General features: G+C 34.6%; 2 pseudogenes; both read left to right on the forward strand.

Moving 5' to 3' along the window:
* The first annotated feature begins 72,676 nt into the window (after positions 1-72,676).
* LOC131837254 (tyrosine-protein kinase CSK-like) lies at positions 72,677-78,344 on the forward strand (annotated as a pseudogene).
* Positions 78,345-88,152: 9,808 nt separating this feature from the next.
* On the forward strand, positions 88,153-99,835 carry LOC131837255 (elongation factor 1-alpha 1-like; annotated as a pseudogene).
* Positions 99,836-144,179: the final 44,344 nt, after the last annotated feature.

Raw genomic sequence — 144,179 nt, forward strand, 5'->3', positions numbered from 1 at the left:
TCTCTGGAATTAGACTGTCTGCATCAAATCTGGCTTTTTTTTTTCATATTTTAGCTATATTAACTTTAGGAAGTCATTTAGCTATTTTTTATATAAATATGTTTCTTTATTTATTCAACAGACAGAGATCAAAGTAGGCAGAACAGCAAGCAGAGAGAGAGGGGGGAGCAGGATCCCTGCTGTGCAGAAAGCCCAATGCAGGGCTCAATCCCAGGACCCTGAGATCATGACCCTCATGAACCAAAGGCAGAGGATAACCCACTGAGGCACCCAGGCACCCAAGAAGTCATTTAACTCTTTAAATACAGTTTTCTCCACTTATAAATTGGAAATTATATTTGCACATGACATCCTTAGGACTGCTATTCCATGCCTAAGTTTTGACATACATCATCTGCATACATCATCATCATCATCATCATCATCTTCATCATCCTCATCTTCATCAACATCATCACCATCTTCTCCATAGTTTAGAGAACATGTGGCTTAGAGAACATGAGATTCAAACAAAGTAATTTGACCCTCAACACCATATTATTTCATCAATAAACATTAATTGGTAAATACCCATTAGACAATAGAAATGTGGATATTCATGAATTTAGAGCTGACAGCAGGCATCCGTATGGTCACCCCAGTTGTTTGAAGTGCCGCACTGGCTGGTCTATACTTTGAATTTCACTTTTATTACCACTCTACCTACTATTTCGTCTCTCTCATGGCTTAATGTATTTCAGTTTGTTTTTTACATAGAAAAAGTTCTTAGATTCCATTTTTAATTCTTTGAACTTCTTGTAATATGAGTGTTTCCTAGATGAACAAATGTATTTCTAACCCTTCAATTACTAACTATATGTTAACAGGAAAACCATACAAAAATCTCAGTCATCAGACAGCATCCTTGAGCATTAGCTGACTTTACATAGCTTTGTATATACTATAGAAAAAATAATCATGGAATTTAAAAGTCTGCATGAGAAATACTTTTAACATAAGTAATTAAGTAATTAAGGGAGAGTTTTGCTTTGTGCCTATACTTTGTGTGGGGAAAAAGTAGAGACAATTTTATTGTTATTTTTAAAGATTTTATTTTTTTTATTTTTATTTTTTTTAAAGATTTTATTTATTTATTTGACAGAGAGAAATTACAAGTACACTGAGAGGCAGGCAGAGAGAGAGAGAAGAAAGCAGGCTCCCTGTTGAGCAGAGAGCCCGATGCGGGACTCGATCCCAGGACCCTGAGATCATGACCTGAGCCAAAGGCAGCGGCTTAACCCACTGAGCCACCCAGGCACCCTTAAAGATTTTATTTTAAAGTAATCTCTATACTCAACACAGGGCTTGATCTTACAACCCTGAGGTCAAGAGTTGCATGCTCTGATGACTGAGCCAGCAAGACTCCCTGAGACTATATTATTACTGTTGCTTTCTTTTTGTTTAATGTATGAAAATACAATTGACTTTATATTCAGAAATACTGGTAAGCACTTTTATAATATAATTATTTCCCTTTAGATTTTTGGATTGGATTCATGTATAATAATAGTAACTAAAAAAAGGAAAAGTTTTTTGCCTTTTACTAATAATTTTATTTCATTTCTTACTTTACTCAACTCTCTATGACAATATTTAATATAAGCAATGATCACTGAGTGTAATTTAATAGAAGAGATGACTGTAAATACTTCATTCTTGATTTAAGAAAATAAAGATGATATTTCATCACTAAGTATAATGCTCTTTATTACATTTTGTGACAAACTTTTATTCATGAATGGCTGTTGAATTTATCAAGCAGTTTTTCTACATCTGGTGAAATGATCAGATGATTTTTCTTCATTAATATATGAATGTGTTGATTTCCTTTCAAAGGGTCAAAATTAGCCATATTATGCTATTTTTTAAAATATAATACTAGATTTAGTTGTTCATGTGTTTTTAATATATTTTCATCAATTTTTACAATGGAATTTGGTCTGTAATTTTCATTTATTTTATTGCCATTGTTTTGTTTTGTTATCAAATGTATGCAAGTCTTGCTAAAGGACTTGGTAAGCATTTTTGTTTTGTCTGTTGTCTGAAGGTTTGATACAAGTTTGGAACAGATACAACTCTGGAAGAGTTGATACAAAAATTATTCCTCACATGTTTGGTAAAACTATGTTGAAGGCACCTGGGCATGGAAAATTTTGTAAGAAAATGTTTAATTGCCTTTTTATAATCCCTAATGTCCTTGTTGTTCTGTTTCCTTTTCTCTTTATTTTTTAATATTTCTATCAAAAATTATCAATGTGATTAATCTCTTTAAAGAACAAACTTTTGTCATGTAGTCCTCTCTCTGTCCTTTTTATATTCATCCTGTTAATTTTTACTCTAGTAGTTGTTATTTCCTATGTTTTGACTTCTTAAAATTTACCTTGCTATTAAATTTGAGTTATTTTAAACCAAATATTTAGTCAACAAAAATGTTGGAATTCATGTCTTCTAACATATACATCAAATGTTCAAATTTTCCTTCAAAGCCTATTTTAACTGCATGTTATAAATTTTATAACATGGTAATTTCATTCTCTTTTGGTTCAAAAGTTCTGGTAAATTGTATTTTTTTAAGTATCTTGTTGATTTATCTAAGTTGTCAAATGCATTGTTGTTGTCAAATGCATAAAGTTGTTCTTATTCTTTTGATATGCATCCAACTGGTAATTATGCCATTTCTATCATTTTTCATATTGATAATTTATATATGCACTCCACACAAAGGGAAATTTGAACAGCCAATAAATATGTGTAAAGATGATAAACATCATTATAAAATCAGAAATAACTTTGACATGTGATTTAAAACACGAGAATGGAAAATTTAAAAAGTCTAGAATGATTAAGACTTAGTAAACATTTTGAGCAACCCAATCTTTTAAACATTGAGAGAGGCATAATCATTTTGGAAAAAAAAAAGTTGCATTATTTCTGTAGATGTCCATATGTATGGTTCAACAATTGAACTCACAGAAATCTTAGAGAAAATCTTGAACATGTGATGTAAAAACAAGTATAAAAATATGAATATTATAAGAATATCAATAAGTAATATTGTTGGAAATAGAAAGCACTGGGAAGTAACCTAAATAGCAGTCAACAATTCAATGGGTTAAAAAATATGGTGTATTTATACAAATTAAATTGCATATACCAATGGTCAGAAAGAATTACAGCTGGAATTTTTGTACTATAATACTGAGCAAAAAATGCTATAGAAAGAAGAAAATATCCTCTATGATTTCTTTTATATATAATAAAAATCTGTGCTAAACTAAGCAATATATTACTTATGGATACAAGCAGGCAGTGAAACCATAGAAGAAATTAAGATCTACATAGAATCAAACCCAAGATAGTAGTTATCTATGACAGAAGGAAGAGATGGGGTTAAAAAGATTCAACCTTAAGCAATATGGGACTTGACCATTATGGGACTTAGGTAAAAATTATGTATGTTTTCTTGTATTTATACCTGATAGGTATTTCTTGAATCATTATTCATGCAGCTTACACATATTTTGTGTGATCATAATCAATCAATATGAAACAAAAATAATTTTTAAAAGAGAGCAAATGTAGCTGCTGAACATTAAGCTGTTTGGCAGAAGGACAAGAGATTGAGGCGGGTTCAAGATTCTGGTAAAATGGAAAAAATGCCTTTATACATTTTAAAAAAGAAAGAAAGAAAGAAAATGAAAGAAAGAAAGAAAGAAAGAAAAAAGAAAAGAAAAGAAAACCCTGAGAATCGCTCTTCTTTCAGAGAGTGATTTGAGTGAAAAAGTAAACTTTCTAAATGTAGATAAGGAATTGAGTCTCTTATGGTTTTTCTCCTCTATTTCCATCTTATTTTATTTTTCCTTCCCTTCCCCTATGATCATCTGTTTTGTTTCTTAAATTCTACATATGGGTGAAATCATGATATTTGTTTTTCTCTGACTGACTTATTTCACTTAGCATAATACCCTCTAATTCCATCCATGTCATTGTGAATGCCAGGATTTCATTCTTTTTTGATGCCTGAGTAATATTCTATTGTGTATATTCTACATCTTCTTTGTCCATTCATTTATCAAAGGACATCTGGGCTCTTTCCATATTGTGGTTATTGTGGACATTGCTACTATAAACAATGGGTGCACGTACCCCTTCAAATCACTATGTTTGTATCCTTTGGATAAATACCTAGAAGTGCAACCACTGGGTTATAGTATAGTTATATTTTTTACTTATTGAGGAACCTCCATACTGTGTTTTGAGGGTTGCAAGGAGTTAAGAGGAGTTTGAGGGTTGAGAGGAGATGGGGTGGGAGAGAGAATTTGGTGATGGGCATTAAGGAGGGCACTTGGTATAATGAACATGTATATGATGAATCACTAAATTCTACCCCAAAACTGAAAAAAAAAAAAAAAAAAGAGCCAAGCAGAACAAAAGGAGATAATGAGGGGAATAGTTTTTATCTGAAAATATAAACTCAACATGATCATATCAAAACAAAGGTAAAGCCAATTTGGTTCTGTAATCTACATGGTGTAATATTAAGAGAGTTTGTGCTTCTGTTGAACTTGAGAAGCATGGTATTTGGGCAACTTGAAGAAGTGGTTCTGTGATGGAGAGTACAGAATGATCATTAGCCATATGTGCAAAACTGTGAAATAATGACACATTATTGAAATGAGTGTGGGGGAGGACGTTAAGCAGGAAGACTGGTTGCTCTCTATGGTTTATTCCGTCTAGTAATTAGCAACAGCAAACCAACTGATAAAAGATTAAAACATTCATTATATGACAAACAAATGAACAAAAAAAGACACCTTCCATAATTTTAAATCAAAATTATTTGTTTAAGATCACTCATTAATTAAATATGTGTGCAAACATAATCCTAGATTTTTTTTTTCTTTTAACATTTTAATTAATTTATTTTTTTATTAGAGAGAGAGAGAGAGAAAGAGAAAGTGAGAGAGGACAAGGGAGAGACAGAGATAGAGAGGAGAGAGAATCCTAAGCAGGCTCCATGCCCTGCACGGAGCTGGATGTGGCGCTTGATCTCCGGATCCTGAGACTGTGACCTGAGCTGAAATCAAAAAGTTGGACTTTATTAACTGACTGAGCCACCCAGGCGCCCGAATCCTAAGTATTCTCAAATGAAAACCCAGAAAATAACTCAAATATAATTATTTCAAAGAACGTATTTAGCAGCCTGGGATACAGACATAAAGTGGGGGAAAAGAAAATAAATACATGATTCAAATGATTTATTTAACTCAGGTTAAATAAATTTTTCCTCAAAACATTATATTGAATAAATTGGACTAATTTTAAGGACCATCTAACAACAATGTAGAAATAAATATAGTTGGGCGGGAACAATTAAAAATTAGCTGTTTTGATAGACAAAACTTGATTTATTACCTGGAGAAAATACCAATTGTCTCACTAATAAGTCATTGGGGGATTTTGCTGGAAAATTTTCCTTCTAATATCTCATTTTACTTGACTGATTAAATCTAGTTGAATAATAAAGGTGAAAAATGTTTAATAAATCAAAACATATCTTCCTTTTATCACCACCTAACATAGTAAATTCTAAGTCATCAGAACTCTGTTAGTATATTTTCAAATTTCTCCAACATTATCACGTTCAAAAATAATTATAAACAACTAATTTCAAAATATAGTGCCTCAATTAGGACCATGTGCTTTACATTTAATTTTTTAAGTCTCCTGAAGAGACCAGAATCTTCGCACAGTTTCATCTGCATAAAACCTCTTACTGTATAGCTTTGCATATTCTTCATGCTGACTCTCTCCTCCCTGAGAACTATTCCTTGCAAACAAAGTCAGAAAAACCTTGTATCTACACACAATAGTTAATCTAAATGTCCCTGAAGAGTTTCAATGCTCTCTATTTCGTTCACTAAGATTATAGAAATGCTATTAAAAGCCACTTAAATGGAGACATTTGGCTTCTATTCAATACCCGAGTCAAGACAGATTATTACAGCAGCTAGTCAAATAAGTAATTATCTGGCACAGCCCCTAGAGAATGGGTGGTACTATTTGGTACCAGGTATCTGGGAACTGTCCATACCCAGTAATTTCCTCTGAATATTCAGAATTAATGTCAATTAAAGGTAAATTCTAATAAAAACCATGAATTCTTGGACCTTAGTAATTTGTTTGATATTGCTAAAGAAACATATTCAAAAGACTTATGTTTTACAGGGGTGTGCATTTAGGTATGTGTTTGCTCATAAAATGTGCAAATAGGAAGCTTCATATTTATTTCCTGTGGGCAGAAACAAGAAAAATATTTGAAACCCAACTTTACACAGAAGATCAATTGTGAGCTGGCTATATCGTATGCTTCCAACAGTTGTTTTGAATTTAAACAAACAGAAAAGGAAGCAAATACCAAAGATAAACCTAGATATTAAAGGAAAATTCAGTAATTATAAATGGTTCAGAACCCAGAACAAAAGTAGCCTTAAAGTGAGTCCAAAGATTGTTATCATATTTTCTAAATCCTATGACACAATTTTGAAATGCACCAACTATTTAACAACAGCTTTTTAGAAAATTAAATGAACCAGAACATAATATTAAATAAGCACATTGTTGTTAAAATGTGTCTTTGGTTACAAATGTTGAAATATGGAAAACTACATGCTACAATAAGGGGAATATGTACTTGTTATAAAAAAAAAAAAAGTCAGAAATTATTATACCAAATCACAAGCATGAAAATGAAAAACAAAAAACCTCTTAGAAATACTGGGGGGGGGGGGGGAGAAGAATATGCAAGTTTAGGGGAAATTGAATATCTCTCCCACAGTAAATCCGAAGGATGAAATTCAGAAATCACAAGGTCATCTTCACTGAAGAGACATATAGAGACAACAGAAGAATGAGAAGAACAATATTCAAGGTTTGACACAAAGTGGATTTTGTAAATCGGATGCTCCGCTCCCTGTCAGGGGAGCACCTATTGATAAATGAAAACAGTGTCACCCTATTGGAGCGCTGGTCCACTCTGGGCATGCAACACAGCATGTTAAACAGAGGGACGCCATTGCTCTCATGCTCTGCTCCATCAGTACTGAGGTCTCTTCCTGAGATCACTAATTTTATGTGTCAAATAGACTGGCCATTATTTCTAATGTGCCCACAAGGGTGCATTTAGATGAGTTTAGCATTTGAACTGGTCAAGTCAGTAAGGTAGTGTCCCCTCCACAGGATGGGTAGATACCATGCAATCCTGTGAGGGCAGTATAGAACCAAAGACAGAAGAAGGAGGACATTGCTCCCCACCCCCTTTTTTTCTGCCTGAGTTCTTGAGCTAAGACATCTCACTTTATCTTCTGCCCTTAAACTTGAATTTGCACAGTCAGCTCTACTGATTTATAGGCCTATGGACTTAGATTTTCTAGGTTCCAGCTCACAGACAAGAGGTTGCAAGACTTCTCAGCCTCCATAATCACATGAGCCAATTCCTCATAATAAATCTCTTTTATATTGGTCCTCTTTAAAAAAAAAAAAAACAAACAAACAAAAACAAAAACCTTAGTATACTTCACCAACCTAAAGAACACATTGGATGCTTTGTTAAAATCAGAGTCCCCTACCAAGAGACACATTATTTATACTGATCTTCATGGTTTTTGCTAGGCATTAGACTGTCAACAATTTCCTATAGAGTTTCATGGTCTTTGGGAAGGTTGCAATTATTTTATATCGCCCTACATAACAGGGGTCTTAATCTGTGTTCTTTGTCCATTGGTACTGGCTAGAGTCTCCAGCAAGACATACTTTTTTCAGTTTTTGACTGTACCTTGATCTCTGTTCTGATATGTATACAGAGAATTGGGAAAATTATTTAAGTAACAGTAATTTCCCCAAATCTAAGTGTCTCTTTATACTATTGGTATCTCACTAATGCTTCTAATTCACCCTTATCTCAGAGTGACTATTATTTAAGCTCTTTTGGGAATGTTGCTCTCATTCCTATCCCTATATGATTAATATTCTGGATATTTTGAATATTTTCATGTATTTTATGTCTTTCAATCATAAAACTAAAGTTGTATACAATTTTAGAGATTAGTGGGAGCAATTGATAGGGGGACATTTTTTTTGTTTCAATTCCATGCCACTCATTTTGAATTTCAGTTCCTGAAAAAATGATTACCAACACACATATTTGAACTTTTTGAGGAATGGAAAAGGTAATAAGCAATTCCTTAAAACTATTACTGACAGTTTTGATTATAAAGCTTACATTTGATAGAGGAATGTTCCGTATCATTGATAAGTTTTAAAAATTTGGCAGTACACCTAGGAGTGTTCTCATTTTTCCTAGGAGAACATGCTACAGCTATTCAATATGATGGTATGAAATATAAATGAAGTTATTTATTAGGAACTGTAAGTCAAACTTTTCCTTAGGTCACTAACATAAATGAGATCTATGGTTTGCAGACCTTATATCAGCAAAATAAAAGTAATTGGATCATACTTCATCTGCAAATAATGCTAAATTCCTTTTGTCAAAATTTAGAGTTACCATTTTGCTTATAGAATAATATATTCTAATGCTTAGCCATCTACATAATATGGTAGAAAACATTTAAGGCTAAAGAAATAAAATATTTTCACTTAACAGAAAATATACAGACGTGCTTATGATGCAATTTGATTTTTAATTGATCTTTGAAAGCATTTTTGTGTCTATTTTACAACTTATGTCTTATTTTTATGATATATGATTCATATAAATGGTCCATATAGAGTCTTCATTTAGTTCTTGGAGGAACTAACATGAATCTAGAAATGAAACATCAAAGTGAGTACCTATCATGCTCAATCCAAATCTGATACCTATTAGAAGACAATTCATTTTAATGTATTTATATTTGAATTGAATCTCAACCACTTCCAAATAAGAATTGTCAATTGACTTGATTAAAGACAAAACAAAAGAATAAAATACTTGCTAGTGATACTTTTTGTTTTTTTCAGTGCTTGCAGATTCATTTGTCTAAATAGTTGTAAAATGTTAAACCACTTTAATTTTAGGAGTATTTGATATATAGCCTAATATGTATATTTAAAACAATGTATTCCTATTTACATTTACCAACCTGAATACATTATAGCTGAAAAGATTTCCATTGAAAATTTGAGTCAAATTAAATCATATGAAATCAAAGTTTGACTCTTCTTGCACTCAGTGACTACCCTAAGTGCAAAATGTTTCTTGTGGTCAACCACAGGGTTAGATGCAATAGATTTCAGGGTGAATGTGATACAGTTCCTGACGTTCTTAATATTATATGGTTGCAAAAGATAAAATAACAACAACAACAAAAAAAAACCTACAGATTGCAATAAGTGTTAAATTTAAAATAAGCTTAAATGAGATAGAGCCAGATAGTGGAGAATAGAATGAATGCAGTATAGTGTGTATAGTGTAACTCCAGTGAACTTTATAATTTATTGGAATGTAGGGCCCATGAAGATAAGGACATAAGATGCCTGAGGTACTATCATATCCCTAGTGCTCTGCAGATTATCTGACCCATAATAACACTCAATTAACATTTTTAAACTAAATGAGTGAATGAGTGGCATATGTTTTTCCTAAAATGACCTTCTCAATGACTTTCCAAGGTCATCACTTAAGTATGGACTTGAAGGATGAGGAGGAGTCCACCATAAGCAAAATGGGTGAAATTTATTTCAGAAAAAAAGAGAGTAGGTAAAATGGCCAAAAGGTAGAGAAAACTATTTGTAAAACTGAAAAGCTATACAGCTTGAACAGAATTATCAATGGGGGATATGGAAGAAGTTAAGTTGGGGTGTTAACAGAGCTTACTGAAGTATATAGCATTATAGGACATGGAAAATTTAGAGTTTTCTTTCACAGTCATTGGATGGGATTGAACTGCTATGAAAATGTTTCTGACAACTATCAACTCATGAGATTGTCCTAATGAGCTATAAAAAACAGTGTCATTGCCTCCCTTGACTTGCAATCCACTATAAATATTTCTTGCTACCAACATCAGCTGACTTTCTTTATTTGCATGGCACAAGTTTATGTAGTGAGTTTGGATTAGAAAATATAAGACCTTTTTCTTAATGTTCTTGAATTTGAGATAGTAAATAGTAAGATTTAATTAAGATAGAAACTTTTCATGAAAAATGTATAAAAATCTGTTGATTCTTTAATTCAAATTGTGAAAGTTTAAAAAACAAATCCTGGGATGACAAGGATTATCTAATTATAAATTAGACCAAAAATAAATAATTTTTTTAAAAATGTATAATTATAAATAACTATAAAAATATAGATATAAAGTAGACACAAATCATATCATGGAGAAAGAGACTATATCTTACAAAAGAATGGGATTTTCATTATATCAGACACTGTATGAATATATTTCGTAATTTAAGATGATCGTCTAGTGGGGGAAAACAACTATATCCTAAACAAACAACAACAAAAAAAATGTACATTTTGAAAGCATTAAGAGGGAAACAATGCATTTTGTACACCAACAGTAATGGAAGTCCCCTGGAGAAGGCAATGATTAGACTGGCGCCAAGAAGATGAGATTTTCATCAGGCAGCCCACCATATGGACATACCAAGCAATGGGAGAGTCAAACTGCCATATAGAGCTGAAACTGCAAATTGGGCAAAATCTTGCTGTATTTTTTTTTTTTTAAGTATTTAAAGCACATACGCTTTGTTAATCAGAAGGCCCACCATACTTTTTTACATTAAACCATTTTAGCTTTGTATGTTAACTCCTGGCCACCATAAGCACCTTAGTTTGTAACTCTTAAAGAGAAACTAAAAGAAAGAAATAATAAAAAGTTTTCCAATGCACTCTGTGTAGTCAACTAGCTAAAAGGCACAATTACTGATGAATTTTTTTTTAATTTTATTCTTATAAATAACCCAAATCAGCATGCAAAAAGCTATAGTCCAAATCAAATTGCACCTTCTATGAATCTTTTAAATAAAATTTTCTTGAGACACAGCCACAAAAGTTCACTTGCATGTTATCAGTGGTTGTTTTCATATGATAATAGTAGTGACCATCTAGTCCATAAAGCCAAAAGCAGTTACTATATTGCCTTTTAAAGAAAAGGTTTGCCAATGCCTAGTCTAAATAAAAGAATAACTGAGAGCCAAGTCGTTCAATTATGTATAGATCCTATCACATCAGTATACATGACATACAAGGAAATTCATATGTACTTTGTCTTATTTACATCTGCACAGATCTTTTTTGCTGTAGTGTAGCTGAAGATATCTTGCATGAATCCAGAGGCAGAAATGGAATCCATTCGCTGATTTATCAACAATACTCCTTTAGCATAATGTCCCAGTCTACTGTTTAGTGAAATCCAAAGGGGTCATTACACAGATGATCAAGCTATCCACCTGTCACCTTAAAAGAACACCAGTTGCACAGATAAGAAAATGAAGTAAAGACCCAAAGCTCAGTGTAAATAAAGAATGTTGAATTTTAAGTTAAGTAAAAAGTGATAGTAAAAAAAAAAAAAAAAAAAAAAAAAAAAAAAAAAAAAAAAAAAAAAGAAAGAAAGAAAGAGAAGAAAAGAAGTATGGCATGAAAATAAAATAGATTTAAAAAAAAAATAAAGTTAAAGGCACATCCTGGCTTTGATTGCATTCCTGCAAATACTGGCAAGGGGAAGGAAGGATGAATAAATCATATCATCATCATTCCAGCTTTATTTTTAGTGTCTGTCTGTCTGTCCATTTGGCTCTTAAAATAAAGTGCAGGCACATATTTTAAAGCAACCCACAACATGATTAATAAGGGCAGCACAGTAAAGAAACATAAAACTGCCCTGTCTCCTTCATCTGTTCTTCTGGTGCAGTGATTAACCTTTGAGTTTATGAGTATTTTTGCACTTGCTTCAGATAAAGTATTTTATGAGTTCTTCCCTCCCAGGCAACTTGGATTAAACTTATCAGGCCCAGGAAGATAGTGACCCATAATGGCTGTTCCCTTTGAAAGTATAATCTTCCTCTTGCTGCATTATCGGAACATTCCTTGCGCAAACCAGATGGAAACATCAAGGCAGAGACAAGGCAACTTGTTATAAGGTCACATTCTACACCATATACATCATTCATGCTTAATTGATTTGCAGCCCCACCTAAAGACAGATTGCCATACATTATGAAGGCTGAGAATATGAAAAGATCATTTTTGCTCCCCATTAATTCCCATTTGGAATGGCTCCTGACTTTACAAAACTTTTTGGCAGCACAGTCAGTGATGACTGATCACTCCTTTTCAGTGTAGAAAGAGGGCAAGAGCAGGAAGATTTATCTTTTAGTAAATTCCTAATGAAATAACAAAGTGTTGTTGGGGTAATTTTAACTCTCAGCATCTTACCATCCTCCCAAAATAGCAATTCAACAATGACTGACTTCACCAATAGTGTAAGGTTCTATAGTCATCTCCTATAAAGGGGCATTTGATTCTGCTTCTGACACTGTGTCCAGGATAAGGGAATCAGGTTAACGTCTGTTTCCACCTCTGACAGTTCAAATCTTTCTGTGTGTCAGGAAAATTCATCATCCTGTTACCTCTCCCAAACCTGGGCTTTTATACCAGGATTGGTGCAGATCTGATCTGAGGTAACTCAAGACATCCTCCTCATTAGAGTGTACCCCAATTTTGATTGGTAATTGTCCTTGTTCCTCTTCCTTTAGGCTAAAGAACATTTTATTGGCAGAAAAACAAAAATTAGGAATGTTTTCTGTCCATGCACCTCTACTCTAATCTGTGGTTTTTAGTTTAGTTTTTTTTAATTATGAAGATATAATGTATTATTTGCCCCAGGGGCACAGGTCTGTGAATCGTCAGGCTTACACATTTCACAGCACTCACTATAGCACATACCCTCCTCTATGTCCATAACCCAGCCACCCTGTCCCTACCCTCCCACCCCCCAGCAACCCTCAGTTTGTTTTGTGAGATTAAGAGTCTCTTATGGTTTGTCTCCCTCCTGATCTCATTTTGTTTCATTTTTTCCTTCCTTACCCGTCAAAACCCCCATTCTGCCTCTCAAATTCTTCATATCAGGGAGATCATATGATAATTGTCTTTCTCTGATTGACTTATTTCGCTTAGCATAACACCCTCTAGTTCTATCCACGCCATTGCAAATAGCAAGATTTCATTTCTTTTGATGGCTGCATAGTATTCCATTGTATGCAGTGTTCCAAAGGGGCACGTGCACTTGAATGCTTATAGCAACAGTGCCCACAATAGCCAAACTGAGGAAAGAACCTAGATGTCCATCAATAGATAAATGGATAATCTGTGATTTTTAATGAAGGAGTGTTCTAGAACAAAGGAGAGAATGGTAGACAGATGGGGTTAGTCAGGAAGAGATGAGACTTAGAAATAATCTTTCAGGAAATGTGGTAGCATTAAGAAACAAAAATAGAGATTTCCCTGGTACACAAATTACATCTTCAGAAAGTGCCTCAGTAAGGAAAACAAAACAATATACACACACCAACAAAAGAAACTTCTTATAAAAAATTTGTCATATTGGGGCACCTGGGTGGCTGAGTGGGTTAAGGCCTCTGCCTTAGGGTCAGGTCATGATCCCAGGGTCCTGGAATCGAGCCCCGCATCAATCGGGCTCTCTGCTCAGCGGGGAGCCTGCTTCCTCCCCTCTCTCTCTGCCTGCGTCTCTGCCTACTTGTGATCTCTGTCAAATGAATGAATAAAATCTTAAAAAAAAAAAAAAAAATTGTCGTATTGAGGGAAGATGTATGAATGAGCCAAGAGATGCTTCCAAGTCAGAGATTCAAAAACTGAGGACACAACAGAGGACAGCATGAGTACCATCATATGCTGGTTTACAAGATCCTGACTTGTCGCCTTTCCAGTAAGGCTGTGAGTGATATTCATCACGGTGTTTGCATTTACCATATGGTGCCATGTGGTTCATTTTGGTTTGATAGTATTTTCTGATAATATGCCCTTCACCAAAATAATGCTTTTAAGTAATTTTGTAAATAAGGAACAAAGATCTTTAACCAGAAGATGTCCAATCGTAGGTTTTTGATAGAAGTACTAGTTAAGAATTGTCAGCCTCTCCATGAATCTGGATTCTGTAATCTAAGTCATGACTCACGGAAGAAAGTTATGAATTTTTCCCCCCTGGGGCTAATTTTAAATGGATAAGAACTGATATGTATACATTTCTCAATATTGCAGCATTTGTTTTCCTGAGAAAAAGATCAAAACGGTGGTTCAGGAAAGGTGCTTCTAGTGCCAACATCTATTCTGCTAGTGTGACCACCACATACACCCACCTGTTTCCACAAACCTTTGGTTTATTTTTTGAATGGAAATCACACTGGCGGGGATGACAGGGGAGATAGGATGAAAAAGAAACTCTGGTTTGAAGTGTGACATCCCTTCTGCTGGCCCGTGAGCCTACACTGGCAGGAAACAAGAAAGATTTTGTGCTCCCTGAGAGACTTTGCCCCTCTGTACCTTCCACACCTTCATCTACTAAGTCAGGTGGGACCACAGAATTCTGTATGCCCCTGAAGAGAAGTCCCTCATAACTCAACTTTGAATCATCAGGATAGTTATTTTTTTTTCCTTTGATCCATGTTTATACCAGTCACCATAAACAAACCAGGTCACTTAGATAATAATGTCAACCATCAGACCTTATAACTCTGTACTTGCCATCTTGAATTTCTTCCTAATGTTGGAATTCCTTCCTCTGTGCTCTCTGCTAATTATCCCTTTTGTTATCAAGATCCTTTGCATGTGAGAGAAGTTATCCGAAAGTTTTATCTTCTGAGATTGATTCTCTGAGGTACACCATCCCCTGCAGTCCTCCACATAAAGGTGACTCTTGTTACTTTACTCCTTCCTGCTACTTCACCTGAAGGGAGGGGTGGCAACCTTTCTCACTCCTCACAGTCATTCATATCTTCCCCCATGAAAATACCAATCTTTGAATTTCATGGCATTAAACTGTAAAACACACTACCCCTGCTTATAAAAATCATTCACTAACTCCTAGGGCAATTTTATCCTCTGGTTTTGTATATTTTCCCTCCTGGCTCACTATCTCTTTCTTCCACACTATTCCTTCTAGAACACTTGGTGATTGCAACATCCACATCGCTAAAACTTCCAGCAAACTGGCCTCTCAGTTCAGTGCTTTTCTTGTCTCTTATCTCATCAAAACCACTCGATCTCATGGTGGTTCTCTGGTAGAACTTGTCCCTACTCATAACTTTAGCACTTCTTAAACTCAATTTCAAAACTTCTACTCTCCAGTGATTTCCATCTGGCTAGTTTACTCCCTTTACTTCCTTGTGCCTGACCATCTTTGCAGCAAGTGACATATATAAAACGTAAGTTCATTTAACGTACTAATATTTAATTATTCCTGGTTCCAATCATCTTCCTCTCTTTTCTCCTTACTTGGCATAAATTCAACAGCCAATTACACTAGATGTTTTTTTTTTTTTTTTTTTTTTTTTTTCCCCTTACATCTTCAGATTCCTTAGTCTGTTTTCATTTTTTAGTTTGGTGAAACCGTAATCCCGATTTAGCCCAATTTTTATCTTACCTTGTTTTTGCATCAGTGGCAAGCAAATGAGAGTGATGGAATATGTAACGATGCTGACATCTCTCACTTTAAATTCATAATCATTCATTGCAAATGAGTCATATTGGCCTCTAACTAAATACTATACTTATCTCATCTATTTAAGTCTTCCAAATAATTATTTAGTAAATCTATCTTTTTATATCAAACTCCTTCTCCATATTCACACTTTTTTTTTCCTATTTCACTGAACAAATTGAAAACAATCTTTATGTGTCCATCACACACTGAGCCATTGACATGCATCCAAGTTCATGTGCTGTGCCATTTCTCCCGTTCTTCCAGAAGACATATCTGTGCTCCTAGTACAAATAAACTCTGCTACTTGTCCACTAAAATCCATCGCCATTACACACTCCATAGTATCACGCCAGCGACTTTTTTTTCTCAAATGTTTCATCAATCTGTTCCCTTTTAACTGAATCTTTCTATCAGTAAAATTAGCTTGTGTTTTCTTATTTAAAAAAAAAAAAGTCTTAAAAAAAAAAAAAAAACATAACCTCTTCAACTTACCTCTCTCTCCACCTGTTGCTGAATTTCCTCCTCCTTTTTATGGCAACATTTCTAAAAACCAAATCCTTTACTTATTTCCCCCTCAGCTTCCTAAACATTTATCACTGCTATGTCACAGGGCTCATTCTTCATGCTTCCTGTTTGCTTATGTTCCTAAGCTCCCCTGGCAATTCATCTAATTTTTTGTTTGTTTGTTTTAGACACTATCTATAGGCTCATAACTACAAATACATAGCCAACATCAGTTTCTCCTTGAACTCCAGACTTTTAAACCCAACTCCTACTTGACGTTAATCTCCATTCAATTGTCCAATAGTTCTCCTGACCTTTCAATGTTCAGATCTGCTCCTCTCTCCTCCTAATCTGTTCCTTCTCTTCTTTGTTGTCTGTTTGTGGCAACTCCTTTCTTCCAGTTGCCCAGCTCAAACACTGTGGAATAACCCTTCTTTCCATTTTTGTCTTTTATACTCCACATTCAATGAATTATCATGTCCTGTGGAATTGGTATTCTACCATTTTCTGCTATCTAAGCAAAAAGTCCTATTGCCCTAATCACATGAACTATGATCTTTTGCCCAATGTTTTGCTTACAGATTCCAAACTGATGACTGTGCTTCTACCCTTAAGCCCCATTAAGTCTGGTCTTAATATTGCAGTTAGAATGATTCTATGAAGACTAGGTCAGATCCTCTTGTCTCTTTGTTCAAAGCCTTCTAATTGTTCTTCATCTTACCCAGAGGAAAATCCAAAGTCCTTACAATGACACATAAACCCTTCCAGGTCTTGTTCTTTGTTACTGACTAACTCATATCCTTCTAACTGCATTCTTCTCTTTCCTTTGGACATGAAAAGTATGTTTCAATCTCAAGACCATTGCATGCACCATTCCTTCTGCCTAGAGTCTAATTCCCCTAGATAGCCATTCCACTCACTTCCTCACTAGCTCCAAGTCCTTATGCCAATAATACTTGCTCATAAAGACTCATAAAGACTCCCATAATCCCCTACATAAAACTAGAGCACAACCATCCCCTCGCATAGCCCCTGATTTGTCTCCACAGTAATTCATCCGATCTAACATACTTTATATTTTATTACCTGTATTTTGGAGGATTTTTTTTTCTCTGTCTCCTATACTAATATGAACTTCACAAGGACAGAAATTTTAATCTCTTTTGTTTTAGTCTGCATCTTGCTCTCCATCCATAGCCTCACCTAGAAGAGTGTTCCATTCATGGTTCAAAGGAATGAATGGATGGGTGAATAAATAGAAATATCAGCCCTCATCCAATTTTCAGTCTTATGGAAGGTAGTGAAAGGGACAGAAGCTTTCAACATTATATCTGCATCATTACACTTTGACTGCAGCAAACTCAAGGTGTCACAGAGCCCAAGTGTCCATATATGACAAACATTTGGAGAAAAGCCCCTTCTTCCTAATTCTCTCCAGATCCAGCGATTTATTTGGCAATCTAAAAACCAACAGTATTCTACAAATGACATTTTTAATGAACAATGACCATAATGTTATTTTCTATATTATATTTCAGAGCAGAGACTATGAGTCTGAGGGGGGAAAAATGAGGAAACTGAGTGTGAGGGATGGATCTGCAAAACACAATCTGTCCTAGCATATATTAAACCTTAATTTGGAAGTCTCAGAAACTATTGATTTACTTACAACTTTCTGAGGTGTATCTACTCTCCAATAATATATAACCTGTATGTGTCCCTTCCAGAACTACATTTTATAGTGTTGGCACTTGGTAGATTTTTGTTTGAAACGTATAGGCTGTTTGGAAGAAGAAAAAAGAAGAAGAAGAAGAAGAACTAATTTACTTGCTGCTTATTGCAAAAGCCTGTTACATGTAGTGTGGTAATCTGAGGAGAATTCGGGTTATGGAGCACTGATAGATTTTGTGCATTTGGAACAGCATTTGCATTTAAAATAAGGGTCATTACTATTTCAAGTGGTAAATGTCATCTAACTAACAATTTTACATCTATTCATTGTTGATTAAAATGATAATTCTCTGCACAAAGGGGACAATAATCTAAGGTTGCATTTAGTAAGAAAAAGCATCAGGAAGACGGGAAGACACAGTTGCCCTCCTTAAAAGAAAACACTTTTAAACACAAGGTTACTTCCATTAGGAAACAAAGACATCTTTAAAACTAAGTTTACTTTTTTAAAGTACATTTTTAAAAAATACATATTTTTATAGATAATGAGTCTCATGAGACCAGGGACTCTGTTACTCATCAGGGTTCATCCCAATGACCAAGGGAGAATTTCACCTCTAGTATGCATCGGTGGCCTTTATCTGAAAATGGAATGACACAGTCCACACAGACGAGGAGAGAGAGGGGTCCAAGTTAACATGTCTATGTCACTGGGGCAACTTGTTCTATTACATTCATCCCTTTCTCAACATGTGAACCAAATGGTCTCTGACCATGTCTGAGCAGGAACTGCATCCAGGAGAAAACCTTGCCTTTGTCTCTGCTTTTAACAGGGGCTTCATTACCTTTAACTCCCCCCAAGAGCATTCTAAGTGGCATTCAGAGAAAAAAAGAAAAACAAAAAACAAACAAACAAAAAAACGGATTAGAAATTTGAAAGCAAGGAATATGCCAGTTTGCTGCATTTCTGACAACTACAATACTACCAAGCAGAGGCCACGTGTCAAGGATGCAACTTGTAATACAAAATAGTTTATTTCTCGAGCTCCAACATTTAGATATAAACTGTCACTGCTTGATGGCAAGATGTCTTCCCTTCCTCCCCACCTTGCTCAAAGGAGCTGTCAGGTCAGGAAAGGGGAAAAATAAAACAAATGCTTTTTCTCTTTTGATTTCCCAGCGGGGAAGCCCTGTTGAAATGCCAGGCATGCCCTGCTGCTTTCTGCATCAACAGATGGCAGAAGGCTGCATTCCTTGTGTTTGTTTCCCATTCAGCAAATTGCAGGTCACATCTGGTCTAGCCTCTGCTTGGTCTGAGCAGATGGGGAGTTCACATTCTTTAAAGGTGGCTGGCTTTAAAAAAAAAAAAAAAAAAAAAAAAAAGGAAAAAACAAAAGTGGAAGAGAATAGAAATAAAAGAGAAGGAGAGAGAGAGAAGCCTTTCAAATGGTGACAAGAAAACCTGAACAGCTGGTATGATTTCAGGATCAGCAAACCATTCAGCCAGACCCCAGCTAACAATGAGCAGGGCAGAAGCACACTTAAAGACAGCTAAGCAATCCAGGACAGCAGAGCATAAGCTTCCAGATGTAGCAAAGATACACATGCAGTTCCATTTACCCTGCAGAGATTCTGTGGTTTACACATTTTTCTACCCTGATTTTTACAAATGAGCTTTAGGTATACCATGTATGCTTTATAGTTTTAAAATGCACTTCTACTATTTGTGATAAATCACTCTAACTCTTCTTCAAAGATTGCTAAAATTGACCAAGAATCTGCTAAACGACCATCAGGCAAAACAGTTGACCACAGGAATCATGGTTATGTGCTTTGGAACAGGAAGAATGTTTCTGAGCGACACTGGCAGTATTAAGAAGCAGTTCCCAAATTTGGATGTTCATGATACTCATCAGTTGTGATAGATATAGATATAGACATAGATACAGACATAGATATACATAGATATATCTCAGAATTTCAGCCTCAGCTATTCTGATTGTGTGGATCTAAATCAACGTTACTAAAATTTATTTTTGTTTAAAAATAACCTTGCTTGTTAACCATATAAGGTTCAGGATCTCCCTTGCATCTATGATTCACATGCAGTAGTTCTGGAGAAACATTTGTTCATGCACATTTTTTTAATGAATATTCCAAAGGGTTCGTATGCCAACAAAGTTTCAAGAACACTTTAGAGTAAGGCTTGGAGATCTTACTATTTAAAAAGCCATATAGGTAGTTCAGGTGTTAAGAGAGGCTTATAAATATCTTATTTGGAGGTTAATGTTTGACAATAGTCTCTAGGTTGTACAGCATCAAACTTACTGTAAATATTTTGGCATTGAAGTCTCAGTTTTTAAACTTGGTCGTCTTCAGACCTCAGACACCATGAGCACTCCCAAAGAAGAAAGAAGGAGCAGATTACATTTAGTAAATAAGCTACTTTTTTTACAACGAGAAGAAGAAGAATGTCTATTTGTATTCATATTTGCTTGGACGGTCACTTGTGTTGCAACATTTGTTTTCAACATGTGAATTTGTTCCAATAGGTTTGATATATTAGAGAACAATTTGAGCAAAACGTGAATTTCATGTTTGCTTATGCATGAATTTCTCTGCAAGAAACACTAGGAAAACACAGAAAACTGTATCCAGCGGAATGGAGGTAAGCAGAAATAAACAAAATGGACCGCCTCACGTGCACACGCAAGCACACACACACATAGACCTCATACATCTACCAGCTACAATGGTTCACCTCTCCTGTTATCAGCCACACCCATTCACATCTGGTATTACTGCCTGCAGTCTGGGGTTATTCACCTTCTGCTACCTCCCCAGAATCATGTGATACAACCCTTCATACAAACCTCCACACCTCTCAGGGTAATCTTTTCCTCTTCTCACTGATATTTTTCTCTCTTTTCTTTTTTTCTCTCTCTTTTCCTTTCCTCTGGCACACAGGGTAGCAGGCACATAGTCAAGCTGACTTTTTTACATATTGCTGCCAAATCTTTTAAATGTTGTACTTTTAATCCCATACTTAACTTAAGCCCCATGTATTTTATTTTATTTTTTTTTTAGTTTTAAAAAAATTTAAAGTATAGTTCACACCCAGCTATGTATTTTTTAATAAGCTTTATTTGATTGGGGGGGGTGGCTCAGTGGGTTAATTGTCCAACTCAGTTCAGGTCAGGTAAATCTCTACCTATTTGAAAGCAAACTATTTACATAAATTATTTGTAATTCTGCACTAGAGATTATTTTCTTCTCTTCCATTTATTTCTTTATTATGTCACATATTTATATTAGTGTGTTATGCGGGGTGGGGGGGAGGTGTTTCTAGCACTTGCTGGCTTTCTGATACTACAAGATGTGCCAGGGTCATTTTGTGTATTTCTTCCCCAGTCCTACAATTAGTCCTTTTTCCAAGGAACCTGAGTTCCTTGTCTTGGAAGATGGTATTAAAAACCCAGATCTGGAGGCCCTCTCAGCTGAGAGCAAGAAGAAAAATTATGTGTGTGTATTAACCTGCATATGTGCACATATCTGTAAATATGCCTGCGCATAAACATCTGAATCTAATATTAAGTGAAACATGAGTTCATACTGCTATCACCAATGGTAACCCATCATCACGTAGATCATTCTAGCCTCTGTATCTGCTTCTCTGTACCTCCCAGAACATCAGTGAGAACTTTGCCTCCCATAATATCCCATTCCTTTACTTACTCATTCATTTTCAGTATACATGAATAGCAGTATCAGAGTTGTTTACTCCTATACTCACGGGAAATATTTTCCTTATCGACCAGAGTGCAGTCCTTATGGATGATCTGTTTGACCTTGACTCTTACAAACTTGACTTACTTCCAGTAACTTAGGTCAGCAATTTCAGTGCAAGTGTTTTATACATTTGTAATGCATTTAGATTGTTCAATCATGGAACACATTCTGTTTTGGCACCCCAAACCTCCTAGATTATTTTTTTTTATTTATATAAATTAAAGGTCATTCTATGTGCTGTCATGTTCCTATGGGTTTGGACAAATGCACATTTTCATGATGTATGTAATTATGTTACTACTTAGTCTCGCAACTCTAGCATATCTCCTGTGCCTCACAATTCAACACCCCTGCTCCCTGAAATTCTAGCAACCACTGATACTTTTTTAATCATACTTATAATATTTCCCTTTCCAGGATGCCATAAAAATGGAAATGCAGATTATGTAAACTTTCACATGGAATTTTTATATGTAGCAATATTCATTTGATATTCATCTGTGTATTTCTGTGACTTGATGGTTCACATTTTAAATAACCAAAAAACATTGTTTTGTCAGAATGTAACAATTGTTTCTGTACTCACTTGTTGAAGGACAACTTGGTTGCTTCCCTATTTTGATTATTAATAAATATACTATAAATATTCACAAGCAGGTTTTTGTGTGGATACACATTTCCAAATCGGGAGTGCAATTTCTGAATCATGTGGTAAGATTATATTTATGTTTGTGAAAAACATAATAGTATGTAATATAGTCTTCCAAAGTGAGAGTATAACTACACATTTTTTATAAGCAGTGGATGAGAGAGCCTTCCTGTTGTGCTTCATCTTTGCCAGGAATTGGTATTGTCAGTATTTTGGATTCTAGTCATTTTAATAGATGTGTGATGTTATCTCATTGCTGTTTAGACTTGATATTCTATAATGAAAAATCATGTTGAATGTCTCTTCACATGCTTATTTGACATGTGAATATCTTCTTTGGTGAAGTATTTGTTCAGATCATTTGCTCATTTTCAAATAGAGTTATTTATTTTCTTACCGTTGACTTTCAGAATTTGTATAAGAAACTTACCAGATATGTGTTTTGCAGCATTTTACCCATCTGTGGGTCCCCCCCCATTTTTTAAATAGCCTTTCACATAATTATTTTTTTTAATTTTAATAAAACCCAACATGGCAATATTTATTTCATGGATTGTGGATTTGATGTTGCATCTAAAAACTCATTGCCAAATAATAGTAATAATAAACAATTTTTCTCTTACATTATCTTCCAGAAGTGTTAGAGTCTTGCATTTTACAATCACTCTCGAGTTATTTACTGTGAAAAAGGTGAAAGTTCTGTGTCAAGATTTCCTCTTTTGCATTCAACATCCAATTGTTCCATAACTGTGTGTCAAAAAAAAAAAAACTATTCTATCTGGAATTGACTTGTTCCTTTAAAATAAATTAGTGCACTATATTTTTGTAGATTTATTTCTGTTTTGTCGTACAGCTGTATTTCTGTGCCTTTTCACTCATACCGAACTGTCTTGATAACTGCAGCTTTTTAGTAGGTGTTGAAATTGGGTAATATCAGTGCAACTCTGTTCTCCTTTTTCATTTTTCTTACTCTGATTCTTTGCCTATTTGTACAAACCTTACAATCAGTTTGTCTATATCAACAAGAGTTTTCTGGAATTTTGATAAGGATTGAATTGAATCCATAGATCAAGTTGGAAAGAGTTAACATCTTCACAGTATTTACTTTGGGTACAGGTACAGACTATCTATTTAGGAAAAGAGAACGGGGACGCCTGGGTGGCTCAGTCAGTTGAGCCTCTGCCTTTGGCTCAGGTGATGATCTTGGGGTCTTAGCATCAGCCCCATGTGGGGTTCCTTGCTCAGCGGGCGTCTGCTTCTTCCTCTCCCTCTACCCCTCCCCCTCGCTTGTGTTCTCTTTCTCAAATAAATAAATAATATATTTTTTAAAAATGACATAAACTAAGAATACAGTATATCTCTCCATTTATAAGATGTTCTTTAATTTCTTTCATTGGAGTTTTGTAGCTTTCCATATATAAACTCTATAAATAATCTGTTAGATTTATGACCTAGGAATTCACTTCTTTTGGATTCAAATTTTTTTCTCAAATTTTAAATTCCAATTGTTTATTACTGATATAGAAAGGCAATTAACTTTTATGTATGAAATTTGTATCCTGCCACCTTGATATATTTGCTTATAAGTTTTAGAAGTTTTCCTATTGATTCTTTGAGATTTTCAATGTATTCAGGGAACAAAGAACAAAGAAAGTTTTATGTCTTTCTTTCCAATCTGTACACATTTTTATTTTAATTTACTTTACTTTATTTTTTTAAGATTTTATTTATTGATTTGATAGACAGAGATCACAAGTACTCAGAGAGGCAGGCAGAGAGAGAGGGGAGGGTAAGCAGGTTCCGTGCTGAGCAGAGAACCCAGTGAGGGGCTCGGTCCCAGGACCCTGGGATCATGACCTGAGCTGAAGGCAGAGGCTTTAACCCACTGAGCCACCCAGGTGCCCTATTTTGTTTTATTTTATTTGTTTCATTTCACCAGCTAGAACTTCCAATATGATGTTGAATAGGAGTATAAAGAGATAATATTTTTGCTTTCTTTCAGCTTCAGCAGTAAAGCATTCAGTCTGTTCCCAGTAGGTATGATGTTAGCTGTAGGTATTTTTTGCAGACCTTCACGATCCAGTTTAGGAAGTTCTCTTCTATTCATTTTTTTTTTTTTTTTTAATAATGAAGGGGTGTTGGAGTTTTTCAAGTGCTTTTGCTGCTATTGATATGATTTATGATTTTTCTTTAGAATATTAATGTGTAGGTTATATTGATTTTCAAATGTTGAACCAAACTTGCAAACATGGAATAAATCCCCCTGCCCATAATGTATAATTCTTTCTATACATTATTAGATTTGATTTTTGTGTCTATGTTAGTGGTCTGAGTGTGTGTGTGTGTGTGTTTCTTTTTTTATTACGCCTTTATTTCCCTTTAATATTGGAGTAGTGTTAGCCTCATTGGATGTGTTAGAAATGTTCTCTCTTTTATTTTCTGGAAGAGGTTGTGGAAAATTGTTATCATTTCTTTATTAAATATCTACCTCCTTTGTAAGTTTATGTCTTAAAAGAATTTGGAGTATTTCAAATTGGTGGACATAGAATTATTCATAGTATTCCTTTATTAACTTTCTAATGTCCAAGGTATCAATAGTGATCATGTCTCTTTCATTTCTGATATTGATAACTTGTCTGTTTTTTTATCTTTGTCAGTTTGGTTTGAAGTTTATAAACTTTATTGATCTTTTCAAGACACCAAATTTAACTTTTATTGAATTTCTCTATTGTGATCCTATTTTTAATTTCATGGATTCTGCTTTATTTTTTAATTAATTCTTCTTTTTTCCTTTCTTTAAGCTAAAATTACTTTCCTCTCTCTAGTTCTATATGGTGAAAGCTTATGTTATTGATATTAGATCTTTCTACCTTTAGATTTTTTAAGGTTTATTTTCAGGGTCAAAATGGGGTCTATCTTGGTGAATATTCCATGTGAACAAAAGAAATATATATATTCTGCTCTTGCTGGCAGAGCAGTATGTAAATGTAAATTAGATCAAGTTGATTGATAGTGATGTTTAGGTCAACTAAATTTTTTTTTTTTTGATCTATCAAAAACAATGAAGTCTTCAATGTAATTATGAAATTTGTCTATTTTTCTCTGTAGTTCTATCAGATATTTTCCTCCTATATTAAACACTCTGACATTAGTTGAATACATATATAAGTAATTATGTCTTTTTGTAGATTACACCCATTTATCGTTATGTAATGATTCTCTTTTCCCCTAATAATTCCCTTTGTCCTGCAGTCAGTTTTATCTGAAATTAATATAGCCGCTCCAGTTTAATTTTGATTGGTGTTATTTCAGTATATCTTTCTTTATGTTTTTAATTAGAATCTTTGTATGTAAAGTAGGTTTCAATAGACACATCTTGTGTTGGTTATTATTAGTGTTGTTGCTTATCAATTATAACGTTAATTATTAGTGATTTTAATTAGTTTATTTATGAATCACTAATTTATTATTAATATTAGTTTATTCACTCTGAAAAATCTCTGCTGTTTAATTTTTGTATTCTAACAATTCATATTTAAAGTGATTATGTGTGGAGATGGATTAATATCTACCATGACAGTGTCTTCTCTTTGTTGCATTTATTCTCCTCCTCCTTTTTTCTGTACTCTCTAGTTTTAAGGAACTGTGTTAGAGCATTCTATATTATTTCCTCTCTTATTGCATTAATTGAACTTAAAAAAATAATTTTCCTTAGAACATTCAATATACATTTTTAACTAATCTAAATTCCACATTCAGTAGCACCATAGTACTTAACATGTACTACAAATACTTAAAACAGAGCCTTCTGAATTCTTCTCTCCTCTCTGTTACGAGATTGCTATAATTCACTTTATGTATCTTCATGCTAAAACTGTAACTTAAACTTAAGTGGATGGTTCTACTACTAAATTATATGATGTTTTTATTTATTTTTTCAAATTAACTTTATACATATGATAGAACTTTGATAGGAGGAATGTAAATAGGGCAACCAGATAGATCATAAATGATAGATGATAGTGTAAACCCTGGAGCTGTAAAGTTTGTTTCTTCCTTGTAGGTCTTACTTGTTCTCCTTTAAAATCAGTTCCCTATTCAGGACAATGAGAGTAATAATTATTTTGTAAGTATAGTGCCCAATGGTACAATGCCAAACACAAAATAAACATTATGATTATTACTATATTTTTTAAATATTTTACTTATCTATTTGAGATAGACAGGGAGGAGGGAAGAGCAGAGGGAGATGGAGAAGCAGGTTCCCCACTGAGAAGGGAACCTGAAGCAGGGTTTGATCCAGGAACACTGAGATCATGACCTGAGCTAAAGACAGATGCTTGTCTGACCAAGCCACCCAGATGCCCCTGATTTTTACTATTTTATTAGGACTCATCGTAACTGTGTAATTTAGACATTTTCTCTGCCATGTAGTTCCTTTCTTCAACATGACCTTGGATTATATTTTCTCCATTGTTCCCAAAGATACCCAAACTCTTCCCTCTTCCTCACCTTTGTTCCTTCTTCTTTCCAGGACGTTCCGGGGCTCAACATCCTTCAAACTATTTAACTGAAGTACTTATCTTCTGGACTACAGGTTTACTATTTACCAAATAAGAAATAATCACTCCATGCCTTGTTTCCTAATCAGTAAACAGGAAAAATATATAACTGATCTCAGAAAATTGTTGTGAAAAGTAAAGACAAAGTTCTTATATGATGAGCTTAGCACAATATTTGGAACATAAGTGTTCAATAAAAGTTAATTATTATTAAATTTGTGACTAGGCATTTTAATTTCTATGTGTGTGTTTCTGCAAATGTGTGTATCTGTGCATGTGCCCTCATTCCCCTTAGTGTTTTACATTGCGTGAGATTTTTAGGGGCACCTGGGTGGCTTAGTAGGTTGAGTGTTAGACTCTTGATTTTGGCTCTTGTCATGATCTCAGGGTTATGGGATTGAGCCTGCATCAGGCTGTGGGCTCGGTCCAGAGTATGGTTACTTGTCCTTTTCCCTCTGCTCGCACTGGCTGTGCCCCCCACCTCCTCTCTCTCTAAAATAAATAAATAGATAGATAGATGATGGATAGTTAGATGGCAGATAGATAGATAGATCTTATGGTGCATGATATTTTTAGTATTATTTTACCCATACCCTTCACCCCAGTTGTACCAGGCTATTATGAGCTGATATTATTTTAGGCTGGCTTTTCCTAAAAGCAAAACTTGAGACAATGATTTAAAAGCAAGTAATTGATTTGGGAGTTGATCTCAAAAACACTTCTAGAGGATGGATATGTGATGTAAGGAAGAAAAGGAAACAAAAACATGTTGCATAAAAGAACTGGCTACCATGATGGACTGTCCTCTTGTGGAATTCTGGGACACTATATGCAACGCACCTTGGAGATGTCTCATCATGAGTGCAAAGAAATATAGTATTTATTGCCTAATTTCAATTCATTACTGCCCAAGCACTGTTCCCTGGAACATTAATTCTACATGGTGCACAGGCCAAGAGAGAACCCTCAAAAACAAAACCAAAAAAGCCACAGAAACTAACCATAAGATGCAACTGCACATACTAGAATGGAGGTTTGAGCAGCACCAACAGCATCCAATTCAGTCACAGTCTTTGATGCTGCATATGAAATTGCACACCGTTTTTTGTTTTTTGTTTTTGTTTTTTTCCCCAACTGGAATATCCTGCTCTTTATCATTTAATTGCTAATACAAAATTACCCTTTTTAACTCAATAGATATCATTTGTGGAAGTCTTCATGATAGAAGGTGTCCTAATTCTTCACAATAATACGTAATGTGGGTGTTCTAATTTGCTCTACTTTCTTCTAGAACATTATTTAAATTACTGGATTTTAATGATCAATTGACTTTTCCATTACCAAAATTGACTCTAAGCTCCTTAAAAGCAGAGTCTCCACTGCTGTATGCCCAGAGTTTTGCGTGGTGTTTGGCACATAGTTTCTTCTCAACAACTATTAGTTGAGAAGATGTTTATTTTTAAGTGCCAAATCTTAAAAACATTTGAGCACAATCAGGGTTGATGAAAATTATATTCATTGAATGCTTATTAAAATATATATCTGAGGTCACAGTGTTTCTTTTGTTCACAAATCTGCATATATGCACTGTAATGAAAGGCAGTTCTGTTTTATGATCATTTTCAACAACCATAAAATGATGCTTTTAATGAAAACAAGGTAACTTTCTAAGCGATAAAGCAGGTATATATATATTTTTTTCTTTTTTCCTATTCTCTATTCCAAGAGTACACTCCTTTGTGCTACTTCATTCTATGTTATGCCATTAATATCACTTGCAAAGGTTGAGATTAGTTCATACTAAGTAGATTGAAGTTATTCAAGCAGAGCCTTTGTTAGGCACTGAAGTGAAAAGCAGCATGGGAGCTCCAACCCAGCCATCATTTTAGTTTCTATTCCGAGTATAGGAGTTCTTTACATCCCATCAATGGAAATAATGTATCAAAAGATTCAGCATTTACTATTTTTCCACTTATACCACTACAAAATAAAATAACACAATCTTCTATAAGGAAGAAAAGAGGAAGATGTAGCTATAGATAACGCCTTTTTTTTTTTTTTTTTGCCTGTTTAATGATAAACTCTTCAGAGAATTACTGAATTACCATAGAAAACCCAGGTGAAAATAACAAACTTAGGTAGATACTCTCTATCTATAGGTAGTTAGGTAGATAGATGATAAATACATAGATTTGCCCTTTCCATTAATAAAACAGTGTTTTCTGGAGCCTTGAGTGGCTGTTAAATAAACATGTCAAATTTATGAAAAGAAAAATATAGTAACTGTGACCATCAATAGACATAATTAAATCAAGTTTTATTTTCACTATTTCTTTTTAATGTATGATCAGAATTCTCCTGGGAGGAATTGTGGGAATGGAATTTCAAAGATATTGAGAAGGGATTGCAAAATATTGATGGGAAATGAATTTAGATTTTTTTTTCATATTTTGAGGTTATATTTTACCCATACTCAGGATTATTCAATCCTGTTGATTCTATTTTCATGCCAGATATTTTTAAATGTCTAACAGAGCTTGCATTTATTTATATATTTATGTATGTATGTATTTACTTATTTAATTTATTTAGTGGACAGAGAGAAAGACAGCAAGAAAGGGAACACAAGCAAGGGCAGTGGGAGAAGTAGAAGCAGGCCTCCTGCTGAGCAAGGAGCCCCATGCCCTGCTCCAACTCAGGACTCTGGAATCATGACCTGAGCCAAAGGCAGACACTTAATGACTGAGCCACCCAGGTGCCCCCAGAGCTTAAATTTAATACCATACACTGACATTAGCTGTCACATACATTGTTACAAATTCCTTTAAAAATAGTGAATAAATCAAGTAGAACATTAATTACATGTTTAAGTATATACATTCTCCTTCACAATTAAAAATGATACATTGCTTCTTTTTAGATAAAAAGAGGGGATTCTCTTGTAAATCTTTAGCTCCCATTTCTTACCTCCTATATTCTCTAAAATCCAGACTTCTAAAGGTATAACTATGAATTCTACTAAAAATTAAGTACTACACAAGTATATGTTAAATTTTATCCAATATTTTTGCTTGCTGAGAGATTAGTGGATTTACTTATAATGATCAATTTGCTAATATATCAAATTCATTGCAAGAATTCATTCAAGATCAGGTAGATTGTCTACAAAGATGGTCACCAAAACTCTTTATACCTTTTTATTTTTTAAAGGGATTTTATTTATTTATTTATTTGACAAAGAGAGATCACAGGTAGGCAGAGAGGCAGGCAGAGAGATAGAGGGATAAGGAAGCAGGCTCCCTGCTGAGCAGAGAGCCCGATGCAGGACTCAATCCCAGGACCCCGAGATCATGACACGAGCCAAAGGCAGAGGCCCAAACTACTGAGCCACCCAGGTGCCCAACTCTTTCCATCTTTAAGTCTTTATACCTCTTCTTTGTTCAAAATGTGGGGACTATTTCTGTTCCAGCTGAACGTGGGCTGGACTTATGATTGCCTTGACCATCAGAATATGGTAAAGATAATGAAGTGTCAGTTCCAGAAACTAGGTCCTTAGAGACCTGGTAATTTCTTTGCTATCTGGAACCCAAATAGTACCTTGTAATGAAGCTTGTCTAGATCTCTGGAGGCTGAGAAACCACATGGAAGAAAACCAAGAGGCCCCTGCCGAAACTACCATCAGTGCCAGGTTTGTAAATAAGGCCATCTTGAGATTGCCAGGACCAGCTGCTCCCATCTGCAACTTCAAAAGTGAACACAAGAGAGACCATCTGAAGAATTGCCTGACTGAGATCAGTTAACCAGCGGAGTTCAGAAGAACCATAAATTGCTTTTACTTTAGGCCACTTTATTTTGCATTAACTTGTTTAGAAACAAAACATAACTAATGAAAAAATGAAGGGAAAAACAAAGTATTTCTAATCTAAAACTAAATCATTCTACTTGATAGGAAGCATTACAGATTTTAGAAAATTATTTCCTATCACTTGGTTTTCTATTTACATCTTGTCATAATTAGTTCTAAACACTTTTTTTTGGCAAAGTAAGGCATAGCTGTGAAAGAAAATGGTAAGATCAATGTATATCAAAGATTTTATAAATATATAGCAATATATGACATATGCAAAAACAAATATATGTTGGCAAAGTCTACAGCAAATTTTCTTCCTTGTGCTATTTAGAACAAAAATCTGTTTAACACTCATCTCAGGGTTAAACAGTGGATTGAAAACCCCCTAGTTATGAAGTCACTTCTGGAAATACATTTCTATTTGAGAAATTAATATTAGAGAGAGGAGATGTGCCTTATAATAAAATCTTGCAGAGTTATTACATCATTGAAGTAGTACTTCTATTACTTCTATCAAATACCAAAATAAAGTAAATTTTACAGTAAAATTTTGTCTATGCTGATGTGTCACAGTAATACATGATTCATAGTATTATATTCATCAAGATGAATACTTTGACTAAAAATGCCCTTTTATACCGTCATTCCGTCATCCTTTTTTCATACATTCCTAATAAAGGGAGACTCACACTGAGTGGTAATTTAAACTGTAAACAGAGCCCTTCAGAATGTGTTCTGGTATTCAGACAAATACAACCTGTCCTTCTCAATTCTGGATGTTCTTCAGAGCCTTCTATAGCAGAATAAATCCCTCTAGGTGTTCTGATAGGCCATTAGGTTTGTAAACCACTGCTTTATATAAAAGGTATTGCTTCACTGCTAAAATCATTGCTGTTGGATTCTGAGTTAAACCATAATGTCTCCTATTTATATTTTGATAGTCACATTCTGCACCAAGGTTTTCAGGTCATGCAATGTCTCCTTCCTCCTCTGGAGTACTGTCTCAGAGTAGATACTTTTGGAGCAAATGTGTCAGATTGACCTGGGTTGGTTGTAAACATTTAAATTCTCAAGCCACTTCCACAACCTGCTAAATCAGAATGTTTAGAGAGAGCCTGGGTATCTGTATTTTATACAAGCCCAGCTGCTTGGCATTCTCTCTTTTTTTTCTCTCTTTAATGAATTCATCAACAATGCCTTCTGTCTGAGCCATGCATTTCATCAGAGCTAATCTGCATATCACATTCAAGCTTGGATATCACTGAAGGATGGATGATTTTTTCCTTAAGATTTTTAATCCATTTTAGAGAGAAAGAGAGAAAGAAAGAGTGGGAGAGAATTGCTGAGGGAAAGCGAAAGAGGGAGAGACAGAAAGAATCTATAAATAGTCTCAACGAATAGAGCCCAACTCGGCTCCATGTCATGTCCCTGAGATCCTGACCTGAGCAGAAACCAAGACTCTGGCTTAACCAACTCTGTTACCCAGGTGTCCCTGAAGGATAGATGCTTAATGTAAAAAGCCTCCCAAATGTGTTTTACCTCTCAATATTACCCTTTGGTGATGTACCTTTCTCATGTTGCATTTTCATACTCATGATGAGAGAAATTTTAATTTGGGGGCTGCTTTTAGCTTTCCCTTTTACTTTCAAATTATGGTATTGCAGACCACTACTACAGAGCCCACGTACAAATCAGTGAGGAAAAAAAATCCTCCACTGATGATTCCTAACTGTGCAGAGGAACAGTAAGTCGTATTAGAGATAAGCACTTACAACGTATAAAACTGCACTCTATGTATTCTGAAATATGCCATGTTGTATATCCACTCCTTTTGTGGACTCGTGCCTATTGCAAAAACAATGATGCAGCTGGTTTGATTAAGCTGACAGCATTGAGATATGCAAGAATATACGATGTGATGATTTCTTTCTAGACTTCATCAGCCAAACATGAAGATAAATTATACTGCATGTTCAGCTTTCCAGCTACAGAGTGTTTAAATTGTTAGTGCGAAGTTGAAACTTAATAATGCCAACATAGGAGCCAGGTTTTATTATTTGGAGATAGAGTTTGGGCAGATAAATTCTAATCATTTCATTTAAACCTTTCAATTTCATACTATACATGAAATAGAATGAAATATATATATATGTGTGTGTGTGTGTGTGTGTGTGTGTGTGTATATATAGCAATAAAGAGATGTGAACATAAAAAAAGATTTCTAAAACCGAAGCAGTACAATGGTCAGCTTTTCTATGAGAAGACGAATATATCTGCTTTTTAAATGTAATCACAGAGTTGAAAAATAATTCATATACCATCTTTTTATGCCCCCAACTTCTGGGAGAAAGAAAAGAAATTGAGAAGACTTTGACTGCCATCATTTTTCTGTGGGATCTTAGGCAAAGCATGTATCTCTCTGGACTGCAGTTCCTTTTATGCAAATTTAGATCATTAAATGAGATGAGTTAAGAACCCCTCAATTTCGGAGAATTTTGTTGACAATTTGCAGATATTTACTGTGCATAAATGTGTGTATAAATAAGCTACTTAGGGGCATCTGTGTGATTCAGTGGGTTAAGCATCTGCCTTCTGCTCAGGTCATGATCCCAGAGTTCTGGGATTGAGCCCTGCATTGGCTCCCTGCTCAGTGGAGAGCCTGCTTCTCCCTCTTCTTTTGCCACTCCCCTGGCCTGTGCTTTCTGTCTGTCTGTCTCTCTCTCTGTCAAATGGGTAAATAAAATCTTTAGAAAAATAAAAAATAAATAAGCTACTTATAAAAATAACTAAATTCTATCACAGCATTTAAGATAGAAAACTATTCTGTACCAGCACAATAAGCTATTATTTTTATTGAGAGTTTTTTATTTGCCAGTTACCATGCTAAACTATTAATAGGCATTTTCTATATTTAACATTCACCACAACGTCAGGTTGTCATTTCATTATTTTTCCCTTTTAACATAATGATGCTGAGGCTTAAAGAGTATAATTTATCTAAGATCTCACAATTAATTGGTAATCGTTGGAGTTTAGATACCCCAGGGATTTTAACTATGGATTCTGTGGTCTTAATTACTGTGCCATTAAAAAAAAAAAAAAAAAAAAAAAAGAATTGCACCTTACTATGTGTGTGGTGAATTCCAGTGTGAGAAAAATAAAGTTGTCTGTACATTCTCTAGTAAATGCTTGTTGGAATAGATTCCAAATCATAGTAATTTCCCCCTCTTTTCTACGTGCTCTTATTCAAAGGTTAGTGTCTGGCAGGCATGTCCTGAAAGAGAAAGTAATGAGAGGGGATTAACTCTACCAGATATGTAAACATTTTGCAAAGCCTCTAAAATTAAAATAGTGTAGAACCATGTGAATAGCAGAGCAATGCAGTGGAATAGAGAACTCAGAGAGAGACACAAGACCACTTGAAAATTTCATATAGGATAAGATTGGCCTTTCAAATACTGCAAAATAGATGAACTTTTCAAAAAAAAATGGTATTGGGACAACTGTATAGACATTCAGACAAAGAAAAAACCGGATCCGCAACACACACCACTCAGCAGAATAAACCCCAACCATTTCAATGATCTAAATGTAAAAATAAAATCATACGATCATGCAAAGTAAGCAAAATAAAATTTGTTACCTGCTATTACAGTTAACTTTTCTAAATTGGTCTGAAATCCAGGAAACAAACAAACAAACAAAAAGGATTGATAAATTGGCTAATCATTTCATTTAAACTTTCCAATTTCATACTAGACACGAAATAGAATGAAATGGAAAAAAATATATAGCAATAAGGAGATGTGAACATAAAGAGATTTTTTTTAAACTGGGTGGTGGGCAGGGTGGAGGTGTTGAATAAAATACTAGAAGGAAAAGCAAAAGACACTAACAAACTGGGAGAAAATATCTGCAACTTGTATCTCAGAGGTAAAACTCACGAAATCAAGAAAATAAAGACTAGAAGTCCCTTTAAAAATTGTGCAAAATACTACACAGTTCCCAGAGATTAAAAATATTCCAAGAACCCATAAGCATCTGAAAAGATGTTCCAATACAAATTAAATATCTATGGAGATATAATTATTTATATTACGGTTTGGCAACATTCAAAATCTTGTCAACACACTCTCTTTTGGCAGATGAGGGGAAAACTAGCACTCTTAAAATGCTCCTGAGAATGGAAAATGAAGCAGATCCTATAGAAATAAATTTAGAAATATCTAACAAATATTCATGGCCTTTTATTATTTTATCCAAGAATCCCACTTTTAGAATTTATTCATGAAAATATTATGTTAAAAATACTAACATCTTATAGGCCAAGTTATTTGTAAAAGCAATATATTGAAAACAACACAAACATCTTTCTACAAAGAGATTGGTTGAAATACTCCTATCCACATACACACAATTAAATACTAACAATCATTTTTAAAAAATGAATAAGGTAGGTTTATGATTTTTCAAATTTGTGATTAATCATTCTCTCCTTCACTTTCCAATGAAACATATTTTAATTGTTATCCCAGAAGAAAAAAAGGAAATCTTATAATTTTCTCAGTATATGCCTCCATCTTAGTAACAGACATATATATTGTTTGACCTGAACAGGAAAATCCAGGGGGGAAATAAGTGAAATGACAATAAAAACCTACCTTTTAGATACTTATGAGTGATATGGAAAAAACAATTATACTGCAATAAATCTTAAGGTCAAATCAAATTTAAATTTAAATCACAATGGACTGTGACAAATATAGATAATAACTTGCAAGCAAATTTAAATTGTGATTTTGTAGCTTTTCCCATCAACTGAATCAGTTATGCCTATGTTCACAAATATTTCCAAAAGTTCTCTTCTATCTGCATATAGTCTCTATTATTTTACCTTTGTGTAAATAAGTGTGCAATTAGAGATATAATTATTCAGAATATGTAAATATAATTAAAAGAGGGTCAAATTTAAGGTTATATTAGAAATACTTAAAAACTATTCACAGGAAGACATTAAAATAATTTTTATCAATAAAAATAACTTTTACTTGTTTTAAAGTTCACAAAAATGGAATGAAGTCCAGATTTATTAAACTGTTTTTGAATGATATCAGCAAAATGGTCAAGTGAGGAACTCCTAAATTCATCCTTCCATAAAAGCAACTGAGACCCTGGCAAAACTATCAGAATCAATTTTTTGGAACGCTGGAAATTACCAAAAGCAGCATGGGAAGCAGTTATTCAACAAAATGACTGAAGAACAATAAAAATAGCAAGCTTTTTGTTGTTTTTATTTGACCTTATTCTCATCCCCCATACTTCAACTCAGTGGTAGCCTTGAAAACGGTGGTAGTTGTGAAAATACTACAGTACAGAATAATTTCCTCCAAACATATACGAAACCTAAATAGACAAAAAGAGAAATCGAAAATCAGAATAGACCTATAACAAGTGACAAGGATGAGTCTGTAACCAAAAGACTTCTATAACAAGAAAGTCCAGGACCAGAAGTTTTCATATCTAAATGCTTAAAGGAAAATATCTTAAATCCTTCACAAACTCTTCACAATAGAAGAGGCATTCTTGCTAACTCAATCTACAATGCTAGCATTACTCTGACACCAACCAACAACATCACAAGGAAATGGAATTACAGATCAATATCCCTTATAGATAGATACAATAATCCTCAACAGAATACCAGCAAACCTCATTCAGCTACATATTAAAATGATTATACACCATGACCAAGAGAGATTTATACCAGAAATTCAAAGCTGGTGCAACATACAAAATTGATCAGTGTAATAACATACCATGCTACTATAATAAAGAAAAAAAAGGATGTGGGAAAAGATTTTGAAAAACCCCAACACTTTTTCATAATAAATACACTCAACAAATTAAAATTAGAAGAAAATTTTTACCTTGATAAAGGGCATCTATACAAAATCCACACTTCTATCATACTTAATTGTGAAAGACTTAAAACAATAGCCCACAGATAGAAACAACACAAACGTCCGTCATCTTATAGATGGATAAATACAATGTGGTATAGTCATAAAATGTTTTATTTATTATTTAATCATAAAAGAGAATGAAGCACTATCTAAAACTAATGTAAACATTGTATGTCAATAATACTTCAATAAAAAAAGAAAAAATAATAATTTTGAGCTAAAAAAAAAAATGTGGGGGGAGGGATAAAGTACCAAAAGTTGCTACAATGCCTACACACCACCTTGAAAACATGTTGTATGAATCATTTACATGAAATGTCCAGGATTGGTAGTACTAGAGAGAGAGGAGGTAGGTTAATAGATACCAGGAGAAATGAAGAGGGACAAATTTTTTACAAATATTTATATGAATATTCAGTGATGAAATTACTCTGAAATTAGATAGTAGTAATGGCTTTGCTACATTATAAATATTTTTAAAACCACTTAATTATGCACCTTAAATTTATTTCAATGGTGGGTTTTATGTTATATGAATTTTTCATCCATTAAAATATTATTTTATATGTGATATAAATTATATTTATGTCACATTTAAATACATAAATTCATGTATTTCATTCTTTATTTAAATTTAAAAGATGAAAGGGAATGAACAAAATATTTTTGAGATCCAAAGTTACCTTTGCCTGAAGGAAATAAATTTTTAAGTATTGATGGGTTATTTCAAATTTTTTAATTTAATTTCTAAATCTCATTGCTTTCCTAAAGTTGAAATCTTTCGTGCTTGAATCATGCTTTCACATAGTGCATTCATCAGGCTGAGAAAGACCTAATTCCCATGGCTAATTCACTTAAAAATAAATTTCTGAATGAGGATAGATTTTCTGAGATAAAGAGTTATAACAATGCAGAAAAATAACGACACAATTCTCTCTCTCTCTCTTTCTTTTTTTTTTTTTTTTTTTTTTTTTTTTTTTTTCCCATTTATACCTTTCACAGATCATCTCTCTTGGAAGATGACTTTGTCACTGCTGTTTATCTGATCTTTCTCCCCATGCCAACATTCATTCTTCAGTCTGTGGGCTTCTGGCAAACCTGAACTCACCTAGCTCTAGAGTTGGGCAGGTAACAAAGTTCTGGGCAATCAGAGAAGTACAGTATGCTCACCCTGTGATTAAGTCATGGGCGAGTGTGTTTCAAGCTGGGGCAACAATAGCAATTTTGCTTGGAATGTGACTCTAAATCTGCACTGTCAAATTCTGTAGGCAGTAGCCCAATGTGATTTGTTTAAATTGCAATCAATTAAATTTAAGTAAAATTAGCAATTTAGTCACTCAGTCACACTAGCTATACTAGTCAGGTGCTCAACAGCCACAGTTGCTTGGCTATCATGTTGGACAGTAAATACACAAAAATACTTCCATCATTACAGAAATTTCTATTGGACAGTACTTCTATAGTTCTTCTAAACCAGCATTCTTCAAGATTTATTGTTTAAAAAGTTTAAAATTATAGCCACATTCAAAAAGTAAAAGGAAACAGATGAAGCTACTTTAAAAAAAAAAAAAGATTTTATTTATTTATTTGACAGAGAGAGATCACAAGCAGGCAGAGAGGCAGGCAGAGAGAGAGAGAGAGAGGGAAGCAGGCTCCCTGCTAAGCAGAAAGACTTGATTCCAGGACCCCGAGATCATGACCTGAGCCGAAGGCAGCGGTTTAACCCACTGAGCCACCCAGGCGCCCCAGATGAAGCTACTTTTAATAAAACATTTTAATAGGCTATCATTTTATTTTATTTTTTTAAAAGATTTTATTTATTTATTTGACAGAGACACAGCGAGAGAGGGAACACAAGCAAGGGGAGTGTGAGAGGGAGAAGCAGGCTTCCTGCCGGGCAGGGAGCGCAATGCAGGACTCTATCCCAGGACCCCGAGATCATGACCTGAGCCGAAGGCAGACACTTAATGACTGAGCCATCCAGGCACCCCTAGGTTATCATTTTAATGATATGAAACATTTTAATGAGAGATTTTGAGCTTTTTTTAATAATAAGTCTTCTAAATCTGCTATATATTTTATATATTTTACTTAACATATAATTCAATTTGGATCAGCTGCATTTCAACTGTCCAATACCAAATGTCATTAGTGGCTACCATATTGGATATTGTAGGTCTAGAGTTGAGGTGGGATTTCTCAACTTGAGCATCAGTGGTATTTTTGGATTAATTAAGTCGCTTTATTAAAGGTTATCCTGTGCATTGCAAGGTGGTAGGCTATGTCCCCTGCCTTTACTCACTAGATGGTAGTAGTTTCAAACCCAATTGTGACTAACAAAATATGTAAAACATTGCCAAATGTCCGTTGGGGGGCAAAATTGACCCATTCAAGAACCACTGCTCTAGAGAAAGGACTTCTCTTTTCTGGAAGACAATTCACAAGAATAATGTAAACCTTCAACTATTTAGGTTATCAAGTGGAAACTGAGAATAAAGACAATAAAACAAGAGACAGAGCACAGAAGTGGGAAGCTCTGAGTCTGGAAATATGATTTCAGTCCCCAAGTGCATGAGGGTCTCAGTTAAGGCACCAACTCTTGATTTTGACTCAGGTCATGTTCTCTGGGTCCTGGGATTGAACCCCATTTGAGGCTCCATGTTCAGTGGGGAGTCTGCTTCAGGATTCTCTGTTCTCCCCCGACCTCTTTCTCAAATAAATAAATCTTAAAAATTTTTTAATATGATTTCAGTCACTTGATGAAAACTCAGCTGAATATTCTTAAACCACTGGACATTGCAGTGACATAAACCGATGTGTTTCTTTCCTTAACCTAAGCCAGTTTGATTGACTTTTCTCTAATTTACAACTGTAATAATCCTAAATGATCCGTCATTACAACCTAAATACATAAAATACACTCATTAGTATTTTTTCCTCACAAAACAAAGATAAATTCTTCCTCCCATATGATTTATGATAGCTTTCAATTTCCTTCCCAGAGTTACCCCATACAGAATGAAAGCTATTTTTTGCACACTTTATGTTTCAGATAAATATATGCAATTGGAAGCCTTGATAGAACTTTTTGCTAGGGTATTGACATTAACTTTGTCCATTGTTAATAAAATCCATTCACCAAAACTGTGATAAGATGGGCTGCTTGTATAACCTTAATCCTGTTGCTTTATTTTGATTCTCATATTTTTAAAAGATGAAAATTATGCAGCCAGTGCGGTAGTTCCCACTGGGAATAAAATTGTAGCATTCTTTGCGTGCTTCTGTTCCTTTTTATCTGAGCTTTACTCAATAATAATGTCACCCTTGGATGAAGCTAAAAAATTGAGATAAAATCTAAACAAAGCTTTCATCATGGTGTGAACATGTGTCACCTCCACTGTTTTTGGAAAGATGCTATTGATTTCTCTCCAAAAGATCTGCTTAATTGTCATTAAAAAGTGAAAACACATCTTTGAAATAGATCTAGATAAAATAAGAATTCTTATAAGAAGTAAAGAAGGATAAAAGTCAGTTTTATTTGTACAAAGGAAATTTTAGCTTAATTATACCACTCCTTCCATCACATTTGGGTATTTTAACAAAGTCACGTGATTTTCTCTGCACATAAATAAACTCTGCCAGTATTTTCATGTATACATACTTCTCAACATATAAATTTTCAGACCATTTTTCAAAAGATTCATTAGAAAGAGAGTATTTGAAGAGCACCAGTGTGGATCAGTTGGTTAAATGTCTGCCTTCAGATCAGGGCATGATCTCTGGGTCCTGAGACTGGATCCAGGATCAGGTTCTGGAATTAAGCCCTGCATTGAGCTTCCGGCTCAGTGGGGAGTCTGCTACTCTCTCTCCCTCTGCCCCTCCCCAGTACTCATTCTATCTCTCTCTCTCTCTCAAATAAATAAAATCTAAAAAAAAAATCAAAAAAAGTAGTTGAGAATATTCTGAATAAGATACAGTGAGTGTCTTGTTTTTTTTTTTTTTTTTTTTTTTTTTTTGGCTTCTTTTAAACTTGTTGTATCTGTGTCTGCACAGAGGCCAGCACTCTTGCAGGCATTTCATTGCTCTACTTATATACTCTACTTTTACAAAAGAAAGTGAGTATATAAAGGATCTGTTTAAAGGCATGACCAGAAATACCCCTTTAGGTCAGTTCATGGTACCAAAAGAACTAATGACAAACAAAGCAAATTAGTAGAACCATTCTTGGCCAAGGAAAATGCACAGGAATTTTGCAATGAAATAAAATCATGTCATTCCAGAGACTTTCGTAATGGTTAAAAATTTAGTTATTTCATTCTGACAATTGACCTCCTTTTTTGGAATGGCTTTGTGAAAAAGAATCAGGGTCACGCCTAAAAAAGAAAACATTTTGAAGCACTTAATGATAAATGAAATAAAGGTGGTACCATATCAGTTTAAAGAACCTCGTTTTTTTAATAATAATTTTAATGTGAAAAAACGTAAATAACATAAAATTTGCTAACTCAACTATTTTAAGTGCACAGTTCCGTGGCATCAAATACTTTCATTCATACTGTTGTGTAATTATTACCATCATCCATGTATAGAACTTTTCATTTGTAAAACTCAAACTATACACCTAAAACAATTACTTCTCATCCCTTCCTCTCCCCAACCCCTGTTAACACCTATCTACTTTCTATTTTTTTTTTTAAGATTTTATTCATTTATTTGACAGACAGAGATCACAAGTAGACAGAGAGGCAGGCAGAGAGAGAGGAGGAAGCAGGCTCCCTGCTGAGCAGAGAGCCCAATGGGGGCTCTATTCCAGGACTCTGGGATCATGACCTGAGCTGAAGGCAGAGGCTTAACCCACTGAGCCACCCAGGCGCCTCTCTACTTTTATTTTTATGAATTTGACTATTCTAGTTACTTCATGTAAGTGGAATTGTATAATATTCATCTTCTTGTGATTGGATTATTTCACTTAACATAATATCCCCAAGGTTCATCCATGTTGTAATATATCTCAGAATTCTATTTATTTATATATTTATTTATTTATTTATTTATTTTTAACGATTTTATTTATTTATTTGACAGACAGAGATCACAAGTAGGCAGAGAGGCAGGCAGAGAGAGAGAGGAAGGGAAGCAGGCTCCCCGCTGAGCAGAGAGCCCGATGCAGGGTCTCGATCCCAGGACCCTGAGACCATAACCTGAGCCGAAGGCAGTGGCTTAACCACTGAGCCACCCAGGTGCCCCATCAGAATTCTTTTTATTTTTAAGGCTGACTGATATTCCATTTTATGTAAATACCACATTTTGTTCATTTCTTCATTCATCAATGAACATATGCATTGTCTCTATGTTTTAGCTAATGTAAATAATGCTGCTAAGAACATGAGTGTACAAATACGCTTTTATCTCTACTTCCAGTTATTTTTGGTGTGTACTAAGGAATGGAATTGCTGGGTCATATGGTGATTCTATTTTGAATTTTTTGAAGAATTTCCATACTTTTTTCATAGCAGCTATACCATTTTACATTCTCATCAACAGTGCACAAGAGTTCCAATTTCTCTGCAACCTTGCTAACAGTTGCCATTTTCTGTGTTTTTTTTTTTTTTTTTTTTTTTTTTTTTTATATATAGTAACCATCCTAGTAAGTGTGAGTGGTATCTCGTTGTGGTTTTTATTTCAATGATTAGTGTTGCTGAGCATCGTTTTGTGTGTTTATTGGTTGTTTGTGTATTTTCTTTCAAAAAATGTCTATTCAAGTTCTTTGCTCACTTCTGAATTTTTTTATTGCTATTGTTCACATTAAGATATTCTCTGTATATTCTGAATATCAATCCTTTATCAAATATATGATTTATAAATATTTGCTCCTATTCTGTGGGTAGTTATTTTACTCTATTGTTAGTACATTTGACATTTGGGCCCCTAACAGTTGTATTTTTTTAAATTTATTTTCATAAAGTCCAATTTATTCCTTTAGTTGCCTGTGCCTTTGGTGTCATAGCTAAGAAGTCATTGCCAAATCCAGTGTTGTCAAGCTTTTCCCTTTGTTTTTAACTAAGAGTTTTATAGTTTTAGCTCTCATGTTTAAGTCTTTGATGTATTTTGAGTTATACACAGTGTAAGGTAATGAACTAATTTTAATCTTTTGTATGTGGGCATCCAGTATTCTTAGCACTCTGTTGAAAAGACTGCCCTTTCCTTATTAAATTGTCTTGACAATTTTGATCAAAAGCATTTAACAATCTATGTAAAGGTTTATTTCTGGACTCTGTATTCTATTCCAATGCTCTATATAAACTGTCTGTCATTACAAATATGTGTATATACCACTGCCACACTGTTCTGATTACTACAGCTTTGTAGTGAGTCTTACAATTAAGAATGTGAGAATGGGTTTTGAGATTTTTTGAGAAGAGAAAACTAAGAAACTAACAAACAAAAATACTTGACATTTTATTATTCATAACAATCTCACTAAGGTAAAAATGTTGGGTTAAATGTAATGAGTGTATGTGTGAGGACATAACTTAATTAGCAATATCATAGTTATCACTCTAATAATTCATAATAGGTATGTAAGTGAGATAGATGAAACTGAGAATTAAAACACTGGAAAATATTTTATTTTAAAAAATTCAAATGATGGAACACTTCGGTGGCTCAATGGGTTAAAGCCTCTGCCTTCCGCTCAGGTCATGATCAATGAACATATGCATATCCCAGGGTCCTGGAATCAAGCCTTGTATTTGGCTCTCTGCTCAGCAGGGAGTCTGCTTCCTCCCCTCTCCCTGCCTGCCTCGCTGCCTGCTTGTGATCTCTGTCAAATAAATAAATAAATAATCTTTAAAAAAAAAATAAAAATTCAAATGAGTTTTTAAGATAAAGTAAAAAAAAAAATGCTACTCTCATTCTTACTGGGTGTGTGTATGTATGATGGAGTCTCAAGCCAATTTTCTTCTACATTTTTTTCAAAGTATAACATAATAAATATTTATTAGATAAAAAAATTTTAAGGTGCGCAAAAAGTAAACTAACCATGTCCACTTCAGTCTCTTAACTGATTTCTGAGAGACTAAAAAGAACTAGGGCAGAAAGGGAAGGATGACTCAGGTGTGCGAAATTGGTTTTCCTTTGGAAGGAATTAAGACCCATTTTTGTTGCTCTTAGAAAAGTGAATGTTAACTTTTGCTTACAAAAGCAAGAGATTTTTACCTTCTTATAAATAAGCTTTCTAAATTAATTTATCTCTTTTTGACTTCTTATTATTTTATTGAACTTATTTATCATTTTAGTGAATCTTTGAAATTAAGCTCCAAGTAGTGTTTAGTTTGGAACCAATAGCAGATTTTAAATATGATTCATAAAGCATGTTTAAACTGATGGAATTGTTTTTGAATACATTGGAAATGTTTCAGTGTTGATACAATTTTATATTCCCTTAATGTACAAATTTATTTCACTTTCTGGGTTTTCATGCTAACCACTAGTTGAGGAAACAAAATAGTTTTGACACATGTAGAGTTACATGCATTATATATCATCCATCATATTCACAATATAAAAACTCAAATATGCTAATTCACCAAAAGTTGTATGATACAGAATGGAGAGTTTTTGTATAATCAAACAGCTTTAGGTAAAACTTTTTTTTTTTAAGAATTTTTTATTTTTTATTAGACAGAGATCACAAGTAGGCAGAGAGGCAGGCAGAGAGAGGAGGAAGCAGGCTCCCGGCTGAGCAGAGAGCCCGATGCAGGGCTCAATCCCAGGACCCTGGGATCATGACCTGAGCTGAAAGCAGAGGCTTTAACCCACTGAGACACCCAGGCGCCCCTAGGTAAAACTTTATAATTAAAAATAACAAACATAAATTGACCTCTGAATATATCTAGGAACCCAATGGATTTAATATAGTATCTCTGGGTGGTTATTAATTATAAGCATCAGTGTTTTTTTGTTTGTTTGTTTTGTTTTGTTTTGTTTTTAACAAACAGGAAGGAATGGTTGGCATTACATCACTTCAACATTTAAGCCAGTGCAGGAAAAAATGGGCCCTTTCTTAGAGTCAATCAGCTTTGGTTGTTAGCTGCTAAGAGCATGCTTTTTATCAGTAATATAAATTGACAATTAGATTCCAATATGTGCTAGAAAGCAGAGTATACACTTAAAAGTTTTTGAAATACAAAGAAAGAAATGAATGACGGGTATTGAGTTTGTGGAAAGCCTTCCAAGGAGGTGATTTTTGAAATAGTCTTGGAAGAAATGACATTTTCTCTACCTCTCTTTTCTCTAAAACTTTCTTATCATTCTACTCCTTCCATTCTCCATCTATGTTTTAGTTGTTCCTCTTTACATGGCTTCTTAGATCCTCCAGAATGACTACAGATCATACTTGATGCTTTTATAACACATTTGCATATGTTACATTATATTGTAATTTGAGCTTTAATTTTAATCTGCCTCATCACTCTGACTTCCCTGAAGACCAAGGGAAGAGGTTTTGTTAAGTTATGTAGCAACAGCATGTGAAACAATGTCTGTACTAGCACTAAAAAGTATAGACGAATCAATTAATATATCATATTTTTCCAGATGCAGAATTGGGGGAAAGCATATTCCAGAATGCTGTAATAACACCAACCAACAAAATGCAATAAAGAATATAGCAGGAATAAATGTGTGAAACTAGAACTTAGCATGGTTGGAAGTGTTTTACACTGTTCTACTTCTTGATTCTCCAGATTTTATCAGATTCTACATTAATTGCATTTATTTATTTCTCTCTCACTCAATTAGATCATCAAAGTCAGGATATAGTGCTCTCTTTCTTTGATGTTTTGCCAGAGCCAAGAATAATGTCAAAAGGCGATCTCATTTAGGCAATATTGGAGTTGAAATTCAAACTCAGATCTCAGTTATTCATAAAGTAATTTTCCAAAATCAACATTAAAAAAAGAACATAATAATTAGTGTTATTCTTTAAAATTCATTTCAACTTCAATTGTATATTGAGGATTTAACATTTGCATAATAGCTCATGAATAATAATAAAATATAAAAAAATAAACAAAGTAGAATCTATTCTCTTGAATTACTCATAGTCTACTACATAATTCAGGTGATTATAGATCTCATGATAAGGTAGAGAGGTATTAGTTACAACAGAGATAAGAAAGTATTTCCTTGAAGCACAGAATTCAATCCTGTTTGGGAAGACTGAAGAAGGATTTGTGGATGAAAATTCAAATATCTCCTTTCCTTGAAAAATAAAATAATAACAAAAAATAAAACCCACATTCTCTAAGCTTAGCACTAAAAGATTAATTTACACATGGGGAGAGAGAGTTAGGTGTAGATACATTTGCAGCTCACATTTTTATCACTTGAGGTTCAACATTCAGTTATTTGTTACCCAACAACATTCATTCTTTTCTCAGGAGTGAAAAATGAGAAGTACCCTATGGAAAGACAAATCATGAGGGACAGTCTTGCCTACAATTTTTAACTTACCGTGGTTGTGTGAATTTTCTCCCTTCACTGAAAACTTTTCAAAAGTATTAATTTTATTATTTTTTAAAGGAAGATGATTCTTATGTTGTTAATTTTGTGCATTCTGACAGGTAACAGATGTTGGTGAAGATGCAGAGAAAGGGAAATACTCTCGCATTGTTGGTGGAAAAACAAACTTGTGCAGCCCCTCTGGAAGACAGTATAGAGTTTCCTCAAAAAGTTAAAAATAGGACAACCCTACAACCTAGCAATTGCACTACTAGATATTTACCCAAAAGATACAAAAATACTTATTTGAAGGAGCACATACACTCTGATGTCTACAGCAAGATTATCAACAATAGCCAAATTATGGAAACAGTCCAAATGTCCATCACTGATGAATGGATAAAGATGTGGTGTGAGATATATATGTGTGTGTGTGTGGTGTGTGTGTGTGTGTGTATACACACATACACAATGGAATATTACTAAACCATCAAAAAGAGTGAAATCTTGCTATTTGCAAGGATGTGGATGATGCTAGAGGATATTATGCTAAGCAAAGTAAGTCAGTCAGAGAAAGACAAATACCGTATGATCTCTCTCACATGTGGAATTTAAGAAATAAAACAGATGAACATGAGGGAAGGGGTAAAGAAAAGAGAGAGGGAGGCACACCATAAAAGACTCTTAACTACAGAGAACAGACAGAGTGTTGCTGGAGGGGAGATGGGAGAGGATGAGCTAAATGGGTGACCGATATTAAGGACACTTATGATGTACACTGGGTGTTGTATGTAAGCGATCGGTCCCTAAATGAATTAGTGAAACCATTATCATACTGTCTATTCACTAACTAGAATTTAAATCAAATCTTGATACAAAAAATAAAGAAAATGATAGTTCCATAAAAGAAGAGTAAATTTTCCATAAAGAAAAGAGTTTACTTTCCATAAAGAAAGAGTTTACTTTCCATAAAGAGAGTAGAATTTCAAAAAGAGAAACATGGCATAGACATTTCAGTCTCAAGAACACCAGACACAAATGCACAATTGTGCAAAGAAAATATTATCCAATGGAGGATGATTCTGAGTTTGCCGTGTGGAGTAAGTATGAGAGTGTGTAACGGGGAAGACTGGAGAACAGACTAAAGCAGCATCTTTATTGATATTTTGGATTTGGTTAAACAAGCGATGAGGAGTTAGAAAAAAAAAATATGCCAATCTTCCTTCAATGTGAATGGATTGGAAAGATCAGAAAATAGAAGCACAGATCCTCAAGATAATATGCAAGAGACTACTGCCCAAACCCAGGGCAACAGAAAAGTCATGAGTGTAAGAGTTCTGAGTAGGTTCTATAAAACGAAAAAACAATAAAATCACATAGCCCCTGAAGAGTAGAAAGATATGGAGCTAGGCTATTTCTGCATTGTACCTAGTAAACTCTGGAGAGATGTTAACCTAGAAAAGATGTCAGGGCTAAATTCTATAATGAAAATGTCCCAAAGATTTATATAATGATCAAATGGAGTTCTGTAGATCCAGTTAAAATAACCAAATCTCGATGTAACATGAAAATCAAAATCACAAACACTATGAATCTGAAAAAGAATTTTATTTCTAAATTCCACCAAAAAGATTTACTGTTAAAAATACCAAAACTAATTGGAAAAGAAAGAGAGTGTGTGGCTTAAAACCCCAAGTATGTAAATCCATACTCTATCTTAATGGAAATCTTAGTGGTAGAAAAGGAATAAATAAAATAAGATGACTGACCAGATACATATCTAAATACTGCTGTGTTTTCTTGGTATTTAACTTTATTTTATTTTTTGACACAAATACTTCATGGGAAATCAATTGTTATCCCTCTGTTGTTTGTAAACTTTTATATACACAGAGGCATATATATTTCTTCTTTTATTTTAGAACTAGAAAAACAATCGTCAAGTTGAGGTGAAAATAATTATTCACCAATATGTTTTCTAGTTATTTTATTTTAGATATATGTATTTTACTCTTCTAACTCAGCAGTAAAATATTTTGCAATATATTGCTGATAGGAATCTAGCAATATATTTTCAAACTTTCTAACTTTAGCCTCAATGTCATTTATTCAATATTCTATACTTCCCTCACTAAATTCAGGTGCATTTTTTTATGTAATAGCTAATTATATAAACACTACTCAAATAATGTTATTAACTAATAAGTTAAAAAGAACATTCTAATAAATATTCCGAGAATATTGGCAAGACTGTACAAGGAATGAAATATAAAAGGTTATCAATCTTTTAAAAATGTTCCACTTCATTATGCTAATGGAGAGTCTATTTACTCTCCCGGAATGTGTTTTTAGTCATTGAAATACTTTGAATGTTTGCACATTTGGGGGGCAGGGAGGTTGTTTGTTTTTAATTGGAGAATGAGATGGTAATTTGGCTTTGGAAGAAGACAAGCAGACAAGCTGAGGGAATGGAGTTTAAGGAACAGTATCTCATAATTTTCTGATCTGAGACAATTCTTTGGTCTGGTATGCACGAAAAATGGAATTATTCATGATGGACTTCGAGACTATTGACACTGCAAAGCCGCTGTGAGGCACAGGTAGCTGAGCTGCGAAGGGACTGCTCTGACCTGTCTCTAGGAACTAGCAGCCTCTAAGGATGGAGAGATTTGAGTAAATCCAAGGACTGCCTCTGGCAAGTAGACGCATGGCAGCTCCTATGGTGGCCTGTGGCCAATGCAGACTCCAGAGCAGTGCCTTAGCAGGAATAGGGGTAGAAAAGGAAGAATAAAAGATTACTTAGGAGGCATGTGTGGAATGACCCCTTGAGAAATTGAGCAAATTACTTTCTCAGAAGCCGATCTTCTCCTTCAGCAGAAGTCCACGATTTTGTCCATAAATTCAAATGTGATTTTATTCTGTAGAAACAGGCTCTTGGGTCTTCGATGTTAAGGTTACACTTGCAAGCAAAGAAACAAAAATGAAATAATAGATAAATACTAACCAGCACAACTTAAGGTTCTATTATTTTGCTGGATGTTGTTCTATGCGCTATAACTATAGTCAGTCTTGTCACATCTGTATATGGGAAGGACCATCAAATTATGTGACCAGAGTCCACTGTAAATTTCTAGGGAAGAAATTCCAGTTATCCTTTAAATGCCTATAGTAGTAGTAACCCTAATATGCAGAAAAATTAGGAACGTAATTCAGAATCTCAAGGAGCAGTAAGTAGCCTGTGGAATCCCTCAAATAGCAGAGCTACCTAGGTTGATTACATTGATTCTAACTTGCCCTGGAAGTTGGTAATGAAATGGCTTAATCTCAAGAATGTAGGTTTCTACTTTCTTAAATTTTAGAATCAAAGAATATAGTAACTATACGAAAGGGTTTATCTTGATAGGTTCATAAAAAAAATTTCTCCCTTAAAATGTAATAGTTTTGCAAAAAACTGAAAGTTTCTAAAAATGAACATCCCCTGTGCTGGACGATCCCACTCCTGGGTACATACCTTAGATAAACAAACATATATGCCCTCTCAAAATCCATACGTGAATGTTTAGAGTGGCTGTATTAACAATTATTCCAAACTGAAAACATTCCAGGGTCCTTCTGTAGACATGTTTTGCTTTAGCCGTACAATGGAATACTAATAATAAAAAGGAAAAAACAATTGATAAACATAACTATATAGATGAATCCCAAAGACATTATGCTAAGGAAACAAACCAGTCTCAAAAATTATATACTTTATGATTTCTTTCATGTAACTTTCTATTAAAGCTAAACTATGGTGACAAAGAATAATTTGGTGATTTCCAAAGGTTAAGATTAGAGGGAATTCGTGATGGAAAGGGCAGCAGATGAGAATTTGGGGGAAAATGGCAATGAAAATAAGCTGTATCCTAATTGTGGTGACACAATTCTATACAAGTGTTAAAGTTCATAGAATTACAGATGACAGAAGAGTCTCTTTTATTTTAAATTACTTTTATTTAAAAAAATTACCCTGATAAGATATGCCCTCAAATATTATTTATTCATATCTGAACAAAGCTAAAACCAGAAAAATAAAGAATTAAGTGAAGAGTTATTTAAAACAAAAAAGTTATTTGCTATTTTCCTGGAGAGCAGAAATCTAAACATGTGAAATAAGTTAAGTGCAATTAGTTACTTTAAAAAAATTTGGCTTATACATTTAGTGTAATAGCTTCCTAATTACAATTTAAAATAAGTTGTTTTAGCAATCTATTCAGATTTTTATTTTAAGTTGAAATTTTACTAATTATATACAATCTATGTTTCTAAAAACATATTTTACCATACTTAGAAACTTACTATACTTTTAATAATTACTTAAGTAATTATAGACACTGTGTTTTAGCCAAGTAATTAAATGACTTAAAATGAAAACAAATGGTGTAATTTTAATTTAAAACATTTGGCCTTAATTTCACCATATATATTAATGATGTCAAGCATTATTCAAAGGCCACTTTAAAATGGTTTTCAAATTTCTTTCTTTTTTAAAGATTTTATTTATTTATTTGACGGAGAGAGATCACAAGTAGGCAGAGAGAGAGGGGGAAGCAGGCTCCCTGCCGAGCAGAGAGCCTGATGTGGGGCTCGATCCTAGGACCCTGAGATCATGACCTGAGCTGAAGGCAGAGGCTTAACCCACTGAGCCACCCAGGAACCCCTGGTTTTCAAATTTCTTAGACTTGTAAATAGAATAATCAAAATCATAGGTTGAACAAAAGCTTAAGGAAGAGGTAGGCAATTGGAAATTTGTATATAAATTCAAAGATCAAAATAACACCTAAATAACTTATTCTTCACATAAATTTATCTTCAAGAACATCAAAGACCTGACAGACAGGTGTTATTTTCCCCATTTTTCAGATGAGGAACAAGACACAAAGAGGTTAATTTATATTTCATGTACAGAAACACTACCTAGTATTCCTGCAAAAGTGAAGTATTAAGAGCTCTTGTATAGTTCTGATTTAATTGCAAATTATAACCCAGAGGGCAATTAAGCAGCATCAGATTTCTAAAATATGTCATCATATCTGGTAATTCCTTTAGTGATCATATTACTTTATTAAAAATTTAACCTTTTAAATTTTTAACCTTCATTATACTCAAAAATTGGGAAAAAACAATGTCCTATATTAAAGAACTGTTAAAAAAGAGAATCGGTTAAATCCATGCAACATAAATGTCTCAAGAGCTATTTGATATGACACAGTAAAGCTCTGAAAATTTTCTTCTAGAAGAATATTTAAATATTGGTATAAAAATTTATTAAGTGAAGAGAGTTTAAAGTAGTCAGGATGTATGATTTTTAAGTACACTGGTTATATAACTCATGTTAGGAATGACATGACATGGAGAGAAAAAAGAATTGAATCATATATACTAAAATGATTGCAGTGTATTTTCCTAAGTGGTGAGCTGATTTTTGCTTTACTCTTTTTCTAGCTTTCCTGATTGAATGACAATATATCTGAAAGAGAAAAATATATTCCATTAAAAATAGTCAGGTAGTGCTTATATGCAATATTTTGTACTGATTCATTTATTCACTGAGAGAAGAAAACACAAGCTTGTCATTGGCTTCATGATTGCTTTCTCCTGTGTAATTGTATTAACTGATTCTATTCTCATGGTCAGCATCCTCTCTCAAAGGACTTCATGGATATAATTTCATATATGGTTACTCCTTGGTAGTTTTGGAAATTGAACATATGAAGAAAATATCTTTTCCAGGTTGGTATCATATTTCTTACTTTATGTATAGATTTTTCTTCTAAGATGATAAACTCTGTGTCTTCAGAATATATTTTTGTAGATATACTCCAGATTCCAAAGACCAAACATATGGATGGATGCTTAACCTCTAAAACTCAGAAAAAAACCAAAAGCCTAAGAAAGATTCAATAACTTAGCCAAATTCCTGGCTCATACGCTACATTTTTCTTCCTGGGCAAGATACCATAACCTAAATTGGATTTCCTTCAGGCCTGAATGTCACAGACTTCCTCTAAAGGGCTGGAGGCACCCTTCTTCTACTCCTTGCTGTTTTCATTCAGTCATCCAGATTTTTGAACAGGGTCATGTGCAATGTACAAGATTAATTTTCTCCTGAAAATAGCATTTCCCAAGCAGTGGTTAATCCATGAAAGCCTCCAAATTAAAGGAAATCTTTTGACTTCAAGTAACATAAAGCACGGATTTAGGGTAGTGTGTCAGTCTCTAGTTTTGCCTTTGATATTTAGATCCCTTTCTGAGCCCACTTAGACACTTGTAGACCTCCAGGTATGAGGAATATATGACTTTGTTTTGACATCAAAGTTCAGGGGGAGCATGTAGAATGTTAATGAGCACTGTGAGTTCCAAAGGACATGATTAAGCTATAATTGGTAAGCAGGTGCAGCTCAGTGAATAATTGCAAAGAATACTCAACCTGAAAAAATAAACTAAAATAATCTCATCTGATTTTTCTTCTCTTCTTCTTTCTATTTTGTTTTAGATAATAGTGCACAGTTAATAACAGGAGATACTGAGCCATTGATTTTTCTGCAGAAATTGCTGGTTAAGGTAATAACCAATGACAAACAGAGCAGATTAAATATTTGTCACAAGAAACTGGATTGAAAGATTTCAAACACTAAAAAAAAAAAAAAAAATTCCAGTTTGGTTGCTTTGAAGTAGAGTATGTTGTGACCCATCGTCTCCATCATACTGCTCATGAAATTCTTACCCTGACTCCTGATACCCTGATGAGCAGTCTACTGGAGTTGGTGGGTTCCCTTTCAATGTCAACCAAAGCAAATCCTAGAATCCATCTGCTGGAGTGTGGCTGCTATGAGGAGTGAAGCTCTTTGTCTGGGCAGCAGGGCTACAGGACCTTAATGGGAAAAGAATCTGATTGCCAACACGGAATTTGTTTCACAAAGACTACCATGGTACTGATGGGCTGTGCCATGGAGGGATCCCTCCATGGCACAGCCCATCAGTACCATGCTTGATTCCATCCCATTACCTGACTGCCAGTCTTTTCTCAGTTGCTTACAAATAGATGTTGGCTAGTCTTTGTGAAACAAATTCCGTGTTGGCAATCAGATTCTTTTCCCATTAAGGTCCTGTAGCCCTGCTGCCCAGACAAAGAGCTTCACTCCTCATAGCAGCCACACTCCAGCAGATGGATTCTAGGATTTGACATTGAAAGGGAACCCACCAACTCCAGTAGACTGCTCATCAGGGTATCAGTGACTATGTTCCATTTCACGAAGTCCTCATCAATTTGAACCCATCAATCTTTTTTTATCACTTGATTTTTAAAAATCTCATTTTAATTCTTTTGATTAGTACTGACTTAATTTAATACTTACTTATTTGTCTTTCTTTGGTGTATTTTTTCTTCATTTGTTTACCACCACTGCTGACATATTTATATACTATGTATTCATGAGTTTACCTATAGGGATAAAGCTCTGTGTAACAATTGTTGATATTCATCTGGATTTCTTAGACCATTTCACTGAGGTATGATAGACATACAATTAGTTGTACATATTCAATGCATGCAACTGAATTTCCACAGTCTAGGGCATTAACATATCTATCACCTCCAAAAGTTTCCTCCCATCTTCCTTATTTATTATTATTGCTATTTTTTTTTTTAAATAAAACCTCATCGTAAGATCTACCCTCTTAGCAAATTCTTAAGTATAAAACACAGTATTGCTAACTACAGGCACTATGTTGTAGGGTAGATCTCTAAGATTATTACTCTTGTATAACCAAAACTTCGCACCCTTTGAATAATACCTTCCCATCCCCCCGCACCCTCTGGCAACCACCATTCTCTGCTCTTCCAGACCTTTCTTCTTTTAGCGTGTTTTGATTTTTTTTTTCACTTAAAAAACTGTTATTTCAAGATATTTTCTTTTAGAATGTTTATGAATTACTTTTTATCCTCTAGTGTTTCATGGATTCTTATATATTTTCTGATTCGAAAAAAAAAAACACATGATTTAAAAATAGGAAAACATAAAGAAAAAAATAAAAATTATCCATAACATTGAATTTATATGTTTTGCTTTACAATGCACATTAAATACACATTAAATGCATATCACAACACTCAACTGTTTTCTAATTTGAAAGTTAATCAAGTGATTTGATTCAAATTAATGTGGCCAGCTACTCTGATTGATTTTGAATTACCATATGATCCTGTAATGGCACTACTGGGTATTTACCTAAATACTTAAACAAACAAACAAAAAAAAAATACTATCAGTATTTCTGATAGAAATAACTAGGAGTAATTTGGTTACTAATACTTCTTTTCAGAATATGATAAATACAGAAGTGCCTGGGTGGCTCAGTCAGTTAAGCCTTCAGCTGCCTTCAGCTCAGTTCATTATATCAGAGTCCTGGGAAAAACTCCCAAATTGGATTTCATGTTCAGTGGAGAGTCTGTTTCTCCTTCTCCTCTGTGATTTCTCTTGCTCTCACTCTCTCTCAAATAAATAAATAAAATCTTTAAAAAAAAAAAAGAATATGGTAAATGCATTCTGCAGAAAATTGGTAAGTGATAGTGTATGTGCATATGTGGTCATGTGTGCACTTTAAATGGTATGTAATAATCATGATGTATTTATCTTTTTTACTATGGCCCTTTTGGTTACTTTTTACTTTAATTATTATACAAATTCAGAGAAAAATTATTTGCATATGTAAATTTCTGTATTACCCTTGAATATTTCTTCATGTTAATTTTCCAGAACTGAAATAATCAGGGCAAAGAATTTTCTCTTTTTTTGAAACTGAAAAATTTCACAGAACTGCTATTTAAGAGTTTATGTCTTCAAATTTCCTTAGATCTGGTGAAGCTATTGATTGCAGATTTAAGTCTTAAGCTCTGGATAATTTTCCCCTATTACATTACACTTGGTGCATCTTTTTTTATTCTGTTCTAATACTCAAAAATATTATGCATGTATGCACATATATGTAAACATGCATATCATAGATATACACCCATACATAATATGGATAAATACTCTTTAGATGACATTTTTGCTGTCATTAATTAATCTTTTTGGTTTTTTTCTTAGGAATTCTCCCCACCACTATGTAGATGCTTTATTATCAATTTTCTTCTTATCCATACCACTTCAAATTATTGATTTACATTTCAAATTGCAATCATTATTTGGCCTATTTCTGCTCCTGGATATTTTAAGTGCATTTTGATATATGATATAAACCAAAGGGCAGTAAGTTGAAGAGGGATATGAAATGTTCATGGACATCTTAGAAAGCAGTTGTTTGAGTGTTGTGATGTGCATTTAATGTGCACTGTTATGCAAAAAATTATATATATAAATCAAACACAGTACTTGGCCACATTATTTTGAAAGTTCTTTATCATGTGATTTGATCCTCTCAAATTTCCAATAAGTGGCAAAGATTGAGGCTTATGTCTATGTAGCAATAACAAAACAGAAGCCCAAAGACTTTAGCGATGTTTTTCAATTATGACTGAATATAAGGTCAAAGATTTGGTTATTTCTGCTGGACTCATTATAGCATGTACTAATATGGGAGAAAACAGAATGAGCATAATTCTTACATTTTTCATGGGCTTTATTTCTCATGGGCAAATCAGCTCATGCCAGGCTATATAATATAGTGCCACATATTTATTTTCAATATAAAAGCAAAAGCAAATTGTTGACGTAGTTGTCAAAGTACTCATTTGTTTATGTATGTAGCTACAGCTTTTGAAGATCTTTATGGGTAATAAAATGGGATTCTTGGTTTTCAATTTGTTACTAAAAATATCATGCCAGCTCCTAAAGTCTAGATGCCTATAGCTAGTTGATTCCTTTATGAAATAAGTTTAACATTTATGATTACGGTTGCACTTCAAACTCTGCACCATTGTCTCATAACTCCAAGCTCAGAGATGTATTTTTTTTAAATACAGGCAGCAAAACAAGACCTGGCTGCTGGTTGAAAGCCAGCCCTTGGGATTTGTGGTTCACCTACAGTTATTTTTGTTTAACTTGTTACATATACCTGCATAAATACCCACTTATTATACAAGATTAATTATATCATTTTTGTCAAAGACTATACTCATAGTACCTTTAAAAAATTAATTTTAAAGGATTTGTTCTCTTGGAGGTATGGAGGATTTTTTTTCTCTGATATTGTAGTATTTTTGATGTTTGTTTTCTTTAAATCCACTTATACGGGGCGCCTGGGTGGCTCAGTGGGTTAAGCCGCTGCCTTTGGCTCAGGTCATGATCTCAGAGTCCTGGGATCGAGTCCCGCATCGGGCTCTCTGCTCAGCAGAGAGCCTGCTTCCTTCTCTCTCTCTCTCTGGCTGCCTCTCCGCCTACTTGTGATGTCTCTCTGTCAAATTAATAAATAAAACCTTTAAAAAATAAATAAATAAATAAATAAATAAATAAATCCACTTATACCATTGAAAAGCACTTAATTTCAATCAAACTTTGTACTTCACTGGAATATTATTATTCCAAATATTATTTCAGTAAAAATGCATTATTTATTCATTCCTTCATTTAATAGATATGAATATAGATATTCATCTCAATATAGATATGTGCATATATAAAGATTATATAGGTCACACCTAAAATATGCCAGGCACTGTTAGGAAATTCCAGGTAAATATGATTGTATAAAGCGTCTTCTCAGTGTATCAAGCTTCTCTTCATATTACAGGTCAAACTTATTTTTAACTAAATAATAATTTATATGTAAACCAATACTCTCTCAACCAAAACTGAAGATGCAGAAGGACCTTCTGATATTCATACAAAGAGCTAAGAGTATATATATATACATGTGACTCTGCCTTTGTTGTAAATACAAAAATCTATAAATTTGGTGTCTGCTTTGGGTCATTGAGCTGAATGGAATGAAAAATTTTAAGCAAACTGAGAAAAAATGTGTTCTAATAGCTGATGTTGCTTAGATGAATTCAGAAGTAATTTCACTAGAGTTGCCCAAATAAAGCTTCATAAAGCTGAAAACTTGCCATGGCAAAGCATGTACAACACTAGAATGCTATTTGTCGGCTAACACTGACTGATAACTAATGAATAGTCCATTTACAAAATGCTTTATGAAAAAAACTGTTAATTTCATTTAGTATATCTCTTTACCACATCACAAAGGTGTTAACTGGAATTAGAAAGATTTTTTTCTTCAAATATGTGAATAAAATTGAAAGTTATTAAGGCCAGACAGTGGTATGAAAAAATAACACTTCAATTATCATCAGAAATGAAGGATAGTTTTACATAGTCTTTGCAATTCTATTTATTTGGGAAATTAAAAAGAAAGAATTAAAGCAAGTAACTTCCACAAGTTGTTTTTTTTTTTTTTAATTCGTCAAGCCATTAATTAATATTAGGGTACTTAATTACTTGTATCACTGTATCACACATTTCCGTCATTGCCTTGAGGCGACTTATAAATAAAAGTGTGTATTAGAATATACTAACATTAAAATACCTGATCAGCAAATAGCAGTTGTTCAAAATTTGTTAAAGTCTACCTAGTTTTGTGTTGAACTGAATGATGTGAAAATATTCTGATTTTCTTTTCCTCACTTCTATTGTTTTGAATTGTGCCATTAATTTAGTTTAGAAAATTACCCTTTCAATTTTTTATTGAGTAACTCTTCTCATAGTTGGAATTGATTTCTCTACTTTTATTTATCTATCTTATTCTTATACTCATTTTAGTTTGATTTGCATGATGATTGTTATGGACATATATGCCTTCTTCCACACATTTGTATATTCCTTTAAAAAATATGATTCATTCTTTCTAGCTACCCAGATTCAAATATACCGCTTTATGTATAGAAGACATCCTAGCCTTGTTAAAATTCCTTTTTGACTTTATTAAAGCAAATGGGTAAATACATCACATGTCATCAATTAATACTTATTAAACACAGTGAATAATTTCAAAACATTTAGGCAGAGAGAAACTAAATTCCTGACACTTAGTTTAATCCATCTGTTCATAACTTTTTCATGAAATTTCTATGATCTTAGTACAGGCAATAATCTAACAGCTAAACATAAATGATAATAAACACCACACAGATTCTTTATTACAAGATTTCATTTGCTCAGAATTCTATGGTTCTTCATTTCCTGACCCTTGACATCAATAGATAAAAAAGGGATTTCCAAGAATTGAGATTTATTTTACTAAAAATCAAGCTGTTAGCAAATGCTTAAAATGTTACTCATTGATATGCAGGTTTAAATTCCTATTTGCCTACCATGCTATTTAGTTTTTTATAAACTTAGAGCAATATGTATAAGGAACAAACTTCATGGAAATGTAGCAGCCTTTTTAACCTTACTAATCAAGGTAATGCTATATTAAAAATAATCATAGAGAATCTGCTATACAAAATAGATCAGAAATTGGGTATATATTTTCTATGACCTATATTGTGAAAATATTATTCATTCATTCTTTTATTTACATGTTTTTTCAAAAATATTAATTAAATGGCTGTAACACATAAGACAATATACATTCTTGCTAAACACCCCTATCTGTTGTTTCATCAAAATATCTGAAGTAAATCAGAAGTTTTATTTGTCTAATTGGTTTATTTCTCTACATAGCTGGAATAGAAATGGCCCCATTAAACTCAGTATAAAAGTAATCATTCAAAGTAAATGTACTTGAACTAAAAAAAAAAAAACAAAAACAAAAGCAAAACAAAAAAAACATAAAATATTTGGCTGTGATTATGAATAGATACAAATGATCTCTAAAAGATTCACATAACCCTAAAAAAATGTGAAATGCTTTTTTATAGGATGTTTTTATTTTACTTATATATTTTGTTAATTCACTGAAAAAGTGTGTAGTAAGCATCTTTTATATGCCAGCACTTTTATATGCCAGTACGCATTACGTACTGGAGCTACAACAGCAAGCAAGATGAAGACCATCAATGATTTCATGGCAAATTCAGCCTAATGAAGGAGTTTTCCTTCATCATGGAAATATACAATTAATTGTATAATCTTTTACGTTTTATATAAGGTAGTATAGAGGGTCTTAGAAATATATCATACAGGGGCAGAACTCAATGACTAACTAGAGATCGGAGAGAAAAAGTTCATGGATTAGACTTTGGATCTCGGCTGCATAAACAGCTGGGAACATTCACAAATACAGGAACCTTAAAAGATTATTACATTGCATAACTTCATAAGAAATCATTCACAGGTTTGCAAAAAGATCATCAACTTTGGTTTTACACATGCTAGTTTGATTTTCATTTAAAACATCTAAGAAAGTTTGACAAGTAGGCAATTAGATATACACATTGTAAACCACAGTAACAGATAATCCATACTGTCCCTTCTCACATCAATAAAAGTAATACAGAATACTTGAATAAAACAATTTGACAAGTTTAATTATTTCACCCAAATCGATTGTTTAAACTATCCTATTTTATTCATAGTTAATTAATGTATTTGTTGGGTTAGTGGGGTGGGTTAGGGCAAATGCTATAATTCCAGACCAAATCAATTACTATATTGCTTTTATGATAGGGAGAAAGTTCAAGGAACATTCTATCCTCACCATTTTTCATTTCACAATTTTTATACAGACAGTTCTGAAAGTAAAGTGCTGATACACTATTTCCAGTTCATTCAAAAGCAGGAAACAACAAAAATATTGCAAGGTGGGGGTACACACATTTATGAGGTTCTGGTTTATTTTGCTGACTCCAAATTTTAGGTGTTTCAGATTGGAAGTAATATGTTTTTATCCAAGTAATCTACAACTGAAGTATAAACTTCAATACCTGGATCCCAGAGAAATGGAACTAACTCAAAATATCAAATAGACAATCTCCAGTGAACTGGGTCATGACCTCCAAGTTCCTTCCCTCCGTGCAAGGTGCTCTTGTCCTAAGCTGCCAGAAGTGTTGATTTCTAAGGGTTTAAAAATTGAATCCACCTCCAGAAATTTCAGAGGAATCTGGGAGAAAATCACTTCACCCAATATTACTCCCTTTCCAAAGCAGACCTACATTAAATTACTGATTTACCTGGAGGTAGAAGGGCCTGACCCTGCTTTCTTGAATGGAAATAGTTCTGAGGAGCTGTGGCAGCTGTAAAGTTCCCATAGAATTGGATGGTACAGCTTCATCACAACTCAACATTCTTGCTCTGCCCAGTCCTATCCCTCTCATCCCTTTGAGGTGTAATTCATAGAAGTACCTTCCATGAATAATCCCTGATGCAAATCTCTGCCTTAGGGTTTGGTTCCTGAGGGCCCCAACCTACACAATGTGCATTCCAAAATACATTCTTTGCCTGCAGCCATGCCAAAAATATGAATGGTCTCAAAATTTTCCAAATCTCATTAAAAACAGAGCCATACTCATTTGAAATATCTTTATTAGGGAGGAAATCACTTATAGTGCTTCCTGTTCAGTCATTCTCTTAGAACAGTTTCAGTGGCCAACATCATCAGTATCATCTAGAGACATTTAAAGTGCAAAGACTCAGGCCCCACCCATCTTCACTGAATCAGAATCTCTGGAAAGGAGACCCAGGAATCTGTGTGATCATCTCTCCAGATGACTTTTACACATGTGTAAGTTTAAAAAAACATTACAAATATCAGATATGGATGGAGAAAAGACGGATGATAGGGTTGCATAATTATATTCCAAAATAAATTATATTTCCATTAAATTTATTAAACTGATATGAGCTTTTAGTCCCAGTCCACTTCTCACTGTACCTGCCCTTTCTTTGCATTCCTAATTCCCTCATCTTCAATTACTAAATAACTAATTTCTCTCTTCAGTTCTCTTAGACATCTCCACCTAAATGTCCTATATGTGCTTGAACTTGATATGTGCCCAACTTAATATATTTTCCTCCTTAAACCTATTTCTTGTATCCCTCAGAGTGTGTGGAACCAGCATCCATTTGACTAAGCCAGAGACCTGAGATTTCTTTCTCCCACAATTCTATCTTTTCCCTCACTCTTACTCACTATCTGCAGTTTATCACTGAGTAGCATCAGTTAGGGTTTCTCTGGTTCCCAACACAGAAACCAACTCCTGCAAGTACAACAATATTTAAAGAAGAGTTCTGGAGTAGGGAGTACTTAAAAATAAAAGCTCAAAAAATAAGCAAATAAAGGCATATGAGCAATATCAATATTAGAGACAAATATTAGTTGGTACTCTCCCCATGTTTTAAAAATAAAATAGGTAGTTATAAAATAATAGAAGTAGCTAGATTAAAAAAGAAGTAGTGAGATTCCTACTCTGATTTGAAGCTGCATACATTAGATTCTCTTAGTTCCTTCAGACAAAACCTAATAGTTTAACTTTTCTACTTTTCTATCAAACCACTTTCATCTTTCTGATAAAGGTCCTCAAGAGTCTTTTAACAAGCCTATGATTAAAGAGTACAAAACTGGTCACTACTGGCCAATTACTTTCCATTTTACAAATCACTTTCACATGTCATTTGTTATTTGATACTAACAAAAATCATGTGCTAGATTTTATTTTAATTAACAGATGAGAATGCATGTATGAGAATTTATATATTAATTGAGGCCAGGTGGTTTGTTCAAGATCAAGCTTCTAAGTGATAAAATAAGAGTAAGATGGATGCCATCAGAATTCACATCCTCTCCATTGTTAAAAGGAGTTCAGACATTAGCTTTGGAAAGATCTATCATCTATCGCCATTTATCTATGGTGATTTCTCCTTGATGTTACTAGAATCACCTCAGTGTGTAATCTCCTTAAACTAAGAGAGCACAACACAAATTAAGGTCTCAGTATATTCTCCATAAAGACTACTTCCATGTTGCCTAGTTTACTACTCCATAAATCAATATGTAAATATGTATGATGATATGGTCTTACACTCAAGGAAGAACTAAAGGGGGAATTGAAGTATCTGGAAATCTGGAATTACTTTCCTACTGATGTCTAGTTTATTGTATCTGATGTTTGGAATAATTTTAGAAAATCTAAATAATCTTTATTAATTTGTGACATATTCTACACTATTTATTGAATGTCTACTCTATGCCAGTCATTTTGGAGGGTAATGTGTAAGAAGAGATGAGAGCAATAAAATCCCTACTCTCCTGGAGAATATTACCTAATAAAGTGGAGACTTCATGACAAGTAAACAAATCCATAATAAAGTAATCACAAAATGCACAGTGTATGAAGGAAATAATTGTGAAAACTGGGGTGCTAAAATTCAGGATAATGGAAGGCAAAGGGACTGCTCAACTGGAACATCATTGCTATTAATACTACCTTTAGTGTTCATAATACTACTAGTACTAGGTATTCAAGCTGCAAGCTTCTATTTTCTTAACGTATTAAAACACTTGCAGCTATGAACCTATTCAATAAAAAAGGATTATGTGTGCCATACAGTGTTGCAAAGATCCTTCAGGATTCTCAGTTGAAAATTTAAGTGTTCTCATTTTTGTTTATGATTATTTAGATTGATACATCTCTCAATTAAAACAAAATATTTCAATAGCACTTCTATCCAATAACATATTAACAAAGTGATTGCCTTGACCTTCATTTATTTACTTTAGGTGAATACTGAAAGGTTTTGCCACAAGGAAGATTTCTGGTCACCTTTTAATTTTCCTGTAAATTGGAATGGGGATTGTACCGACGTTGAATGCAGCGGGTGATTCTACACCTTTCAAAGCAGGCAGACGGTAGCAGCAGATGGGACATATTTATAATCCCAAACATCCCCACTGAGCAGTCATTTAAACATCTGGGTTTGAGAAAGGGTCACTACTGCTGGAATAAGTTCAAATATGCTATAACCTGCTTCACCTATCCCATCATGTATACAATGATGGTTAGAAATTCTCAAAACCAACAGGCTATTCCAATTCTCTCTTCGGTTTCTTCTCCATTCTGGTTTGTTTGTTTGTTTGTTTGTTTGTTTTTCTGAAGCAGATTTAGTGGGGCGGGGTGGGGCTGGGGGATGAGATTGTACATTTAGTGTATCCAAAAAAGAACTGGCTAGCCTTATGGACACTTAGTATATGCCAGACATTGTGATAATCACTTACATCCATTATAACATTTAATCTACTAAATTTCCCCTTGAGGTAAACACTATCATTATCTCATTCCCTAAATTCTTCAGAGTAGAAAAGGATGAAAAAGGATTCAATAACCTTTCAATAAGATGAGTCCAACTTTCCTCTGGGCTCTGCTTCTCCTCCACTAGGACATTGTAACAATTTTCAAGTAACTTAATCAGCATTACCACTAGGGCAGTGAAAGCACCATGGAAGGAAATTTCCTACCTAGAAATGGCCCCTCTCTATCATGATGAAAATAGTTTGCTGAGATATTGAGTGAAAGGTATTTATAAAGATTATCATTCTAGACTCTAATAGTAATTATCACTTTAATTTTCTGCCATTTCTCTCCCAATGCCACCAGAAGTCCAGCAGCATTTACAGAGGGGAGCATTAATGGTTCACCTTTCAGTGTTGTAAGAAGGCTAAGAATTTGACTCATGCTATTAAATAAAACGAAAGCAAAATAAAATTCTCAGGAATGTATAAACTTCTTAAAATATTAGGTACTATATTAGAGCTAGCTGTATCTCTTCACTTATGCTGTATGCTATATCATTCACACACACACACACACACACACACACATATGAATGATTTGGGTGAAAGTTACTATAGCAGAGAAATAAAGGAGACAAATAAATGAATATATTATTTCAGTTACAATAAAAACTAATTTGAATCCTATCTACTTCATAAAATATCACAGATTAAGCCAGAAACTAGGTGGTTACATGAGATGGCTAAGCCGTAAAGGGACAGAAACATCCCTTCAGACACCCCAGTCCTAACCACTCTTTCCCACAATTAATTCTTTGTTATGCGAGTGTCAGATGAGAAGCATCCTTCTCTCACCTTCTTGAGCTGCTTGTCACATGACTTCTTTAACTCCCCATGCTAACTTTTATTAACAGGAACTCAATGCAGTTTGTTGTAAAATACAATTTTGCCAAGAGTTGAATTGGACTTCTCTTCTATTATCAAAGGGCTTTTTGCTTTCTGTAATATATTTTCTTACAACCATTCATCTGATTTTTCTCAGTTGAGTTCTGTTTTCACTCACATGGACTACAGAGATCTTAACAATTTTCTCAAAATTGGTCTAATATAACAATTGAACAATAAATTTAAGCAACCATAGTTTGCACCTCTGCGCAGTCTGCTATGTTATGTGCTGCCATGGTACAATGATGAAAATTGAACACAGTCTCTTGAGAAATATAGACACACAGAGATATTGGAAAGTATAATATAACGTATTTTTAAAATACAGGCTATCTTAACACCTTCTGCAGTGTAGAACTTCTGAGGTGAAATTAATTCCAAGGTTTGCAAGAGAGATAGAGGCCTCAAAAGACATTTTAGGGAATAGGGATAATCTTTAAATGCTATCTAATGGAAAATAAATCTTTCCCAAGATGTGAATGACAAGAAGAGCTCTGCAGGAGAGAAAACAGAGGTGAGTTTAAAAAAAAAAAATGGTGGAGGGAAAAAATAGGACTCTGTGAGACCGATGCAAGTATAAACAGCTCCTCAAAATACTTTAATACTGTAAAACCCCTTGGACATTAACAAAAATAAATCAGTAAAGAGTGGAAAATTATAACTGTAAATATTTCAAATACAAGAATCATTCACTTTATTTTTTTTTAATTTTTTTATTTTTTATAAACATATATTTTTATCCCCAGGGGTACAGGTCTGTGAATCACCAGGTTTACACACTTCACAGCACTCACCAAATCACATGCCCTCCCCAATGTCCATAATCCCAACCCCTTCTCCCAAACCCCCTCCCCCCGGCAACCCTCAGTTTGTTTTGTGAGATTAAGAGTCACTTATGGTTTGTCTCCCTCCCAATCCCATCTTGTTTCATTTATTCTTCTTCTACCCACTTAAGCCTCCATGTTGCATTCGGCATCAGGGAAATACAAATCAAAACCACAATGAGATATCACCTCACACCAGTCAGAATGGCTAAAATCAACAAGTCAGGAAATGACAGATGCTGGCGAGGATGCGGAGAAAGGGGAACCCTCCTACACTGTTGGTGGGAATGCAAGCTGGTGCAGCCACTCTGGAAAACAGCATGGAGGTTCCTCAAAATGTTGAAAATAGAACTGCCCTATGACACTTTATTTTTTTTATGGACTCTCAGTTGTAACTAAAGGATATATATAGGTTATCAATGTCTTACTTGAATGCTTTCTCCGATTGTGATTTTATTTTAAAATCAATTTCAAGAGATTTGGGAGGAGACCAATTCCTTTGTGAAATATGTGAGGGTTAAGTTTGACTTCCAGTTTTATTATTCTATTATATAAATCTATAAAATGGATTATGTCATCACATAGACAATTTTATGCCTAAAGGTCTTATAATACTGAGCAAATGATGCATTTTCAATGTACACCATACTTATTGTTCAAAGTCATATTTTTGTCACTCTTAAAAGTTAACTTTGATTTCACCATCACCTCACTTTAAGATTTGACAATGACCTGGAATTAGTGCTCAATCACATGTCTCTACCCTCTGCTATTCTTTCCCAAGGAAAGAATCATGTACCATGTTGATTTTTTAAAATGGCTGGTAACATTACTTATTACAATTCCCTCTGAGATACATGAAAGGGAAGGAGTGAGAGAGTTACTCAAATCAAGCTTGAACAAAAACTCAGCAAGCTAATTCTGCCCCTTCAGGTCAAATATTGTTGCCTTGTTTAGATAATTGCTCAAGCAATGTGGATTATCTTATAATACTCTAACTTTTCTCTCAAACAATGTAATTATCCCATCAGGAAGCTTAAAACAATGCACTATACACAACTTTAGCTATAAATTAATTGCACATGGATTGGTTCATTTGGGGATGATCCAAGTTTTTCTCTTACTAGGGCTTGGCTTTTCTTGTTCTATGTTCTCCTCATATAAACTCATGTCTATAATCTCTTATCTGAAATTTGGAAATCCACCAACTTCCAAAAGCCACAATCAACATAATTTGGAACACATTGGGGTCCTCTACTCTTGGAGCAAACATAGGAATATAGGAATATATTCATTCTTCAATTGAAGCCTTATTATTTATAACTTGAGAGTCCTCTTCATCTCAGCATCTTGAGTTGATGAATCCATATTCTCTTGGATAATAATAGCTGTCTATTTTTGAACTCACTAGGAGATAGGAATTGTTATCATCCATTTTTCTGGATGAGAAGACAGAGTCTTGAGAAATCCAATAATAGGACCAGAGTAAAACAACTAAAAATCGAGGAAGGCAAAATTTAAACCTGAGCAGCTTGACTCCAGAGGGATCCATTCTCACCAATTATCCAACCTTCACTCCATCCTTCTAACTCTTGAAGGCAACTTAGAGAAAGAATATTATCTCAACTTTTACTCTAGGAAAAGGTTTTTAAGACTATTTTATTGGGGTGCCTGGGTGGCTCAGTGGGTTAGGTCTCTGCCTTCAGCTCAGGTCATGATCTCAGGGTCCTGGGATGCAGCCCCGCTTTGGGTTCTCTGCTCAGTGGGAGGCCTGCTTCCCCCTCTCTCTCTTTTCCTGCCTCTGCCTACTTGTGATCTCTCTCTCTCTCTCTCTGTCAAGTAAATAAATAACATTTTTTTAAAAGACTATTTTATTGACAGTTTCTTAAAATATATCTACCTGATTATGAAAAGATGTTGAGACTATCCTGGGTAAGACCCACTGGGAACATCTCAATGACACACTTAGCAAAGACTTATACAAACAATATTCCATAGGATGTATTTCCCTCCCCTCAGTTATTAACACTCCCTTCTTATTTATTTCTTTACAACACTGAAGTATTTTCAGACATAAATCTTTCCCATTGGGGACTAACTAACTAAACAATATTTTAATCATGTTTCTTTGGTGATTTTGGTTGGATAAATGTCATACCTGGCATATCAACATCTTTCATGTCAATAGTTATTAACTGACTTTTGCAGTTTGCCCTCTAATTCATTGAGCTTCATGTAATTATCATGCCGTGTTCTCAAAAGACCACCTTCATTTCTCTCAAGAGCTATTCTTTTAATGAATGCGTATAATGGTTCTTTGATTAAAGAACATACATAAAACTTCCACATAGAAATATAATTTCAATTGTTCCATTGTTTCATAAATGTCTAAGCAATATAAAAAAGGACCAATTTTTAGTATTTGAACAAACAAAGTTTATGAGAGAAAATACTGTAGCCTAAACCTGAGGCCACTTGACAAATGGGACTCAGAGTTGAAAACGATTTTGCCATAACTTCACCAGATACTGATTCATAGATATTTATAGACATGTACAGAGTCAGAAAAACTTATTAATGCTTACTTTTTTGGCTGAATATAATTTAATCTGGGTGCTAAGGGCCCAACGGGAAAACATAGTGGGATGGATCAACTCTACACTTCAACATCAAAGTGAGTGCTAAGGCTATATTTTTTGGTGACATTTGGGCCTTGAGCAATAATTTGGGTCCACCTGGATCTGATTAGCTCAAAGTAAACTAATGTCAGAATACACTTTAATGTACTGTTTGCCCCCACCCCTAATCACCTGGATCTCCCCCTCTACCCTTAAGGAAAATAGCTGTTCATATTCAGTCCAGTTAAACAGCATTCTACGTTTGTTCCTCTGGGAATTCTGTATAACATTGGCTAACACACTTGCTAGTTATGCCATTGTAAGCAACTCATTTAAACTCTCTATACCTCAATCTCCATGTCAGTAGAATAGGGATAATAGTAATTATTCACAATGGTTGTGCTAGAAATAAATTAGAACACTGCTTAAGATAGATTAACCCTGTGGTAAATGTTGACTATTTTAATTGTGCTAGAAATGGAAGATTTAATAGTGAGGAAAATAACAACAACAACAACAAAATGATTCCTGCTTCTAAAGAATAAAATATTTTAACAAGACATAAAACTATCATGGAGCTAATAAGCCAAAGATGAGTTATGGCCTATGAACGATTGCTAGATCTAAGAAAAGGAAACTTAAAAAGTTGAGGCCAACATTGGAGACTGATCTTATCTCAGGGCATCTGTCATTTCTAGAAGAGATATTTGAGGGGCTGAGAAAATACACATTGTTTTTGAAAACCCCGTGGCATTATGTGTATAAAGTTTAGAATGTAGAACCCTGGATTTGGAGGCTCTGATAAACCTCCCCTATATTGGATTAGAATTCTAAACAATTGCACTTTAAGAGTTAGGATTCCAGAAGATTATACTCTGAGAATAAGAGTAAACTAACAATAGATAAAATTGCAACAACTGAATACTAACTTTAAAGTTGTTTCAAAAAAAATTACTAATAATTCTTAGCCTTAAAATAATTTTTCTTTATAAGATTAAAAACAGAGTAACAAAGAAAAGAAGAACAAAAAGTCATGTATCAGAAAAGAAGGTGGGATGCAGCACCTGTGTAGTTCAGTTCCTTAAGCTTCAGACTCTTGGTTTCCATTCAGGTCCTAATCTCAGGATCCTGGGATGGAGCCCTGCATAGGACTCCATACTCAAAGGGGAGTCTGCTTGTCTCCCTCTGCTCCTAACTCCCCAGCAACTCTCTCTCTAAAATAAATAAATAAATAAATAGATAGATAGATAGATAGATAGATAAATGTAGGGATAATTACCCACATTAAAAAAAGAGATTAAATAGGTATCTTTATTAAAGATATAAAAGGAAAAAAAATAGTTAATATTTTATCCAGGAACTGAAATCTTAAAAAAAAATAAATCTAGACCTGAAACGTAAGATAAAGAAATGGACAAAATAGAAGGATTATTTTAAAAACCTATATGACCTACCTAAAGATAAACTTACTAATTGAAAAGAAAGTTCATGAGACAATATCTATAATGAAGTGTGAAGACACAAACTTTGGAAAATATAGAGAGCAAGTGAAAGATACAACTGATTCAGAGGGAAAAAAATCTAATATCTAACACATACATAAATGTCCTTGTGTATATTAACTGATATCTTAAATGTATATATCAACATGAATTTGATGCTTTGTTTTTATTGTGGAATGCAAAATCTGAAGAGAATGTGATCACTGCTGGGAAAGATAATTTAGGACTTCAAAGGTTTGTCTTTAGGATATGAGATTAGTTCTTAGGTGAATTTTTCACAATTAATTTAGTGCATTTATGTCTCAATCTCCCACTAATAATTTTTAACAGAGTAGTATATATATATATATGAAATATAGGAATCCATAAGTTAAATATATCTTATGGATTCCTGTATTATAAGCTAGATATGACTTATACCCACAAAAGTATGTGCTTTCATTTGTCAGTACAATAGATCTTCCAGCCATCTTAGTATTTGTAACCATACAATAACAACAGTAACTGATTCAAGAATTCCTGAAAATTAGTTATATAAAATTAGTTATATAAATGTTGGAGACTGTGACCATCATAGCCTTTTGGGCACATGTTAATTTATTAATATTTATTTCATAAAGCATTGTGCAAAAGTCTTCCTAATTTTTGAGATACAGTGAGCATAAAATATAGTATCACAGTTTCCTTTGATTTTGAACTCCTATGTCTATCAATATAATTTAAAATTTATTTATCTCAATTCCAAATGTATAGTCAAATACATATCAAAAAAAATGACTGCATATTTTCTATGACTTAAAGATAAATTTTTAGACTGGCCTTTGGGATGTTTCATAATAAAGATCTCAGTTTTTAGGACAGAGAAGAATCCCTGGGTCGGTGTGAACAGGGAAGGTAACAGAATTTAACTGTTAGGACATGCGTCAATACTGGAGTAGGACTCAAGATCTGCACCATTAAACACGTAGCATATGGCAAGGATGTTGGTGGTATTCTGCAACATTTGCAAGAGACATGGTCTCTTCTTGTGGTTCCCTCCTTTATATATTCACTCTATGGTTTTCATTACACCTCACTCATATAGTGTTTCTAATTGGGCAACTAGGCACAGTTTCTAGCTCTTCGAAAAGTAGGCCTTGGCCATTTCTTTCTCTAAAATGACTGAATGTGTGTGAGTGTGTGCGTGTGAAAATTGTAATTTACCATTACTCGTGCATCTGGAGATTGGCTAATTCAGGTTAGCTTTGGCTGGGCTCAATTTAAGATACAAGTTGAGTCTGGTCTATTCTAAATGTTTCTTCTCTTCCTGTTTTGTTTGTTTAATTCCAATATAGTTATCATACAGTGTAATATTATTTTTGGGTTTACAATATAGTGATTCAGTAATTCCATACATCAATATTCATCAAGGTAAGTGTAGTCTTAATCCCCTAACATGATATATTTTTTTTTTACCTTTGTTCTCATTCTTCTCTCCTAAACCACTTTCTTTCTCTTTCTTCCATCAAATACTGATAGAACTTTTCCAACTCAATTATTTCCTTTTTCTGTAGCCTTCTTTTATTAATCCTATCTTTTGTAATGTTGTTTTATCCAGATCCTCTGCAACCCATACAATCCATGTGCTTAACTTCACTGTCATCATTTACTCTTTACTAGGGAGAAGCTTATGCTTGCATGTATGTATCTGTCCAATCCAGATGGTAAACATCTAAATGGTAGAAACCATATCTTATTTCTTGACTTCATATTTGGTTGACACATAAAAGGTAAACAATATATTCTAATTTATATCCTGATGATAGGAAACAGTAAGAAATGCAAATAAAACTGAGAAGCTTTTTTAGTGTCTTTTGCCATGATATTATAACATAGATTTTTATTTTTTTATTTTAAATTTTTTTAATTTATGTATTAGAAATTTTAAAATAACTCTGTGTATTAAAATTTCTATGTTCTTCCCAGTTACTATAATGCAATGTACAGTTTTGATCAATTTATTTGTATTATATTATATACACATATTATATATAATATGTATTACATAAAACATTATATATTGCTTTATATTTCTCTGTGTATATATATACATATGTATACATTAAATGCCTACACAGATATATACACATACATATAATTGCATATAAAACCCTATAAATTATACAGATATAATTTTAAAATAATTCAATTAGTAAGTCAAAACCAGTGAGATAGAAACTTTGAATGCCAGGATATTTCATTTAATATAATATTTTCTGTTTCATACAGTTTGCCCTTTATCAGATATTTGTTGGAAAGAAATGGAATATAATATTCAAAGAATGTCCAAGGGTCCATTTTCCTAGATTACCTTTAATTCAGCTTCTATCATTTTCCAAAATCTTGTGTAATATTTAGAACTGGCATACTCTATCAAATAATTAGATTCATCCTATCAATACAATAGGTGGGAGTATCAGAAATAATATAATCACAGAGGGAAACACAATTTTATACTTAAACCTGAATTTAAGAACCATGATGTTCTACAGTTAAACTAAAACACCAGAAGCCTAGAGCATTTTCATTAATCATGTTTTACTTTATTTTGTTTCTGCCCTGGCTATTATACTAGTTCTCAAAAAGAAGCACTCTATTTTGGTTTTGTTTTTGTCTTCAAATTCTCTTGGGTATCAAAGATACAATAAAATGCATTCAAATTGTTCATAAAGTGGATGAATTCAACACAGTGCTTTATTATTTTGCATTCTCAAAACAATTTAATGTTCTGTAAAGATTTAAAATAGCATTGTTATCTATCTGAAACTAATTAACTGTAGTTGTTTTTAAAATTTTTCTTCTTCCCCTGCAAGTTTCTTTATTTGCTACCCTAATGTGAGATCCAAGATAACACAAGCCTATGATTCTCTTCTTAGTTCTAAGTAAGACAATTCCTCTGAACTTCATTTCTTGTCTGTTCATGGCTTACAATATTAATAACTCTTTTATTATTTTTTTCTTGCAAAAGTTAGCTTCTCTTAATTTAGTGCTTGATAAGAGTCTGACAGGCACTGTGCTAAGCCTTTTTACTTATATTTCTTCATTCATTCTTAACATTCTCATCCTCAACTTATTGATGAAGGAGATACAGTAAAGAGGACAATTTGTCCAAAGACATCAAGCCAAAAGGGCCTAATTGAAATTCAAGTTTAGATACATCTTACTTGAAAGCCCAGGTCAGGTTCTTAGTCACTATATTTCTACTCCACATTATGTGTTTTATTAAAGATAAATCCTGGAAGCAACAGCAGAGAGCTTAGCCTCTCAAAATATACAGGATGTCATTAATGATGGGAGCTATTCTTTCACGGAAAAAGCAGAACTGCTTACTCAGAATTAGTGGAAAGCCTCAAATTGAGGTATTGAGACAAATCCAGTAGATGGTAATATACAAAAGATATTACTTCTGTGAAAATTGTATTGATATGCTAATATTGACAAGATAGCAAAGTAAATTCTCTCTCAACTTTATTGAGTCACACTGGGCAAATAACAGTAGGCAAAGATCAAAACAAAACAATGAAAGGGGAAAATGAAATTTAAAAATCAAAAACTTTTCCTTTTTTGGCAGAGCCTGATTTTCACTTTTTTTTTTTTTCTGGAGGAAAACTGGACATCGCATTGCACTGTGGCCCCAAAGAGTTTATAAGGGGAAATGCCTGTAATATTAACTCAAACATTTCAACTAATAGGCTAAAAGAGGGGCGGGAATTTGTGGAGAGAGGAATAAATCCCTCAGTCATAAAGTTATGTGATGCCAATTAAAATGCACTCCCAGGTTGCAAAGCAGCTGCCAAACTGCAGAATGTTTTCAGAAAATAATTCTGGAGAGGGTCTAGGTGTCACAAGGGCTTTTAACATTCATCCTCAGAATATTTCATCCACAAATATAACTCCATGCAAAAGCAAAGAGAGTTTGCCAAGCACAGAATTTCATTTAGCACCCTGGTAGTTCACTTAATTAGAATAAACCCAGACTTCCTTAAGACTCTTTTGTAAGCCTAAACCTCATCACCACAAACTGACTTTTTAATTATGTGGTTCTTAAGAGCCTTTGGGCATGTAATAGGACAGACTGTAAATATAGCCATTAACACACACTCACACACACACACACACACACACACACACACACACACACTTTTAGATAGTCTAGCAATGGATACAAATGATGTTCATATTACTCTTCTGTAATATGAATTCAGGAAAGGCAAATATTAACCTTTACAAGCTCAATTTCCTACCTGCAAAATAAGATGATAATAGTTGCTGCTTCGCAGCTACTATTTTGTTTTCAAAATTAGATAATTTTTACAAAGTGTGTAGTATAGCACTCGTGTGATTAAATTTAAGCAAACAAAATTTAACTTAGCATTAGTGAAAAGAATGACAAAAGGAAGTCAAAAGTCCTGAATTAGAGTCCTTTCATGGTCATTAGCTAGATGCATGAATTTAGAAAAATCTCATTGTAATAGTTGCCCTCAGTGTCCTTATATGTCCACTAGAATACATTCAGGATGTGAGTCCTTAATTTTATTACAATCTAGCTTGACTGAATCTCTTAAGAATTCTGAGCAGCTAATATAACTAAAGTTAAGTTATATAAACCTTTCCATTAAACTGTCCTCTTAAATTTGTATTTGAGAGAGTTTATATGTAATAAGAACCTTTTATTAATTTACTTGTGAAAAGATGTCAAAATGAGTAAATTATAATCTTATAATAAATTACTCTCAAGGCTAGCTTTACTCATTTGTTCAGTCCTTGTTTTCCAAAAGAAAATACAGAACTGCAATAACTGCAAACAACCATCCCAGTAAAAGCAACTGAGATCAAGACAAATCATAGGGAGAAGAGTAAGAAGATACCATTTGAATTTAATCAGCGACGAGGAATGATGACAAGGAATTCACAGAGGACGACTTTAAAGTAAAAGCAGAAAACCTGGGCACTTCACACCAAAGTCAAGTTGTACCATGAAGGCTGGTAATAAAACCTAGGACATCTGATGTTTTTCCTACCCATCTGCACTAGGTAAGGAAGCAGAATATTCTGTCCCGGGTAGATTCAGGTGAGAAATCCAGTAAGAAATAACCACATTGCATAGTTCTCAATTTTGTAAAGACATAATTTAAATAAATCTCCAGGAAAAAAGAAACAAAACTTTGGAGAGAAAGAAAGCAGTCTTGCAAATTGGTAACCCAGAAGGTGACTCATATGCTCATATGCTCATGGGTCAAACATAAAACAAAGAGGAATTGACTCATTATAACTGAATGAGAGCAAAATCAAGCTTTGCATTAAAAACTGTGAACTGCAACTATTGTGTTCACCTTTCATGTGGAAGTGCTCAACTTACATTTTCACCATGGAAATATGGGGTAAAAAAAAAAAGGACTTGAAAGGTTTTATACCTCATGGTTGTGTTACAAAAACACCAAAGCCTATGTTTGGCAGGCCTCCAAGGGATTTAAAAATTTCCCTAATTCACCCATAAGTAGGAAAGTTTTTCATATGAACAACTATGGTAGCTTCAGTTCTCACTATACATCACTATACGTCTATTTGTAGTTTATCTTGTGTGTGTGTGTGTGTTTAGGAAAAGGAAGTGGTTTTATATATATATACATATATGTGTGTATATGTATAATATATAACTTAGGAGTGTGTGTGTGTGTATATATATATATATATATATATATATATATATATATATATAGCGCTTAGGAGAACAGGAAAACCAAATCCTGAACCAAGTTGTTTTCCCTTTTTCTCCTTCATTTGGGAGGAGCCAATTGTAGAGATTGCAAATGACACCATCAGTCATTGAAATTGATGGAGCTGCTAAGATAACATTTTTCACCCCAGTGTAAACACTGATGGATCCTTCGAGGGATGCCTTACATTGCAAGTCTGGGATTTAGTTTATGGGTCTGACAAGTGTGACCTTTAAAATAACGTATTTGCTATAAAAGAGGAAAGAAAACTCTTTATAAGTAAAATATATTGGCTACAAAATCACTTTGCAGCAAGTAGTCTGATTACAATCAAAATAACACACCAAAATGAAACAGTTTACCTGTGATCAATTTAATGTGGTTGTAAAATGCTAATTATGAGAGAAAACACATTCAAAGTTTGTGGTACCGTCTATAAAATTTGCAGAGAATCTAACATTCAGTGATGTGTAGCACATATGGGTAAGCAGATGGCCGAAGTATTATTTTTAAAAACAGGACTTTTGCTGACAAAATACAGAATTGGAATGGTGTGATTGGAAAGCTAAGAGGATGTTATTTATGAGGCAGTAAGCTCATGCTCAGTAATTGGATTCTTGCTAAATGGCAGATAAAAAGGACTTGGGGGGAAAAAATGAGTGTTTGCCACTATAGAAATGAATGAGAAATTCTTCTGACAATATCCTATCTGTAATTTTCATCCCAGGCCAACACCTTTCACTTCTTTGCCTTTGGGTGAGCTGTAAGAGGAGGGCTACCTTACCACTCTGGGCTTGGTTTATGCGAGATGTTACCTTTCTTTTCCGTAAAATTCTGGGGGTGTGGGGGTTGGGGGGTGGCATGTAAAGAAATGATGCTGAATGTGCCCAAGTACAAATTAGATATAAAATATGTTCTAAATCTCCATACAAAAAAAGAATATATAACAAAGCCTAAATTGGCCACTTAAAATAACTTGGTCAAAGGGTTCAAACCTTCAGTTTATACCGCTGAGAGTACATTGTAAATGTTCTCAGCACACATCAAAGGTGGCTGTGTGAAGTGATGGATGCGTTAAGTAGTTTGATTGTGGTAATTATTTCACAACATATACATATATCAAACATCACAATGGTAACCTTAAATTAATACAATGTTACCCCAATAAAACTGGAACAAAATAACTTCCTGATTCCAAGGCCTCTTCTTTGAACTATTTTAATATCTTGTTTATAATCCTAATACTCATCATATGTGAATGAAATTTGGGGAGAACCCATATGCCTTCTTGGATTTACTATTGCCTTGCTGAAAACAGGAATTATCTCTTGTACATTTTTTTATTCTCCTAACCAAGCATTAGGCTTGGCATGTAGTAACTGTTCAGTAAAATGTTACTGAATAACTTAATGAAGCCCTATTATCCCTATTATTCCATTAATAACTGTTAAACAATTTGGGGGAATATGAAAGTTTAATGTATCTTTAAAAAATGACCATTTTTAATAAAAGACATTTTAATAATTCCATGATAAGAATTAGCTTATATCTCAAATTCCCTGCCTAAAGGTGAATTACGCCTGTATTAGCATGTATAAACTACATTTTCAAGACATCTGTACAAAATTCACACAGTAATCTTTCCAAATATTAATGATAAACTGCATTTCCTCATATTTTATTTTGAAATATTTCAATTCAGTTTTATGTGTTGTTATATATCATAGGTATCTCGTTATATATAAAATGCATCTTCAAATGTACATTTTCACAGCTGAAACTTGACTAATAGAAAAAAGTATGTAAATAGAATGTCATATGTAATTGTGTTTTTGAAATCACGTTTTGGTATGCTCTCCCCACCCTTCCGAAAGCTATTGCAGCAGACTTTCTCTTTGCCCTGGGCATCACAGACACGGAGGTGTGACCAGTTCTACGCCCCGCTGCACACCATATGACCGACCCATGAAAGCCTGGCTCTTTTCCAAGGCCAGGCCACCACAGAGTAGGCTGGGGCCAGGAGGAGAGCAGTCCCAGCCAGGCCTTGGCACAGGCTAGGTTAACCAGTAAGGACTCTAGAGCTATAATGAACTCAATTCTGCTCCCCCTCCCTGGTGGTGGTTGATGGATGAGCCCCAGACAACAGGGGAAGAGAGAGCCCCCAGCAGAGCTACAGCACCACCTAGAGCTTCTGCTGGCACCAATAGTTAGAGGCAAGTCTGTGCCTGCCAGAGACAGGTCTGGTCCCAGCACGGGAGAGCCCTGCTTAACCCAGATGGGCCGCACACCATGTGATGTGTGATGGCAAGGTGAGCATCACTGCATCATGTATGCACGCTCAGCACTGACGAGAGGTGCAGGTTGAGGAGCTGGTGCAGCTGGTGGACATCATACCTCACATGCAGATGGACTCTGCACTCAGCTCATGAAGACAAAGTTCATGGAGGGCAAAGTGATGGCCCTGGAGGAGTTCTTCCACTGCAGCTGGATACTGACCAACCACCTGAAGCTGCTGCAGATCACTGGAAAGGGGGATTGGAGACCGATGCTGGGCAGTTATCAAGGGAACAAGGTTGCTGTTCAGTGAGTGAAAAATGATGCCCAGGTCTTCCTGCCTGAATCCTCAGTCATGACACAGTTTAGCCACTGCAAGCAGGCCCAGCTTCCGAGTGTGATCCTGAAGGAGAAAGGCAGAACTACATCATCACTGAGCCCAGGGCCAAAGGAGCCTGGTGGATGACCTACCTCACAGACTGTCTCTTCAAGTTCTCATTAGAAGTCTGAAAGGCCATGAAATACCTGGAGAACAAGTACTTTGTGCACTGGGACTGGGCTGCTGCAACATGATGCATCCAAGGACAATGTGGCCAAGGTCAGTGACTTGCTTCTTACCAAAAAGGCCACTAGTCCACAGGATACAAGCAAGCTTCAGGTCAAGTGGACAGTCCCTGAGCCCCTGAAAGAGAAGAAATTCTCCACCAAGTCTGAAGCGTAGAGTTTTGGAATCTTTCTCTGGGAAATCTACTCCTTTGAGAGAGCACCTTGTCCAAGGATTCCCTGGAGGAACTTGTCCCTCAGGGGAAGGGTTACAAGATGGATATCTCAGGGCTGACCACCTATAGTGTACAGGGTCAATTAGAATTGCAAGCACCTGAACTCTGCCCCAAGGCCCTCCTTCCTGCATCTACATGAGAAGCTCCACATCAAAACTCACAAACTATACCTGTGATAGCTGACTTCCATCCAGGTCATGCGCCTGTGGGGACTGAACTTGGAGAGTTTGTGGGCGTGGTGTCTCCACTCACTGAATCCAAATCTGAACTGAGCCTGGAAGAACAATGGGTCTCTTTCCTCTGTTTCAGCCTGTGCACCCTCTGTCCCCCAACCCAGATCCCACCTCAGTCTGGCACCTTCTCTCATGGACCAGATTATGGGGCTTGACCCTACTCTAAGGAAGGAGACAGATACCCACTACCATGGCCAGTCTTCCTCTAGCCTCCTATCTTGCCTAGATGGGACTTCAGCTATTAGCTTAATTATCTAAAGTCCAGTTTCCTTACATGCAAAAAAGGCAATCAATAATACCTACCTTATAATACCTACAGTCTTAGCACTGTGTGAGTCAATAGGTTCTACTCTTTGACTAGTCAGTCCCTAGCCGAAAGTGACTTCACCCAATGATTCTGAAGTCACTGATACAATCTATGAAATGATACCTAATGAAGGCTTACCTGGATTGGTCAGGGTGTGGGCATCACCCATATGTTAAGTCAGGGAGACTCAGACCTGAAAGGAAAGGCAAGCTTGCAGTCCATAGATTATCTGGGATTTGAAGTAGGAACTTTGCTGACTAAAATTCTTGGTGGTTGTAGGATCTGAATTTGGAATCAGAAAGATGGAGTTTGGAATCTCTTAGGTCAGTTACTTAAGCATCCACATCTTACTTTCCTACTCCAAACATAGGCATTCATTTTTTAATGAATATACATCAAACGCTTACCATGCACTTGATAGTTTTCTGTTGATTAAATGTTAAGAGGATCTGATACATGATGTATATTGAGGTCTTAGTGTAGTTCTTATCAAATACGCAGCTGCTTCCTGCATTTGGGGACCATCTTTGTTATTTATCAATTACCATATTTATATTTAAGATCTCATTATGCTAAAGTTATGCATTCCCTTGCATAGCATCTGTCCAATTCTGGCAGGGGAAATATCAGAGATGACAGTGTGGATAGCGCCCCCAGATTTGAAATATACCTGGTCCAAAATATACCTCATATTTAAAGTAAATCTTAGCTCGTACATTCTGATGTTAATTCACCATTTAAGATAATATATAATTAAATGGTAAATATTTTAGTGGTGTGCAATATTATTCCTTAAAAACATTTGGGAGAGGGGCACCTGGGTGGCTCGGTGGGTCAAAGCCTCTGCCTTCGGCTCAGGTCATGATCCCAGGATCCTGGGATCGAGCCCCGCATCGGGTTCCCTGCTCAGCAGGGACCCTGCTTCCCCCCCACCCCCTGCCTGCCTCTCTGCCTACTTGTGATCTCTGTCAAATAAATAAATAAAATCTTTTAAAAAATTAAAAAACAAAAAACACATGGGAGAAATTATCAGGCCTAGAATGCTCTTAAGTCTGATATTACACAGGACAGCTTTCTTGTGGCTACTTGAAGATCTAATCATTCCTGGAGTTCATTTTAATTTTTAAATATCTAAATGTACTTAAAAATCCCCACATACATAAAGCACTTTAAAAGATCTTGGAAAGAAAATAAAATCCAAGTTTTTTTTGTATGTAGGCTAGTTTTAGTCCCCCAAACCAGCAATTAGGAGAAATTTGAACATTATTTTTACTTTGACTGTTAAAAATATTTGATGATATGTCCTAAACAAAGCATCTTAATCAAAATATATAAAAACATATTAAAAGAATCATATCTTTAGATTTTATTATTTTGATTTTGATTCTCTTACAATGACCTGGTTCGAAATCGTGAACATAATTTCTTTTTCTATGAAATGATATCTATATAATCTTAGAAAAGACCATGTTTCAACCTTGGTGAATATTACTCTGGATTTATACTCTGCTTACATCTTTTCTTTTACTCTCTCTCAAGAACATACAGACAACCACACTTAGAAATAAAGTATCTCCTTTTAGGTTTCACAACCTGCTTTATTCTAATTGTAGGTTTTTCTGTTTTGTTTTGTTTTGTTTGATTGGCAAAATCCTAAATTCAAAATCACAGAACAAATTTTTTTTTTAAATATTCTATTAACTTATTTGACAGACAGAGATCACAAGTAGGCAGAGAGGCAGTCAGAGAGAGAGAGGGGAAAGCAGGCTCCCCGCTGAGCAGGGAGCCCAATGCGGGGCTTGATCCCAGGACCCTGGGATCATGACCTGAGCCGAAGGCAGAGGCTTTAACCCACTGAGGCACCCAGGTGCCCCTAGAACAAATGTTTTATATGAATTTCCCACCCATTGAGTATATCTGTTTTCTGATTTTTATACATAAGTTTGTTATGCATCGTGTGTGTGTAAATTTATACATGAACATTGGTAACTTTCTTAGAACAAATTCCCTGTCATAATTTCCACAGAAAATTCTATATACTGTTTAATGCTAAAATGAGGGATGCCTTCATTCAAGATTTGATCACCAAGTGAAACTACTTTGAAAATATTTAAGAACTTGCCATTTGCCAGTTCTAGAATTATCATTGTTCTCAGCTTTTGAATCATGTTGCACAATTAGATATAAAAGTCTGTGTGAATAGCTTATGAGAGCTTTAATTTTGCTTGGTCTTAAGCCCCAGAATTACAAGACAATAGACTGAAAATCCAAATATTCTGAAAAATATTTAATAGAAATGTAACTGATGACCTTGTCTCCAAAAATCTCATATAAGCTTTCCTTTTCTTTTTATTCCCTAATCCTCTTGTAAACACTTAGGTCAAACCTGCACCATTGTGGCAGAATTATAGGTAAATAATCAAATTGATTCACTTTGACACATGAAAACTATTACTTCTGGGTTTTTATCATTACTGTGGCCCATTATTTGTTATTTAACACTCACATGGAAGGGACATTGCTTTTTTGGTGATCTACAAAGGCAGGCATTAAACTATGTTGTTTAAACACATTTTATTATTTTATCTTAATTGTGACCCTCTTTGGTATATGAAGCGACATATCACCTGAAGTTACCCTACTCTTTTTTTTTTTTTTTTTAAATTGCTCAGATTCTGTTTACTGGCTGACAGAATTCCTTTATTTACCCCAATGTTTCTGTGACTATTCAGGGTTTATATTCTTACGATCAACTTTGCTAACATTTCCTATTTATAGTAAATCCTTGAGCACATTCTACTTGGCCGGTCTGCCTCTTCCTTTCTTACTTCTTTGTGAAATCTCATGCTAGAGTTTTCTGCACTTTCTTAATTTTTCTCCCCCAAATACTACTCATACCAACAGTAGGGTTAAATTTGCCTGAAGACTAAAAGCAATAGACAGAGATTCTGCATAGAAGAGAGATGATAAAGCAATTCTAGTGGGTGAGTTGTCTGATCAGACAATCCTTAGACATCTATTTTCAGAGGAGACCCTTATGACCAATATTGAGAACGGCCTTATAAGAAACATTATGTTTTGTTCACTTCTGCTTTCTCAGTGCTGATAATTGTGCCTAGCACATAATATAGACTCAATAACTGATGAAAAATGGGCAAATTTTCTAGCTAAGCTCTATTTACCTCCCATTATCATGGTCCTCCATTACTCAAAATTCATCCTAAAGCCCTCCCTTCTGTGTTCATGTTTCTCTTCATTAAAATCTCTAATCTTTTCCCACTGTATTTTATGGAGCAATTATGTCTTGCTTTGTCTGCTCTATTTCATTACGGTTGTGCATTGAGAGCCAATCTTCCACAACCAAAATGACCTATGAGATGGTTTTCTGTTAAACAAATATAATTCTGCCTCCTTTGTTTTGTGTGTGTGTGTGTGTGTGTGTGTGTACATACTTATATATAACTTTTACTAGGCCCATTCTACAGAAAAAACTAGACCAAACTAATCATTCAATAATAGCAGGCAGTCAAGAAAGATTTCAACTTCTTGGTAAGCTATGTTGTTTTGATTTGCATATTTAAAATGTAAAAATTGGATATGTGTATTTAAAAATTGGATAAGTATAGGCATTCAACAAATACTTTTTGAACAATAGATTAGATTAATTTAGATTGGATGATCTGTTTAAATAATCTAAAGAGTGATTTTCTTCTACTAGGTATTTGTTTTCCAAAGTTTCCTTCTTTGGTCTGTTATATATAATGTCCTTTACATAGAAAACATATTATTTTTTAAAAATTTTATAAAATATCCATATATGTTGCTATCAATCCCTGGTCAGTCTACCATTGTTGCATTGTTCTAAAACTCTTGGATCTTGTTGGGGCTCGGGCCCATATATAGAGTGAGATAGCTATCTCCCAGATGCTAATTTTCTTCCTCTTTGAAAACAAGTATCATGGGGCCTTGCCTACTTTATCATCCCCAGGACATGATGCAGTAATTATTCAAAGTATTTTGAAAAATGATAACATGATATATTGCTATTTTTAAAAATATGTATATTTCAGGGGCACCTGGATGGCTCAGTGAGTTAAGCCTCTATCTTCGGCTCAGGCCATGATCCCAGCATCCTGGAATCAAGCCCCCACATGGGGCTCTCTGCTCAGCAGGGAGCCTGCTTCCTCTTCTCTCTCTCTGCCTGCCTCTCTGCCTTCTTGTGCTCTCTTTCTCTGTCAAATAAATAAATAAAATCTTTTTAAAAATGTATATTTCATATTTAAATGTAATAAAACCAATCAGATAATACTAAAACAAAAATATTAAGCATTTATTTGATATAGTCTTTTTAAATATTTTATTTCTTTAACAGAGAGAGAGAGAGAGAACAAGCATAAGCAGAGGGAGACACCGAGGGAGAGGGAGAAGCAGGCTCCCCACCAAGCAGGTACCCCGATGTGCAGCTCCATTCCAGGATCATGACCTGAGCCAAAGGCAGATGCTTAACCTACTGAGCCACCCAGGCACCCCAGTCTGAAACACTTTAATAAAAATTGAGACTTCTTTTAAGAAGTTCTGGTCACTTCTTGTCTTCTTTAGACATGTTTTTCAAGGAAGCTCTAATAATACTCTCAAGGATACTTCTGAACATTATAAGCACAGTTTTATAAAATGTATTCCATTACCAATACCATAAATATCTGATTAGACATTGTTAATGGGATACCATCTAAATATTACTGCCAGTCTACATCTACCAATATTATTACTAATGGTGATCTCATATCAGTAAAATATACACCAATTACACAAACAACATTTTTAAACACAGGAGTGGTTTTCTAACTAATTTGGTTTTATAGTTCCCGTAAAGTTAAATGGGGAAAGAAAACAAACACATAAATGTCAGAAAAGTAAATTACATTTATGCCATTTTATTTCCACTAAAATAAGATTTATTTTACTAGAAGCAAAACTAGTAACATCATTTAAAAAAAGAAAAAGAAAAGGGGTGCAAAATTTCTAAGTTCTACTTTATACTTTAGCAGTAAACATATTTCTTCACCTTCTACAGTTTTTTTTTAATAATGATTGCAGGTTCTGGACCCGTTTTATTCTCTTCTTTGAGAATAACAATTGTAAATTACTTCATTAGGGTGCATTTTATTTATTTATTTATTTATTTATTTATTTTGAATAGAGGTTCCTGCTGATTCTGACATTCCTGGTTTAGCTTTCTTCTTACAGGGCTATCTCACCATCCATAAAACCATACAGTTTTTTGCCAAATCATCTTGGTGACAGTCTGGCTCCAAACAACGGAAACTTATTTTAATTTACACAAATGATTTATTTGTCTTGTAAATCTTCAATTTACCATGCTTAACATTTATTTATCTTATTTAATTGAACACTCTGATGTTCTAAACAGAACTCACTCACATTTGAAATTCAGGAAAACATGACTAAAAGCAGTCGATATTATCTTAATATCATTTTTATATCCAGAAGTACCAGAATTCATTCCATAAGCAGCAAATTGATAGGGAGAATTTAACAGAGACACAATCTCCCTACCCTAGCTACGTTCTGAAAAGAAAAGAGACAAAGGATTCCACAAAAAACAACGGAGTCAAGATGCTACCCACACTGAGAGAGAGAGATTAGGTAAAAAAAAAAAAAAAAAAAAAAAAAAAATGCATCTATTTTTGAGAAATGCCTGCAAAATTTGCAATCTGTCTTAAAAATCAAACTCCTCTTTCTCTTCTAATCCATATGGCTTTCCACTCTTCTTTCAGCGAGGCTAGTAAACAGGCCTGGTGGCAGTGAGAAAGGACCTCCCTCAAGACCGGCTTTGATTGTTCACTTCACAATGGCGCCTGACAGAAGCTTCCCAGATTTGGCTGAGAAAACCCATGTGAAGTGTCTGCTGGCTGTTATCACATTCCAACCTGCTGGCCACTTGCAAATATGATTCTGTTTAAAAGCCAGTTGATCCTCTGCTGCTGCTCTCTGAGAGAGAGTGCGTGTTCCCAGAGGCTCAAGCTGCCACCGCAGGAGGCCGTCTGCTGCTAATGCCAAGGAACAAAACTAATTCCGTTTTTAAGCTCCACATTAGACCAAAAAAGTACTCAAAGGGGTGGTGTGAAGAACCCAGAGTATAAAGGGCTACTAGAAAAGGTTTGCTGAGGAGAAAATATTTTAAGAGATTTTGTAGAGAGGAATAACTAGAAAGATGCCTCTTATTCAAATGGGTTAGCTCCTCAACTCCATGCCTCGGCGACTTTATGATCCTCTCATGATTTAGTATCTGTCCCATCAGACTGAACTCTCCAGGTCCTTGCACAGGCTTTGCATCTGGTTAACATCCAATAAATATTGATGCAATACATGGATGAATGCATTACTAATATTAACGTCATCCTCACCTACACTGCTATCTCTTGCTTCCAATCCTCCATACTTTACATTGTAATACAAATATAATACAAAATGTATTTCATTTATTCGAGGATGTAGACTGTCCTTAGGATTCTCTTGGGCTCAATACTTTGTGTTTCTTCTCTTAAAAACACTTAAGCAGCTGCTAAGGGTGAGAATGATTTTGAACTTCTGGATACTTTGGACATCTACAGAAGTTTATGTTCATTGAGACTGGCGGTGGGAGGGTAGAGGAGAGCCGTTACTGCTATATAATAAGCAGGGGCTAGGGATGCTCTAAGTATTTTCCTATGTGCGGGAAAGTCCCCACAACAAAACATTTTCTGGCTCAGAATACCCAATCATGTTTGTAGCCAAGGCACAGGGGTCCAAGAGCACCGGGCTCTGGGGAATCCCGAACAGACTGGGTTCTGCCACTCTTCCCTCTGACAAAATCCAAAGGCAGAGGAACTGATAGAGTTGGCAGTTATATAGACAAGAGCAGGAGGGTAAAAAAGAGGATGGCAGATGGTTCCATGCTAAGGACCACCCAATCTCCCTTAGTCCAGCCCCTTTTCTGGTTTAGCACAGTGTGTTGAGCAGAAGATACAGGCGACAGAGATGGTCCCAACTTTGGATATGCACACTTAAGGAAAGCCTTGTGCATTCATAATTTCAAGTTTGTTATAATATCATTATAACATCATTTGCATTATGGTTTTGCACACCCCCTTCACCCCTGCCAGGTGTCACACAGTCTTAGGAAGATGGCAGACAAGAGCAGGGGCAATAGTTTGGAGGGGAGGCAACCCGGGCAGATGCAGAAGGTGGTGTGATAATGAGAAGATGGGAAGGAGGAGACCAAATAGGCCTCCACAAAAAAACACAATTCAGAACTCAATGGGCTGCTACCCACCCTCAGGTCAGCCCACTCCTCTTCCTGGAGTGTACTTTTGCTTTGCTAAATAAAACTTTTGTTGCTTTAACTCTCTATTGAGTCTCTTTAGTGGATTCTTTCCTTCAAGAATCCAAGAATTGAGGAGTTTTATAATCCAGTACCAGCAATAATATAAGTGGTGGTGAAACAAGAAAGGAATTTATTTCAGTGAGGCCAACAACAGGAAGACAGTGGACCAGCATCTTAATGACTGTCTCCTGGCGCTGAAAATACTTCCAGGTTCATATAAGGAAAATGTAGGGCAAGGGTGAGTGGGCATTTGCAGGTAAACAATGAGAGACAAGCTGAAAAGAAGAACCCAGCTGTAAACTTTGAGGTCATATTGAGACCACCGAAGTCCTCTTTCCTATTGAGGTTAACAAAATATGCCTTAAAAATTTTTTGTTCTTTTCCACCAAAGAGTTGTGGGCTCTCTTGTGTTTGTTTTTGTTGTTGTTGTTTGTGTGTGTGATTTTTTTCTCTCCAAGTTGAAGCTGTTAAATGTCTGCAGACTCTAAGCCCCAGGAGGAACATTGTTCTTTCCTGTCACCCTTTGTGCCTGTTGCCACCTATTCAGGTATTTGCCTGCAGACAAACATCAATTAGGTTACAACCTGGAGGAAATCAACATATACCCCAGGGTTATCACCATTTATTTTCTAGACTTTACCTCAAGGAGAAATGTGCCTTGAGAAAAGGGCTGCGGATGCCCCACTGCTTTGTCTCTTTATCAAGGGGAAAACTGCCTCTTTTCATTGTTCTGAAAATAAGCTTTTAAAATGCAAAGGTCCTTTGGCAAAGTTCTGGATTTCCACCCATATATATGCACAGGAGCATACAGGCCCACTCCTGCACACCCTACACAGATGTTTTGCTTTGCTCTTGCTCTGGAAAATTTAAAGCCCAATTCTAGAATGCAAGATGCATTTGAGATTTTCTTCAGCCTTCTTTGGAGAACCAGTTCAATAACGAATTAGAAACATAATATGATTAAAGTAAAAAACGTTAGGTCTTTCTTCTGCCTAATTGTTAGGCTCTGCATTTGAAAGACCTTAAATGTAGAAAATGAATCAGCTTTTGGTACCAGAATAAGGTATAGGTTGGTAACGTTGTGCTCTATTCAGTGTGTGATTACTCAGTACAAGCTAAATGCATTTAAAAAATAAAATCATTTAAAAAACAGAAATAAGTGGGGTGCCTGGGTGGCTCAGTGGGTGGAAGCCTCTGCCTTCGGCTCAGGTCATGATCCCAGGGAGACTGCTTCCTCCTCTCTCTCTGCCTGCCTCTCTGCCTGCTTGTGATCTCTCTCTGTCAAATAAATAAATAAAATCTTAAAAAAAAAAAAAAAAAAAGAAGTGACCTTCTGTTTCCTTCCTCCTTCTGAACAACCCTCTTGCAAACTAGAAGAGCTGGCTTCCAAGTTACAGAGATGAGCTGCTCTAGATGATTTTCTATATTATTTTCTTGCTGCATTTGCAATTGATTTCTCTAGTCTAGAAGTTAATCACAGATTTGGCCTAGCTCCTGATCTTACCACAAATCCAGTTGTTAAATTTTGGCCTTTCTCTAACTTGCTGTCACATAGTCCAAATCTTAAACCAGCACTTCTCTCCATAAAAGGCAACCAAGAAAGCAGCCACCAGTGTAAGTAATGAAGGGTTGTTGAAAGAACACTGTAGCAGTCCCTTCCTGGGACATCCCTGGAGGACAGTGGTAAAGGGAAATCCTCCCAGTGGGCAGAATTTGAAATGGTACACATGGTTGTTCAATTTGCTTGGAAAGAGAAATGGCCAAATGTATGATTATTTATGAATTCATGGGCTGTGGACAGTACTTTGGCTGAATGGTCAGGGTCTTGAAGATGATTAAAAAATGAGTCACAAGAAAAGTTGGGAAGATGTGGTTGGATCTCTCTGAATGGGTAGAAAAAACATCAAGATACTTGCATCCTATTTAAGTGCTCACTAAATGGTGACCTCAACAGAAAAGAAGTTTATTAATCAAGTGAACGAGATGACCTATTCAGTGGACACCGTTCAGCCTCTTACCCCAGTCACTCTTATCATGGGCTTATGAACAAAGTGGCCATGGTGGTAAGAACGGAGGGTATGCTTGAGCTCAGCAACAGACTTTCACTCTCCAAGGCAGTCCTGGCTATGTTCACTGATGAATGCCCAGTCTTCCAATAGCAGAGACCATGTTGAGTTTCCAGCATGACATCATTCTCTGGGATGCTCAACAACCTACAAAATGGCAGGCTGATTACTTGACAGCTTCCATCATGGAAGAGTCAGCATTTTGTCCCTGCTGTAATATATGTGTACTTGGTACAGATTTATCTTCTCCACATGCAATGCTTTCACCAGGAGATACAGTGATTTCATTGAGCTTGAAGTTAAAACTGTCACCCAATCACTTTGGTTTCCTCATGCCTCTGAATTAATAGGCAAAAAGAGAGTTAATGTACTCACTGGGGTAATTGATCCTGATTACCAAGGGGAAATTGGACTACTTCTCCACAATGGAGGTAAGAAAGAACATGACTGGAATACAGGATTCCTTAGACTGTCTCTTAGGATTTCCATACCCCATAATTAAATTCAATGCAAACCTACAACCCATCGAGGCAGGACTACTAATGGCCCAGACTCTTCAGAAACTAAGATTTGAAACATATCACCAGGTAAAAAAACACAATGAGCTGATGGGCTTGCTGAAGCTAACAGGAATATCAAACGGGTATTAGAAGAAGGAAACTACAGGGGTTCCTGGGTGGCTCAGTCAGATAAGCATCTGCCTTCTACTCAGATCATGATTTCAGAGTCTTCTACTAAGCAGGGAACCTACTCTCCCTTTCTCCTTCTCCAATCCCCTCTTGTGTGCTCTCTTTCTCTCAAATAAATAAATAAAATTAAAAAAAAAAAAAAAGGAAGACAAAGGAAACTGTACATACAAGCTATGGCTATGTGCCTAGTTACAGAAAGGAGGACTGCAATTGTCATGATTATTTCCTCATTACGTTGCTATGAATATGTTTGTGTATCCATGTTCATGTGTAGGTATGCATGCAATGTCAATATCTTTTTTCTTTTCTTTTGTTCCCTGATCATGTAACATAAAATACACTGAATTTATAGTATTTAAGTTACAAGATATCAAAGAGAAGAGTAAATGTAATTCACGAACTTTACCTTATATTCCGGAGAAGGGTTTTAGTGCATTTCCAGCTATACGGAGGATAGTTGTATCATGATGATTGGAATTATAACCTTGTTATTGTACTTATTTGGAACTTAAGTGTGGTTTAAGTAGATACATAAGGGTGACAACTAACAAGGAATGGACTCATGATTATCAACTTTATGAGTCAACTTGACTGAGTGATAGAGTGCCCAGATATTGGGTAAAACATTATTCTGAGTGTTTCTGTAAGGATATTTTCAGAAGAGATTAATATTTGAATTGGTAGACTGAGTATAGTCCCTCCTTATTTTGGATGGTCTTCATGCAATCAGTTGAAGGGGTGGATAGAACAAAAATCCTGACCCTCCTGAGAAGATGAGGGAACTTATCTTGCCTGGCTGTTTGAGCTGAGACATTGTGGGGTTTGGGATTTTGTTTGTTTGTTTGTTTGTTTGTTTTTTCTCCCGCACTCAAACTTAAACTAAAGCTTTGGGACTCCTTGGTTCTAAAGCCTGCTAGTTTCAAACCAGAACTAAACCATTGACACTCTTGGGTCTCTAGCTTGCCAACTGCATATTTTAAGATTTCTCAAGATCCTTAATCTGTTATCTTCTAGGAATTTGGGGAAACATACTGAGCAAGACATACATGTTGCTTTTCCTCCTTATACTCACAATCTAAGAACACAGTTGTTCATGGCATGAGTTACATCTGATATTAATTTCAAACAACCCCTTACATCAGAATTTTAGAGTTTATCTTTCATCCTTCGTTTTGTGTTTATACTTTCTTTTTCTCCCTTCTTTTCTGTTTCTTTCTTTCTCTTTATCGATTCCAGTATATACCTATTGAGGATCTATAATGGGAGATAGGGAGCTTGCTGGATACAAAATAAATGTGACTCTGCCTCTCCCTCAAAGAGTTCAAAGGGATCTGTTAGATGATAATGTAAATATATGAAGAAAGAAATAATTTTAGTAAAGGAGGATATATGAAGGAAGGCTTCAGGGAAATGACTTTTTAGATGATCCTTTAAAGGAAGCAAGTCTCCCACAGTCAAATAGTTATAAAGTTATACTAAGCTGAGGTTCAAATTGAGCAGCAATTTCAGAATACCCAAGGAATTTATTGAAGGTGAAATTTTTTGTCCCCATGTGGTTTGGCTAAGATCTCTATTGGGAGAAAATACTAAATGTGATTCCAGGAAGAGCTTAGAATTGTGTAAGGAGAAATTTAGAGACGATATTTCTTCTACCACCAGGATTTAACATAAATAAGTGTTGATATGTAAATATTGAAGCTATAAATTATTTACAGAAATAATATTGCAAAATGGAAACTCTAAACTAGTTTTCAGTCCCTGTTTTATTCCCTGGTAGATTTGGGTTTCTATTTAGCTATAAAAACAAAGCATTGTCATGCTGTGTTTATTATGGAAAATCTCTCTGTCCTGCTTAAATGATTTGAGTTTTCAAAAATTTCAGATGACAAACTGTAATTTTGCCTTTCGAGCCAACTTAACATTGTCTTTTCTTAAGGAAAATCACCTAGATTTGCCATGCCTGTCGCACATTACTTCTGAATGTGCCTCATATCTTAGTGTGTACTTCATGATTGATACTTTATTTATTTACAATTTTTTTAACCAAATGTTTTCAAGGTATATTAAGAAAAGTGGATCAATATATCATCAGAATCCTTAGAAAATACACTCCTTTAGGAACACTTTTCTTAAGTGTTCATGAACTTTTAAAAATTTCTCTTAAGGACAAAACTAACAGCTACTTTCAAAGTTACAAATATTTTAGGAAACTTAAGTTGATAAGTAAAGCTGGGAAAAGTTACATTTTTTTTAATGAAAACTTCATTATTCTCATTAGTCTATCATTTTAATGCTTTTTAATGACTTTGCAACTAAACCGACTAGGTTATTTGACTTGGACTACCTCTACCCTCTTTCTTTCTCAAAGTATCTATGACTCAAAATTTCCAAAGTGATAGCTTCTTTACCAAAAGTCTTGGTAAACTTTAGCATAAATGAGCATGGGAAACAATGTACAATTCTTGCTATAATTCTGAACTCATTTTTAGTCATTGAATTAAGTTTCAGAATAGCTTTGTCCCAGAAAAGTCCAGGGACATGCATTATTAAAACTAATTTTCTGATACTTCAGTAGTCATATTAGAAAAAAAAAAATCTTGAAGATATCTTTACTTAAAAGTCATCCTTCAAAACAATTAAAGATGGTAAAATGTGTAGTTAAAACAATGTGTTTTGGAGTGTGATAACTTGGGGATGTAGTGTGATTGTTTTTGTTAACAAGTTATGCGGTCTTTGATGTGTTATCTAACCTTTTCATATGTCAGTTTTCTAAACTATGACACAGAGATAAAATCTAATATCTCTATTGCCTTGTTTCATGAATTAAATGTGATAATAAATTCAGAGCATTTAATATAGTGCCTGGCATAGAGCCCATGATCTATAAATTGTGGCTATTGTACTTAATAAAAATATTAAAAACTTAAGAAGCATCTCTGACATTTTAAACAAGATGATATTTTGCTTCTCTGTGTTTTGTTTTCATAACTGTATTTTCTACCTGATAAAGATATCATACATATTTTCATAACAAATAATTTATCCTATTTTTGATTTTGGCATTCAGTCAATGATAAATTTTTCATTTATTCATTAATGCATCTTCTGCTGTACTTCCCATCTTTCTTTCATTGCTCCAATGCCAATTTTTAGACATGACTACAAATTCTTTGACACTGCTCCCCTCCTCTTCCATCTGGGAAGCCTTATAATTACTTCAACCAAAAAATTATGGAAATGATGCTAAGTGACTTTCAAAACTGACCAAACGTATATGTAGCTCCTTCTTTATTCTCCAGAACAGTGTCTCTTGCCTTTGTGAACCCCAGAGTAAAAATTCCAACTTCCCTGATGTCACTGTGCTAAAGTGTTGGTCTCCAGTTCCAGTCGAGTGCCATCAATTGGCCAACTTCACCAAGGTGTCAGGACTGCAAATAAAGCATAGTCAGTTGATCCACAATTTAGATAAATCAAAATTACCAGTGTCAATGTCATGTGGAATAGAAGAATTGGACAAATAGTTCCTGGTGAATTCCTGAACCATGCAATCATAATATTTAGTAAATGGTCATTGCTAAGGCTCTAAATTTGGACAGTTTTAATGCAGCAGCAAAAGATCACCAGAATGAGTACATTATTATGGTTTGCCCTTTTCACAGTCACCATTTTGATACTAAAATCTTTTGCACTTGCTGAAAATAATGGACTTCATAATGAGGTACTTACACATATGACTGGAAAGAAGTCCCTTCATTTTAGGGAACAGGTAGCAATGTTATTACTCAAAAAACCCATTACAAGTACAATTATTTGCAGGCTAATTTCTGCCCCTATGTCTAATTATATGCAGACAATTTGAATGAAAAAATCAAGTGCCTATTAGAAACTCCTCAGAAATGCATTTTTTTTAAGATTTTATTTATTTATTTGACAGACAGAGATCACAAGTAGGCAGAGAGGCAGGCAGAGAGAAAGGACGAAGCAGGCTCCCTGCTGAGCAGAGAGCCCGATGCAGGGCTCCATCCCAGGACCCTGGGATCATGATCTGAGCGAAGGTAGAGACTTTAACTCACTGAGCCACACAGGCATCCCAGAAATGCATTTTTTTTTCTAAATTATTCTATACAGGTTTTAGGTGATTGTGTCCCTTTATATCACAAGACATTATTCAGAGTGGAATTGGTGCTACTGGTACTCTAAACTAAAATTGTGCCATTAATTTATCTTTGCCTAAAATTATGTTTTTGTATCTTATTTTTTATCCTTAACCTTGATGTACTATTAACATGCCTTTTGGCTTCTTAAATGCATCTAATTGTGAAAAGTCCATTATATTGCAAAATGTAAGAACATTGCCTTATTCATAGGATTCTGAAGGGAAAAATGGTAAATTACATTCTTTTTAATAAACACTGTATATTTGTTATAGATAAGTGGAAAATTAGCATAGCCTAAAGGAAAATATAATAATTTGAATTACTATAACCCCCAAACAAGAAAAAATAGTGTAACTTTATACCTTTATAAAAATATGTATATTATATATGTGCAATATGTTACAAAAATGGTTTACTTCTGAATATTGCCTTTAAACTTCTTTATTTACATAGTGATACATTATGAACAGGAATGCATGCTAAACAAAGATGCTTATCATTTTTAACCTGCACAGATTTCTTTTCTTAAATCGCTTGGCCTATTATTGTAATACATTTATATGGTTCTTAACTTTTTACTAATGTGAACAATGTATCAATGAAAAACATATATGTCTGTGTATTTGTCTAGTTACGTTTTTAAGGATGTGTTTCTGCTCTGAAAGCAGATATAAAAATAAACGCAAAGGATCAGAAAAATATTTCAGTCTTCTTTCTTTATCACGTGGCATTATTTCCTCATTGGCAAATTCCTCAGATCATCCAGATACTTTTATAATGGCATTTTTTATTATTTTTTTCTATTTATTTCAACTAAATGATTTAGAATATTAAGATTTCTTGCATCTCTTTGATAGAAACTAGTTCTGTTAATATGTGATGATTTATAACTTAGAATTTTCAAAACCAAGACAAATGACTAGGCAACTTTGGATCAAAAAAAAAAAAAAAAAAGATCTTTCTGGTAATTATCATTACCTGCTTTAACACAGTGAATGTTTCCTGGGAGAGAATGTTTCCTTTGAAGAGACTGTATTTTATAAAATCTTCACTGAAATTTTCTTCAAGAAAATCTTGAGCTAGGATATTGTCTTAAAATTATAAGTGAAATGTAGTGATATATTAGATTATTATGGTTAAATATGTCTCTGTCGTGCTCTGCATAATCCCAAGGCCCTAAACTTCTGTAATCCTGAATGAATAAATGAGTCTTTAAAAAATCACGATATGATGCTGCACTTCAAAAACATTATAATGAATATTATGTAGAAACATGAAGAAATACCTTTCTAAATGAGACAAAACTATAACAAAACATATCCCCAGCCATAATTAGAAGTACTTAAGTAATTTTATCAAGAAAGGCTAAAAAGAAATTTAACTCTTAAAAACATTGTATTATGATTTGGAAACTCATGAAATCACCTATTCATTTATCTTTTCAGAAATAGTTATTAAACATTTGCTTTATTTCAAGTGTTTTTGCGCTTAAAATTATGTGATACTAAATAAAACATAATTTCTTAAACAAGAAGGAAAGCTGGGGGGGGGATTTGTGACTCAGCTGAATAATAGGCATGAAAACTGGATTATTGGAGTAAAACTACAGAAGACAATGGGAAATACAAAGAAGTTCAAGGATTTGAAAATGAAGATATAAAAATGAGTGAGAGACTAAAAAACTGCCACATCTTGGTGACAGAAATTAAAGAAGACCTAAATAAATGAAAAGATATCATACAGTCATGAATTGAAAGACTTATTGTATTTACAATGGCAATACTACCCAAAGAATTCTATTGATAGGTACCATTTATATCAACATTCTAATGTTTTTTGTTTTTTGGGGTTTTTTTTGCAAAAGTGGAAAAGCCAGTTCTTCAATTCATATAAAATTTAAAGGGGCCCTGAATAACCAAAACAATATTGAAAGAGAAGAAAGTTAGGTGATTCACAGTTTTAAATTTCAAAACTTACTACAAAGGTACAGTAATAAGGTACCTGGGTGGCTGGCTCAGTTGGCTAACCATCTGCCTTCAGCTCAGGTCATGATCCCAAATATCAAGCCCTGCATTGGGCTTCCTGTCAGCAGGGAGCCTGCTTCTCCCTCTCTGCCCTTCCCCATAGCATGTGCTGTCTTTCCTCTTTCTCTCACAAATAAATAAATAAAATCTTACAACAGCAGCAAACAAAGGTACAGTAATAAAAACTATATGGTGCTGGCATAAGAATAGACATACAGACCAAAGAAATAGAACTGATAAAATTAGCACATACATTTAGAGCTAATGGATTTCAACAAGGATGCTATGACTACTTGATGGGGGAAAAAATAGTTCCTTCAACAAATGGTGGTAGGACAACTGATATCCACATACAAAAAAATACAGCTGGAACCCTATTTTACTCTTACCAAACAAACAAACAAACAAACAGAAAACTCAAAATGGATTAACCATTTAAAAATAACAGTTAAACACATAAAACTCTTAGAAGAAAACATAGTAGGAATATTTGTGACCTTGTATTTGACAATGGATTTTAAGATATAAGACCAAAAGCACAATCAACAAAAGAAAAAAAAAAGAATAGTATACTAGACTTCATTAAAATTAAAAACTTTTATGCATCAAAGGGCATTATCAAGAAAAAGAAAAGATAATCTACAGAATGGGAAAGAATATTGCACATCACATATCTGATAAGGTTTTGTATTAGCCATAGGTCTCTAGAAAAACAGAACCAATAGGAGAGAGAAAATACATAGAAGACAGATGATAGACAGATGATAGATGGATATAGAGAGATGATGATAGATAGATAGATAGATAGATAGATATAAATAGATAATATAAATGGGCATTTAACATTGGAATTGCCTCACACTGTTATGGAAATGGAGAAATCCCAGTCTGTCATCTGCAATCTGGAGAGCTAGGGAAGCCCACAGTATAATTCAGTCAGTGAAGGGCTGAAAAGCAAGGATGATGATGGTGTAAATCCCAGAGTCCCAAAGCCTGAAAACCAAGAGCTTTGATGTCTGAGATAAAAGAGGGGCACCCCAGTTCAAGAAAAGTGAGAAAATTGATCCTTTGTTTGTCTCTTTGTTTCACACAAGCCCTGACAGTTTCAATGACGCTGACCTATTTTGGTGAGACTGATTCTCTTTACTCAGTCTATTGAATCAAATGCAATCCACACCCAGAAATAGTATTTTGCCAGCCATCTGAGAATCCACTAGCCCGGTCAAGTTGACATAAAATTAACCAGCACAGGCTTAATATTCAAAACACAAAAAGAACTCCTAAAACTCAATAATGAAAGACAAACAACCTACTTAAAAGGGCAAAGGACTTGAATAGATATCTCTCTAAAGATGAAACACGAATGCCCAAAACGCACATGAAAGATACACGTCATGTATGAAAGATACACGATGTCATTAGTCCTTAGGGAAATGCAAGTTGAAATCCCGAGACACCATTTGATACCTACTAGGATTGCTATAACAATATTTCAAAAATGGAAAATCACAGCGTTGGAAAGAATGTGGACAAATTGAAATCCTGGTGTAGTGCTAATGGGAATGTAAATGGTGCATCTCTGTGGAAGCAGTCTAGTGTTTCCTCAAAAACTTAAATACAGAATTATTACAGGACCCCTCAACTACCTTCCTGTTTGTGTACCCAAAAGGAGATAGATACTCAAACACAGTCATGTACATTCATATTTGTAACAGCAGCACTACTCACAATACTCAAGAGGTAGAAAATACCTAATGTCCAAAAATGGGTGAATGGGTAACAAACTGCACTATACACTTAAAATGGAATACTCTTCAACCATGTAAAGGAAAGTCACAATGTTATATGGATGAACCTTGAAAACATCCTGCAAAGTGAAAGAGCCAGACATAAAAGCCACATATTATAGAATTCTGTATATGAAATACACAGAAGAGGTAAATTCAAAGGGACAGAATGTAGATTGATGGTCTCCAGGAGCTCATGGAAGGAGAGACTGGGGAGTGACTTCTGAGTACAGGGTTTTTTTTTTGGGGGGGTGGTGGTGAAAATACTTAAATTAGATAGATGTGATGGCTATACAACACTGAGAATGTACTCAATGTCAATGTCATTGAGTTGCTCATATCAAATGGGTAATTAACCAGCAATTTTGTTTAGTATTTACCCAAATGAAATGAAAACTTAATTTTACATAAAAACCTGCATAGAAATGTTATATCATCTTTATTCATAACTGCGTAAGCTCATAAGCATCAGTCCCAAAGTACCAAAATTTCCTTTTATATGTGAATGGATAAACAAATGATAACACAAGGATATTATTCATCAATAAAATAAATGAGCTATCAAGCTGCAAAAAGATACGAGGAAACCTGAATGCATATTGGTGAGTGAAGGAAGCCAATCTGAAAAGGCTACATACTGTATTATTCCAAATATATGACATTCTAGAAAAGGCAAATCTATGGAGAAAGTAAAATGATCAGTGATTGCCTGGATTTGAGTGTTGAGGAAGAGGGGTGAGTAGATAAAACAGAGAGGATTCTTAGGGCAGTGAAACTGTTCCATCTGATGCTATAATAATAGATATATATCCTTTTCATATTCTTTTCAAACTAAATTTATTTTTTAATTTAAATTCAATCATTAGCATAAAACATATTATTGGTTTCAGAGGTAGAGGTCAGTGATTCACCAGTCTTATATAATACCCAGTGCTCATTATATCACTTGTCCTCCTTAATGTTCATCACCCAGTTACTCCATCCCCCACTCTTCTCCCCTCCTGCTTCCTCTTAGTTGGTTTCCTATGATTAAGGGTGTCTTATGGTTTGTTTGCCTCTCTGATTTTATCTTGTTTTATTTTTTCCTCTCTTCCTCTATAGGTACATATACTTACACATTTTTCAAAACCTTGCTAGGAGATTTCAAAACCAATGCTAAGAGTAAATCCTAATGTAAGCGATAGACTCTTATTAATAATTACATATAATATTATAATAGTTCATCATTTATAACAAATTTACCACATTAATGGAAGATGTTAATCATAGGGAAAACCAAGAGAATAGTAAATAAGAACACTGTACTCTCTACTGAATTTTCTTTACATCTCAAATTTTTCTAAAAATAAAGTCTATTAATTTAAAACACAGGTCAATTTGTGTTAATGTTAACCCTCTTGTTAATGAACTCCATTTTATTGAAAACATGACCTCTGGATTTGTATGCTATGTAAATATCATCTCAATTAAAAAATAACAAAAAAGCAACATAAAATTATGCAAATAGTCTAATATTGAAGGGTTAAATATATCATTGGCTTTCTAACACTTGCTTTTACAAATCAAAAATTGTCATTAGTTTTCACAATGTGTTTGCCTCCAAAACACAGGTATCAGGAAAACCACTGCTAAACCAAAACAAAATGGGAAAGTAAATCATATCAACAACGTCATCATTGGATACATAGACTCAGGGATGTCTAATACTACCAGCCATCTGATCTACCAATGTGGTGAGGTCAACAAAAGAACTACTGAAAAATTTGAGAAGGAGGCTGTGGAGATGTGAAAGGGCTCCTTCAAGTTTGCCTGGGTCTTGAATAGACTGAAAGTTGAACGGAATGTGGTATTATCACTGATATCTCCCTGTGGAAATTTGAGATCAGCCTGTATTACTCGCTGATGCCACACTACACAGAGACTATATCAAAAACATGATTGTGGGCACATCTCAGGCTGACTATGCTGTCCTGATTGTGTCTGCTGGTGTTGGTGAATTTGAAGCAGGTCTGTCCAAGAATGGACAGACCCATGAGCTTGCTCTTCTGGCTTACTTACACACTGGGTATGGAACAACTAATTATTGGTATTAACAAAATGGATTTCACTGGGCCACCCTAAAGCCATATGAGATACCAGGATATTGTTAAGGAAGGTAACACCTACATTAAGAAAACTGTCTACAATCACGACACGTAACATTTGTGCTCATTTCTGGTTGGAAAAGTGACATCATGCATGCTGGAGCCACATCCTAACATGCCTTGATTCAAGGGATGGAAAGTCACTTGTAAAGATGGGAATGCCAGTGCAACCACACTGCCCAAAGCTCTGGATTGCATTCTACCACAAGCTCATACAACTGACAAGACCTTGTCTGCCTCTCCAGGACATCTGCAAAATTGGTGGCATTGGTGTTATCCCTATGGGCCGAGTAGAGACTGGTTTTCTTAAACCTGGCATGGTGGTCACATTTGCTCCAGTCAATGTTACTACCAAAGTAAAGTCTGTTGAAATGCACCATGAAGCTTTCAGTGAGGGTATTACTGAGGACAATGTGAGCTTCAATGTCAAGAATGTATCTGCCAAAGATGTTTATTGTGGCAATGTGGCTGATGTCAGCAAACATGACCCACCAATGAAAGCAGCTGGCTTTGCAGCTCATGTAATTATCCTGAACCATCCAGAACAAATCAGTGCTAGATATGCACCTGTGATGGACTGTCATATAGCTCACATTGCTTACATTTTTGCTGAGCTGAAGGAGAAGATATTTCATCGTTCTGAAAAAAACCTAGAAGATGGTCCCGAATTCTTGAAATCTGGTGATGCTGCCATTGTTGATATGGTTCTTGGCAAGCCTATGTGTGTTGAAAGCTTCTCTGGCTATCCTCCTTAGGGCTGTTCGTGACATGAGACAGACGGTTGCTATGGGTGTCATCAAAATAGTGGACAAAAAGGCAGCTGGAGCTGGCAAGGCCACTAAGTCTGCCCAGAAAGCTCAGAAGGCTAAATGAGTATTATCCCCAGTGCCTGCCACCCCATTCTTAATAAGTGGTGGAAGAACAGTCTCTGAATCATTTGTGTCAATTGGCCATTTAATATTAATAGTGAAAGAACTGGTTAATGGTAATAGTGCTTCATAAAACCTTCAGAAGGAAAGGAGAATATATTGTGGACCATTTGTTTTTGTGTATGTGTGGCAGTTTTAAGTTATTAATTTTTAAAATCAGTACTATTTAATGGAAACAACTTGACCAAAAGTCTGTCATAGAATTTTGAGATCTATTACAAGTTTAATGAGCAAAATAAATTAAAAAATTATCATCATAAAAATTAAATAGCTGAAAAGAACTAGTTTTGAACATATTTTAAGTATCAAAAACTAGGAACGCCTGAGTGGCTCAGTTATTAAGATCTGCCTTCCACTCGGGTCATGATCCCAGGATCCTGGGATCAACCCTGCAAAGGGCTCCCTGCTCAGCGGGAAGCCTGCTTCTCCCTCTCCCATTCCCTCTGCTTCTGTCCCCTCTCTCTCTTTCTGTGCCTCTCTCTATCAAATAAATAAAATCTTTAAATAAATAAATAAATATTTAAAACTATATAAATTAAAGTACTATATAAGACTTCTAAATATACCTAATGGATTCTAAAAATGCAGCATCATTCACTTAAAAACAAATAAACATTAATTCATTAATATTCATATATTTGATATTTTTCCTATTCTTGAATGAGTATGTAGTTCCATTCTAAGTCTTAACAGAAAATGTTTTATTCCTATATTTTTAGATATAAAATATTTCCTTCATCACTCTATTATAATTTTATAATCACTCTATTATAATTTTCATACAAAATATGAATTAAAAATTTTCCTGTGACCATAACACTGAAGTGTGAAATAAAAATATTTCTGGACATTATTATAATTGTTATTAGTACATATTTGATCAAAAACAAATAAATGAAAATCTGTTAGCATTTAATAAACATAAAAAATTAAATGGAAATATATTTCTTAATGAGATAAATGATCTTTTTTATTCTATCATCAGACTTTGCATCAATTGATTAAAATAACAATGCTAAAAAGTGTCATATTTTTAAAGATATTTATCTGTCAGAGAGAGAGTGCACATGCAGGAGGAGAAGCAGGCTCTCTGTTGAGCCAGGAGCCTATGTGGAGTTGATCCCAGGACCCTGGGATCATGACCTGAGCCAAAGGCAACTGCTTAACTGAGCCATGCAGATATTCCAAGTGTCATGTTTTTGCATTAATTTATTTGTATTAATTGTTTTATAAATGCTGTCAGCTGAGAATTAGTATTCATAGAAATAAATAGAAGTGATAAAAGTTTTCTTCTATCAAATTTATTCATTTTTAAAACTCTGAAGTATGTGCTGCAAATTAAAACATGATCTATTATTAAAAGTTATCTGCACTGATTCATTAGCTTACAACTCAGTTAGGTCTTCTCTCAATGTAAACAAAGATTGTAAACTACCTCCCTTGAAGAAAGTATGTGTTACCAAGGAATTGGCATTTTACGTCTTCGGTTCCAAGAATTATGCCATTTTTTACCTGAATACTAAGCAAATGGCCATTAATCTTTCACTTAGAGGCACCAGGTCTTATCTAATAACCCTGGAAAGAATTGAAAAAAACTAATGTTAATGTTGTTAAGATTTTCAACATAAATATTTTTAAATTATCAAAGGCTTTAAATATAGAACTATAAATACAAAGTATAGAAATACAGAAATATAGAATTATAAATAGAAATATAGATGTAGAAATATAAATAAGTATGAGTATAAACATAATTTATCCAAGACAAGAAATGCCCTGTGGGAATTAAAAGATGCATAGAAGGTTAAAATATATGTACAATTTTAAACTTGACAAAAATCCCCCAAAACAATGGAAGAGTGTTAAGAGTTTGGTAATCTCAAACATTGTATTTCAAAGTTGTCATTTTCCTTATTTTATGTAGGAGAGACTGAGGACCAGTTAAAGTAATTTCTTCAAAGACAGCCAAGAATCAACATCAAGGCTTTTTGTCATTAAAAGTCATGGTCTAGCCTTGACTTTTTGTAGCATTAACATCTGCCCACCTTCCCATCATCCTTGCCTTCTCTGATTATTATATTATTATGATTCCTGTTTCTGGTCATTAGCATTACTTCCATGAGATAATGAAATTTCTCATTCTAGATTTCTCAAATTAAATTCAAGTATTGACACGTATGTAAGAAAGATGAGAAAATAGGTCCACTCAAACTTCTTCCCACATCACTACTGTCTTTATGTTTGCTTGGCAGATGTCTTCTGGGAAAACAGGGGAAACAAATATAAATATATCAAATATAGTTGTAGGTATATCTCCACTTCTAGTGCAGATTTACTAACATACTTTTGAAAAACATTAATTGTTCATTCTGCCACTCTTGTTTCAATGGCATTATTATCCATTCCCAGATTGCTAGAAAAATGATCTGTTCACTGCCTTTTCTACTACATGACTGCAAAACATAACTGAGAAGTAATAAATAGCCACATACCAAGTAATAAATGGCTTGCTTTCAAAACAAAATTCTGATTACTTGGATTAAAAAAAGCAAATGTAGGGACGCCTGGGTGGCTCAGTTGGTTAAGCAGCTGCCTTCGGCTCAGGTCATGATCCCAGCGTCCTGGGATCGAGTCCCATATTGGGCTCCTTGCTCGGCAGGGAGCCTGCTTCTCCCTCTGCCTCTGCCTGCCTCTCTGTCTGCCTGTGCTCACTCATTCTCTCTCTCTCCATCTCTGACAAATAAATAAATAAAATCTAAAAAAAAAAAAAAAAAAAAGCAAATGTAGAATTAAAGCAGAAAACTGTTGAAATCAATTGAGAGATGTGGTAGTATCATGTGGCTTGATAAAATAAATGCAGGTTTTCTTATTTTCAATTAAAATGGCATGATTCTTAGAAACATCTATTTAGTGTATTGCATACGATCATTTTAAAATTCTTATTTATAATTTTCTTTCAAAACAAAAAATATACTCTTGAAATGATTTAAACTATTTGTTTTTATCATCCTACACTCCAGGAAATATATGACTCTGCAATTACTAATTACAGACACAAAATAAAATATTTGCTTGTCACTTATTAGTAATTACTTATAGTTGATGAACGTACCTTGTAATTTACAGTACTTCAAAATTGCTGTCACAGAGTAGAACAGGGAAATTAATTTTAGTTACTAATGCACACCTCAACTGAACCTCAGACCAAGAGCTGTGGGACACATAAATATGATAAATACATCTGCAGTCTATTCCAAAGGCATCAAATAAAACCAATCATAGTTATGGTCCTTGGAAATGCTTTGTATTCTTTCAGTAGCAGTCAGAATTGCTGAACTTGAAAATATTTGGTACTGAGATTGAGAGGTAGCCTGAGGCCAGATCGGGCTTTGCAGAATAAACAGTGTTGAAATGGTTGTCTTAACATCAGTGCTGGTATTTGAGAAAAGGAATTTTGAAGGTAAAATGAGCTCTAGTGTTCAGGCTTCTCCCATTTCAGTAAAGTGCTCCTTTGTCTGTGATCTGCTGCCTCTTCTGCATCTCCTTACTGACTGTATGCCTTGTCTAGATCACTGTACATTTTCAATCTATGTTTCTTCCTTTGAAGAAATACGAAGTGAGACCCATTGCCTTCCAATGTCAAATGCCATTTCAGATCCGAATGGCATGCATCTGTAAGAATTCCTCTTTCAACACAAGTTATTGAGCGCTTTTTTGTTGATACAGGGACCAATGACTTAATGTTCAAAATGACTCTTTATCAATTACTTGCTGACCATAATTACTTCTGCAACTTCTCTCTAATAAGCTAAAAACCAAGAATGAACAACAACAACAACAACAAAAAACAAACCAAACTCCAAAACATCTCCTTAAAGAGTCATTCATGGACTTATTTTTCCTTCACTTAAATGTGTCTGTACTCTCCCCAGTGGTAACTGAAACGAAACCCAGCACTCTAGCAAACACTGGAGGAAGCCCAACTAAAGCAGAAAGGGCTTTCAGAGAAACATATTCTTTTGTGATTAAGCTTCCACTTAACCCAGCTAGCCTCCATTTGATGGAAGGAATTGAAGACAGGGAAAGCAGAACTGTGAGCCCTGATGAGCATCTTGATCAGCCTCCCAACCACCTTCTTCATTGTTCTTCAGTGATAGACCCTCTCACACTACTTCTGCAAGACGTTCCTCCGAAAGATCAGAGGTCCCAAAGGACCATTCTACCAGCTCTTCATAGGAGCTTTATCTTTATGCTCCTTCTAAAAGGCACTCTTGCTTGTACTTTTTTTGTTATACCATCACCTGCCACTTAAAGGGTTGGGAGAATGGCTTCAAACCAAGGACTTACCCAGTGTAGCTTTCTTTTAAGAGGAAGAAAATATATTAAATTAGAAAAATCTGAAAACCTTCACGAGGGAATTTAGATGACGTTTACAGAGTTGATGGAGCTATTTCAGGACAAATGCTTGTTGGATGCTTGTTGCTTTGCAAGTATAAAGCTACAAAGAAGGTTAGTGTATATGAACTCCAGTGGATACTTTTGCTGTAAGTGGCTCTGACTCTCTTAACTGCTTTTATTCTTTAGAGATAGGAACTACCTTATTTTACACATGATTATTGTTTTCTGTAATAAAAATATAATTTCAATCTATAATTATATTTTTTAAAATTCAAATTCAAAGCATTCCTAATAAAATAATAATAAAAATATCATTTTGAAATGTTTATAACATACTTCCTGATATAAAGTGAATTTAAGTCAACGACTTAACTCCTTAATGAAGGAAACAGATAAACAGAACTGAGAAGTGAGTAGGCACTTTTAAAAAATGATGAAATAAGATTACCAATATCGATATAATTTACAAGCTAGATATAAATTATAAGTTATGGTCCTAAAGGGCAAGAAAATTATAACCTCCTGGGTGACTTTCTCGATCTAAAGTAATTTGCATCCTTATACTAATATGTAACTTCACAGAATTTGATGAATTCCCTGATGAATAGGAAATAGAAGGTCAAACAAAAATATATTGTTTGTAGGTCTTTTGAATAATGCTCCAAGATGAGGCTGAAAAATTATACAGGCTTCTTTAGGTCTTATTTTCAAGTTTTGGATAATTTTTCTTAGCACCTGCACTACTGTTATTATATAATTTCCTTTTTATAAAAAGTAAATGAAAAGAAGGAAAGAAAGAAAGAAACAGAGAGAGGAAAAAAGGAAAGAAAGAAGGAAAGAAAGAGAAAAAATATTTACTATCATTGCCAGTTTACATTGCTTTCTTTTAAAGATATATCAGTTGTCTCTGTGCTCAGTAGAATTTTAGTTATACATGCAAATGTTCTGCAATACACAGCTGAACTAATGTTCTATAAATATCTTATTCAATTTATGGGCTCTGTCTTGTTTTATGAATTTACCAACCATTGTTCTCATGAATGTGAATAGTCTGTAATTGGAAATGTCATAAGACCATAGGAAAGTAAATTTTTTTCTTCCAAAATATTTTGGTAGGAATAAAGAAAGATAGAAACAATCTAATACGGCAAACTGTGCTAGTATAAAATGAAAGAAAATAATTACAAATATATTAGTAAGTAACTGATTATTAGTCATTTAAAGTATTCTGTTGAATTTTCAAACTGAGAATGAGTAAAGAAATGTTCTGCATCAGATGGATTGGGTATTAATTTGCTTGGTAGTTTTGAAAGGGCTGATTTCCATATCATTCTGTATTGATTTAGGTGATGATTAGAGCAAGCACAGACTCCTTTGCAATATACAATTGCATATGTCCTCTCATAAATTAATTTGTTAACCTGGTAACATTATCCTCTTTCCCAATAGTATTACGTCTCATTTAAGGATGGCAAAAATCAGTGCTTTTATAAAAGGAGGTTTATACACATTAACTCTTTCTCTTTGATATTTACCGCTAGTGTTCTCAAAAAGAAAACAATCACGAAGCATTGTTGGAATAAAGGCACAGAGATATTTTGAAGTCAGTGCCAAAATGCTTTTCAATTGTCATGTTTTTACTTCATGAAAGACTTTGGGTTCAGCAAAAAATTAGGAATTTCACAAGAGCCACTGAAGTGCTTCACAAAAAGAAGATATCCCGTAGCTATAAATCCAACTACTTAGTTTCAGGGAAATTAGTGGGGTTTAAGTTGATTTGCTTCCTGACAAAGAGCTATGACTTTTTCTTTAGTAGATCTCAAGAACATTCTGTATCACTGGATCTTCCTTCTGCAGTCAGTGTGGAAAGTGACTAGCTGAGTGAGGGCAGTTACAAGGCTTAAAGAGAAAAGTAAACTTGATACTAGGAAAACATGGCAGACCAATCTTGGTTCAGTGTGTTTTAGTAGATCCTGGGCCAAACACTTTCCATGCTTTTCCTCCTTCAATTCTGAGTTGTCCTATGAGGGAACTCATCGTCCTCATTTTTATAGGTTTGAAATTTGAGATGTAGTTGTTAATTTAATTTTTCCCAATATCACACAGCTAGTGAGTTGTAAAGCTGGAATTTGAACATATTTAAGCCAACTTCAGAGGTCATCAACAATTATTCTACATTGCCTTTAGTGAATTGAATGATCCAGGTATTAGTTTGGTTAAGTAAGAATTAAGTCTTTGACTCTGAGAAACAATAAAAGTCTTTTGACTTTTTTCCCCCTTCATGTGAAAAATAAGAATTTTAAAATCAGTAGTACAGAAGATACCTTTTTCTTCTATGATTCTAGGTCATGTGCTGTGCTATTTTTCCAAAGGAAAAAAACATATTTTCCAGCCTTACTTAAAATTGAAGATGATATCCTTATGCCGATTGTATATGCTTAGTATGATTAGTTTTTTTCTTTAATATTATTTATTCATTTTAGACAGAGAGAGAAAGCAAAAGTGGGAGGAGTAGAGGGGGAGGAAGAAAGAATCTGGACCAGAGTCCTCACTGAACACAGAGCTTAATGCAGGGCTCAATCCCAGATTGTGGGCTCATTCCCCCAATCACTGCGAGGTTGTGACCTAAGCTAAAATCAAGAGTCTGATGCTCAACCAACTGAGCCACCCAGGTGCACTGATTATGTTTTTATAACATGAAAAACATATGGACTTCTACATGACTTTTCTCTTAGAATTCACTGATTAATTACATAGTACTATAATTCATTCAGAAATATTTATAAATGATTTTGCATCTTGAATTCAGAATGTCATCTACATATATTTGAAAGTTTAAAATATTGATCGACATCAGTTTTAGTGATTCACTCAAGAATCATTGTTTGGTATAGAAATGAATTAATAAATTTACTGTATTCAATCTTCAGTCATCTGGGCAATGGCCTCTAGGTTAGGAATCACTGATACAGAAATTGGGTTATAAAAACTCTAGAGCAGATGCATAATTTTTTTCTGAATGTTTTGAAATAAATTGTTTTGTGGTATTTAATATGCAGAATTAGATTATAACTGTGCCCTCACTGGGTGGATATAACAGATAATCCCATGTTATTTGCACTTGATTCTAAAGCTCTCACAGTGGTTTCATGGTCTGGAGAGTGTATTAGTTTCCTAGAGCTGCCCTAACAAAGAAACAGACTGAATGGCTAAACAACAATGATTATCCCCCCCCCCCCCACACACACACACAATTCTGGAGGCTAGAACTTTAAGATCAAAAGCATGGGCAGAGTCAGGTTTTTTTGTTTGTTTGCTTATTTGTTTTCTTGTGTTTGTTTGAGTTCTCTCTTCTTGACTCGTAAATGGCTGCTTTGTCATGGTGTCTTCATGTGATCTTTCCTCTACATTCTAAAGTCCTTTAATAAGGACTCTAATCAGATTGGATTGGGCCCACTCTAATGACCTCATGCAACCCTAATTACCCTTTTAAAGACCATTTTTACAAACGTAGTCACATTCTGAGGTACTGAGTGTTTGGACATCAAAACATGAATTATTTGCAAATAGACAAAATTTAGCCATAAATAACCCATACTTTCGGGGATTGAGGCTGAAACATCCTTCAATGAAGTACATCATACTTATTAAGATACCTTTATTTTTTAAAAAGATTTACTTATTTATTTGACAGAGAGAGATCACAAGTAGGCAGAGTGACAGGCAGAGAGAGAGGGGGAAGCAAGCTCCCCGCTGAGCAGAGAACCCGATGTGGGGCTGGATGCAAGGACCCTAGGATCATGACCTGAGCTGAAGGCAGAGGCTTTAACCCACTGAGCCACCCAGGTGCCACTAATATACCTTTAACTATGCTTTCTAAATAACATTTACAGACTATATTATCTTATTTTAATTTATCTTCACAAAAAGAAAAGTAGGCTAAAACAATTATTGCAAAGAAACCATGGAATACAAATAAGAATATAATGTAAACTTAAGTAGAAAAAAAAAATCAGTTGACAAATGCTTTCCTTAAAGAGCATTTTCTCAGTTACATAATGAGGTAAAATCAATGAAGATACTGAGAGATGCAAGGATAACCCAAGGTTTTCTTTCTCTTATTACTGAATTACTCTCTGCTCATTTTCTCTTTGCCCTACCCACATTCAGTTCAGTATTTTGTTGGAGAAATGAACAAGAATGAAACTGTAGCATCATCCCTGGGAATGTGTGAGAAAAAACTTTGCTGAAGTCGATCTGGGAAAAAGGTGAAGTAGGAGTTCCTAAAACTGCCTTCAATCTTGATGATTCACTACAAGCATTGACAGAATTCAGACATTTTTATATTCAGAGTTATAGTTTATTACAAGAAACAATACAGACAAAATGAGCAAAGGAAAAGGACCCTGGGGAAAAGTCCAGAGAAAACCAGGCGTAAGTTTCTAGGGGTCCCTCCCAGTGAAGTAGCACAGAATGAGCTTAATTCTTCCAGCAATGATGTGTGGCAACAAGTACAAAGTGTCGCCAACCAGGGAAGTTCAACTGAGCCTGGTTTTCTAAATTATTGGGGTCAGTCCGAATCACGTAGTCTTACAGTACCTAGGTGACTGACTCTAGTTACTGAAGCCCTAGACCCCCAGATTGAAAGCAGGTGTTCACCATAAATAACATTATTAGTATAAACTATTTGGATAAACTGGTACAGTATGTCACAAGGCCTCAGGCATACACAAACAGCCTTATGAAACAGAACATTCAAAGAGCTCAGTTATAGTCATTAAAATAAGCCTTTCTGGGGAACTCTGAGAGGTAGGGCAACACAGTCCTGCTGAGTTAACCCCTTCCTACACCAGAGAGGTCTTAGTCCATATTCCAGAGAATAAATCCAAGTGGCAGTCCTAGCTATTATTCAGTGTGAATCAGGAAAAATGAATGAAGTGACTCATTTAGAAAACTGAGTCAAGTCTATAAATAAAAATGAACAAAAGTCAGAGACTGAAGAACCGAACACAGCAAAAATCCAGTGAAGAAAGTTTTAATGAAGGAATGAAAAAAAAAAAAAAAAAGAAATGAGAATATTCTAAAGACCATTATTACCTGATACCAATTGTATGACTTTAAGAATGTGTGAAATGGCTTATAGGAATCACCTAACAATACAAATAATTTTTTAGAACAAACCTCTAGTGACTTACAGCAGTATCTCTAAGCTAAAAAGAACAGCTCTAGATCTCTGTGTGAGTATAGGTAGGTATTTACACCAAAAAAATTTATAATATATAAGTACATACCATCTCAAAATATTTCTCACATTGACCTAATTCTTGTTCAGTGATTCAAATAATTAGCAAATTTCACCTTAGAACTTTCTCATGGAGAACTTACTATGCTAAATGTAGCTTTGTATTTACTTATGGCTTAGTTAAATTACATTTGGATTCTTTGTTGTTTGTTTTTCCTAAGATTTTATTTATTTATTTGAGCAAGAGAGAGCACTAAGAGTGGTGGCGAGGGGCAGAGGGAGAGGGAGAAGGAGATTCCCTGCTGACCAGGGAGCCTGACATGGAGCTCAGTCCTAGGCTGGGCTCAGTCCCAGGACCCTGAGATCATGACCTGGACTGAAGGCAGATGCTTAACAGTCTGAGCCATCCAGGTGCCCCTGGATTCTTTATTGTAATATCATTGTCACTGGAGAGAGTCCTATGACCAAGGTGACCTGGACTCATACAGAGGATATAATCAAGACTAAGACTACTAATTCTATAGAGTTAAACTCTCACCATCTCTCTGGATCCCATCTCTGCTTAAGTTAGCAGAGTGCCTAGTGTCTAACATTATTTCAGTGTGGGTTTCTTTTTTTTTCCTTCTTTTCCTTTCTATTTACAGGTACACTTATTCCTCCTGAATGTTAGTATTTAACTGCTTGAAGCCTTTCAGTAACTGTTATTCAAAAAACACTTCATGCTTCATCTTTGTATTTCCTTGATGTTTAGTAAACTGTTAGGTGAAGAGCCTGGGATTCAATTATTAGGTGTCGAATCAGCTCAGTTTTATCCATGATAACACATGAAGTTTTTAAAGTACCTAGTCCTTCAGGCAATGAATCTTTTGAAACTGAGGGAAATCTACAGTTGGCATTGTGGAAGGCATTTAATGAGGTTTGAAATAGCCATGTTAGGCAGTACTATGCAATAGTTTCTCACTTTAGAATTTTTGATAAATGATACAGGGATGTCTGAGATGAAAAGGTAAGCAGTGTTATTTCTTTGGAGGAATATATACTCTAAACAGAGAAGTCTGTGTTTTTCTGTTGTGACAATAAAATTGAATTCTATGACAAATGCTTTTCTCACTTCTGGAAGCAGTTTAGTAAATAAATGTTGAGCTAAAGCATAAAATATAATTGGAAATATAAAAAAACCATATGTGTCAGTCTTAATGAATATTCCCAAGGTAAAAAAACCTGTGTAACAAACACCCAGGTCAAGAAATCGAAGGTAACCAAAACAAAACAAAATAAAACAAAAAAAAAAAAAAAAAAAAAGGAAAAAAAGAAATGGAAGGTTACCTTACCAATCCTGATTCACTTACCATGAATCAGGAAACTTACCATGAATCGCTTAAGGAAGTACACCTACTATCAGAAATAAGTAAATAAAGAAGTTTTTGTGAGATTATATTTTACAAATGTGGGTGGGAGGAGCTGGGAAAATGAAGGTTTGGAATGAAAAGTCAGAGGATAATAGAACAAGTTATTAGTCAACCTGTCTAATAACCATCTTCTGAGATGCTCTTGCTCTAATGCAGCTACCACCATATGCTCTATGGCCAGTTATCTGGTGGTGGGTCCAGAGTCTCTGTTGGTCATCAGGGTTAACAGTCAGCAAGATGAGCTGAATGTAGAGTAGATGAGAAGAAATATAGTTTAGGACCTGCAGCACCACTGTGTCTGTCCATCCCCATATCTAACTGTGACAACTTTCTAAGAATAATGACAGTTTTTGGTATTCAACCTCGTCTTTTGTTTAATCTCAATTTGGATTCATACAGAAAGGGGATGAAAATATAATTATATGGTTTAATCCAGTTGACCTGGATTTGACAAATGAGTATCTTAGACAATCGTCCTACCCACTTGGCCCATAGCCCCATCCAGTCATGAAACCTCCTGTGGAAACTACTCTGTTAACTTCTAAGAGATAGTGTTTATCTTCACTTTATGTGAATGAAGTTATAACATGTACATTTGTGTCTGGTTCCTTTTGCTCAATGTCAACTTTCATGAGAGTTATCTCTGTTCTTGTGTATGATTGCAATAAATTTATGCTCATAGGTGTGCCCTATTCCATTGCATGAATAGGTCACAAGGTATTTCCTATTTTAACAAATAGTGAACATAAGTTTTTTTCCGTTTTGAGACTATTGCTAATAGTAATGATATGAATACTCATATGTAGAAAGAAACAGTTGTACATAATTGTTTGGCATATACTTAAGAAGGGAATTGTTAGGACAAGACATGTATATGTATAGTTTTACTAAGGGAGTAGTTTTACACAGTGAGTGGTTAATTAATCAAAACAATAATTAATCAAATTTTAATAATTAATCAAAACATCCCTTCTAGTTTACAGATGATGATAATAATATTTCAAATCTAGTAAGATTATTGTGAAGTTGAAGTCATATAGTTCATGTAAAAACACCCGTGAGCAGGTACATAATGAGTCCTCAATATTGATGATTCATTATTACTTAGCACATCTTCATAGTTTGATTATCATAAAGCAATCAAGGTTTCATAACTGAAATACCATAATTGATGATCATAAAGCAATCATGATTTCATAATCACACTCAATATGCCCCAAACCACACTAGGTACCCCAGTCAATGATTAATAATACAGGCTTGATTCTCAGTTGTCTCTTGCAATCAGAAGGAACAGTAATAGAACTGGATGGAACAGTATACCCAATCCATAGTTAGTATGCCTCAAAGCATTAATTAGTAAATTCTCTGTCCAATATTTGAACCATCTCATTTATAACAGGGAATGGGGGTTGGTGGGTGTAGGGGGAAATTTTAGCCTAAAAATATGGATAGTGAATTCCCATTTCAAAGATGTGAATTTTGACTATAAGCCCAAATTCACTTTTCAATCCTGATTATCTAACATTTTACCTTAGATCACAATTAACAGAATAATGACACAAACTGACTTAATGAAGATTAGTGATGACATTTTGGGTTTTTAATTATTCATTCAACAAATATTTAATGAACACCTAGAAGCTGCTAAAAAGAAAAGAAGGTATTTGTCCCTCAAAGATTTTGCATTCTAGCTTGAAGACTAGTAGTAAATAAATAAACAAAAAATCAATACATTCATTATATATAGGGTCAAGCAAGGAAAATTCCCTGAAGAGTAAAAAAGGCAGAGACAGAAGATGGGGAGAAAGACCTTGCCAAGAAGCACTGCTTTAGGTAATTTGGTTAAGAAAATATTTCAGAGTGGTGCCTGGGGTTAGTGTCAGCCTTCAGCTCAGGTCATGGCCCCAGGGCGGTGGGATCAGAGGCCTACCTCTCACCATCATGTCCCTGCTCCATGAGGAGCCTTCTTCCTGCTTTCCCTCTGCCTTTCCCCCTGCTCATGCTCAGATTCACTCTCTCTCTCAAATGATAAAATAAAAATAAAATATGTTAAAAAAAGAAAATATTTGAGAATACATTCTAGATCATGTACATGTATGTCACCAAAAGGATAGCAGACACTATTTCAGGCACAGATTTATATATGAACATATGATCTTAGATAATAAGGTTAAACTCTTGCCCATATTTGATAATTTTAAAAATACCTACAAGTTTAGAAAGAAGATACAATATTTGCCAGATCTTGATACATTTCAGAGAATAATCGCTAATAGGCAAAAGTTGACTAAGGAGTATTTAGCTATGACAGATGGCTCTCATGTTATTTTCTCACATTATTACAATTTTGAGTTATCAAGAAGACAAGACAAACTAAAGTCATTAGGAATATTAGAGAGAGCGAATGGCAGTAGAACTTTGTATTTTGTATTCTTGCTGACGTATTTCAAGATCATAATTTCTTGACTTTAAGAACAAAAATTCTTCGTAATGCCAGCTCCACCTGCTTTTGGAGGATTTAGCTGGGAACCTGTCTGGAGCACAATGACTAATTGCTAGATTAATAAAGACATTGCGGCTCCCACAATATAAGTGCTTAGATTTCCTTGCCCTCAATATATGTGATGTATCATTATATCTGACTACTCAGATGATATAATTCTCTTCACATTATATTCCTCCACTATAATTCATATCCTTTTAAAAACCATTATTTTTCAAGAATTTTCATCATGGCACTGGTAGTTATGTGTAACATAAAGGGAAAGAATGTGAGGGAGCACTCTGGCCTTGCTGTTTGCTGGGCATAAAATCTTGGCCAATTTATTTAATTCATTCAGGAAATACTTATGAAATTCCTATTATATGTCAAACTCTCAAGATATTTTAGTTTAAAAAGATGAAAATATCACCTTGTTCAAATTCTCTCTGGATGAATAAATTCTTAATCTGGGAGAATTATAATATTAACTATCACATGGGTCTTGAAGGGATTAAGTGAGATCACACAAAGACATTGGTGTTAAACACATCTAGTTATGCCACTTATTTGCATGAATTTTAAGCAATTTTTTTAAACTCAGTTTTTTCAGGTGTAAATTACAGAGTTTTTATGATAGAAGGAAGTTACATAAATATATAAATATTTGAAATTATATCAAATCCTGTAAGGTAATAAGTATTCAGTAATTCTGGGCAATTATTATCTGCAAAATCATCTCTTGAAAACTAGTAGTATACAAGGTGTAGTTTCTAGCTCAAATGCCTTGGCCGACTTCCAGATTCTAATACATGACAGCTTACTAGATAGAGAGTTCCTCTTAAGGTCTCATAAGTGTCTCAAACTTAGTAACGCCATTATTGACTGCTCTGTGCTAGATATGCTACTCATGCACCAGACCCACTCTCTATTCTTCAAAAACCCTAAGCATGCTCAAGAAACCATATATATGTAGTATGTCAATAAGCGTCAACAGGCTCTTCTTGCTTCTGCTGTATTTCAGCCTATGAGGGAAAAATAAATAATAAAGAAGATAAAAGTTAAGGTTGAGCTATCCCTTCCCTCCGCCCCTTGCAACCCTTGTTTCAGTTGATTGGCTCTTCCACCAGAGGTCCATGTTCTTGGCAAGTGGCCCAAAACACACAGTTCCTTCTTTTTCCCATTTCTCCTAAGCTTTTTCTTCTTGTATTTACTTGCAGAGGTTACACATTATTTCTAGCAGTTTTCCAACTTACTGTTCATAACTTTAAGACACAACCTGAAGTGTTTGTACATTATCTCTCTGTTTAGCTTTGGCTCACCAAGCCTACAATAGATATAGTACACAATAAATATACAGCACTCAAATAAGTATGGCATTTGATAAATATTTGTTTTCTAATTATCTAGACATCAAATTTGGTAAATTACAGAAGTTTCCATCCAATTGCTTACCTTTATCTCCCTATCACTCACTATGTCTAGTCAGAAACTAAGTCCCATAGATTCCATTTACTTCCTCAATAACTTCAGTATTATTCCCTTTATCCCTTCCTCTATTATGATCTCCTCTGCTTATGCCTTGATCACTTGTTAGTTGAAATTTTGCATTACAGTCTTACCTGGCTTTCTTGCCTCAAGGCTATCTACTTGGCAGTTCATATTCACAGTGAGGCCGGAACGTGATGTCTAAAATAGACATATGATTATTTCTTTATCCTGCTGGAATCCCTCCAGTGCATACCCATACCATGATTGGGATATTATTATTTCTAATTACCTCCTGTCTGTTTTCCATTTTCATATAAGACATTTTCTAATGACAATTATCCCAGCTGACATATGTGTTCAAACTTTTTACTTCATTATTTACCACTGTATTCATGCATGCTCATTTTTTCTCTTTTTTTTTGATAAAAATAAATAAGTGCATAGATACTTATATATGAACATATGTACATACATACATACATATATAGTCTTGCTTCTAAGTAATGCCATTTCCAACTTTCAATGAGAAAATTAAAGTATATCATTTGTCTTTATTCTTTTTGCTCATTCAACTTCCTACTCTTTCTTAAATTCAGTACAATTTTGATTTTGACATCATCCATTCACTAACCTTCTCCTAGCACTGCTGCTATTCACCTTCACCATGGACAGGTTTATTCTTACATTGTCTTACATCATCTTGTTGTGGCCACATTGACACTTGGATGCCTCCCTTGACATTTTGTTTCTTTAACTTTCATGACACCACACTACTTGTGTTCTCATTCTCACTTTACACATCTCATTCTCTCTCACTTATAATTAAGTTATAACATTCCTCAGGCTATAGTCTTAAATCCTCTTTCTTCTTATTTTATGTATTCCATCTGGTCAACTTAATTCACTTACACAACTTCAATTACTAATGTTAGAGGAGAGTATCCAACATCATTCTCTTGCTCAAAAAAAAAAAAAAATTAAATACACAGTGATATATCTGTTTGGTTCTTGCTCAGTTCACTGTTATACAGATATCTCAAACTCGGTACCTATCATACTCAACTTACTTTCCATTCTCCTCACCTGCTCACGTTTTCAATAAATAATACAGCTATCTTTTCAGTTATCCAATTCAGTAATGTGACTAGAATCCTTAACTCCTTCTTTATCATCAGCATTCAGTGAGTAACCAAGTTCTGTCATTCCTGCATTTAATTATATCTCATATCTTCTCCCGCCCTATCCATTTGGCTTTCACTCTTCTTTCCTTCACATCCCGCTGCAATAACCTTCTAATTTGTCTTCTCACCTTTATTCTGGTCCTCATCAAATTCATTCATCACAATTTTAGGAGAGAGACCTTTCTGACATGAATATGAACATCTTACTACCTGGTTAACACCTTACTGTGATATAAGATAAAGTGCTAATATGTAATGTGACCCTCAAGATTCATTAACAGTCTGGTCTGGAATTAATTCCTAGCCTCTTCTTGCTACTATATTCTAAACATTCATTTTACCAGTGAGAGAGAAAAAAAAATGTATCTCTTAGTGTCTGCACAATTCCCCTTATTATTTTCTATCTCTAGTATATATGTCCCTCTTCCTTTTTTCTGGATTCATCTTACATGTTCTTCAGTCTTGAGAGTCAGAGTCTTCTGACCACGAAGCCCTTTCCTGACCTTATGTCTGTGTTAAGAGTCTCCAGTACAGCCTCATGCTCCTATGAGGCATTTTATCAAGACAATCTTTACATTTCATTATAGTTACCTGTATAATCATTTGGGCTTTCTGCTAGTCTGTCAGGTTTGTAAGCAACTTGATGTTTTCCCAGCAGCAAACACCATCTATTATTTTGTCCTTAGTCAGTACATATTTATTTAATGAATGTATAAGTGAGTAATGCCTACATATTTTGCATATTTAGTGATTTCATTGAATGCAGGTACTGAATGTTAGTTGTTATTATCCATTGTTCTATCAAATCACTTTTCTAATTTACTTTTCAGATTGGTCCTAGTAGATTTGTAATTACTGAACAATTATCATAACTCTATTCTCCTTTCTGCAATCACCAAACATATTTTTTTGGTTCCTTATCAGTAAAAAACAAAAACAAAACATAAGGTCTTTATTAATGGACCTTTTCCTTATCCCTTCAAATTAAGTGGCAGCTTTAGATATAAATCATTGTTATAGTTGACCTAGGTCTAAAATAGATACTCAATATAAAACTGTTCTGACTAAATTTCTTAATCAATGGAGGTCTCAAAGGATTTATTCTCTATGGCTATGATTTCACAACTACGATTGGCTATCTATATGATAAACATGATTTAAGAGAGTTAGTTATATATTTGCAGTTGAAACTGAGTGATATTCAAAGTGAGAAGGGAACGGACAGAAGGAAGGCTGAGTGACATGTGAAGGGTGGCAGGTGGCCATTGTGTGCTGTTGGATACCCTCATGGGAGGACATTGAGGCCTCCTTAAGCTGCCCAACTCAGTCTGAATCTGATAGAAATAAAGATGAGCATCTATGTTATATTGCAGTGAGACACTTAAAAGATGGTATTACTGGGGTGCCTGGATGGCTCTGTTGGTTAAAGGATTGCCTTTGGCTCAGGTCATGATCCTGGGGTCCTGGGATCAAGCCCCATGTCTGGCTCCCGCTCAGTGAGGAGCCTGCTTCTCCCTCTCCCTCTGCTGCTCTGTTTGTACTCACTCTGTCAATAAATAGATAAATAAACAAATAAATAAAATCTTTTTAAAAAAAGGGAAAAAAAGATGGTATTACCAACTCTTTGAAAGAGACATTGAGAAACCAACTAGTTTAGTCATTTGCCTTCAGGGATGTTAAAGGTTAAATCACATCAGAAACCTGGTTACCGTTTTTTAAAAATAATTTTTGGAAATAAATTTCAAAAATTAAAATTAAGTTTTACAAGTAAAGATAACTCTCAATAAACTCTAAATGTGGCTGCGACTGACACATTTACTTACAAAAGATAAAATATGGAGATTAACCAGAGATAATGGTTTCTGCCTGAGTACTATAATCTTCACTTTAAAATTTACTATTTTATGATATACTATCATAAGTGTTTTCTTTCATAAGATGAAAATAAATGTGCTTTGTGAAAAGTAATTCAAGGTGGCATTGTGTTTTATAAAGAAAACGAACTGTTCTATCAATGTAAATGTGTTAATACAAGATTATTTTATCTTCTTGAAAGTCACAAAATTTATTTGATATTAAATTGTGTGTAGACATTTTTTTTTTTTAAACAACATGAGAGACCTTACAGAGAACCTGGGACAGAAAAAATGGAGCACAATTTAATTAGTTAACCCTTCCTTGTTAATTTTACATCTGGAGAAATGCTAAACACTTGATGGTTTTGCTTCTAGTATGATTATCCTCTACAATTTTTCACACTGTATGATATTACCTTGAGATGTTACACTCATTTTACTGATACCAAAGAATAATTCCCTGTGTTGAAATACAGAATTATTTTCAAATAACTCTGCTGACTATTTTCTGAGTGGGAGCAGAATCTGTTTCTATTACTAAAACTTTTCTCCAGATGCTCAGAGTGCTTCAGGTTATAAGGCCATTTATAATTAATGAATGCAATCTATTAAAAATAGGAATAAATTAACAAGGAATGTTGGGACGGATTCTTCCTGTATGATTACACACATTCTATCTCTCCTTTTAATCTCAACCAGAACCTGAAATTAGGTAGATAATCAAAATAACTATAACAGTTGCTCTTCTATTCATCATTGGCATTCAATGGCCATGCTACTGTGTTTTTCATAGCCCCAGCCTGGGAAATCAGCATGTCTGGACAAAGATAGTGTTTCAATTTCTGGATCCTAGACTGCCATTATCAAGAATTGCAAATAAAAGCAAGTAGGGAAGTAGGTGTTGCATCTGAGAGGATCTTCCAACTTCTTTTGAATTAGTTTTTTTATTTAAAAAAAGTAAAATTAAAACAAGACCTTGAAGGATTTCTGCATTTTTTTTTCCTCCTAAAGAAGCATATGGGACTCCTTTGGTCAAAAATAATTTGTCATTCTTAGATATTGACTAAATGAGATACTTAGGTGCATATATAAATATTTTAACAATTTCTTATCCCATAGTTTCATTAGGTCCTGTTTCAGTGTTACTATCAAGAGCTCAACACTCTAACATATCTTATAATAATCCTTAGTATTATTTCACCAAAATTATATTTTCCTATTCAATTTTCATGATCGCTACCCTCCCTGAGAAAAGAAATATATTTTCTTTTCCCCTGTCTTGGAATTTAGAATAATTTCTATTGCTATCTATAGTACTGGGCAAAAGAACCTAAGAAACATAAAAATCTGCATGTAGTTTAACACTGGGCCCATAGCACTGGTAAAATACAATTTTCAAAAAGTATGACTGATGACTTTCTTATAAGTAGGTAGAACATGTGTTACATATTTTTTTTCAACTCAGTGAGTTAAGAAATAAAATGTTAAGGCTGATTCAAAGAGCATTTGAAGACCTATATATTTATAAGCAATTCATCTAATAATATTAGAATAAAATTGTTGGGTGAGATGTAAATTGGTTATTGATTGTCCTACTAGGCAATATAATGTAACCATTGTAATGATCTTTTCCATTGGATGGAAGGTACCAACCTTAATATAGATAAAAATTTATAAGTTAAAACATAATTTTACCAAGCTTCAAAACTTGCATCAGTGGTAGAAAGTAATTAGAGCAAAGTATATCTTCTTAGATAATCCCCTCCTGAGTTTAGCCCCTTAGGACTTAAGATAGGCCATATTGTACTAAGATTCCTTTTGAATTAAAAGCAATCAAAGCCTACCAGATGCAGGAAAAGCTCTTTACCTTCCCTACAAATACCTAAAACAATTTAGACAAAGGACCTGCTCTAGAAAAACAGCTATCATTGTAGACGAGGACATGAAATGAACTAGATATGGTAGACAGGGAGGAATGTGGCCAGGTCTGCTTGATCAAAATCCTCGAAGTCCCGTGGTTACTGAGTGGCCCTGCAAACATCTCGTCCCCAAATATTTCCTCTTTTTCAGTTTCCTGTGAATTGTATTACTTCCCTTTGAAGTCCCAGACCCCTGCTTCCTTCACCTTAGTTCAGAATGTCATATATATGCCTGACTACCTTTGGAATTCCCATGTCTGTGTGGATTCTACTTACATACAAAATTACATTTGATTTTCTCCTGTTAGTCTATTTCATGTTGATTTGATTTTTAGTCAGGTTTAAGGACTTTGAAGGGTAGAGGAAATTCTTCCTCCGCATAGGATCTTCTAAATCTACACTAACTTTTAGTCTTATTTTCAAGTTCTCTATACTTTTTAACACCACTTAATAAAAAGTTTTCAATAATCTGCTGAATGCATAACATGAGTATAGAAATACCAGAATTCCTTCACAAAATCAATAAACCAAGCTAATGAGCCCTTTATGTCATAGCTGATAAGTAAAAGACAAAAATCGAGCTCTCAACAGCATAAGATTTATCAAGCAATTTGCACCTATAGAATAATATGAGAATAAAACTAGATCACATATAATTCTACCAGAGTTCTTAGAGGAAAAGATTGGGAAATAAATGTTGGAATGACATGCTATTTAAAAAACCCTTTAAACACATTATGGCATTTAATTCCCATTATAACCCTCTGGGTTAGGCATTAATACTGATTTTAGAAATGAGACTACACATACTTTTAAAAGTTAGATAATAAAAAAAGCTAAACCATGATAGAGGTATTCAAAGGTGTAGATTTGATTTTGTAAGGAGTAGATAGGGAGGAAGGAGAAAGAGTATCTCGGTTTGAAAAAGATAACATAGAAAGAGAATATTCTATTTACTTTAGTACAGGTAATACTTAAATTTCTTCATGTCTTCCTTCACAATCGTTTTATACTGAAGTGGAAAGTCTTAAAACAATGTAAATAATCACTTATTTGTCAGAAAATACAGTATTCCTTTCTCCCCCTCAAGTCTATATTAAATTTTCTTAAGAAAGTCATGCCAATATTCTGACTGATAGATGATAAATCCCACTAGCAGCCTTATAGACTAGTAATAGGATATGTGTCGCGGCCGGCGCAACAGGCGCAACAAATCAACCAGGAACGTGAGGGCAAGAGGATGGTGAAAAGAAATTAAGAGACAAAGAGATGGGGGCAGGGGGAGCACTGATGAGGATGTCCGACAGCGCCAATTTTATTCCACATCTTATAATCATTTATAAGGCAGACCACAATAGGAGGGATAATACATCAGTATCTAGTCAGATAACCGCAAGTTCCTATAACAAGTTTACATTAACTACAAACAAATCTTGTGATGCCAGGTAGTCCCGGCTAATGCCATTAGCTACTACTGATACAAGAAGTCACAATCAACCAGGGAGTGGATTATGGGAAGTACAGGAACAACAAGGACCAACTAAGAATTCATGACCCTGACCACATTGTTCCCTTCTGTAGGGAGAGCATGTGGGAAGTCAGGTAGGTGAGTGCACGACAAGTAGCACAGACCCTTCCTCAGTGTTTCTCAACTTTCCTGTCCTTAACCCCTTATCAAGGCATCCGAACTTTAAAGGAGACACAAGTCAGGGCCTGGTTTGATCCACGACTCCAACCATGCCGTAGCCTCCAACACATATATTAACAAATATTTCACTTCTTGTATCTCCTTAATTAGTTGTGTATTACCCATCAATTCTTCTCATTATGTGATGTGATATTAAAGATTTTTTCCCCTGATATTCATTTCTTTTTCTTCCTCTTTTGACCCACAGTTTTCAAAATAGCTTCCTGTATTTGTAAAAGAACTTTTCCCCCATACAGAACTATTTTGAAACTAATAATGCATTTCATCACAATTGTTTAGTACTGTACCAGTACAGTACAGTACCAGTACTGTCTCCCAAATATCTTTAATTCATCATTCCATTTTATTTTCAAAATATTATGGATAAATATTGACAATAGGACACAACTGAGTCATACTTAATGATCAACTCCCCCAAAAGATTTAAATGTCAATATCATTTTAACCCTTATTCCAGAGCATTTACCCAAACCCAAACAGGGCCCCATGTCCTGTGTATTATACTCAATCTCTTGGCTTGAGGATTTGAAGCTGATCTTAAAGACTGGGTTGGTTTGTTTGTTTAAGGTAAGCTTCCCACAACTACAACTGTTACATATGGTTAAGATGGGTGGATACCACACATTTCTCAGGGATCCATTTGCAGAGTAGCAGCCTTTCTTGCATATTTTTAGTTCCATAGATATCTAATATTTTCTTCTAATTGCAATCTTTATCTCACATTTTATTGTTATACAGGAGAACTGAAAAAGTTCAGGCTTTCTTTTCCATTGTCATTTTTATTCCTCGTGGCTCTAACACAGTCTTAAAATATAGATTGCTTGAATTATAGCTCTCCTTCCTGCATGATAATCAGAAAAGGTTTTGTCAATTCTGAAGAAAAGCTTGGCGGTGGGAAGAAGATTGAGGTCTATACAGAAACCCTAGATCAGCCTTAACTTTTTTAAAAAATGCATTATCAAGGATTGAAGGTTTATTATAAATTTTAAAAATACCAAATTCTGTCCTTAGCAACCCTCCTCTTCTCTCTTTAATTTTTGCATTCAAAATTATGGAATTATGTAAATTGACAATAACAAACTAAATAATTTTGTTTTGATGTGTCATAATAACTTCTTACTGGAATAAAATATATTGTGGAAATTATAGATACACGAGTGTATGCAAGCAGGCCTTTAAAAATTGAAAACAAGAATATTGGTAGTTTATTTTTAATAACTCCATACTTATATTAATATCTCTCCTATATATTAATATCTCTCCTATATACCCAAAATCTAAACTGTACTTAAAGTCAACACATTTCAATTAGTAGAAATTTTTCAAAAACACAAAATATGATTAAAGTTTCTAACTATGATATTTATTTGGCCTGCTATCCATTTCTCAAATACATATGTAAGGAGAAATAACTTTTCAGGTCTTTCCTTAAACTCTTAAGAGTATAGGTTGGGACATGAAAGAGAACAAGAAATTAATAGTGTTCCTGAATCATACTGGGAAGAGAATTTTGTGGAATTTCTGATGACTTAAAAGTGCATTTTCTACTACACTTAAAATCATAATTTTCCATGGTACTCAGTGGAAGCCTGATCTCCACAAGAGAAAAGCAGCCGAATTCTGAAAGTATGACCTTTATCTCTTGTTATCTTCCTGAGAGCCCTCAAAAATTCCCATTGCTCCTACACTATAAACATTTCAATAGGACAAATAATGTCACCGTCATTATCATCCTCTTCAAAATATGTAGTACATCTGAGATAAGAGTGACTATAGTGAAAGGTATAATAAAATAATAAATAAAAATCAGAAATACATTGTGAAATAATAATTGTAAAGTAGACAATTCAGAACCAGTTATCCTGCTCAAGATGGATAAAACAGCTGAACAAAAATATGTTTACAATTATCTTCAAAGTGCAAAAATATTAACAAGATACTGGGCGTAGCTAGGAAAAATTCAGTATATCAGACTGGAACTCAGAAAAATAACACTAACACTCAGAACTCACCTTCGCCCTGAGGTCACTTGTTGATAAGAAAAAGGAAGAAGAAGGAGAAGGAGAAGAGTACTGAAAGCTTTGCATTTAGATTAAGATGGTCTTCCACTGATTATACTTAAATTACTCAGGAGAAGCAATCAAAAATTTTCTCATAGGATAATACCATCATCCCAGGTGTTGTATTATATTTATACTTATTATTTTTTTTAAAGATTTTATTCATCTATTTGTCAGAGAGAGAGAGAAAGCACAAGCAGGAGGAGTAACAGGCAGAGGGAGAAGCAAGCTCCCCACTGAGCAGAGACCCTGATGCAGGACTCAATCCCAGAACCCTGGAATCATGACCTGAGCCTCAGGCAGATGTTTAACCAGCTGAGCCACACAGGCATCCGCATAATTATTAATTTTTTTTATTAAAAGCATGAAAGAAAGAGATATTAACCCAATAAATGAGAGTCAGTGGATGAAACATAAATAGAAACAGCTCACACATCTGGATATATTGAGATTATTAGACCAAGAAGGTAGAACTATGAGTATTAATTCAAAGAAGTTTAAGTTAAGCAAATAACTTATTAATAATTAGAAGCTCCATAAAAGTAATGTAAAAATATGATAAAATAAAATTCTAAACAAAAAAATAATAATAATACTAAATTAATAGATGGGTTTTAAGTGCATATTTGATGTATTTTTTAAATAACTACAGAAGTGGAAAATATGGTCAAAATAATTATATAGAATGTGGCACAAAAATGAAAGATTATGGAAGAAAAAGAAAAGAATATGAGAGACTATAGGAAACAAGAAGTTCAAATATAAGTATAATTGGAGTTCCAGAGGGAGTGGAAGGGGAAAACTGGGTGAAAGGTATTCAAAACAGACAACAACCCACAGAATGAAGAATCAGCCCACAATTGAATAAATCAAAATAATTACAAGGGCATAAAGTAAAACAAAATCAGTATAGACACATCAGAGTAAACTCTAAAAGTCAAAGACAAAAGGAAATTACTTTTCAAAAAAATAGAGGGGCGCCTGGGTGACTCAGTTGGTTGGGCGACTGCCTTCGGCTGGGTCATGATCCTGGAGTCCTGGGATCGAGTTCCATATTGGGCTCCCTGCTTGGCAGGGAGTCTGCTTCTCCCTCTGACCCTCCCCCTTCTCATACTCTCTCTCTCTCTCAAATAAATAAATAAAATATTTTAAATAAATAAATAGAGGAAAACACAGATTATCCTCAAAGATAGTGTTTCAACTTCTTAAAATAATGGCAGGTCAGAATAAGGAACATATTGAATCAGCTGAAGGAAATCTTTTGCCAATTTCAGAAAAATATCCTTCAGAATGAAGTTATTTTCAAAACACACACATACACACACACACACGCGTGCGAGTGCAAGCACGCACCAGAAAAAGTCACTACAGCAGACAAATGGCAAAGCAAATTTCCAAGGGTGTTCTTAAGACAGAAGAGAAATGATTCCAGATTCAATGCCAAAGAAAGAAGAAAAACTAGAGCGTGAAAAAAAAGCAAAAATTTATATAATAAAAATGAATAGAGACTAAATAAAATAATAACATCTTATAGTTTTGTGTGTATGTGTGTGTGTGTGACACATGATAAACAATAGCATATAAATTTGTGAAAGGACACAATAGAGATTATGTTTTTAATGTCCTTGTGCTATCTGGAAGTAAGATAGAATTATACAAAACATTATCTTTTGATAATTTGATGATTCAGCTTTTAAACACTTTGATCAATGACAAAGATTTTAAAGGAATGAATAAATGAATAAATTCCATTACTATTTATATATCTATATATAAATACATATAAAAATTTTTATATTCTTGTATATTTATATTTCATGTAAATATATAATATATTTAAATATATATACATATGTATACATATACATATATGAATACATATATTTATACATATATTTATACATCTAACATAATTATCAATATATATAATTTAAAAAGTCAGGAGAGTAAAGACCAAAGAACAAATGAGAATAAGTAAAAAGCATAACATGAGACAATGATAAACATTGTAATATATCAATAATGACATCAAATATTAATGACCAGTTAATACAGTATCATTCTGTTTGTTTGTTTTTTTTTTATCTTTATGGTATTTACTAGAGAGGTTTATAAAAAAAAATGTAGGTATACTGGAATGCCTGGGTGATTTGGTTTTGGCAGTCTTGATGTCAGGGTCATGAGATCTGGCTCCACATTAGGCTCCACAATGAGCTTAGAATCTCCTTTAGATGCTCTCTTCCTTGGACCCTCCCACCTGTGCTTTCCCTCTCTCTCTCTCTCTCTCAATCTCTCTGTCTAAAATAAATAAATAAATCTTAAAATAATTGTAGTTATATTAACCTAGTAAAAACGACAATGTAAGGGCATCTAGGTGGCTCGGGGGGTTAAAGCCTCTGCCTTTGGCTTAGGTCATGATCCCAGGGTCCTGGGATGGAGCTCTGAATCAGGCTCTCTGCTCAGCAGGAAGCCTGCTTCCTCTTCTCTCTCTGCCTACCTCTCTCCCTACTTGTGATCTTTGTCTGTCAAATAAATAAGAAAATCTTTAAAAAACCAAAACCTAAACAATAATGTATAAAACAAAAGAAGCTAGATTATTTGTTATTCCAAAAACTCAGTGGCATTCGAGACAAACAAAGAAAAATTTCTCTTCCTGCTGTATGTCTAATCAGTTCAACAGAAAGCTCAGCACCTCACAGTTACTAGGAAAACCAGGTTGAGGGAGGATTTGTCTTAACACTTGCTTCCATTGTTGAAGTAGTAGTTGGAAAAGAACATGGCAAACCACGCACAATGCATTTGTCTCTTAGAACTTCTGACCTGAAGGGAAACATATCAATTCTACTTATATTTTCTGACCAAAAAAAATCACATAGCCACACTTATGCTCAATAGAGTTGAGTAAAATCAAGACTTCCATGTACAATTTTAAAATGTCATGTACTAACTTGAATGGTTTCTAAATTAATACATAGTTTATATTATATTTATGAATAAAGTAACCAAACTGAAATATGAAATAAACAAAAGAACTCTCAATATTAGATATCTTGTAAAATATATCTTATTTATCCAACCCAGTCCTTACTTGCATAATACCTTCAGCCGAGCTCCCAGTATGTCCTTTGTGGTAGGTATATCATTTTAAGCTATCAAGTGGAATAATCTCGAGAGAGAGCTCCTTTTCTGCTTACTAGTGAACACATTTGCCAAGAGATTGATATTTGAGTGAAGCCTGATTTAATAGATTTGGATATTTCAAAATGACTACTCTGCCAGGTTTCAACAAAATAAATTCAACATTTATTCTAAGAAATCCACACATACAACAACCAAGGAATCCTAGTGTGGTTAAAAGTGAGAGATAAGAGTATTAGAAATATCAACCACCTAAGTAATTGGATATATAAGGCTGTAGAGTCTATAATTGGGTCTAAGTACACCACTTGAGAATTCCGAGTTTAAGGTTGTGGAAAAGAGTCTTACTCATTCCTGGTTCAAAGATTTTATTTATCTTAAAAATAGCTCTAAAAAAATACCCCTAAGGTTTCAAGTTTTATTGGAAAAATGGACTACGCATTACAATTCAAGATAATATGCAACACTGCCAGCTCAATAGGAAACCATGACATGGTAATTCTGGCTCCAATAACTGAAAAGGATGTGGCTTTAAAACAAAACAAAACCATAAAACAGAAGCACAGTTACATTTATCCTATACATCGCCGGCAAGAGCCTAGACAGAAACTTTGGTGAATTTGTTCCAGATTAAGCTTATTTACCAACTAGTTACTTGACATGGAATGACTATGTGTTCTTTAATGAGTATTATTATATTTATTTATTTTTAATATAAAGTCAATGTCTGAAATTTGTAATGTCAGATAAGAATGGATGCAGATAACTGACTTAAAGATATCCTTGATTTTTGGACTGTTCTGATCATATCATTGATGTAGTGCATAATTTGATCCACACTTAACTTTAAATACTTAGCTTACTCAAAATTAAGCCTTCTTACATAGCCTTGAGAGTAGAAATTCCATTTCCAACCAAAGTATTTACTTAAAAGTTTTAATTTAGCTTTGAAAAGTTTTAGGAATGATGGTCAGTTTGTAATTATAGTGACTTAGGCTTTTTAAAACCGAATCAAAGATGGAAAAAAAGGAAGAATGAAATTATTAAAGTAATAGCTAAAAATTAGGCCTTCGTTTTCAATGAATAGTAAGTAACTTTGATAATTATTATGCTACTTTTTTATGATTACAGATTATTAGAATCAGTAATGCTTACTTACCAGTTACTATGTGTTCAGTAAGAAAGATTTCAAGAGCTAAACAAGAATAAACTTGGTTTATACCATACCAATCCATTTGATAATTCACAATATTAGCTAATTGTTTGGATAAATCTTTCAATAAAGGAATGTATTTAACTGGAGTTTCCCCAAAAATGTTTGATAACAGAATGATTTGTTGCATAAGAAAATCTACTGACATTTTTCTGAACTCTGGATTTTGAAAAATACTAATCAACATCAAACCCCTTAATATACATAACTAAGATAATATTTTCCATTTTCAAAACATGTTATTTCTATATTCATTCAAATGCTGGTCTATAAAGAATACCTTGTAAATTTTTAATATTGGTATTCTTTCATTATTTCCTATTTTTGTGTATGTATTTCTCTCTGTTTTGAGAGCCTTAGCTACACACATTCTTTTTTTGAAGACGGGTGAATTAGAAAATTCAAGTGCGTTCTTCAAAACTCTATATACTTTTGTATGGTTTCTTCTTTGGACCAGGTACTATGCCAGGCATTGTGAACAAAACTGACAAGAGTTCTGATTTCACAGTTTACAGATAAGATGAAAAAAAAAAAAAAAAGACACTAGATATGGACACAAATGTTATAAAATGTCATAAATGAATATGAGAAATAATAACAGCTCAGGTTTAGATTGGAAGTAGAGAACAACTTCTAAGGAAGTAATATCAAAGCTAAAATGAAGAGATGTATAAAATGAGGTAGAGGAAACCTGGCATCACTGAAAGGTAATAAAAGATAAACTTTTATCTGAGCACCTATGTGGCTCAGTCGGTTAGACATCTGCCTTTGGCTTGGGTCATGATCCCAGGATCCTGGCATCAAGTCACACAATAGGCTCTCTGCTCAGCAGGAAGTCTGCTTCTCCTTTTCACTCTCGTTTTGTGTTCTTCCTCTCTCTCTCAAATTAATAAAATCATTTTAAAAAAAGGATAAAGTTGTTTGAAATAAAGAATCCTATCAAAATTACTTATGCACCTGTGTTCTCATTTTTAAAGACCACAATTTACATCATCTCTAACATACTCAAACTGAACATAAGTGTCCTCTGACTTCATCTTTCTTTCTCAACAGAAGACTGGGCTTCATACTTCATGAGAAAATATTAAAAGATACACAAGGACAGGAAAACTTTTTTATCTTCTCACCACAAAACCCATTAATTCACCCAAGAAGCTCAGCAAACACTGAAATAAAGAAATATGAAGAAAACCACACCAAGACACATTATAAGCTATACCTCAAAACAAATGATAAAAGAAAATCTAAAAAGTAGGTAGAGAAGGGCACATGTATACAAACAAACAAAGATAAGAATGGCAACAGATTTTTCAACAAAAAGACAGTAAGAGAGGTCCATAGAACAATATTTTATATACGCAGAAAATATCTTTCAAAAATAAATAGGAAAAGAAAAAGAAAAACAACAAAAATAATAAAAATACATAAAAATAAACAAATGGTAGATAGAAAGACATATAGGTAGGTGATAATTGATAGATGATAGAGATATATAGATGATAGATGATACAGATATATGACAGATAGCAGATGATAGACGGATAGCTCTGAAAAAATTCATTGCTAGCAGACCTGAAGGATGAGAAAGATTTAAAGAAAATCCTCAACCAATAAGGGGATAAGTGTCTGAATAAAAAATAAACAAACAAACAAACAAAATCTCTGTACTGTTCTACTAGTTTCCTAGGACTGCTGTAACAAAGTACCACACATTAGACAGTTTAAAACAACAGAAAATTTATTATCTCACAGATCTAGAGGCTAGAAGTTCTAGATCAATGGTCCACAGAGCCACAGAAACTACATTGCTTCCTAGCATCTGGGCGTTGCAGGCATTCCTTGTTCCTTACCTTACAGATGTATTACTTCAATCTTTGTCTTTGTCTTCACATGCTAGTCCCCCTCTGTGTATCTCTGTGTTCAAAATTTCCCCTCTTAAATGACACTAGTTATCAGGTTAAGGTCCATCCTAATCTAGTAGGATTTCATCCTAAATTGGTTACTACTGCACTCCCTATTTTCATCTTTCAACCTACAATTTTGGTTACAGAATTCAATTCAAAACAGAAGCCTGCAAGAAATACATTTAAATACAAATAAATAAACTAAAAGTTAAGATATGGAAAATTATATACCATTAGTCAAAAGAAAGCTGGAGTGACTATATTAAGTGCAGAACAAAACAGATTTCAAAGAAACATATTTTAATAATAAAGGGTCAATTCACCAAGAACACTAGCAATTCTAAACACTTATTCACCTTACAACATAACTATAAAAAACTTCATAGATCCCAAAAGAACTTAGGAAAATTCAAAATTACAGTCAGAAATCTCAATGTTCCTCGCTTAATAATTGGTATAATGAGTAGGAAAAAACATCAGCAAGTATGTAGAAGACCTAAACAGCACCGTAAATCAACTTGATTTACTTCACATTTATAAATCATTCCACTCAAAAGCAGGAGAATATATATTCAAGTACACATGGAACCATATGACATTCTGACCATAAAACATCTTCTTGTTAAATTCAAAAGGATTCCAGTCATGACCATAATTCAATTAAATTTGTCAAAACTATAAACTTCTCTTCAAAATGCACAGATAAAAGAAGACCAGCTACAGACAGAAAATATTTTCAGATTATATATCTTGTAAATTACTTCTATCCAAATGTATTGAAAAGCTCTCAGAACTCAAAACTAACAACAACAACAACAAAATACCTCCAATATATAAAAGGATAAATTATTTGAACAGACACGTGGACAGGAAAGATATATAGATGGAAAAAAAACACATGAATAGATGCTTATCACCATTATTCATTTGGGAAATGTAAATTAAAATCCCAATCAGATGCGATACCACACATTTAAAAAATGAATACAGTGAAAAACAATAACAATCTGATTGTACCACGTGCCACCTGTTTGCAGTGTAAAATTCTACAAACACTTTGGAAAACAGTGGCATTTTCCCCAAACTTCAAATATATACATCCCATGTGATTGATTCATTTTTAGGCATAGGTGTTTACCCAAGAGAATAGAAAGCATGTATTTCTATTCATATAGAAAGGCTTAAGCATGAATATTTATGGCAGATTTATTTACAAGAACCAAAACCTACAAAATATCCAAATACTCATCAACTTTTTAATGAATAAACCAAATGCGGTATATTCATACAATAGAATACCATTCAGCAGTTTCTGTGTTTGTGCATTTATTTACATATCCTTAAAAATTTTACTGAGGCATGGTTTACATACCCCAAAAGTCACCCATTGAGAAATGCAATGGGTTTTGTTTGTTTCTTTAGTGAATTTTTATTTGCTTTAGTACATACAATCATCAGCACAATTATAGAACAATTCTGCAACAAAGGTTTCTCCTGCTTGTCTGCCATGGATCTCTGTCCCACCCCAGGCTTACGCAACCACATTTTTTTCTCTATAGTTTTGCCTTTTCTAGAAATGCAGCCTTACTAAAAACTTAAAACTTTGTGGCCATTTTGTATAAATATAGCCATATCATATATAGTTTCTTGTGTCTAGTCTTACTTAGAATGTGTTGAGGTTTAATTATGGTATTCTGTAAGCCAGTAATCCATATTTTTATTGTTGTTATAGCCAGCAATGACCTCTCTGTTGCCCTCACAATGGCTACTTCCCTGTGTTATTTCTTATCCACAAGGAACCATTTTTATAGTTGATCATTGCTTATCGCTTCTTACTTGAATTTTTTTGGATTCTTTTTTTCATCTTATTTTATGGTTGGGTCTTTTTAGTTTCTTTTTCCAAATGTTTTTCTTTGTTAGTTGGAATGTCTCAATGTTGGAGTACCCAAATGTAATTCTTGGCTTCTCTACATTTTTTTTAATGTGTTAAAATTACTTGACATAAGCATCATCTATAAATATATTTCAAAAATGTAAACCTTTGTTCATGGTTAGAGATACAACTTCTATGTTTAAATCTCCACTGATGTCTGAAAAATATCACAAATCTAATATTATTAAAACATAAATCTTGCTTCCCATGCCCCCAAAATGTTTTTCTTATTCAGGTTTCGAATCTTAACAAACCCCAAATCCAAGAATGATATACAATTTCCAATGATAAAATCATGTTTCTCAAAAATATTCTTAATCTATTGCTTTCTATGGAATGCTATCTCCAATTCTCCATATTCCAAGCCATTTATATATCCATAAATATTCCCACTAATTATGTTAACTACTTTGTATCTTTCTCTAATATAATCCATTCTGGACCCAGAAACCTGAGTGTTTTTGTTTTTTTTTTTAATTTAAATGTTAATGTTATACTGAAAATCTTTGAATTTTTTTTTATCACATTGCAATAAAATTTAGACTGCTTAATCTTCTATGTGAGGACATAACTTGGCTCCTGAATACATCTCTACTTTTATCTCATACACACTTCACACTTGTATGCCTCTGCCATATTAGGTCATTTCCTGTTTCATAACCATGAAAAGATAATCTCCATGTCAATGTCTTTTCACTAATCATCTCCCATGGTGGAGGATGTGTTTTCTCTAGAACTCAGCATGGTCCATCATCCAACATAACTGTGTCTCTTCATAAGTAACTTCTTACATCAGTAAATCTAAACAAAATCTCAGTTACTTTCTACAGTTACCTCATTATTTATTTATTTGCATGGTTCCTTTGTTTCTTGAGAACCCAAAAATACTTCCTACATTGACCAGAGTCTCTGGTACATAGATGCTCAATATATAAGTTAGTGAAGGATGATTAATATAGACAAATTTAGGAATGTTTAGAGCCTTATAGGGCTATGCTTAGGTATCTGCAGTTCATCCTCAGTGTAAAGGGAAAGCTGATGAAGAAACTACTTTAAGTACAGACATTCATCAATATGTTTGCATTTAGAACATTTCACTCTGAATCCAGTTTAGAAAAAAAATATGCGTAGTAAGGAATTTGGCTTTGCCTAAAGAGGTGTCTGGCCATTGCTCTTAGCTTCTTGAAAGTAATCTCTGTCATACATGACAGGATTGTCTTTGTTTAGGGCAGGGCCTGGCCATACTGAATTTTAAGGTGAAGCCAGTTTTACTCAATGGTTTTAGTTTGGGGCTGGCCAAATCAGAAAGACCAACCATATTCAATATGACAATGGACTAATGATAGCTGTGAACATTTTCAAAAAGGATAAGAAATAAAACTAATGGGCTGTAGTTTGAACATCTTGGTACTTTGCTATCATCTATGTTTAGCATATGCTGTTCCTTTAAAATGCTCCTTCTGCACCAATTTCTTTGCCTGATACAGAAATATTCTTCAACATACTGTGATCTGAAAGCTCTTCCAATTCTTCTCCTGGTCTACAGTTTATCAGGAGTTCTTTTTTTTTTTTTTTTTTTTTCTTACTTGTTGATGGTGAGAAATTTCTTTTTTTTAATTTTTTTTTATAAACATATAATGTATTATTAGCCCCAGGGGTACAGGTCTGTGACTCGCCAGGTTTACACACTTCACAGCACTCACCATAGCACATACCCTCCACAGTGTCCATAACTCCACCACCCTCTCCCTACTCTCTTGATGAGTCAGGTTTACACACTTCACAGCACTCACCATAGCACATACCCTCCACAATGTCCATAACTCCCCACTCTCTCGGCTCTATTGATGCCCACATTGACTCTTCACTATACAGTTTGTTTTGTGACATTAAGAGTCTCTTATGGTTTGTCTCCCTCTTGTTTCATTTATTCTTTTCCTACCCTCAAACACCCCACATTGCATCTCCACTTCCTCTATATCAGGGAGATCATATGATAGTTGTCTTTCTCCGATTGACTTATTTCACTCAGCGTAATACCCTCTAGTTCCATCCACGTCATTGCAAATGGCAAGATTTCACTTCTTTTGATGGCTGCATAGTATTCTATTGTTTATATATACCACCTCTTCTTTATTCACCTCTTCTTTTATCCTAGATGGACATCTAGGTTCTTTCCATCGTTTGGCTGTTGTGGACATTGCTGCTATAAACATTCAGGAGCATGTGACCCTTCGGATCACTATGTTTGTATCTTTAGGGTAAATACCCACTAGTGCAATTGCTGAGTCGTAAGGTAGTTCTATTTTCAATTTTTTGATGGACCTTCATGCTGTTTTTCAGCATGGTTGCATCAGCTTGCATTCCCACCAACAGTGTAGGAGGGTTCCCCTTTCTCTGCATCCTCGCCAACATCTGTCATTTCCTGACTTGTTAATTTTAGCCATCCTGACTGGTATGAGATGGTATCTCATTGTGGTTTTGGTTTGTATTTCCCTGATGCCGAGTGATGTGGAGCACTTCTTCATGTATCTCTTGGCTATCTAGATGTCTTCTTTGCAGAAATGTCTGTTCATGTCCTCTGCCCCTTTCTTGATTGGATTATTTGTTCTTTGGGTGTTGAGTTTGCTAAGCTCTTTATAGATTTTGGATACTAGCCCTTTATCTGATATGTTGTTTGCAAATATCTTCTCCCATTCGCTCAGTTGTCTTTCGGTTTTGTTAACTGTGCAAAAGCCTTTGATCTTGATGAAATCCCAATAGTTCATTTTTGCTCTTGCTTCACTTGCCTTTGGCTGCCGCTTCCAGTCAGTGACGAGAGAAGAATTAGGCACAAACAAGTCAGCTGCAAAAGACTGGGAGCAGGGGACAACAGTCGAAAAGGACTGCTGCCAGGAGCAACTCCACAGTCTCACTTTTATTAGATAGAAAACAATAGCCAACAGAAGGATGGATGAAGGTCACACGTTAGTCACATCTTGCAGGCCAGCAAGGAGGAGGGTCAGGTTTCTAGTTAACCAAGCACATTCAAAGGACTCATCTACCTAACAACGAGCACTTCTGGGAAGAGAAAGGAGCGACCATGAAAAAGGGAAGCAGGCGGTTTTCATTCCACCCTGAGCTGACCAGCGTTCCGTGGCGTTCAGCCCTGAGCTAGCCAGGCATCCCCAGCTGCCCAGCTTCACGGTCGTACATCGTCCTTCTCCCCAAAGACCTGTTGTCAGTATCAGTGTTTCTTAAGGCCATATCTAAATGTGCTTGGCAACTAGTAAAATCCTCTAGCGGTTACAGTTTAAGTAACAAATTGTTCCGAGGGGCAGCAGCATTTGGCGATGTTCCTAGGAAGAAGTTGTTGCAGCTGAGGTCAAAGAGGTTGCTGCCTGTGTTCTCCTCAAGGATTTTGATGGATTCTTTTCTCAAATTGAGGTCCTTCATCCATTTTGAGACTATTTTCATGTGTGATGTAAGGAAATGGTCAAATTTCATTTTTCTGCATGTGGTTGTCCAATTTTACCAACACCATTTGTTGAAGAGGCTGTCTTTTTTCCATTGGACATTCTTTCCTGCTTTGTCAAAGACGAGTTGACCATAGAGTTGAGGGTCCATTTCTGGGCTCTCTATTCTGTTCCATTGATCTATGTGTCTGTTTTTGTACCAGTACCATGCTATCTTGATGATGACAGCTTTGGAATAGAGCTTGAAGTCTGGAATTGTGATGCCACCAACTTTGGCTTTCTTTTTCAATATTCCTTTGGCTATTTGAGGTCTTTTCTGGTTCCATATAAATTTTAGAATTATTTGTTCCATTTATTTGAAAATAATGGATGAGATTTTGATAAGGATTGCATTAAATGTATAGGTTCTTTAGGTAGCATAGACATTTTCACAATATTTATTCTTCCAATCCAGGAGCATGGAACATTTTTCCATTTCTTTGTCTTTCTCAATTTATTTCATGAGTACTTTATAGTTTTCTGAGTATAGATTCTTAGCCTCTTTGGTTAGGTTTATTCCTAGGTATCTTATGGTTTGGGATACAATTGTAAATGGGATTGAATCCTTAATTTCTCTTTCTTCTGTCTTGTTGTTGGTGCAAAGAAATACAACTCATTTCTGTGTATTGATTTTATATCCTGACACTTTACTGCAGTCCTGTACAAGTTCTAGCAGTTTTGGAGTGGATTCTTTTGGGTTTTCCACATAGAGTATCATATCTTCTGCTAAGAGTGATAATTTGACTTCTTCTTTGCCAATTTGGACGCCTTTAATTTCATTTTGTTGTCTGATTGCTGAGGCTAGGACTTCTAGTACTATGTTGAATAGCAGTGGTGATAATGGACATCCCTGCCATGTTCCTGACTTTAGCAGAAAAGCTCTCAGTTTTTCTCCATTGAGAATGATATACGCAGTGGGTTTTTTAGAGATGGCTTTGATAATATGGAGGTATGTGCCCTCTATCCCCACACTTTGAAGAATTTTGATCAGGAAGGGATGCTGCACTTTGTCAAATGCTTTTTCAGCATCTATGGAGAGTATCATATGGTTCTTGTTCTTTCTTTTATTAATGTATTGTATCACATTGATTGATTTGTGGATGTTGAACCAACCTTGCAGCCTTTTATCAGGAGTTCTTAACATTGTCTGTATCATGGCCTTTTCTCAAAATAAGGTGAAGAATGTGGACCTCTTCTCAAAATAATGATATAGAGAATAAAAATAAATGAGTTATTTTAAAATTGAAAAATATTGCTTGTATTATATGTAATGCTAAGATAGGTTAATAAGTAAATATATTATTTTATCCACTTCAGCATTACTTCCTGTATTTTTCTTTCCATGTCTTACATAAAACTAATCTCCAAGCATTTTTTTAAACTTACCTGATATCCTATTGATGAAAATAAAGACAATAAGGAAAAATTATGAAAAGGAATTTTTCTTAAACTAAAAATTGTTAAACAAGATAATTGTTTATTTACAAAGTAATTAAATTTTCATAGAAGCAACTCAATTTTTTTTTTTACAATTTACTTCACTTCTATTATGAAAGTGATATTCATGAATCTGTAGGTAGTAAAGGAAGGCTTAGGTTATTTAAGTTACATGTATTAAAATAACTATGTAAATATTAACTTCACCAACATACCCAATAAACTATAAACCTTTTGGGGAGATAAGTGATTTTTTTTTTATCTCTAAACCCTGTAGCATATAATACCTGGTTTACTGTTTGTGCTACTGTGTTTGTTGAGTCTATGAATCAATTAACCAATAAATCTATAAATAAATTGCTTCACAAAACACCATTTTTCAAAAATATCTTTTAAATATAATCATTTCTGAAAATTACATGTACATACAGTTCTAATTTAAAATTAAGTATTTTGAGTATAAAACACATATTATTTACTAGAGTCAACATGTTTCACATTAGATCTCTAGAACTTACTAACTGTATAACCAGAAGTTTGTACCTTCTGATCACCATCTCCATATTTTCCCCATCCTTCAGCTCCTGGCAACTACCATCTACTCCCTGCTTATCAGTCCTATCTTTTTAGATTCTATAAGTAAGTAAAATCATACAGTACTTGTCTTGCTCTGTCTGGCTTGTTTCATTTAGCATAATGTCCTCTAGATTTATCCATGTTGTAACAGATGGCAGAATTTCCTTCTTTCTTATGGTGGAATAATATTTGATATTGATATATGATATATAGGTGTAGATATAGATCTATCGGATTTTTAATCCATTCACCTATCTACAGACACAGATTGTTTCCAGATCTTGGATATTGTAAAAGATGTTGCAATGAATATGGGAGTGCAGATAATTATTTAATATCCTGTTTTCATTTTAGGATATATATCTAGAAGTGGAATTGTTGATTATCAGGTAGCTCTAGTTTTACTTTTCTTTTCTTTTCTTTTTTTAATATTTTATTTATTTATTTGACAGACAGAGAGCACAAGTAGGCAGAGAGGCAGGCAGAGAAAAAGGAAGGGAAGCAGGCTCCCTGCTGAGCAGAGAGTCTGACTCGGGGCTCAATACCAAGATCCTGGGATCATGACCTGAGCCGAAGCCAGAGGCTTTAACCCACTGAACTACCCAGGTACCCCTAGTTTTACTTTTCTAAGAAACATGGTTTTTTTCCACAATGGCTATACAAATTTACCTGCAAGGGTTCCCTTTATCTACATCCTCATCAGTATTTTTATTTTGTTTTATTTTTTAGATTTTATTTATTTATTTGACAGAGAGAGAGAGTACAAGCAGTATCAGCATCAAGCAGAGGGAAAGGGAGACACAGGCTCACCATTGAGCAGAGAATCATGTGGGGCTCAATCCCAGAACCCTGAGATTGTGACCTGAGGTGAAGGCAGACATTTAACCAAATGAGCAACCCAGGTGCCCCTCACCAATATTTTTAGTGGCTTATCTCTGGTAACAGCCATTCTCATAGATATGAGGTAATAGTTCACTGTAGTTTTAGTTTACATTTCCTTGATGATGCTGTTGAGTATCTCAGTCTTTCTCTTTATAAAATAAATAAACAAAATTTTAAATAAACTAAAAGTATCTTGCAGCACCTGAATGACTCAGTGGGTTGAGTGTCCAACTCTTGCTTTTGGCTCAGGTCATGGTCTCAGGGTCCTGGGATCACGCCCTTCATTGGGATCTGCACTCAGCGTGATTCTGCTTGCGATGGTCTCTCTCTCTCACTCTCTGTCTGCCTCTCTCCCCACACTGTCTGTCTCTCTCTCTCTATTATTAAAAAATAAATTTTTTAAAAGAAAGTAACAAAGCCTGATACAGAATTTTAAGTAAATGCTTTGATTTTAGTCTCATAATCACTATAAAGTATAATTCAATTTATGACTCCTATGACCAGCTATAAATATAGGTCGTGAGTGTCTTTTATAGTGCACATTAGATTATGTAGTGTAAAGCTTTTTCCGGCGAGATAAACACAACACCAGGCAAAGTGGGTGCAAGGCAAGATTTATTAAAAACGCTCTCCGGCGAAGTTTCAGGGCTCAGGAGAAGGGGAACCAGGAAAGTTGTGCCGGGAGGAGGTGGGCACCCTCGGGTGAGGTTCTGCGATTCTGGAAAGCAGAGTGGCGGAAGTCGCCCCCAAGGCAGGGAGGAGGGGGCTTTTAAGGGGTCTTGGGGAAAGCTCAGGGGTCTTTTGGAAGTTTCCCTTATTTGGATATCCCGCCTGCTCATCAGGATCCCATTGGTTGACGGGAGCCCGGGGCGGGGGGTCTCAGATTCCTGCTTGGGCCTTTGTTCTGTCCGAGCTCAGATCTTGTGGCGGGAACTTTCGCCATCTTGGTCCTTTGTTCTCCTGTCCGAGCTCAGGTCTTGTGGCGGGAACTTTCGCCATCTTTGGTAGCCCTTCCTGGCAGCCCAACATATAGAACGACTGCACTCAGTCAGTTCTACTAACATTTGAAGAGATTTATTTTACTTATTATTTTATTATTAATTAATTTATTAAAGACTTTATTTATTTGAGAGAGAGAGAAAGAGAAAGAGCATAAGTGGGAGGAGGATCAGAGTGAGAGAGAAGCAGACTCCTTGCTGAGCACAGAGCCTGAGGCAGAGCTAGATCCCAGTACCTTGGGATCAGGACCCAAGCCAAAGTCAGATGCTCAGGATCTAAGGCTATGTCCCACAGTCTATTAAAGGTTTTGCTTATTAGAAATTGGGAGTTTAAAACATTAAATATGTATTCTGTTTTATTTTTCGTCATGATAGCATGATATTGATGGTAATTGCCATTCAATGAAAAAGACAGATACATAAACAGAAAAGCATAGTTCTCATTATATATGTATTTTTCCTACCAATAAGCATAGGAGAGCAGAAAGAAAAAGGATCATGCAAAAGCAGAAAGTATCCTCAATGGTAAAACGGTTTGATGCAAACTGAAACAAGAGTTCAGATAGGAAAAAAATAGTGATAAATTATTAAGCAATAAAAGGCAAAAATCAAGATTTGGGTATGATCTGAGTAGAATGTATATGAGAAGTGAAGAAAATACGAGAAAAAAAGACAAAACTCCCATCCATGTACTAACCAGGCCTGGGTGGCTCAGTAGGTTACGGCGGCTGCCTTCGGCTCGGGTCATGATCCCGGCGTCCTGGAATTGAGTCCCGCGTCGGGCTCCTTGCTCAGCAGGGAGCCTGCTTCTCCCTCTGCCTCTGCCTGCCACTCTGTCTGCCTGTGTTCACTCTCTCTGACAAATAAATAAATAAAAATCTAAAAAAAAAAAAAAAAAAGACAAAACTCACATCAAATAAAACCTTTATATATAGCAAAATAAAACGATTAGTAATGTGGCCTCTGGGGTGTGTTTGGTTTTAAATTTTGGTTGCATCTGTGCTCACTTCCTTATGCATAAAATGACTATGATAAAGATAAGTATGATGGTGAAATGCAACAATCTTTTGGAAGTGCTGACAACAAAATACAACGTACAGTAACCACTCAATAAGTGGTATTTATCATAAGCAGTGTTAACTTTACAGAGTGCTTAAGACAATACAGAATTTTTTTTTTAAGCTTTAGCACATTTGAACTTCAAAATAATTCTGACAAAAGTCAGGGAAGATGTCAATATCCTCATTTTGCTCACAAACAGAATAAAGCTCAGGAAGCTCATAATCATTGAGCTTCCTGGATGATGGCAGAAAGCATAGTTTGAAAAATATGCTTCGGCTGGCCTGGAATAAAGCAAATATATTAATGCTGTGAATTGCTTAGGGGGCAAGAGGTTATATGGCAAGGAATTGTAGGAGGTCTCTAGGTGAGAGTGGTTCCCCAGCCAACAGCCTGCATATAAACAAGGATCTTGGTACTCCAACCTCAAGAGAATAAACTTGGGGAGCCTGGGTGGCTCAGTGGGTTAAAGCCTCTGCCTTCAGCTCAGGTCATGGTCTGAGCGTCCTGAAATGGAGCCCCGCATAGGGCTCTCTGCTCAGCAGGGGGCCTGCTTCCTCCACTCTCTGCCTGACTCTCTACTTGTGATCTCTGTCTGTCAAATGGATAAATAAAATCTTTGAAAAAGAAAGAAGAAAAAGAAGAAGAAAAAAAGAAGAAAGAAAGAAAAGAAAAGAAGAAGAAAAAAAAAATAGAGAGAGAATAAACTTAACAGACAACCAGCAACCTTGAAGAAGGTTCCTGATCTTCAGATGAGAATGCAACCTAGCCAACATTTTGATTTCAGCCTAGTGAGAGCCTGAGCAGAAAATCCAAAGATGCAGTGTATGCAGACCTACAGAACTGTGCACTAATAAATGCATACTGTTTTAAGGAACTATACTTCTGAGAATTTGATAGAGAGCCATAGAAAACTAATAAAATGCATAAGGATTTTGTCTCTTCATTTATTGGTAAGAGTGAAAATACAGAAAAAAATCCTCACTGATAAATGAATGAAGAAGATTATGGAATAAGAGGGGATTTCTACATTTCATCATATAACAATAACAACATTAAATAAGTTAATAAAACAAGGACACAAATTATTTTCCAATTTTGTCTGCATCTTCATCATACATTGGTGGGGCATTAAGTCCCACCATAGGGTTCTGGAGATGGCTGAACACAAGGCACCAGAGATCGAACAGAGGAGTCTGACAGCAGTTCATTAGTCATATAAGCTCATACTCAGGGAGAAGAACATGCCGCACCATGCAAGGCCATAAGATGTTGCACTTGGGAATAGAATAAATGTGCAGTGACTGTGGGAGGCAAGCTCCTGTACAATAACAAGGGCTTGGGTGACTCCAGGTTCCCATCAGAGGATGTGATTGGCTTTGTTTGGATAATTCTTCAAGGCTGGAAGGGAATTTAGGTTCAGTTCCCAGCTGAGGGGAACAAGCAGAATGGGGAGTGTTTCCCCCAGAGGGCAGGTCATATTGGGGCCAGCTGACAGTTGTGGTATGGCCTTGGGGCTCAAAGTTGTCAGAAAGTGCTTAATGTTGCATCTTAATTTCAGACCTTCCACCATACTTCCCAAATTTATTTCCTGAATGAAGTAACAGTCTAAAAGTTTTTTGGTCTTTATTTATTTTTGTGTGTGTGCTTTTGAACTTCATGGACAAGTGTAATTTTTCATTTCACTAAAAATCATTGAAAATTTATCATATACCACTGCTTGTGAAGTTTTAAGTTCAACAGTGACTTTGAATAGACTGTTACTTCACAAATTCAAAAATGTAAAATTTTCATGTTTCTTATTATTGACATTTGCAATAATATTTCAAATTTGTTTCTTCTAAGTCAACTTTCTTAGGATTGAGAGAGGCAACTAATACCTAGCATGTTCCCTATTTTCTCTTTAAGGCAGCTAGTTCATCTTTTGTTTTTAGATGTAAAATTCACATTATGACATTAAATCCATTGATTTCCTCTGAGGTAACAGGTATCTGCTATGTAATCTAGTTATTTTTCCATTTTCTACAATATCTACGTCTCTAGGATAAAATATATATTTTTCTTTTCTTTTCTTTTCTTTTTTTTTTTTTTTCTGAGAGAATCTGGGACTGTAGAAACCTATCTCCTCCATGATAACCTGATACACACCTATAACAGGAAACATTTATCCAGCACATTCTATTTACAAGACACAATTCTATGCATTGCAGGTATTTTTAACTCACTTCTTTCTTACTTACAAAACACCCATTTTAGAGATGAGAACTGGGCCATGAACAATTGAAGAAGTTGTCCTAGGGAGAAATGAATCCAGGCAATGTGGATCTAGAATTCATGATCTCACATACTACAATACACTGCCTCTAGAAATAACCACTTTCTGCAAATACTGCTTACTGGGAAGAATAGGATGTCCATGTGGATAGACATCAATCATTCATCCATCCATTCATTAAAACTTTCTTTTAACAACATTTCTGTATTTTATTTATTTTTAAGGATTTTTATTTTGACTTCAGTATATTTAACATAAAGTGTTATATTAGTTTCAGGGATTCAATATACAGATTCAACAATTCCATACATGACTCAGTGCTCATCATGCTAAGTGCACTCTTTAATCCCCTATTTCATCCATCCCCCACCCACGTCCCCTCTGATAACCATCAGTTTGTTCTCTACAGTTAAGAGTCTGTTTCTTGGTTTCTCTCTCTCTCTCTCTATTTCTTTCTTTCTTTTTTTTCCATTTGTTTTGTTTCTTAAATTCTACCTATGAGTGAAATAATACGGTATTTGTCTTTCTCTAATTTATTTTATTTAGCATTATATCCTCTAGATCCACCCATGTCATTGCAAATGGCAAGATTTTACTACTTTTATTGGCAGTACATAATATACTAATCAGATTTAATATATATACATACACACAAACACACACACATACCTATACCACATTATCTTTATCTATTCATCTATGAACGAACACTTGGGCTACTTCCATATTAGACTGCAATGATGCAATAAATATAGGGTGCATGTATCCCTTTGAATTAGTGTTTTTTGTATTTGGGAAGTAATAGCCCAAGTAATATTACTGTATTATAGGGTAGTTCTATTTTTTGGAGAACCTCCATACTTTTTTCCAGTTGGAGGCATCAGTTTGTATTCCCACCAACAGTGCACAAGTGTCCATTTTTCTCAACATCCTCACCAACACTTATTTTGGTCTTTTGTATTTTAGCATTCTGACATATGTCAGGTGATATTTCATTATGGCTTTGATTTGTATTTTCCTGATTATGAACGATGTTGAGCAACTTTTGTTGTGTCCATTAGCCATCTGCATGTGTTCTTTGGAAAAATGTCTATTCATGCCTTTTGCCCATTCTAAATTGGATTATTTATTTTGGGGGTGTTGTGTTGAATAAATTCTTTATATATTTTAGATACCAACTCTTTATCATATACATCATTTGCAAATATCTCCTCACATTTAGTAGGTTGTCTTTTAGTTTTGTTGTTTGCTTCTTTCACTGTGCAGAAACCTTTTACCAATAACATTTTAATCATTGAAAATTTTCAAAGCAGAATGCTTAGTATTGGCAATATACCAATAAGTTGATTTGCAATGTCCCTCTCCTCATGAACGTTATAGTCTAGTAAGAAAAACAAAAGTGAAAATGTCTTTGAAATTTGTCCTTAACTTGTAAAACACATAATTATAAGTCAAGAGATAGGGTACTATAGGATCCTATGGGAAGGCTCTCTACCCTGGTCTTTGATTGGTAAGCAGGCTCATGACTATAGTAAAAAGTACAGTTACCCAGGTATAATTTGAATATGGGAACACCTAGTGCATAAATTCTTTACATCTCAAAGTGCAAATAGCTAGCAATAGGAACTGCACT

This window comes from Mustela lutreola, chromosome 7, assembly GCF_030435805.1.
Source record: "Mustela lutreola isolate mMusLut2 chromosome 7, mMusLut2.pri, whole genome shotgun sequence".
NCBI lineage: Eukaryota > Metazoa > Chordata > Mammalia > Carnivora > Mustelidae > Mustela > Mustela lutreola.